At 41.5% G+C, this 144,179-nt stretch overlaps 1 protein-coding gene and 1 long non-coding RNA gene across 2 annotated transcripts; one reads left to right on the top strand and one right to left on the bottom strand.

Moving 5' to 3' along the window:
• Positions 1-33,229: 33,229 nt before the first annotated feature.
• On the top strand, positions 33,230-33,959 carry LOC122772653. Its single transcript, XR_006360791.1, has 2 exons — positions 33,230-33,282; positions 33,388-33,959. It is a non-coding gene; the product is annotated as an uncharacterized LOC122772653 (long non-coding RNA).
• A 39,945-nt stretch (positions 33,960-73,904) lies between these two features.
• Positions 73,905-136,251, bottom strand: igdcc3 (immunoglobulin superfamily, DCC subclass, member 3). Its single transcript, XM_044029591.1, has 14 exons — positions 135,951-136,251; positions 131,718-132,023; positions 102,249-102,393; positions 102,023-102,153; positions 101,549-101,686; positions 97,778-97,936; positions 92,485-92,650; positions 83,074-83,321; positions 80,570-80,734; positions 79,471-79,659; positions 77,990-78,094; positions 76,532-76,667; positions 76,190-76,400; positions 73,905-75,315 (listed from the first exon to the last, which is right to left on the bottom strand). The coding sequence occupies exons 1-14, from the start codon at positions 136,015-136,017 to the stop codon at positions 75,184-75,186; spliced, it is 2,298 nt and encodes a 765-aa protein (XP_043885526.1). The 5' UTR covers positions 136,018-136,251; the 3' UTR covers positions 73,905-75,183.
• Between the last annotated feature and the right edge of the window lie 7,928 nt (positions 136,252-144,179).

The following is a 144,179-nucleotide window of genomic DNA, read 5'->3' as shown; positions in this document are numbered from 1 at the left end:
GCAGATAGCCCAGTGCCACCATGGCTCTGTGGGCTCTCTTTCATTTACAGTCCCAGCGTGGGGAGAATACGACTCCATACAGCTTCATTAAGGCAGCTGCGGGGAGGGGAGGACAGAATGAGAGTGATGTGTATCAAAATCACAGGGAAAGAAGACAAGCGCAAGCACACAAACCAAAACTCGGCCCACAAAATTTACATCCCCACACAATTCAAGTGCATTCCTGAACTGGATTTTGTGAGAAAAGTAGGTTTTTTTTAAGGCCTTTCTGCATGGAGTTTGCATGTTCTCCCTGTGTATACATATATATGTATATGTATATATATGTATATATATGTATATATATATATATATATATATATATATATATATATATATATATATATATATACATATATATGTATATATATATATATATATATATATATATATATATATATATATATATACATATGTATATATGTATATATATATATGTGTGTGTGTGTTCACAAACAGTTGTACTTCCACGTACAAACACTTCATTGGGAGGATTTAGTCTTAGTGCATGAGCCACAAGGCTTTTTTCAGCAGTTTACTTTTGAAGCATGAGCTTTTGTTTCTGGTTTGTTTTCTCGTCAGTTTAACACGTTGTTTATCATGTTCATCAGAAAATGGTTCTCTGCTCTGTTCATTTTAGAGCAGGCTAAAGATTTTATTGAGTGCCCCTGTATTGACAAAATATGTGGTGCACAAGCGATTGCACGGATTGATTAAGTCCACTTTCCCTCTTGTTAATTACCACAGAAACAGAGAGTCTTGCTTTTTTTTTTTGCTTTAACTGCACTAATTAGCAAACACTCTGGTCTGTGGAAGTTCATTGGTCTTTAGCTTAACCCTTTAACATGTTACTCTCCCACACTGATATCTACAAATATGATTAGTCATAATATGAAACACATTTTTTTAAGTTGTGGCTGATATGTTGTGTTTCATTTTATCATCATTGTGATGTGTGTGTGTGTTTCATCATCATTAGCGATGATTCAGAATAAACGGCTCATGGTGTACTGGATGTATTTCAAGATAATATTATGTCACTGGTCCATGTTTTCTGCTCTTGTGAATGCTGCTCAAGTCTTTTTCCTGCATCCAACACATACGATCACATGTTCCCCCACGCTTTAAGACCACTAATTAGACTTCTCCAACACACAAGTTCAACCCTGTTTCACACCTTGCCATCATCAGCACCTGCACTTTTGTGTCCCAATTCGTATTACTAACAATAATAATAATAATAATTGCACATTTTATTTATATAGCTAACGATGCTCAACGTCACTTAAACGCAACAAGAAATGGAAGCACATTTTATTTCAAACTTTGAAATAAAATGCACATTATAGATCAAACAATATTGTTACAATAATTTATGCCTGTTTTAAAGTCTGTTTTTGAGGCCGGAAAACAATCGTGGACGTTTTTGGGGACGGAGTTCCCCACAGAGATGGTAGAAGGCTCTGTCGGCCCACTTTCTGTCTTATTTCCCAGAAACACAACATATGTTACAGTCATAAGAAGAAGAAGAAGAAAGAAGCCAGCATTGGTGAGCGAGTTGTGTCACTACAGTATGTTAACCACAACAAAAGGTTTTCATGGATATTATCACTGATACCATAAACTGGTTCATCAGTGTTTCCAGGCATTGAACATGACATGTTTCCGCTCTGCTGCAGAACTACTTCTGTCAACAGCTTTTGTTTCCTTTTTTTTAATGACAGCACATTGGAGTCTCCTTGTATGTTCCATTTCAACCACCACCCTTTGGAAGTTTTGGAGGTACAAGGAGCAAAAAATGGCTGTGGCATTGGGTCTTAATTTGTTCCTGATCCTCTGATGATATCCCAGTAATCTTCCGGTCCACATGCTGGGGTAATATGGAGCCTAATCTGCCACTTCCATTCCTCCCTCCTGTGCCCATCCATGCCACGATACATCACAGCTATGACTCCCAGTGCACAGTGGGCAGGCACCATTAAGTTGGATAGATGTGGGAGCAGTGCCAGTCAGGAATGGCCCACGTGAGCCGCTCTGTTCAGCGTCCTCCTGCAGCTCGGTGCCCTTTAATGGGCACTTAATATGGCTGACAAATTTACAAGGTATTTAAAAAATGACCCTGTCAGGTCGGTCAGCGGAGAGGAAACGAAGGAGGCAGGATTGTCCAATCTCTCTCTTTTTTTTTATCCCTGCAGACCAGAGGGAGTGTTTATCAAGGCACGGTGACCAGGGTGTGTGTGTGTGTGAGTGAGAGAGTGTGTGTGCTTGTATTTGTTACATCTTTGGGACCTTTTCTAGCATAAACACTGATCTTGTCAGGACCAGAGACCAAACCTGGTCCTAATGAGGCAGAACCTTACTGATGAGGAACTTAGGGTTTAGTTATTAACTGGTTATGGGTAACTCTTTGCTCAGGTTGTTCAAATGAATGGAAGTCAGTGCAGAAGTCCTGAGAAGAATAGCTGCGCAAACATGTATCCTGTGTGTGTGTGTGTGTGTGTGTGTGTGTGTGTGTGTGTGTGTGTGTGTGTGTGTGTGCGTTATTGCACACTCTGCCTCCCCTGCACAAATAATTCACCCTGAACACCTGTCAACATGAGTCACGACACCAGGGATTTCCTGCAATCGAGCACACCCAACTAATTGGTGGCATCCTGCCACCGCCCCCCCAACCCCTGCGCCCCCATCCCTTCTCCACCCGCCTCTTCTCTCTGTCTCATTTTCTCTCTCTCTTTGTCCTTTACTTCCTTGCTCTCTGTCTTCCTTATACACTCCTTTCTCATGCACATATTTATTCACATCGGAGTTGCTCTCCACCTCCACCCCGCCCCTCTCATCCCCCCCACCCCCACCTCTCATCTATTTTAACATAACATTTATGGCTGAATGATTTAATGCTGGTTATCAAACCCATCATTGTAATCAGATCTCTAATTATGCTTAATTAAAACAGTCTAATGGCTGCTGCTGAGTTGCTCTTTAAAAAGCGAATCAGCTGCTCTTCTCTCTCTCTCACTAGAATTTCTCTCCTGACTTAGCATTCAGTATTCTCACTCAACACCTCCGACAACCAATCAACTCCAAATTCTCTACACGGCTCTTGTCAGGTCGTTAATTAAGCTCCCCAAGTGCCTAATGATTAAGATAACGCAGCAATCTAATGGTGAACAGGCTCTTTCCTCCCTCTTCTTTTACAGCTTTTCGATTATAGCACCCTCGAGGTGTTACTCAATCTTGATGAAATGCAGACAATTGACAAATCAGTTGCTTTGAGCCAGAGCCTATTACCTCTGCTGCATATTCATGAGTTGTTTGGGGGGAAAGCGGGATGATTTTTAATCAAAGTCACAGAAAGGGACGATGGGGGTTGACGGGCGGCAAGCTCACCACACCCCCTCCCTCCTTCATCGCCCACACCTTCCACCGTCCCACTGTGACTAACATGCATCATTCATTGGGTTTAGCTCACATTTGCATGAATGCAGCTGGCAGTGGAAGTTGTGTGTGTGCGTGTGTGTGTGTGTTTGTTTGTTTGAGTAAATGTGAGGACTTCCTTCAAGGGGCCTTGGACAAATGTAGGTGCAAGATGTTCAGACCAGATGTTCTGGTTTCTGATGTGCGTGGCTCATCAAAAAACAACAACCCGTGCCACTATTCAGCCTCCACTTTTTGCTAAGACCAGTCAGCCCATCTGCTTCCTGTGTGCCAGGCACTGGTGCATTGTGGGTTTTGGCCATTTTCTTCTGATGCACTTCCCAACCTGTTTTGTGTCTCACAATAAAAGCACCGGCGTCGACAATGACGTTTCTGCAGGATACTTCTGTTTTTGTCATGGCAACCGTTTTAATAGTGGAGCTCAGTTCCTATTTGTGGTTAGTGTGTGATTGTTTTTCCATTTGAAGTCTTTTCTGCAGCTGCTGTCTGTGGACCCAACAATAAACACTTTATATCTGTCAAGGACCCTGTAACATACTTAATAAGGATTCTACTGTGTGTGTGTGTGTGTGTGTCTGTGTGTGAGACTGACAGTGTTGAGCAGTAACGCATGATTTAGTAACATATTACTGTAGTTGGATTGCTTTTTCAGTAATATAGTAATTTAACACATTATATTTTCAAAACAAATTAGATTATAGTTACTAATATGTGACAATATCAGGTTCATGACAGGTGTCCAACTATAAATACAGATATACTATATCTGTACTGTACTGTACTAACATTGTCCATTATAAAAAGAGCTGTAGAGGTATAAAAACTGAGGAAATATGGCTTTAAAATTAACAACAGTAACTTTGCACGTAGGTATAGGTGTTGAGGGATGGAATCTTCTATCTAGTTACTCCTCTTAGTTATTTCTGATTATTTTATATATATATATATATATATATATATATATATAATTATTACTGTTACAGCAGCAGAGATAGTAAAGAAAGTAAAGGTAATAAATAGTAACAAATGGAATATGACAATAGTACAAACATTAATAAATACTGTATCAATACATATTAGCGGTCTTTACTAAATATGCAAAAGTGTCTTTTCTCAGAAAGTTTTGATCTAATGTAACAAGTTACTTTTTGATTGTACACATTTTTATAGTGTACATTATAGTGTACAAGTAGCATTCCCTTAAAATACCAGTTGCTACACTGGTTATCAAACTAAACAATTTTTTCACGCTTTTCATACAAAATATCATAATTTTGTTCAACTGATGGAAACCTGTAATCAGGTATCTCATACAAAAGGGTTCATGTGCAAGTGTTTTATCATTTTTGTGAGATTTCAAAGCCGAACGAGGACGGAAGATGTTTTTAATAAACTGGTGGGAAAAATAACAAAACAGAAGCAGCTTCCATGCACGAGTGTGCAGGAGCTCGTTCTGACCTTCATACATCTCTGAAAGTACAAGGAACAGCAGAATGACTTTTCTCCTCCTTGGGCTATTAGAGTCCTTAGAATTCTATCCAACCTTTCAACCCTTCACCTAAAGCAAAACACAAAGTATGTTGCGCTGACAAGTGCATAAATCATACTAATATCCTCCAATATATTTCTCAGGCCCCAAACTGCAGATGGCGATCCCGGCCATGCGCACATCCGTCGTCCTCTGTCAGCCCCCGAGTAAACTCTCGCTCCTCCTCTTCTTCTTCCTCCTTGTTTCATTCAGCGCATGTGGCTCATTGTAAAAACAGAGCACATATTGTATGAGGTGCACTGTCTGGCTGTCATTAGCATTTGTGGGACGTTAGCTCCCCTTGAGTAAGCACATCTTATATCAGCATTTTTTATTGCTGCCCACTGAGCTGCAGTATTATGATGACTGATTGCAGGGGCCTAATTGTTGTTCGGCCTGAAGGCTGGAGAGAACGTACCAGGCTTTTAAGAAGTGTGGATTGTGCCGGAAGGTGCGCACGTACAGGCCCGTGTGTTTGTGTTTGTACGACAAGGAATTTGTAGAATCTGAGAGAAGTTTCAATCAATCAATCAATCAATCAATCAATCAATCTTGATTCTTTATTTATACAATGTCATTATGATGCCTTGTAATGGATCTGCTTAACTGAAACTTCAAAAATTCATTTTATTGTGCAAAAGAAACAGTGACCACTCAAACACACCAAGGGCTGCAACAATTATTCGATGAATCCATTATTAATCAATTACTAAATTAATCTAAATTGATGATTTTTTTGTGTTTTTTTTTTTATTAAAACAAATTTTGTGATTTTTTCAGCTTCTTAAATGTGAATGTTTTCTGGTTCCTTTCTGGCTCCATGTGACAAATAAATCATTAGAACTGGATCATTTTGGTTTGTAGACAAAATAATCATCATTTCAAGGCTTGGGAAACACTGAAGGTCATTTTCTGACATTTTACAGACTGCACAAGTACTTGATTAATCGAGAAAATAATTGTCAGGTTAATCATAATCATAGATAATAAAATAACCAGGAATTGCAGCCCTAAACCACCACCAAACAAATATACAAAAAAACAAAACACAAACACATAAACACACACAAAGACCTTTAATAAATTGAACAGGAACTACACTAGTAAATATAAACGTCTACACTGTAAAATGTTGCTTTACATTGTTAATATGGACTTGAATTGCAACTTTTTTAACGAGTGCCACATTTGATAATGTGAAGATTTTCAGGAGCCAATGCTCCCTTCATACTTTTTTTTTTTTTTTTAAAGTAACTAAGTAAACTAACTAAGTCATTTATAATAATTTTATTTTCATTCCATTTATCATTTTTTAAATGGCCATGTAACCAAACCTTAGCCACACAGGAGTGAAAAAATGATGCATCTGAACAAATGCAAGTGAATTCAGTTAGTTTTGAGTAGATTATTCAGCAAAGTCCCACCTCAGGTGGACCCAGGGGCGCTGCTAGACTTTACCGGGGCACGGCAATGCTGCGTGCAAACACAACATACTATACAAGCCGCTTACTGAACTCTCAGTGCTGGGAGGTAAACGTGTAAAGCTATTATTTTTTATGATGATGTTGAACTTCCACATACAATATAAGAACACTCGACATGATTTACAGCCCAAACACATACAGTACACTGCTTATGCAAATAATACCTTCTTCACGTTTGCATTCTTCAACATCCCATGATTGGCAATGGAATAACAATGTAATATCATAATTATCTAACTGAATTATTATTATTATTGTTGTGTATTTATTCACTCTAATCTTGTATCGCTGTGGTGCACGTGTCCCTGTTTAACGGCTCGGGCGACGCCCATGGGTGGACCCGCTCAAAAATGACTGCTCTAGGAAAATGAATGGGTAAGACTAGATTAAGTTGATCCAACAGATTAAACAAATTTCCATACACGCATGCGCTCTAATCCACAGCACATTCTCATGCTTGGGTGTCCATGGCCCCATGTGAACCACACCTTTCTAAGGTGTATTGTCAGAAAGGTTAGTTGACGTTGTCTCTTTTTCCTGTATGCTTTGTGTCAACCACACCACCACCAGCACACCAGTGAAGCACAACTTAACAAAATAAACAACTTGGTTATATATAGTTACAAGGACCCGTCTGTTTCTCAAGCTCATGTGCACACACTCCTGTGTGAACCACAACCTCTACGTCTTGTTTTAGTTTAGGGGCCAAATAAAGACTAATATCATCTCAAGTAAAATAAAATAATAACATTATAAGCTACAAATAACATTTAGTAATGTAATTTTATTACATTTTATTTATTTTTCTTATTAAGAGCCTGACATTTCTTGAGAAAAATAAGTGCAATTTCAAAAATATTATGCCTAAGTTTATTATAAACACATGTGCATTACAACTTACAGATGACAGTGGATCTACAAAGGCACAACACATTTAGCCACAGGAATCTCCAACTGAAAAAATATAGTATTTCTCATTGCTATTAGATTGTAATCATAATATGAAGTTTTCACAAATTCATCCTGCGAGCCGGATTGGACTCTACACTCTTTACGTGAAGAAATGTCATACCATATTTGTTATAAACCCCATATAGTGCAACCAGAATGGCAATAATGTGCAATATTCATGCTGCTGTTTATTATGATTCTGCACTTATTAGGCCTGTGCACTCACACAGTGTTGCGAGGACCTATTGGAATGACTGGATTTTCTTTTTTCTCCCCAAAGAATCACATTTTGACATACGAGACATAAGTATAAATGGCTCAGTAACACCCTCAAAGGTGAAACCCGGTAGGACAGAGCCAAAACTAAGTTGCACCAAATTTGCCAAAACTTGGTGGAAACATGTCTCAGCTCAAGACGAACAAAAAAAGTCTATTGAGACCATGGCATCAACTGAACAGGAAGTCAGCCATTTTAACACATTAAATCGTACCAAAATTGTCAATTTGTACTAGATGCATCAAAGATGAGAAGTTATGTAACGGTTCTGCAGATTCAAAGGGGCGTGGCTACAGCAACCATCTGGAATTTTGACCACTCACCATAAAACAGGAAATACCTTGTAAATTTTGACATACATTAAGCGATCGGCTGTAAACGTCATACGTGACACAAGAGACACGTCTAAGATGATGCAATTGAACCCAACAGGATGTCCGCCATTTTGAATTTTGCCACAAAACAGGAAGTGCTGTACTTTGACCGATCTGCACAAAACCTCATATGTGACTGAGCTCATATGACCATTGCCATTCTGATTCTGATCCTGATATTTAAGGCTGCCTTCAGATTTCATGATAAAGTGACTCATATCTGATTTTTCCCATTAATGGGACTCAAATGTGAATGATTGAATGGAATTTGAACCATGTAATCCGAAAGTATAAACTATTACATAGTTTCCCTTTTAATATAAGAGCAGTTAAAATACTGTTTAAGGACCACTGGGGAAATTATCGATAATTACCACGCCATCAGCCAGCTCGTAAATCCATTTCACCGCAGACATGCAGCAGCGTGACAGAAAGTAGAATGCATGAGTTATTCAGTTTTCTCGTAATAATGAGGTTTCAATACATCTGCTATTTGCTGTTTTTTGCATGAAGTGAATTCGTTAATCAATTCTTCCCTTGATTACTTATTCTCTTTATTCTTTTTGATATGGCAGCGCCACTGTCGCTCCCTTCCCTCTCCCGCCTCTATCTGCCGGCATCTCTTTTTTTTTCTCCTCCTCTGTTTTTCTGTCTGTCTGTCTCCAAAGATCACAGAAAAAAAAAAGATGAAACATGCATCCCCAGCACAGGATCCTGTTATGATTTGCCTTTTCAGTTTACATCAAACGGATAAGTGTGCTACATTATATCACAGATGGTCTCTTTTTAAATGATGAAAAAAAGAAGCTTTCCAGCAGGGCAAACGAAACATCAGTGAGAATGCTGAGAGCAAACTCAGCGCTTAAAAGTTGACCTAAGGTTTTCTCATACTTGATGTTCATACACTCGGGTAAGCACAAGCTTTAGTTCTGAGAGAAATGCCGTTTATTTGAATATTGATGAGCAAAGTGTATTTTTTTTGTGCACAAAAACAAAATGCAGTGTAATGCCAGAGCTTTTTCTTTGCGCTCTGCTCCCAAGGTCAAATGATAATGTTTAGTTTGACAGTTTGATAGAATAAACACTTATGATCCCTGATCCCCCGTGCGCTGCTGCTGTATACACAGGTCTGACTTTAATGCTCGACAGATGATGAAGGCCACAGCATCGTTTCTGTTCATAAAGGCCAAACCGATGAAATCTTAAGCACAAATCCAGCAAAAGCCTGCTGTAAATTAAACTTGGTACACCTCCTAAAATGTGGATCTAAATGATTCCACATTGTGTACTAACATTCTGTAAGTTATATAAAAAAAGTGGTGTAAAACTTTATCTTTTTCTTTCCTTTTTATTCAATTAGTGACACGATAACTCAAAATGAAACAGCTCGCGGCTCTGCTCATATCCTCTGCCAACGCCGCAGTTAAAGTGAGATGCACGAGAACGCAAAAACAGATGAGAGCACCGACCGAGAAAGGCCTAATATGATGTTAATTAATCACCTGCAGAGAGTCCTTTGAAATGAAAAATGCAATGTTTCTAACGAATCCTTAAGACGTAACAAATCAAACTGTTGACCGAAATGAAAAAAGCAGCGCAAACTGAGCATAATGCCATCGTAATGATATCATTATTTTTCTTATTTGCCCTCGGACGCATTTATTTAACTGAGAAAGAAGCAATTGGAGAAGGAAAAAAAAAATCCATTAACCCATTCCAGCTGAAAAACTACAGTAAGTGCATAACCTATGCCTCACAGCCTCGGAGAAAACATGAAATCACTGACCTGAAATGAGTCTGGAAATGTCTTCCACTCAGTCTTCATTATGAGATTAGAAGAGGCTCTTCATATAAAGAAAACAATATCAGTTCAATGTCATTAAGCAGCAAATTACTTTTTTTTTTGTTTTACTCCATTTGTAAGGAATTCTAGAAGCTATGAAAACAAACGATATGAATTATGATCGTATGGGGGTTATATATTTAATTTAGTTAAAGTCATGATCAGGGCCGCCTCTGCTTCAAATTGAAATCACTTAAGCAGAAACCCAGCAAAATGGGTATTTTATGCCCATACACCTACTCTTGACTCTTACCTGTGTTGTAGAACTGTGGTGGTGAAACAAGGCCTCAGTGGGGAGATGAGCTCTGAGCCACGCTATTAATCCTGCCCCTGTTTTTCCAATTGTCAGAGCTCCAGTGTTTGAACAATGCTGTTGTCTTCTCTATGTTTGCTCATTTAGGAACAAACATTTGCCCGAGTGCACTGCTGCTGCCGCCGCAAACAAGCTCTCCCAGGAAGTGTTATTAATAGGATAATTAAGCAGATGGTAATGAGCTGGATTATGCCTAATTATGACAAGATTTGTTTTGGCATTTTGTCTTGTGAGGAGGCAGTGAAGTGGTAAAGTCTACCTTGGAGTTCATTATGCTGATGTGCGTGCACCTGAGTGCACAGGACAGGCATCAGGGAGGTGAGTGGGGGCACGGGAAGGCAGTGTGTGTGTGTGTGTGTGTGTGTGTGTCAGCACAGATAGCAGGGTAGCGGACATCAGTGCTCTCTGGCTGCCTGATTAACTGGCACTTTGACAGAGCAACAGTCTTTAAAGCCTGTGATGCTGCCAGGCCAAGAAAACTACACGTGCCAAAAGTCCTAACATGGCGTTGTCAGTTTATTAAAAATGGATGTGGTCGTCCAGTTTGCCAGCTGAGGCTAAACTGGAAGTAAGAATATTTTAAATAGCCATTGGGGGGGAGGGGACTCCACTACTCGTATGCAGAACTGCGTTTGAATGGGAGTGTATGGGAAAATGAGATTACTCGAGTTATTGGTCTTCTTCAATAGAACATGATGCCAGTTTTAGTGAGTTAGTTTATTCATTTTCACAGTTTCTGTACATTTGCGTGTCTCACTTTTGCAAACAGATACGACCTAAAAAGATCAAACACAAAAGAAAAATGTATAACATACTTTACATATATGGCTTTGCTTTGTTTTGTGACAGAAGTAGGTGGGGGTCAACATGGGGTCAACATTAAGTTTGCATATTTATAAATTGTGCTCCCATTTATTGGGAAATAGATTATAAAGCACAGCACAAATGATTGGACACCAGTGAGACTGACAACTGGTGCAGGAGCCAAATATTCATTTGTATTTTCTGGGTTCAGGGGGTGTAATGGTAAAGGCCGAGGTAATTGCTAATTTTGGGGGAAGCAAAATGGGACTTGGCCACTACAACTGGTAACATCCAATAGGTGCCTCGTTGCAGGTGACACAAAACCTCAACATGCCGGCCTTACTTTGGAAATAACAACTCACTGTGATATTGTCTCCGTATTACCACACTATTACCATTATTAACTTGGCATTTTAATTAAAACATAAGATAATCATACTGTTTCCATGTTGTCACAACACTATAATGTAACGTGTTATATTGTGGAACAAATATCAATCATGTTGAATTCTCTTAAGGGAGAAACAATGGCCTCCCACCATGCACAGCTGCACCATAACAATACTTTCCTCCTAACACTTTAACACCTGGAGCGTTACATTAAATCCATGTAAGCAGCTTCTTTTGGCAGAGATTAAAACGAGGCACCACATGTTTTGAAATGCAGTCTGACGGTACCGGTGTCTGCTCAGGGAATTAAAGCACGAGGCACAAGCTACTGAAACTTTGTGATTGGTTATCCCGCATGTTTACTTTTTTCCTGTGCAGTCATATTTTAATTAACTTCAAACAGAGCCTCAGCAGCAGACCTGGTTGTTTTTCAATTATTAATTTATGGTGAGCATACCTTGCACCTAAGATACCCAATCTCTCCAACTTAACCAATTATTCTGCAGTGTGCCACTGAAAAGTCCTTTTATCTCCCAAATTGACCTACATGACTGCTGCAAAACAAACATTTTCTGACCTGCCAACCACGTGGCATGGGTTTAGATAAAGCCCTAAAAACCGTATGGTTATAAGTATGTGTTTCTTTATAGCATTGAATATTTTTCAGTGAATGCATAAAGTAAAATGTGCTGGAGGGAGGTTAGCTATTGTTATAGATTTTGTCAACTGCGGCCTTCGTTCACACAAGGTTTGTTTATCCAGGGTTCCCACGGGTCCTTCAACACAGTCATGCTGCTAACTAGAACCTCTTAACCAGATCAATTTGTCTTATCTGAGATTTGGTTCTTAGTAGTTACTCTAAGATGAACTACTATATTGAAGCTTTAGCTGTGATTAAGTAGGAGTGCCATGGTTGTGATTAAAAGAAATGAACACTGAGAGTCGAGCTCATTCCGTCTTAATGCTCACTAGACAACCATCATTTCATTCATTTGAGAATAGACTTTTTTTTATCAGCAAAATCTAATACTTTAACTTGTTAGTTTGAGACCTGGGGTTTTTCATTTGGCTGCATTGGATACATTTAGTTGTGTGTCATCTGCATAGCAAATACTGTACTTATCTTTCTACACTTTATCACATCTGTTTCTAAGTAAAAAATGTTGACATGAATTAATAAAATACAATACGTCATGCACTGGAAACGTTGGCAGTGAATGATGAGGACAGTTGAATGATGAGGACAGGTGAATAACAAGGACAGGCAAATGACGAGGAGAGGTGAATGAATGATGAGGACAAGTGAATGAGGAGGACAGGTGAATAATGAGGACAGCTGAATGATGAGGACAGGTGAATGACAAGGACAGGCAAATGACGAGGACAGGTGAATGAATGATGAGGACAGGTGAATGACGAGACAGGTGAATGAATGATGAGGACAGGTGAATGAATGATGAGGACAAGTGAATGAGGAGGACAGGTGAGTGAATGATGAGGACAGGTGAATGACGAGGACAGGTGAATGAGGAGGACAGGTGGTCCCTGAGTGAGTGACAAAGTTAAAGCATTTGTGACCTTTGACCTTTGTTTACATATTTTATTTTGTCAGAATTTTAATTAGTAAAGTTTTGCCTTTAATTATAGACACTTAATGTGAGATTTGTGTCCCCTTGTCCTTTTTGCACGACACAAGATTGAACCCCAGCTTTGTTAAAAAAGGTAACTAAGTAACTTTTACTCTGACTCTAACTTTTTACTTTAACTTGAGTACATTTTTAGACCAGAATCTTTTAACTTAAGTACAATGTTTTCAAAATAGTGGTACTTTTACTTCAGTAGAATATTTAAGCACTCTTTCCAAGTTTGTTAAGCTCTTCTTCTTAGGTCACCGCATTGACCTTGACCTCCACCTGGACAGCCTAAACCAAGCGTTATCCCTAACCAGTTAATCCCTAACCCTAACTTTTATCCAACTAAAATTCAAATCGTAACCCTAAACTTAAACCAGTGCCTCAGAAATGAGGTTCTGCCTCATTAGAATCAGGTTTTGGTCTCCATTTGTTCCTGGTTCTGACAAGGTAATAAAGTGTTTATGCCAGACAAAAAGGTCCTAAAGAGGTAACAAATACATGTCCGCACACATACACGAGGACACCATAATGCACATATATTATATTAAAGCACTTCATTCACTCCTGCAGCTCTCGATAAGAACGCTAAGTCCAGGATTTAGAGCTTTAGCTTATCAACATCTTCACGAAGCTTCCTCTGCAAAGTGCAGTAAGCCTGGACCGGCAATCTGCATAGAATTTACAGAGAAGAAGGGGAGGATGGAAGGAAGGAAGGAGGAGCTTCTAGTGTTTTTGAGGGGGCTGTCTGTTCACAAACAGGTGGATTTACATTCCTGAGGAATCAAAGCTAAGCTCAGCTCGGTGGCTGAAACCTGAGCGACTGCTGCGGTATTTATGAACCAGTGAACCCAGTGTGTGTGTGAGTGTGTGTGAGTGAGTAAGAGAGACATCATACCGCACACAATACTCCAATTTAATTCCATAACCAGAGAGCGAGAGAGAGAGAGAGAGAGAGAGAGAGACTTTCATTTACTCAAGGGAAAAAAAAAAGAAGCAAAAAAAGATGAGATTATTGTTGAAAGCTCATTTCCTGCTAAACTTGGACTCTGCTTTCCCAAATAAAATTGCTTTTATTCTTCACAACATGTGTTCCCAGAGATTAAGGCCCTGTAATCTTGCCAGGGCTTAATAAGACTCAGTGTGCTGAGTGCGGGCTGAAACAGGAAAATGTGGAACGAGCCTCGCTTAGCTCTGTTCTACCCAATGACTTTAATCCTGTTTATTAAATTATAAAGAACCTTAAAGGATAAAGATAAAGAATATCAAGTCGAGGATTTAAATCATTCAGGGCTTTTTTTTCTTTTTTGTCTTATTGCAGGTTATTTGATAGCACTGGATCATGTTGAAAGATGGCAGCGGGCGAAAGCTGTGACAGACTTTGTTGTTACACATGGAGCGCTCTCTCTCTCTCTCTCTCCCTCTCTCTCTCCCACACTCTCTCCCTCTCTCTCTCTAAGTACAAACCTACATTAAGTGCAAATGTGGCCTTGGCTGGGTTCTGATTCTTGGGTATTAAAGTATAAAGAGTTTCCCATGTGCTACTAATCCCTGAGTGTCACTGATCCCTTTGACAAGTTTTCAGTGGTGACACAAGAGAAAGGATATTTAGATTATGTGCTCAGGTGTTTTTGCTCTCATTTATGCAGCAGGTGATTGCAGATCCCGAAAAAAAAGGCTTTCTACACAGTATCGTGGCATAAGGGCAGACTTGTTTACAATGCCACAACAAAATACACGTATGTGTACATATATATATATATATATATATACATATAAAACTGGAGCCAGATATAAGCAGATTACCTATGAGCTGTGAGAGGAGTCTATGCAAGGCTATGTTGGAGTTGTGAACCTGTCACTGAGAAGTTCCACTGAGCGACCGGGCTAAGAGGATTGCAGGCCACTAATCCAAATCAAAAGACATACCGTGTGAATTATTACATTCTGAGACAGATTATTTTACCCTCAGATTAGGGATTTGAATCTTCTCATGTCATGGCTGACGAGGAAAGCAATATGCATAGTTGGAAAATCAGCTATAGTGTTTTTGTGTTTTTTTCTCCATGTTGTTGGTATTCCTAGTTAAGCCGTGATATAACTGCTATATAACTGTTGAGGAAATGTCTGACACTTCTTCTGGGGAAGAAGTGGAGCTGCAGAGATTATCGTTGAACCCTCAGAGCACAGAGCATTTTGGCTGCTTTTTTTTCCATCACTATGTTTAAATGTAAAGTAAATACACAGGTTATAAGAATGTGCCTTTTTTTTCAGCACAACATAGGCAATCAGGTGAAAAAATAAATACATTTCCACCAACTGTATAAACACACCTGAGTGTAAAGTAAAAGTACTTGAAATGTGAGATTAGCCTGAGATAGTGGGAACATGTTGAGCCAGAGACTGGAGGAGGGTAAATTAAACACTCAGTATATGTTAATATGTTTGTCTGGATTGAGTCTGGATTAAATCGACCTATTCAGTCACGATTGCACCGTCACCGTTTAATCCCCCGCAGTTTGAAGCTTAAACTCGGTTTCTGCTTCTGAAAACGTTGAAGGTGTGAGATTTTCACATGAGTGATGCAGATTACATAAGAGTGACAGAGAGCGAAGGTGTTTTGGCAGAGGGAGAGAAGCTATCCCCCCCCCTCCCCCCCTCACCCCGGATGAATCATTCTGTCGCACTTTGTAGACAAGATGACTCGGCAGGAGATTGAAGAAAACACTAATCAATTATAAAAAAGACGGAGACGGTGTGTCCTCGCCAAAGTATTGGATATTTTTTGAGAATATGCCATAAAGAGCTAAATAGATCATGTCCTCTTTCTTCCCACTCAGTCACATGGATGAGTCATTGTAACCGTGCGCGTTACTGATTTAGAACCTTTTCCGGCCTAAATACTGAGCTTGTCAGGACCAGAAGTCCTCATGGAGACCAAAACCTGGTCCTAATGAGACATGTAAGAGCTGATAATAATAACAATAATAATAACAACTGGTTGATAATGTAACAAAAGGCCGTGTTGTAATAACTGATTACATTTTGCATCTGTTTTGCATTTTTCTACTAATTATGGAATCATTTCATGACATTATAGAGTGAGTCAATAATTCATGGATTAACAAGGTAATGGCTTCACAATAGAATGTGGGTCGTTGTTATATTATCAGCTCTTACAACGTGGTAAAGTTTAGTGCTCAGATACAAACTGTGCTTAGGCTGATGTTAACCCTCTTATGACCATAACTATAACAAACTACTGTAAATATGTTTTATACTGTTCAGATTTCAAATTGAACTTGTAAATGTTGTTTCTGAATCCATTTTTTTGTTCTTCTTTTTTAAATTTTAAATTGTTAATACACTACTAAATTGAAAATAACTGCCATATATTGAACGTTGTCCTGGAAAAAATGGTAAAAATAAGCAGACAGACATTTTGAGGCTTAGGTTTTAAAGGGTTAAATGAAATGGAGATTTTAAGGACAAAAAAGATATAAATCACCTTTATACTGAGTTCTACAACTGTATAATTTATATAACCATTAAAATCATGCGAGACAAAGCGACCTCACAGTCACTGTCCTTCTGAAATATTAACAGAGGACATTTCTTTTTTCTTCTTGTTTAACCAGCGTCTTAATACATTTTCTATTCAAATTTGATTTAACTGCCTTTCATTCTTCTGGTACACGCTGTTAGAAAAATGTGTCATGGAGATACTCATCTGTCGCCACGCCCTTGTTTTCCCTGTCATATTTGAAAATAGTATAATCAAATGAGTTGAAATGAAAAACTTTCTAAATCAACACAGGATGTTCTGTCCTCTGTGTGTGTGTGTGTGTGTGTGTGAGAGTGAGAGAGTGTACACATGTATTTAAATCTTTGTGAGGACATTTTGTCTGAGCCCCACAACTTTAAAGGGCTTTTTCGTGGTTTTAAGTTAAGGTTTAGGGTTAAGCACTTAGTTATGATGGTTAATGTGAGGGTAAGGTGGCTAGGGAATAAGATGCTGCAGCAGGTATTTGTGTGTGTGTGTGTGTGACCCAGTGACTTGTTCATTGATGTTCATTGATGATGTCCGACTAAAGGAAAACAAACTGCTTTGAATAATAAGGTAGGTGTTGCTTGCCTTCTATTTGCATAGATAGCAGATGACAGATGGCGGCTGCTAGATTTTCACTTAAACGGCCACTAAATACACCCGGATATTGCTGACTCTGCAAAGAAACACAGCTACATGTTTAAAAAAACAGACTCACACACACACACATACAGATAGACAAGTAAACAGTGGGAACACTCCGGCCCCCCCGCTACCACCTGGCCCACCACCCAATCCAGGTGTATTTCACTATGTACACAAATACTCCCGCTAACAGTCACTCATGTCTGCCATTTTCTGTTACTGGTTCAGTTTTCCCTCTTCGGTTTCCATGGCGCCCGCAGAAGCATGTCGATCGCACACCGTTTCCTCGGTGAACCGGGAACAAGCAGCTACAACTGTTCCAACAATCCTGCATATGTGTGCGTGTGTGTGGGTGAGTCAGTAGTTAGTTATAGCAGATCACCGGCCACTTCATTAGGTACACAGGACAACCTTTGTGTTACAGTTGCCTTTTTATTTATTTATTTACTTTTTAAACCACTGGTTATTTTCTCTTTTCAGACCGCTGATGATCAGTTTGAACTTCCTGAGCTTCAGTGAGTTGCTGATGATGAGATATTTGCATTAGATACATCATATTTTTGGGTGTTCTTATTGTCTGAACTGTCCTTAATGAGTTTTACGTCTACATAAATGCCTGGAAACAGAGTGTAACTGTAACTTCTCTGATGTAATGATCACATGGAAATGCTCCACACCTTGTGTCATGGCCTCACTTTGGTCTATGGCTCCTCAAGGTTCCCGTCTGTGCTGCTTAATTACCAGGACCAGCATGGTGTCCACAAGGTGCCTGAGGTGACGGCACCAATGGAGCAGTGGCCAACAGCCGGGCACGAGGATTTATCTGTGACGTGTTTCCCTTTGTTGACTCTAAAGTCTTTGTTTATGTAAAAACAGTAGTGAGCCCTTTACCCCCAGATTGCTCCCTGTTGGGAGGATAAAGCTACACACACACACGGCCTGGGAACAGGCACTGGGCCAGGACCAGCTCAGTCCAGGGATAAAGAGATTGAAGGCTTCAGAGACTCGAGTGGAAACCTCTGACCCTTTGCCACAAGGTTTTCCCTTGTTTGCTCTCAGTTTTGAATATTATGGAACGATATCATGGAAGTGTGCTCACAACAAAATACGAAATGGACACAAGAGAAGTGCAAAAATACAAACATTAAATGAGAGAGTTGATGGTAAAACTAAAAAAGGAAGTCATTTAGATGCATGCACTGATGGAGCCCCTGGCAACTGTGCCTCTCGTCCTTACGAGTACTATTTTGAGCAGTTTACCTAGTGTTTCTAATAAAGTGACCCTGATTGTATGCACATACATAGATAGATGGATAGATGGATAGATAGATAGATAGATAACACCAGACTTTGCACATGTGGTACAGCTGGGCAGCTGCTGTTTCTCTGCTGGATTTGTGGACTAGCATCAGCAGACCTGATGGTTCATGCTGAGTTATATGGTGTTCAAAGATCTGTAAGGTACGACAATGCTGTTTTATAAAGAGCTGCATATATGATGAAAGAAGATAAATTCCCAAAAGAAACAGGATGCATGGATTCATATCTGCACGCCTGATTTCGCTTTGTCTGTTGTGTGTCTGCGATGCCTTGTGTCTGCATTGCGCTGCATTGACAGTTGTCTTTTTGAATCTTGCATCTCCAGCTAAAATCTGTGAAAAATAGTGGGAAAAAAAACAAAAAAACACTGCAACGGTGGCAAAAGAAAAAATATCAACTCCATTCAAGTGAGTCATTATTTTAGACCTTTAGAACTATTTTAGTCGCCATGGATTGTTTTTGGCTTTAGAGCCACAGTTTCTTACCAACACGATGAATAAAGCTCTGATATTTACAGATTGTTGAGGGTTTTCCAGCCGAGGAAAATCATTCAGCACCTTGGACAGTGCCCATTTTTCTGGTGCAAGAAAAAGCTTCACAGTTCAGTGTGATCAGACATTTGTTACAGCATTTTCCATCTATCTAGTTTTACTTTTACAACATTTGTCCTGAGATTGGGGCTCTTATCTTGGCAGGAATAAATGCCTACCTGTCTCTTCTCCCCCTCATCGCCCACCGCTCTACACAACACTGACCTAATCTGCTGATGCTTTATTCTCTCTCCAGCACCTTGTTCCATATACCTGAGGGATGTGTGGTACAGACTTGACCTCGCCTACATCTCAGACATGACAAAGCTTGTCCATGTGGCCTTCAGTCTACCCCCGTAATCCCCTGATATAATTACAAATACCTCTCCCCTCAGACGTGGCAGTGATCTCACACAGGAGGCTGGAGGTGCGTGGTGGCAGGAATCAGATTAGGAGGCTTCTCAGCTTCATCAAGTGTATCCCTATCAGAGACTTGAGACACTTAAACAGTGCAGGGACACATCCACTTTCTCAGAGGCATTCCTTAACACACACACAGGTTTGTGCCAGCCATCCTTTTAAGGACACCCTGTAGTATCTCACTTCACCATTGGGTGGTGGTACAAGTCTGGACGCAGGGATTAGGACCCATTTCTACCAAAGAAGAAGAGAACACTGCTCCATGGTCCCCTTGGACACATCTGGTTCACAGACAAAAGGCCATGCAGGGGAGTCGGGTTGACAGCCGGTTCGTATGTTTTTTCTGCTTGGTGGGCGGGCCTTAATATTCCACCTATTGGTGGAGTTCAGTTCGTACATGCGCTGTCAACGCACACCCTACAGTTAATGCATTTGAGTAGATGAATTTCCTTAGCTCACCGTATGTACATGGGTTTTCTCCGGGTTCTCCGGCTTCCTCCCACAGTACAAAAACATGCATTATGAGCATTAGGTAAATTGGACACTCTAAATTGTCCGTAGGTGTGAGAGTGACAGTGAATGGTTGAATGGTTGTTTGTCTCAATATGTGTCCCTGCGATGGACTGGCGAACTGTCCAGGGTGTGCCCCCGCCTATCGTCCTACGTCAGCTGAGATTGGCACAGCACCCCCCCGCGACCCCTCATCTCCAGACTAGGTGGGAGTGAGCTCATGGCAGAACACAGCAAGAGAAACTCCGCCTTCACTCCACAGTGAGTGAGTGGGCAAAATTCCAGCGTCCTGCATTCTTAAGACAGGTGTCACCTCCTCATCTAGCTCCTCGGAGAGTCTGCTATTGTAAACACTCCCAAGTACATGTATACACACACACACACACACACACACACACACACACACACACTTTCATACGTTCTTTTAACAGAAACAACAACAAAGCCAACAGCTGGACAAAGAAGTATAAAGAAATAAATACATGCAACAGCGTGATAGTGATTGTCGGCATCGCTGATTGACCGATAAATTCATGCAAATGAAAACCTTTTTGGTGACGACCACTTAAATTGCTGTTTATCTCTCCCACTGGGATGGAGCAGTGGAGGGAGGGTTCCCAATCACCCGCCCGTCCATGCTTGAAGCCTCTAGAGGGAAGAGGGAAAAAAGACAGGGAGGCTTAAGTAAACAGAAGAGAACAAATGAGCTCTGTGACAGCTCAGCAAGCACTGCTTCCCTCTTTGCCTGTCTGAATGCTGGTCCTTTGTTGATGGCTGAATAGGAGGCTAAATATCCCTTGAAATCAGGGCCAGAGCCACCTCTCTGGGTGTTATTTTCTGAGCTTAAGGCCTTTCATATGCAAATGGTGACTGGGTTGGGATTGGTTCTTCTCCAGTGGTTTGTGTGCCATCGTGGACAACACATTTGGGGTCAGAGGATGAGCAACGGGCAAGTATTTGGTCTTCTCATCTTCTGTTAGCTTTTGGAGTATTTTATTGTCCGCTGGGGTTTTAGCGCTGTGTGCTTACTCATGGTGGTTTTATAAGATCTAATTTTGGAGGGAGGAGACCAGCTGCTCTCCCATGGACTAGTGTTTACTGAGGCAGGAATAATAGTTGGGGTGAGAATAATGCTTTCCTACTTATTACTTATTCACTGGTGGGTTAAGCCTCTTTCACACTAAAATTAGTGGGTATATCCAGGGTTTTTGAACCTAAGAAAGGCAATTATCAACATTTCCACTGTCATTGGTTGGTCCGCCCTATTGTGTTCTCTTTTTTTTCCACCCTTTGTGTCAGCCATGCGTCACTATTTTGTGTCTTTTACCTCAGGCCCACAGTCACCTGGTCTTTTATTTGGTCTGAATGATGAAATAAAAAATACCGAGTGCTGTCGCTAGTTGTAAAATGTTAAAGTTTGATGCTAACATTCATAGCTAATGGCTAATCTAATGGCTGGAAGGTGACAAAGATGAAGAAGAAATTAGCCTGTTCACCTGAAGGTCGAAGAGTGAATGGTGATCAAACAAAAAAACAAAACAGTTTGAACCTGAGATTAAACTTTTATCTGACCAATGGGAATGTGATATTTGTGTGTGTGTGTGTGCACTTGTATTTGTTACCTCAGTAGTGGACATGGACACTGAAACCTGGTTCTACTGAGGCAGAACCTCATTTCTGAGGAACTGGTTAAGTTTTGGGCCAAGAGTTGAGCTGTGGTGAGGATAAGGTTAGCATTAGGCATTAACAGGTTATGGTTAAGATTCGGGATAGCACTTTGTTTTGACGGTCAAAGTCAATGGAAGTCAATGCAGTATCTTAGGAAGAATAGTTGTGTGTGTGTGGAAAGTCATTCATTGGAACCTTAATCAACAACTCTGTATTCCTTGAATAGTATTTAGCCTTCAAATCACAAGCACACAATCTGTGACAACTTCCAGCTGATTCCATGTGTATTTATAGATTCCATGTATGAATTCTGACTTTTTTCTCTGAATTCATGCTGTTTTGTTTTTTTATTTTTTACATGTGGCCCTAATACTACATAATTAATTCTGTACATTTTGATCTCTGCATTTAAACCATCATTTTTACACACCAGTAGCAGAGTAACCAGTTAGTAATTACATCGTAAAAATTAAAAACAAACCCATACATAATCACTTAGTGTCCCAGAAAGGATGACAGTATTTCCATTTTATTGTATTGTGAAAAAAATTAAAATCAATCTGTCAATACAAGGTTTTTCAATAGGGAAACTCATCGTAAACTCAGATTGGTAGCTGTTTTAGGAGAAAAGACAGCCACACAATTTTGCGCAGCCTTGACGCATCCTTAACTGACACTCAACAGTTCACTTAAGAGCCGCCAGAACATTGGCTTTTGTCTGCAGCAGAAATAAGGGCAATTACCTGTGTCCTCTGTAATCTTGACAGTGGACAGGCTGAAAGGAATATATGAAGAGCTGCCTAAGTGCGTCTACACTCTATCACGACGTGACGTGCCGTTTTTGTTTGGTGAAGATTGAATAATAGAGGTCATCGCGTCAAGGTGATCCTCACCTAAGGATTAAAACGTCGAGATGCCGTTGTCTCGACAGCGTATTCTCTCAGACTTTGTATGTGATATTTTTCTATACTGCAGCTTGGTCTGAATGTTGACCCGAGTAAACCTTTTGCTTTTGAAATTTGTAAGGAGTGTGAGAATAGCGTGATTTCATAGCTTTGAGTTTCCAAACTTATCAGATGGTATATACTGTATTTCAAAGTCAGAAGTGAACACAGAGACTGGCAGTGGTGAAAGGGAAGAAGAATCGACAAAACTTTGGCTGTGAATCCCGTTTTATTCATGCACCGCTGCAGAATCGCAGCACATTCACAGTCTCCATTGTTCTGATTTGAAGCCAAATCAGCCGTGTGCAACACAACAGACAGCGCAGATTTGTCCTTGCTTTGCCTGTTTTAGCTCTGCGACTGAATGTCCACTGAGAGACACTGAGACGTGTGCACTGTCCAATCGCTTCAGACCACAGTGAATTAGACTGTGGGTCTAGCATTTCTAAAGTCAGTCATCTCTGAATCCATTCTGGTCGAGCCGTTGTGGCGGGGTTCAAACCTCATAATTGTATATTCTTTTCAAGTGAGGCATTTTTGTTTTGTTACAATTATGGGATGTACCAGTGCGGCACTGTACAGTGATAGTTTGGACAATAGCGTGCTTGCAGCTCTTGCCAGCAGGTTAGGAAACACCCTTCTTCCCCTCAACATGGCAACAGCCCAGTGTCCAAAGCCAGGTCTTAAAAGTCGACTGTGGAGCATTTAGGACAGTTTATTGATGGATGTTGAATATTAAGTATGTTTGTATATGTGTATAATCACATTAAATACCTTTTCTTTTTGTAAGGTTAGAATAAGCCTTTCATATGAACCTTTAAGCAAGGGCCTTGTTTTACAGAGAGTTTGCTGCACTTCAGTATGTATTTCATGGTGTGAAGCGGACACAGATGAGGAGCAAGAGGACTCCACCCTCAAAAATCTGATGCATAAACAAAAGAAGAAGAAGTGAGCAACAGCAGACAGAGACAGAGTGGGTGAGTGAAAAAGTGGAGAGAGTACCGAACGTGTTTACATCCTTCTCTGGTATTCAAAGGTGGTTCACTGACACACTTCAGACGGGGAGAGGAGGACGGAGTCCTCTGTTTGTTGCTCTCTGCAGTCTCGCTGTCAGATGTCACAGTGTCTTACAAACCTTACAGACCTTTTGTTCCTGTTCAAACACGGTCTCTGGGATCAGATGTGCATGGATTCCTCGGTCTTTCATGACCTGCATCTTTAGTGAGCTGTGTTTTCTTCTTCTTCTTCTGTGTTTGTTTCTTTTGGATGTGTGCAAATGAGAAAAGGATGTGATGTAAACTGGACAAGGACATTAGATTTGAGTTGGAGCTCCGTGTGGACAATGGAGACACATATTAATACCAGGTGTATTGTAATCAGGTGGAAATCATATCATAGCTGAAGGCTGTTATTGTAGCACATTAATACACTCTATTGAGGTGACCTTCTGTGTAAAACAAGGATTTGCTGTGGTGATGAGCTCCAAGTGCTTATTCAATTACTCCTGTGATGTCATATGACTCAAATAGTCTTTGACAGCTCTTGGCCTTCACACGGTGGAAGTGCACTGACAGGAAAAGGGGTGAGGGTTAATTTCTGGTGACTTGTTGAAACCTGTTTGCCTCTGGCAGATCTGGCCCGTGAACCGGTGATCGTTGCCAGTCTTGGGGAAAAAGGAAATCTCTGATTTCAAACCTCAACTGCTTTGTGGTTCTACCCATCCTTGGAAAAAAGCGGTGGGAGTAAACCCAGAGGAGAAATCTGGACACAGAACACTGACATCAGTGTCCGGCTGCCACTCCAGTGACGCCTCTGCTGCCAAACTGCATCAGACCTTTAGATCCCTCAGTTGTGTAGAGAGGAGGATATGCTCCACTGGCTAAAACTGATCCTCATAGCCTTTGCCTGGTTAAAGAGGGAACTGCAGCTTCATTTTACAGCAATACAGGAACTAGCAGTTACCTGTGATGAGTTAGCACTCGATTGGCATGCAGAGCGGCACCAGTGGTTGCTCCAAACAGTCGGAGAAATCACTGGAATAATACTGTGATCACTGCCACTCACCCCTGCACTGGATTCATGAAGTGGAAAAGCGTAACAAACTTTGGACTTTCCAAGTTCCTAGTCAGAAGTTTCAACCTCACAACCCCGACACTTGCATCAATAGTTATTGTTTATTGTTACACAGTTAGTCAGTTATTGTCGTTGTGGATGTTTTCTTTCCAAGTTCTCAGCTTGGAGGTGACGTCTTTCCCACTTCTAACTTCTGATGTAAATGGAACGCACCAGTAATCCTGCTCAATCCTGACTAAAGTCTACTGTGTGTGTGACTGTGAGAGTTTGAGTAGTGAACGGCTCAGAACCTCAACCTGTACACACTCTGCTTTTCTCTGACACACACACACACAAAAGCCTTTAGCACTCTTCTGGAGGACGATAGCTGTGCAGTGAGGTGAGACAGTGAGAGTAAAAGCATTTATCCTGGTGGAGTAGCACTGATGACCTTCCCTGCTGGCACTCTCTCGCTCTCTTTCTCTCTTGGGGCTAAAACAGGAAGCTTTTGTGTTGCCTGGACAGAGTCATGGTAGAGCGGAGGTTGGGGGGGGGGTGCAAGTGAGCCAGCGGCAGGCGGACGGCTGTCACACCGTACACAGCTTTTTCAGGACACAGGCTCTACTTTTGACATGTGTCTACTGACATTACGCATGATGCTACCCCTCCTCCCGCTCTCCCCTGGCTAGTGTTGTCTCCTTGCCTCACAGGGGTAATGGTGTGTGAGACAGGTTGAGAGAGGGAGAGAGAATATGCTGTGTTTGTGTGACAGAGAGAGAAACTCAGACCGGGGAACAGGCTCGACATGGAAAAAAAAAAAGCCTCTGCAGTTCGAGAAATCACCTGTTTCCCACAGTCGTTTACATTTGTGCATAGAAGTGAACTAAAGTCCCTCTCCAGTGGCCAGAAAACCCACAAACACATGACTTCTGTCTGCAACAGTCATGGACACAATCCCCAGTTCCTCTTTATCCTGAAGGGTTTGTAAACACGGATAAACTTGTATAATAAAAGGCCATGATGGCGGTGATGATGTCACGTCAGGTCCTCATTAAAGTGTGTGACATCAAACGATGAGACGGCAGATTCCTGTCCTCCCTCTCATAAGTGCATTAAGGAGCTACAATGGCCTTCACAAACCAGACGAGCATGCTGAGTTAGTCGGTAGTTGGTTTCGGCTTGGGTAATGCATCGATTTCATGTGGGAGGAGCCATGTTTTTGTTTGTGTTGTCAGCTGTTGCTTCAAAATGGCTGCTGTAGCGTAGCAAGACCGGTGGCGTCCTCAAAAAGTACAGTCGTACGACTTTTAGGCCTTTTACCTCAAGTACTTTACATGTGTGAAAACTTATTAAATGTAACATATACAATTTCTGCCAATTGACACACTACTAGTGATATTGGCAAAAAAGTAATATCTCGATATCGGTATTAAGCCGATATCCTTTAAAAATGTGATTTTAATTGTCTGAGTTATAACTCATTGATTGTTGCGTACAGATTATATCAATGGACACAATATGAAAGGATTATTTATTGTGTTTAAACCTACGCTGTAAAGAATATAGAACGAGTTTAAAACAAATGCCATGAATATAAACAAAATCCCCAGTTTTCAGTCAAATGGACAATAATACAATTACTATGTACTGTATATACTTTTATGAAGTTGCAGGAAAGGCGCTCTGACTTTACGTGCGCGTGTCATCGGCTTTTTCAGAGTAATTTACATACTCCATATTGTCAATTTGCTCATCATTAAAACACAAATGGTGATACTATTGCAAACTAATATATATATATATATATGTATATGTATACATAGATATACATATATATGTATGCATATGTATAAACCCTAACCCTTGACAACTTTAGCTGTCCTGATAGCAAGTTAATAATAAATATTTTAAAGGTAAGGTTGGTGACGTTTTCATGTTGCAGCTGAGAATCCCTCAGCTCATCCTTCCCTTCAAAGTGTGTTGGAGAAACTATGTCGCCTTCACTTACATGTAGTATTAAAACTCAAAAGATGTTTTGTTTGTCCACTGTGGCCTATAAATATTAAAGGCTTATTCTGGGGGTATTAAAAAAACACATAAATAAAGTATATACAAATCTCTGTACACACTTTACAAAAACACGCTACCATTAGTCACATGTAACAATTATTTGTTTGATTTAACAAACAAAATCCTCTCGTCATAACACCATTAGAGTGGGTCTGTTCAGTGCTGTTCTGAATTCCCCTTGATTAGATTTTCCTTCCTGTTGCTGCTGACAGCGACACTGAATGGGCATTTCTCCTTTTGTCTGTCCGCCGCAGAAAAGCCCAAAGAAATCGCACTCTTTTCGCCTGTCACATTAACTTGGCACCTCACTTTCCTCTGGCCCTTTAACCGTTGTGGACCAAACAAATGACCTGTTCATTCAGCACAATGCTCCCTCCCTGTGTCAGCCTTTCCGGCTTCATTTCACTTCTTACCTCTTTGCAATGACCTCTTCAAACCTTTCCTTCCTTTCCCCCTTTTTTTTGTCTCCTTTCCTCTTTTTGTCTTCTACTTTAGAAGTTAACTTAAAACTGATTAGTTTTTTTTTTATAAATAGGCTTCATTCAAATACTTCCATGTGTTTCCAAGTTATGTTTTATTTGAAAAGCGCTTTTAAAACTAAGTTTATAAAGTGTCACACAAAAAAAAAAAACCCATCAAATGTATGTTCACAGTAATTAAGAGCGAACATTTGTCTTGTGAAAACACCATGAGTTTGAGATGAGACTGGTGTTTGTTGTGCAAGAGTTTGCTGGATGAGGTTTCTGTTGAAGGATAATAGAAGTCAAATGTCATGACATGTTTATCTACTTACAGGTAATATAAACGACACTGGGATTAATGAGTGACTGAAATGTTCTCTGTAACTGCATTAAAGTCACAATTACATGGAATGAAGTGACTTGCACACACACACACACACACAAACCAAGTTCTATTTGGAGAAGTCGTCGGTGCAGAAGCTTTTGTGCTCATGCTGTGTGTGTGTGTGTGTGTGTGTGTGTGTGTGTGTGTGAGAACTGGTTTTGGTAGACTACAGATAAAGCTTAGTGTTTGTCGTCCAGATGAATGTAAGTCAATGCACGGTCCTTGGAAGAGGAGCTAAACAAACCCGCGTGTTCTGACCAGTTCTGGTGCTCTGGACTGAGTTACACTTATCATATATTTGTATTGAACAGCTTCTACCATCTCACTGTATTTTGATTCTGGAAACTACGACGTAAACTCCTTGAAGAATTAGTTAATCTACCGGTGTCACTACTAAGAATTATAGATTTAAAAAGTCAAGTTTTTCTGATTTGTTTGGTTTTTGTATTCTTCAATAATTCCATAATCTTTCAATGTAATTAAAAGTAAGTGACACAGAGGGACAATCTTAACACGTCAGCATACCAAGACATTTTGGACAATGCTGTGCATTTGGACAACTTTGCGGCAACAGTTTCTAATCCATCATGATTGTGCCCCAGTGCACAAAGCAACGACTATAAAGACAAAGTTTGATTTCTTTGTTATATGGAGCAAAGAAACCAACATTCTAAAAAAAAAACCCTCAAACCAATTAATTAATTATCAGAATAGTTGCTAGTTTTTGATTTTGTCCCCCTACTCCTACTGGAAAAACAACATTATACTAAAATTCAACATACAGCTGCTGATTTACAGGATTTCTGATTTTTCACAATAGTGTTGTGACTGGATCGAGTCCATGAACTAAGAACCTTTGTGTCGCATGTGAACGGTGTGTAAATAATCACTAGAAGATGCCAAAGTGTTTGAGTGTTTTCCTGCAAACTCTCGCTGCTGTTTCTCCTCAGAGTCACTTTTGCCCTGTGATCCTAATTATCTGTGAGGACCTCATTACAGCTGCAATTGATGGAGGAGGAAGTTTGTAATCATGTTCAATTAGCGCTCCTTCACATTTTTGCCGAGCCCTTCCACTGTGCTAATGACATATTTGTACCAATTATTTGCTTTGCTGCGCTTGTTAACCCCCACGTTTACCTTGGCGGTGGAAGCGATTGCTGTGAAAACAAAATAAAACAAAGAGGGAAAAATACTTCTCTCCACCTCCTCAGTGAAGGTGGATGATGTAAGAATTGACGGATCCTCTTTACTAAAGTCGGGCTTTATTTTTGACCACTGCGTTTGTCCTGCTCTGTGTTTGTCTGCCTCAATATCAAAGGAAGAGTTTGACACGCTGAATGTGACCTTTATAAAAAGAAAGGATGATGATGTTGCTTTCAGTCTTTATGCTAAGCTAAGCTAACAGCTGGTATCATTCATGTGGAAATGTGTAAGTTTCTAAGTATGAATATGTATGTACTGAATGTGTGTGTGTGTGCATGCAATGTATGTATGAATGTATATACTTACATACTATGTACATACTGTACAAATGCAATGTATGCACAGTATGTGTGTATGTATATACTATACACTACATGTATGTATGTATGTATATGTACTGAATGTGTGTGTGTGTGTGTGTATAGTATATGTACTGAATGTGTGCAAGTATGAATATACTGTATATGTATACACTGTGTGTATGTGTGTTTGTACAGTATGTTAAATCAAATAATCATACCCCCTGTCTCTGACATGTGGACATATATAACACATATACAGCAAAACTAAAATATGAAACCATTTGTGTTTTTTATTTACACTGTGTTTGTGTTATTGTTTTTGCTCTTTTGGAAAATCCAACATTTGAATATCTATTTCAGACATTTTTCTTTTTTTAGAGTTACGTGTCTCAGCCCGGAGACTGTGAACGTGGAATTGTGCCTCACTGATTGTGAAACGCAAGAGAACAAACGGTGATCAGTGATTATATTACTGTGCTTAGTCTTTGACTCTATAAAAGTCCAGTGAACTCGAGTTCAGAAAGGTTCACCATATGTGCTGTTTCTATCACTGCTGATCTGGTCTGAGCTCATCTGATAAACGTCATTTGACCCAGGAGTGAATGCTGATTATATTTATAAGTTAGTGGCTGTTAGTGAAATGATTTGACCAGTGGAGAGGAGTTGTGTGAGTTACCGCTTTCAGGTCGTCTTCAATAGATGTCAATTTTGTACATTTCTGCTCCCATTCAAAGGAAAACGGATGATTAAACTTGGACACCTGTGTGATTGACAGAGGTTGTTTTGCAACAGTAAGACTACGGCCATTTTTCAGGGTTCCCATGGGTCCTTGAAGGTTTGTGAATTTGAAACAGGCCATTGAAAGGGTTTGAAACATCACCTGAATAGACGTGGGTCATTGAAAGTGCTTGAATTTTGTGTAAGAAAGAAGTTAAGTTGATATTCAAGTAAATGTCTCCCTTGTTTGTTATGATGCCACCTATGTTTCATGCCCGCCTTGGACGTGAGCTTCCGTGCAGAACAATGTGCGAGTAAAGTTAAGCAAGAGAGGGCAGATTACGACGTGACGCCTGGGAAATGAAAAATCTCTGTATCAACAAAGAGCATTACAAAGATTGTCTTTGACCAAGATCCCGAGGACAATCACTTGTCCAGATGCAGCGCGTGCTGCAAATCAATAAAAGTGGACGCCATCATGGGCAAGTTGCCCTCCCATCTTAACCTGTGTCAGCACATTCAAGTCCTTGAATTTGAGAGAAATTGTTCCTGGAAAGTCCTTGAAAAGTCATTGACTTTGATGTCAACCAAGATGTAGGGACCCCTATTTTTATATTCAGCCATGGAACTGTTGGAAGAGCCTCCTTTACTGTGCGGTGTGTTTTTTTTTACACCTGAAATTTTAAATCAAGTCCCAGACAAATCATTTCTTAAATCTAGGTGAAGTACTGTTCTCCAAGTCTGTGTGATCAAAGATCAAAGAAAAAGGCTCTAATAGCAGGGGGGGGAAAAAACATTGAATTATACATAAGAACACACACACACACACATACATACACTGCATCATCTAATTTGAGCCCCTGGTTCTGAGTGGGCCCTTGTGTCCGGCAGACACTGATGAAAGCTTCTCATTTTTCAGGACAGGTCTGAAGATGGAGCGTGGACTCGCTGCTATCAAAGGGAACCAAATGACCTCTGTCAGCTGAAGCACCAGCACTCTTTGCCTCTACACAAGCTCCCTTTAATCTCCCTCTGCTCTTCACAAGCACTTGGTTATCCAGTGAGTGACAGAGCGAGCGGAGAGCTTCTCATTTTTTGATTTGTCGCTCTGAAAAAAACAAAAAAAAAACAGCCGCACCCTCAAACAATCGTCTTTGTTGTTCTTCGAGCCGCTTTGGTTTTTTGCCCCGATCGATGTCCTCGCCGGAGCCATTACTGTGCAGGAACTGAGAGAGAGACAAGGAGGGGGGGGGGAAAATATGGGTTTTTTTAGAAAAGGAGACAGTGGAAGTGCAAGGTGAAAACATAAAAGGTGGTTTTGGTCAGTAAAAGAGAATTGAATATGAGAGAAAAGAGCCTTGTAATTTTGCTCTCCATCTTCTTCTTGCTGTTCTTTAAAAGACGGATGAAAGCGAACGCCCCTCAGGTAACAGAGAGTAAAACCTTTTCCCTCGCAGTTTAAAAAAGGCCAAGAAGACGTGGAGACAAGAGAGGTAGAGGAGGGCTCGACATCACTTCTTCTTCTTCCTCACAGCCCATGAGAACAGAAACACCTTTTCATCTGAGTTTGTAGCTGCATTAAAGGTCAACAGATGACTTACTAGTTAGTGTCTTCAGAGCTATTTTCTTTTCTTAACATCCCCCTTTTGGCCCTTTGATAGAGGCAACCTTTCCATTTCTCTTGCCTCAAATATGTCGTCCCCATTCATGTCTGACAGATCACTTTCAGTTCACGGCAATCTGTCAGTTGTGGTCGTAGCCCAAGGTTACGTTTAAGATCACAATAAACCTTGTATGCTGCATCTGGAATATGTTTTTTTTTTTTTACGACATTCCTCCATCATTTAACACTGATGACCGCGGCTCGTTCCAGGAGCTTGTTTAGATCTGGACGTCTGTCAGGGAAGTTGTTTTCTGTTCTGTGTCTCTGTCAGCAGATACAACTGCACCAAACATTCATTTATTTATTTATTTATTTATTTATTTATTGTTTACAAGATTTTTTTTGGTGAAAACAACCCGGGTTAACGTAAAGTGCCAACGTCTTTGAGGAGAATCAGATGTGGATGTGGATATTGATCCGTATTATAGTGTGTCGGTCTTGAATCACTTAGAAATTTGGCTCAGCCGAGCTCAACATGAACACTAGAGACACTGATAATATACTTCATGTTTCTGTGTTTAGTTTAGCTTTTGGTTTAAGTTATGGAAAGATCTTCATCTCAAAGAAATATTAATTCCACTGAGACTAATGTGCATGGGCGTCATCGCTCTAATATTTTAATTCACAAATTAAGGCGCTATAAAGTGAGCATTCCCCACCAGGTGTCGCTACTTCATGTCTCCTCGCGGTGGCGCTGCTCTTGTGAATGAAGGAACATTGGGCGGTAGTTACCTGTATAAAACACCTGTAGAGTGTATTATGGTAGTGATAATTGCACAGAAGTAGCTAAATAGACCATTTCTCTTCTATTTTTGTCCATAAAAACGAGCCAAACGAACGTTGACCTGTGACGTATTTCCAAATTCCACAAATTCAATTAGATTTTTCAAAAAAGTTTGTACTTTTTGCTTGGATGTGGTTTTACAGTTTTATAGAAAATCGGGAAAAAAATTATAATTTCATTAGATTGCCTTTAGGTCATGCTGAAAAAAAACCGATATAAGACACTCTCTATTGCACATTCTTATAGCCTCTGTACGTTTCAACATAGTGATGGAAAAAAAGCAGCCTCAATGAACTAAGGGTTAATATATTATTATTATTATTTTGTTATTTCTTTAATTTTCTACGCACTCAAAGGTCAAAATTCCTCAGCTCCACTCAGATCACACACCCTGATATAAACAGTAGAACAGTATATACATATACATTATATATATTATATATTATACATTATATATAGTAAAAAAGAATCTCTACCAAATCAAATGTGCGGATTACTGAGCAGGTGATGCGCTGCAGCGCCCCCTACAGAGCAAGAAGCCAAAATAACATGTCATATTGTATGTAAATGTATTTTTCATAGACATAAGGAAAACAAGTTGGTTTTACAATCATGTTTGAACAAAAAAAAATGTTAGATACAGTTTGCATGTATGTGCCCACACACTGTGTCGCATAGAAATAAGCCATTATTAATACATGCCTAACCACTCTCTCTCTCTCTCTCTCTCTCTCTCTCTCTCTCACACTCTCACCTTCTCTCTCTCTCTGTGTCACATTCACAGTCAGAAATCACAGCCTGGCAGCCAGAACCCCCACAAAATGTGAAAATGAATGCACTCACCACCTGTGGTGGGAGCAGAGCGAGGGAGTGGGAAAGGACGTGGGAGAGGAAGAGCGAGGAGAGAAGGAAATGACGACTGCTGAGAGAGAGAGAGAGAGAGAGAGAGAGTCAGACACACACACACGTACAATAATATACATTCATCATGAGTAAGTGTGAGGAGCCTGCACTTTAAATATATCACAGGAAAGAGAAATGTGTAATCATTTGCTGACTATCACTGACACGATATTGCTTTATTTTTTTGTCAACAGGTTTCGCTCGAAGCCACAAAATTCCCCAAAGTAGTTTGTCTTTTTCTAAGTCACGCGTGGGAGTGTGCGGCTGAATGTGTCTCTGTATGGCGAGTGTCTATTTTTCTGTGTGTGTGCGAGTGGTTTGGCAAACCGCGTTGATCCTGAGCCTGGTGTCTCATGCCTCCCACCGTTGACTCCTGTCAGAAGGCCCACAGCCACAAAAGCATCCAGTCTGCAAACAAAGCCACTAACTCACAACAGCCCAAAAAAACAAGAGTTAGTGTGAACTAGTGTGAGTTTCTTATCATATCGACGGAGCTGGTGTTTACAGAGACCTGAAACGCTATTCACCACGTTTGCATTTTTGTGTAGACAACTAAATGTGCTACCTTGCTCTTGCGCTTGCATTCTGTCACTATCTTTGTCGTCGTTTATTTGGTAATAGTTTGATCTGTTTCGCTCTATGTTAAAATGTATTTTCTTTCATCGTTGCCCCGGCTTTCCCTGCGATTGTATACATTATAACGTATACTTTCTCTGCTTACAGCGCCACACACAGGCCTGGCATATAAACTACAGCCTTTATAGTCGTTTTGAGGGGTTTCATTTCTTAAAACAATGCTGTGTTTACAGAAAACCTTTAAAGAACATCGGGGAAGGTTTTGCACATACTGTAGCTGATGTTTAGGCTGGGATTGAGTTAAATATTTACACTGGTGGATAAACGGAGAGTCTCTTGGTTCACTGCTATGACCTGTGTGGATCACAGGATGGACAAATCCAAGGATCATCAGCAGGCTTCTTTTTCTAGTCATACAAAAAATGCATAACTACCCCTGAGGGGGGGAAGAAGAAAAAAAGAAAAAACTAAGGTAAACTTGTTCATTACTTGCTTTAGTCTGTTTTCACTTTATTTCGTTTTGCCACAGGATCAGAGACACTTTGTGTGCAAAAGTTTTGGCACCCATGGGAAAATGATACTTTGTGGTTATTGAATTTGGAAAAGAGGAAAATACACAGCCTGCAGCAAACAGACTCGACTTAAAAGTAAGCCGTTTTGCAAACATTAATTTCATGAAAAGTTAAAGGAAAAAGTACTTGAGGCACACATCTGGGGGACGAACCACTTGTAAAACATGTTAATAACTTAAAAGGTCCTTGTTTACTCATTGGAATATGTAAACCATCTTTAAATTTCCACTGTTTAAAATCATTAGGAAATGGCCGTGAGGTGAATTGTGGAAGTTAAGATGAGATCAGACCAAACACAGTTTCACATAAAGACGTTCTTGACAGGACAGTTCCAATAGGATAAAGGTTTAACTGCCAGTATTAACTTTATGTCTCTTTAGCTGAATGTGTTGTAATTTTTTTAAGTCTATTTCACTGACCTTAGTTTGGCATTACTCCTTAACTTACTGGGCTGACTTTGGCAGTTTGAGTCATTAAATCCTGACCCACACTAAAGGATCATTTGCCAGATTTCGGTCCCGATCCGGCCCTTTCGACAATCATGGGTTTCTTCCAGTTTTAGGCTGATTTGAAAAGATAATCTGGCCAAATTATCTTGTAATGTGAGGAATTAAGGAGTCTTCCTGATTTCAAATTGTAAATATCAAACATTTATGACTGAACAGTGATCGGAGGCATGAACAGAACTTCACAATAACCAATGAGAGTGAGTTGACCTGGAAACTGATGTTGCGTACTTTTGTTTACAACCGTAACTTGTACAAAACTAAATTGATTCTCAGCCATGACTACATTCACAGTTTTGTTTGTGTTTCTCAGCACAAAACATTGTGCACACATGACAGCTATTAATTGACGTCGCTGACAGTCCGCCTCCATGTCTTTTTAAATTCTTAAGTCATGTTAAATCACACAAGTTTCTGAGAGCCCAAATCCAAAAGTGTGTGGTCCTGTGTCTTGACTGGATTGTCTAATCTGTGCTTTCTCAGGATTAAAATGTTGAAAATCGTTTACAAAGGTTATTGTGTCTGTGGTCTCCCATGTTTTTTACACTCTTCTAATGTGGGGCAGACTTAAATTACACACTCACCAAACTTGCAGGATTGAGGTTTAGGTTCCGTATTACATGTCACTGACCCATCAATTATGATCATGAAGCTGTTATTTTTAGGGGGAAAAAAAGTCATAAAAATTGTAATTGGCTTACATTCAAATGTACTTAAAGTTTAAAATGCAAACATTGATTGGGAGAAACTTAAACAAAATGCTCAGGAAAAAAATTAGACCCATTCATGCAATAACTCTATGAGAATTCAACAAAAAACTCAATCCACCCAAACACTAACAAGACAATCGTTTGTGTTTTCTAAGTCATAGGTTTGCCGTAAAAGTCATAGTATAGTATGTCGTCTAAAATATCTCAAAAAAGTCATAATTAGTATGTCGTCCAAAATCACTCTAAAAAGTCATAGGTTAGTATGTCGTCCAAAATCACTCAAAAAAGTCATAGGTTAGTATGTCGTCCAAAATCACTCAAAAAAGTCATAGGTTAGTATGTCGTCCAAAATTTGCCAAAAATGTCATAGGTTAATATGGTCAAAAAAGTCTTAGTATAGAATGTCGTCCAAAATCGGTCAAAAAAGTCATAGTATAGTATGTCGTCCAAAATCGATCAAAAAAGTCAAAGTTTTGCATCACGTCCAAAACGATACAAAAATGTCATAGTTTAGTATGTTTCCCAAAAAGTCACCAAATGGCATAGTTAGACGACTAATTTTAATTAAACAGTGCATTTGTAGGTAAAAGGTATAACAAAAGGTGTGATGTGACCATTGGTCCCCGAACATCTTCACATCATCAAATTTGGACCTTTTTAAAAAATCTTTGGACACCCCTGGTCTAAATACTTCAATTTTTAAAGGTTCAAACCACCCAAAATCGGCAGCAAGAGGCAGGCACCATGAAACATTTCGCCGCGGACATTTTTAGTTCTTCATTATTATCATTGTTATTTTACAAGAGAATCCCTGATATGAACAGAAAAAAGGTATTTTAACATCGAGTGACATAATTATTAAATATTATTTGCTGTTGTATCTAAAATACTTTGTGATGAAATGAATTAAAAACATCTCTGATTCTAAAAATTATTCACATTGGTGAGGTCAGGCTCCTTCATTCTGCCAGGAGGTGTCACTATTCAACATTTTTTCAATATTTCAACATTTCATGGTCTTTTTACTGACACTTCTTACACTGTCACAGCAGCACATTCTACATGTCAGTCAAGGAAAAAAAATCAATCACTCCCTGCAATAATAATATCATATAAGAAGCTTTCCTATAAACAAAAGGTTTCACTGAATGCACTGAGCCTTTCAGCTGTTCTGCTGCATTTAATTAAACCACAATGGACTCTAAAGGTTACAGCAGAAATGACTGTAAAGGTCAAAACTGCACCTATGGATGGAAACAGTATCATAGGCAGAAATGTCTCTTTGTCGCTGTAAACATTAAACAAACATCCTTTTACTCTTTCAGTTTTCTTACACGCCAGTCAGCTCTGAGATGACGGTGTGTGTACAGTATGTGTGTGTGTGTGTGTGAACGTGCCACCCAGTCTTGAGTAATGGATGTAATTAACTGGTCACTATAGAACAATGCATTTACATTTCATAAGTAATAATCATGCTTGAGAAAATCACAGGGTAATGGGCAATTCCCCCCCCATGTTGTGACACTCAATGTCTCATTTTGCTTTTCCAAATTACCTAATTAAACCTTACATGGCTGCCTTGTTTTTCCTTATTTGCTTCAGCTATAGCATGTGCAACATATGTATGTGGCATTGTTGGTGTGTATATAAAGCATGAACGGTACAGTAAAACCTTATACTGGACATTGGTGGTGCATAGATTGCACACATACCTGGGCTAAATAAGATCATTTTTTTTACATCAGTGTTGACAGGACTTATATATTTTCATTTGATCATATTATGATATGGCTCGCTATAGGATGGATGAATGTAATATACTGACACATTTGCACTTTGCAATCCTCATGTGTATTAAAGGTCCTGGACGGGGCCTCTAAAATACATAAACTGAGATTAATAAAAAGTTGCAGACAAAGCTGATCTAATCTGGCTCCTCTGTGGAATGGATAACATCTTTTTTTGTTGATTGAAAAATGATAGTTTTACACAAACACTCACACACACACACACACCATAAAACTATTGTATACTACAAGAGTGGCTCGGAAGTAGATTAAGTCATCTTTTATCCTGAAGCTTGAGGGTTCGAATTCTAGCTATGCTAGTCGACATGCCGATGTGCCTCCGGGCAAGACACTTCAAATGGCTTCTGCAGCTAAAGCATCTTAAAAGTGGTCATCAAGACGAGATCAATGCTATATAAATATGGACCATTTACTTTTATTTGCGAAAATAAAGAAAGGAAGTGGGCCAATCATAAAACCCTGTGGAACACCTATCTAAAAAGATGATGTCCTTAAAGGGGATCGATGTAAGGTTATTCATGCATTTTTTTTTGTCTCATCAATCACAGCCTGTCCTGCCAAAAGGAAAAGGACGGATATTGAACAAAAATGCTTTATTGACCTCAACAGTGTGAGTAAAATACTCACACTCAGTGATGAGGCTGCAGTTCAATTAGAAGTTTTTGGAACTTGTATTTAGCTCCTTTAATAATTACACACTATACAATGTACAGTAGGGGCCATTAAATGGCGGGCACTGGTCCACATCCAGACCTAGATGCTCTCCTATCCAGAGGGAGGGAAAATAAAAGTAACTTCACATGTGAGATAGAGAAATGCAGACAGAACAATTTTTAGTAAAAAAACAACAACATTTAATAAGCGTAATTAATTTACACTTAAATATGTAAGTACCTGTAATCATTTTTATGTCTGTGAAGTTTCTCAGTCATCCAGATCATAGTCATCTTGAGTAGTTAGCTGTACAACTGGACTTGCTTGAGTTAAGTTAACACAGCACAAGTAAGTCCAGTTGCCTACACCTAAGTACTAGAGATATTTTTATATATACATGTAAAGTCCTGTAAAACCTACCTACCTTTTTAGGAAAGCATACAGCTAATTTATTTCTTTTATTTATTTTATTATCTTGTTTTTAAAAATGTAGCACTTTGAGGTTTGTTTTTCAAATGTAAAGTGCAATACAAATAAAATCTATTATTATTATTATTATTAAGTGCTTTATGTATCTACCCCAATACACAGTTTCATAACACAGTGTATATCATTAGAAATTATACTCTAACGTTCTAGAGATATTGCAGCAGAGCGAAAACTCAGTCAAGTAAAGAAACACCTTCTGAATGGAAAGCCATCTCTTAAGTTTGGTTGGGAATACATGAAGAATAAATGAAATAGTAAATAAATAGTGTAAGTGTGTTGCAGCACGGCTGATAGAAGTGACAGCACAGAGAGCGCAGAGGTGTCTGAGGGGCCGAGGAGGTCCAATATTTTCCTGGGAGCTTGTTACCAGCTGTGTCACGGACTGCGGGTGCCTGGCCGTCACTGATAATAGACGAGCGGGGACTGGAAGGGCAGGGGCTGGCCTGCAGGAGGGCGGAAATGTCCAAGGTTTAGATAGACGGGAGAAGTACACGGTGCAGCTGTGTGGAGTATGAGGAGTGGAGCAGCTGGCACACAGCCAGTCGGTCAGAGGCTGTAATGATGAAGCCCTCTGTGTGTCACTTTCATCATTTTAGCCTTGACAAGATGTGGGTGGCGTTGAGGGCTGATCAAGATGAAGTAGATGAACCAACCAAGGTCGTAGGTCAAGGATATAGGATTTCTCCAAACTGTAATGATGTTGGGAGTGAGTTTCAATTTACATTCCAGTTCATTTAATCCTTTACCATAGCTTTAACAATGTCAAAGCTTCGAACTAACACTAAAATCAGCTAAATTATAAACATCGTGGGCGTGTTTTGAGAAGATACAGGTAACAATGATTTAGTGTTTGTATTGCTATATATACATACATCATATAATGCATAAATCAATTTATACGAGCAAAATGCTTCCATGCAGTTATACACATTTCAAGGAGACATTCCATATAAGTTGGTTTATGCTAGTTAACACAAACATACCTACCAGATAATGTACAGTGTTCTCTCTGTACGTTAACACCATTGCTCTAGTTTATTGCTTATTAACCTAAACCTACTAAAGGATGTAAAGAATGAATGAATATGTCTTTTGTGCCGATGAAAGAAATTCACTCATTGAACATTTGTTGATATTAAAAAAAAAACTAAAACAGCTTTGCAGAATCCCTGACCTTGTCAGTCTGCATCAAAAATATGTCCATCAATTGAAGGTGTTTAAGTGGGAAATTGTAATGAATTCAACTTAATTAATGAGGTTCACTGGACCGGTCACACGCGACACCTTTTGTGTACAAAGGACATCGAAAGGAGCTGTTTGAAGAGACAATGGACTTGATAAAAAATGTCAGAACAATGTGTATGAACATCTTTTATCATTCTCTCGCCTTGTCAAGGGATTTTGTGAAGTTATTGCTCCGTGGCATTAATCTTAAATAAGTCTGTGGAAATCAACTGTGGTGGATGAATGTGGGTCAGTGTTGCCAGATCTCACCAGAGAAATAAGCAACCGAGCGTATGAAATGAAAACAAGCCCAAAACAAGTAACTTCTCTCTCTCAGCAGAAGAAACTTAAGCAGAATGACCACAAGAGGGACTTAAACCAGCTCTTAACATGTATTAATTATAGAACAGATGGGATATGGAACATTTTTAAATCAATTTTAGACAAGATTATAACCACAGTAACCCTGTGATAATTAAACTTGCACACAAATTCTGTGCTTCCAGGACCGAAGTCATAAAATAGAACCCAATCCAGATTTTCCCTCTTTCAGTTTGAATAAATCTCACACCAGAGGTAGAAAGAGTACTGAAATATTCTAAAAAAGAAAAAAAGTACCATTATTTTTAAGGTAAAAGTACTGGTCTAAAAATGTACTCAGAGTAAATGTTACTTAGTTACTTCTTAGGTTCTTTTTCATGTGTCGTGCCAAAAGGACAAGGGTCACAAATCTCACGTGAATTGTTTTTAATTCAACTTTTACCTTTAAAGTTGAAGTGCTGCCAAAATAAAACATGTAAGCATATAATGTATCAGTCAAAATGGGTCAAAGGTCACCAAAGCTTTACCTTTCTCACTCACTCACTCACTCACTCACTCAGGGAACTTAATTAGTGGTAGTTCACCTGTCCTCATCATTCATTCACCTGTCCTCATCATTCATTCACCTGACCTCATGTCATTATGAATGAAGGATGAATTTCAGTTACATAATTTGGTTCAATATCAATTCCAAATTTACAAAAATGTTCATGTAAAGTTATTACAATTCCACTACTTTGGAAATAACAAGTCATTACAGTAGTATTCTCTTATTACCACATTATTTAGATATTACTATAATACTACCATCCCATTATTAAATGACTACCATACTATTACCATAATAATACAGTGCTACCAATTCATATAATTTAACTGACCATTCTATTGCATTTAGTTTTGTTTCCTCTCACATTTATTACTAATCTGTCTCTAACCGTCGATAAATATCCGTTGTCTTCTTGTCTGTCTGTCATGCCGTCTTTCCTGTCTCTCTCTGTGCGTCTGTCAGGCCCCGCAGTGTGCAGCACTCACAGAGGAAATAGAGAAGAGACCATCTGGACTGGGTCACTCTATAGCAGCGACCACACGGGACGCAGCCAGAACTCGTTTCCACACCATAATAACGGTCCAGGTGGTTATAAATAATGACAGTGGCCATGGGAACATTTCCTTACAGTGGCTGTCATTCTCCTACCCTACACCCCCACACACCTCTCTCTGGATCTCATTCTTTCCTCACACCTCTTGAGATAGTTCTGCTTACATGAGTTGATAAATCCTCTTTTTGTGCGCCCCGTTTACTCGCAGTTTTGTCTTTGCGCCACTGGCTTTGCCTCATTCAAGAGGAACGCAGTGTATCTGCACAGGGTGAACATTTGGGAAAGAGCCCCCTTTGTTGCCGGCCTGAAAGAGCAGCTTCCAGGCCTGACAATTGGCAGCATACAGCTCGGGGACAAACAGTGGGCCACGCACATTCACGAGACACCGCTTCCTCGTGGATACGCATTCTGGAACACTCAACTCGCACACGCACACACAAGGAGAGATCGACTTTGCTTCTGCTTGGTTTAAGTGTGTGTCAGTGAGGGCAACAAAGCTCCACCACTGGCAACACAAAGCCCACAATTCACCTTTTTAAATGTGTATTTCCATGACATTGGAACAGTTGCTGGTACAATAAAGTACACTTCTCGTTCCTCTGTGGCATTGTGGAGGTGTCGGCCTGCTATGAATGCTGTGTTTGTCGTTTGTGTCTGACACTCTTGACCTGCATTTCTTTGGTCCAGCATGTCTACTGTCCCTCTTTTTTAGCTTTGGGACCAGTGGCAGTTTGTCAGTGGAGGGCGCCAGGGCAGCACCGCAACTCTACATTCAATAAAGTTACAGTTTGTATGATATACATTTTAAAAAGTGCAAGGTTTGCAATGTTTTACAACGTTTGTAAGTGAAATGTATAGTACAATCTGCACTAAAAATGTAGATTTAAAATGTATATTGTCTAACTATTAAAAAAATGTAAAAAATCTGTAATTAATTGATCTAATTAATTGATCTAATTCATCTCTTTTTTCAAAAAGTGGCTTTATAAAGTCATTTATTGTTTAAACAAACTTGAACAGATGCAGCCATTTACATCCCACTGTGTTCTTTTGTCAAACTCCAAATTATTAGAAAATACAAATTAAAAATAAAACATCAGGTCCATATCAAGCAGCCTGTCGGTCGCAGACTTGCTCATACTCCAGTTTGGTTTGGCTAAATTGCTAACGTTAGCTGTGGTTGCACTCGCGACTCAAGCTCAAGAAGCAACTCGCATACAGAAACAGTAAAGTTAGTGATTAAAAACACATAACGCGCTAAATATGACTGTAATTAATTACAGTCATTTGCAATTAACACAATAATTTGACACCCCGATGTGTAACGTTGCTGACATCTTTGGCCACAGGCTCTCGTTAGAATACAATAGAATAAAATAGAACAGATCTTTATTGTCCACCAAGGTGATCCTGACGACAAAGCAACAATAAATGACACTAAAAACTAGACCTAAAACCACAATAAAAGCACATAAGCGTGTTGCAGAATGTTGAAATGAGAGTTCTAAACTTGACATGTGCAGTTCATTCTTCGTCAGTTCAATAGGTGCAAGGTTTTATAGTTTTAGTCGTAGTTACTGGTGCAATGTAGGGCGCTTTGTCACATCCCACTGGTGGTACATGGTTACAGCGTGTCTGAAAACTGACTTCTACGCATACAGAAATGTCACCAGCCACCTCTGTTTGGGACATTCCCCTTTATGGACACGATCCCCATGCAGCGAAACATCTTTAAATCTCTTCCTGCTTCACTGTGTCAGATAATGAACTCTCATAAGGGAGTGGATGACCCTCATTTATAGTCTTTCCATCTGGCTGTGCGACAGAGAGGCGCAGCATGGGGCAGCGAGTGAGGACGAAGCACAGACTGGCAGGAAAATCATAGAGACAGAAATTGACGCCTGTGGACTGCACTTCCCCTGTGCTTGTCTTAATAATAGACGGGGTTAAGGAGCAAGTGGCTGCATCTCCAGAAGATGAAGAAGGAAAATGATGTCTCTCTTCTCTCCTGCCTGGTCCAGCTCGGCATTGATCCACCTTTAGATAGAACAGAGCTTATTATCTCGGAAATGACTTTCGAAGCTTTCAAGCTTTTTTTTTTTTGCCTCTTCTCGTGCCTGTCCATCAGCCGAGCACTAGAAGAACTGATTGCGTTCCGTTGCAGCCACAGGTGCAACCTGTGTGGACGTTAAAACCAACCAACCACAGCATCTTTAATTGTCACTAACTGTCACCCCGCTGACCTTCACACTGTCCGGCTTTCATATTCTTCTCGGAAAGTCTTTCGACACAGATTTATCTTTTTTCCCCATCACAGTCAGAAGCTGTTTGTGTGAAGAAAAATAAAGCAAATGCTTCATTAATATTTGAGTGGGTTAATTAATTATGCATTGTTTACAGTAATAGTTTTACTCTTGGGATGCCACACACATATCCAGTTCATATTCTACCATCATAGCCATGTGTTTCTAGTTGATTGAATGTCTGTGGCTCGTAAATTAAAAAAATGAGAGACATTATGTTTTAATATATCTGATCTGTGAACAGGTCGGCTCATACATTTATTACACACAGTGATTTGCTTTGTTCTCTCCTAACTAAGCAAACAGGAGGGATCCTCCTGTTATTGCAGTAATTAATCAACTCCAGTGACTCATAGCGGAATTGCAACATGCTTTTTCTCCTCAGCACCTCATTGCTTCGTCTCACTGGTTCATTTTCAACCCGCGCACAATCAAATCTGACCACGTCCCAGGTGTGAAGTCATTAAGTGGGTGTAGATTTAGCACAACATGGGTTTTTACATCAGATCCGATTCCAACAAATAGTATTTGCACACCTTACATAAATGAACTCTCTAAATGTCCGGCTTGTGGACCAACCATGGCCCTTGGTCAGTTGTTGTACAGCCCACAGCTTCGGTTTTATAATTTATTATTTATTGCCATGTTATAGTCACGTGTCGTCCCCATTAGGAACCATTGGCCCCCGGGAAACTTCACATTATCAAATCTGGCCCTCATTAAAAGCAGTTTGGACAATGTGAAGGTCAACACTGGAGGAAACTTAAGCAGAAGCACTTTGTTAAACACTATCAGTGTTTATCATAGTGCTACGTTCTGTCTGAAGAGGTATGCATGTGCACATTATTATAGTTTACATGGATTGTGACATAATAATTCACGCATCAGATTAGAAAATCACAATAGTCGATTGTATGAAAAAAAAACAAATCTGATCTGATCTGAGTGACATCAAGGAGAGAATTGGATACGAGTCACTTCAGGTTGTTATCATGAGCGTAGCATCACAATCCTGCTGTCACTGTGGGTCTCTCATCACACAGTACAACACAGATGTTAAGTGGTACATATGTGAGTATTATGGTATTTTTCCATATTTTATTCCCCTTGTCACTTTGTCTCATGCATTACTTTGAATGACCATCAGGAGGCGACTCCAGGAGGTCTCTTAGGACACGTACAATGTGACAGACAGCTAAAACTGTCTCATTGGTGTATGCTTACAGGTTTATTTTGGACAAGCTTTCCCGCTAATCTCCAAATACGGTTTCTCCCGGCTTAAAAATGACACGAATACTGGTAAACTACTAAACTGGAAGCATGAAAATGGCAGGTGACATCACTGTAGGCTGGCACTTGATAACTCTTGTGTGCTGATACTGACCTTGAATTAAACAAAAACCAGTTTAAAGACGTTGGTTTTTTACTACTTTGAACAGATGTGCAAATGCGCACTAAATGAGCAAATCTTCATCTCCAAAATAAAACCTCATGACATAAGCTCAACACTATTTAAATATCTAAATGGAGGATTATGTTACAATGATTTTTCAGTTCACTTGGACTCTGCTATGAAGCCACTTTGGCCCATGACCACAGGTGCTTGTGTCAGGCAGTTAAGAACCCTGATTCCCTCCTGAGCGTCCTGTCCTGACCGAGACAGTTATGGGAAGTGAGAAAAGAATTAATCCCTGTGGCCTTTTGTTTTGTTGGCTCTTAATTTTTCAAGTTGATTTTAAGTGGCTTTCTGCAGCTCAGCAGTGGAGAGGCCAAAATTAGTATTGTCAATTTCTGTCCTTCTCTAGTCTGGGCCAATTGATTCTACAACAAGGTTAGAGTCCCTGGACGGTTCTGATCAATGGATCATGATGGTTCTCCTATCGTCGGAGGCCACAGTTTGCAAGATCTCCCTTTATTACCGTAGAGACTGACCTTGCCTTGAAGAAAAAGACTCATTACTGGGGGGAGGGGTTAAAAAAGTTTTATCAATTTTATTGCTCTGAAGAATCTTGCTTTAAAAAGAACGCGACCATAAAGTGACACTGATAGCAATATTTTCACATCGAGATCCTCCGAGAGTACGAATAAATTTGACGTGACTGAGAAATGATGAGTGAATGATGGGCTGTGACAGTGACAGCGTAATTGGTCCCAGGCGCACCATTAAAGCAGCGTACGCCGAAGAATATCACAGACACCTCATTAAAAAAAAGACGGCGGCATTTGTGTTTCATATTCCCGCGAAGTCAAATGAAATTCTCTAATGCTTTGATTTGATAAATGGCACTCTGGCGGGGGGGCTGAGCACCTCGCGCGGTGCTTCAGGTTCTCTGGATGACGAGTCTCCTCCTCTTCTTTGATCCCAGGCTTAGTGGTTCTGATGAAGGGCAGGAGGTGAATCGATCCGAGCAGAGTCGTGTGTTCACAGGCGGCAGCCCGGCCGTTCGATGGGAGTCAGGTGGGGACAGTCTCGTCTGTCAGCGGGGACGCATTGGACTGACTGAAAGATATTACAGTCACGTGGGGGGGCGAGGAGAGCGGGAGCTCAGATCTGTTGCTCGGCCATGCTCTGACCTTCAGCAGACCTTCGGCAGACAATAATAACACGACGCTCATGCCTCCCCCGGCTCCCTCTTCCATCTTCTGGTTCACAAAAACGTTTAGTTTCTAATTAGCCGCAACAAAGAGAGAGCAGAGTACACAACAAAATGTCAGGAAATCAGTAATAACACAATACAGAAACTATACATGATCTCAAATAATTAGATAACTTATCATGTTGTGTGGGAGAATTTATTAAATTTCTACATGTAAAATGTTGCATTATGATAAGATAATTTATAGAATCTTGTTATAAAGTGATACGTTTCTATGTCATCATGTCATCAAGACACTTTCATGTCATGAAATTAGATTAATTCATTTGAGGTAGGACTGAGATTGAGTTGAAGATAAATATCCAGCTACGGCTTAGTGGATAATCATAAATCATGAGTAAAAATAAATAATAGAGTGCATGTTTTCCCTCGTCACCGACAGAGACCCTGTGCGCCTGTCAATAACAGAGCGGCAGTACAGTGCCAGTTCTCTTGGAAAGAGAAGAACTGGCTGGAATCTGGCCTAAGGATCGTGGAGGATCTGGAGCGGATGGTGACAGACACTGGGGAGAGACAGGGTTCACCCAGACGGGTCGCCAGTCTTTTCACACAAACAACCATTCACACTTATAATCACTCACAGGGGCAATTCAGGCTCTAATTAACCAAAGTCCAATCTGCATGTCTTTGGGAGCCAAAATCCCTGGAGGAAAACCCAGGAACACAAGAACACAAGAACGTGCTAACGCCACACAGGAAAAGGAGCCCGAGATTCCGAGCTAAACCACTTCTGTGTGTGCGTTAAACTGTGATCAAAATGGCGTAAATGTCATTTTTGTACATGTTTGTGGAGCAAATTGCGTCGATACAAGAGCGTTGACGTGAGAGTGTCGTGCATCAGACACGGAGGTGAGGACAGAACAGCAGAATCTCGCTCACGTCCAAACGTTAGTGGGGACCAAAGCACATAAATGTGTGTGTGTGTTTTCAGAGAAGAGAATGCTGCAGAATTTTACATGATTAAAAACCACATTGTGAGTTTCTAGTCATTCAAATTTGACAAAGTTGTTATAACTAATTTTTCCAAATAGGTTTAGTATCACCCTACATGCACTGTAATTGTAAAGTCAAGATATTTCGTGATTAAAGCTCCAGTATGTAATACCGAGGAGGGGTTATTAGCAGAAATTGTTTGTACACGTATATAATCACTTAAAATGTGTTTAATTTAGTTGTTTTAAAAGCTTTTAAGTATACTTTAATCAATCCTATACTGTTCAACAATATGATAGCAAGAAAAACAAAAGAATATTTATTATTATGAGGTCAAATTCGATTTTTTTCAACTGCCTGCTTCAGTGAGTGTGTGCGGCACAGAGCGGAGGCACAGCTCATCGCTGCCTCACCTCACCGCTCACCCGTGTGTGTTTGAACAGGAAATGCGTAAATAGAAAACTGATTTATAGAACAAGTGGACAAATCGATTGTCTTTTATCATTTTAGTATTTTACTTGTCATATTATTTTACTTGTGCTTGGAAAAGAGAGAGATGACTCTTCTGTTTGATATTAGGCGTCACCGTTTGTTAGCTACGCGCTATCTGTTGCAACTAAAACTCAATGTAGACATGAATGTAGTTGAAGAGTCTCAAATGAATAATCCAATATTATTGTGACAAAACAGGGTACACTTCATTTATCACGGCATTAACATAAATACTGTCACAGCTAAATCACGGGATGCAAATTTTATCCACCTCCATGCAAGAATTTTTTTTTCTTTTTTTTAACTGTTCATCAAACTGCAGGCATTTATATTCCCTTTAAAATGTATGAGGTAAATCATATCAGGGATGTATACACAGAATTTCTAATAAGGCAGTTGTTGCACGGTGGAGCTGACGACACAGAGCTCATGAAGAACAAGACCCTTGTTTCATTCCTCAGGCGATTTAAATCACGGCTCAGCCCATCCTGGAAGAATTAGTGACTAATTGAAGACCTTGTAATTATGAGCGCTCATACATACTGAGCAGCAGCAGCAGCAGCAGCAGCAGCAGCAGCAGCGGCGGCGCCTGCGTCTCCTCTGACAGTCGAGTGTCTCTGCTCAGAAAACCAGAAGCGTGCGGCTCTGGTCAGCATTATTGCCACAAACTTGACAGGAGTTATCTACATGAGGCGCCTCCGCTATTGAAATGCAAATTTGAAAAACACCGTGGGGTGGCAAACCTCAGCATGCTCCTCATATTAAATCGGGAAGGCTGGAGGATCCTGTGATATCATCAGCATCCAACTGTGCTCAGCCCAGGGGAACAGTGATTCTATATCAAACGCAGTGGACAGCAAACCCCGCTTTAGTGCATGGGTTTGCTCCTTATGTCATTTCCCCCACTAAAGCAGTCATCAGTGCGGTCAACGTAATGTTCAGAGAGGGATGGATGATGAAGATGATGAAGTCTGCTTCCTCTGGAGATAAATTTCTACTCGACGTATAGCAAAAAATAATGAATAAATGACCAATCAAGACAATAATGACCTATTTTAGCCCAGTTTTTTTACACAAATGTCTATAAACATTTAGCATTTCTGTTGACAGTACAATTGGCAAAGGCATTTTAATACAACGGCAGGGACCTGCTGCTCTTTGTGGCAGAAGTGCACACAATTATGCAGGCGGAGAATTACCAAGCGGAATCGTCCGAGGAAGCTTTGAATTCCCATTTTCCTGCTTTTCCATCTCCACGTGAACGCCGCTGCCAGTCTTCTGCATAATGAATTATTCACGATGTGTGTGTGTGTGTGTGTGTGTGCGCGTAAATGATAGGAGATAGAGATGATAATTGAATAAAGGTGGAGGACCTTCATTGTGATTGTAACTGATGTGAAGACGAGGACAATCGCTTGCACAACTCAACATATTCATATGCCCGTATTAAAATTCAGCCCCCTTTTCTTGCATAGACACCAAACCCTTAAAAAATCACATGCATGCACAGACAAAAACACCTACCTACATACGCTTGATTGCATTTGTGCATAAATGATGGTATGTACAGTATACTCATTACATCGCCTGAGAGGTGATGTGATTATGCTGCCACGGGTGTGACAGAGACAGAGAGAGGAGGTGAAAATGTGAAACCAAAAAAAAAAAACCTTGTTATTGTGGCACTGATATTGACCTTTGTGTCACTCAGAGTGAGAGATGCAGGGATTGTGCAGGAGGGAATGGTTCACCTGGAGTGCAGATTCTGGACTGGACACACATGCACATGACAACCACCACCAAATATTATGTGAGTCACAGCCACAAAAACAGTAAAACTATACTGGAGAATTATTTCCTTTGACTTTTACTCTTTTACACTCAATCAGTGCCCCATACTTGCAAGGTTATGCCACATTTCCATATAGATATTAAAAACAACAATAATAATAAAAAAATGCAGACCTTTAATTATATCACATTTCGCTAAAAGACATATTCTTGTTTCACCTCCTACATTTAAGATGCTTTTGAGTGAAACATCATCCACGCTGATTAATTGTCATCCAATAAATGAAACTAAGAGGATTTTTTGCAACCATTATTATCCCGTTTTGTGGGTTTGATTAAGGACATTGAAATGAATTATAATTAAGATATTGTATTTGGGCCTATTTGATTTGAAACTCATGTTGAACTCTGGATATTATGTTGCTGCTGTTTGATTTTTATTTTGCTGCATTTTTAAAAGAGCATGTTTTATATTCAGTTCACACATGATTTGTGTAGCACTGCATCACAACAACTCACACAATGTGCAAGCACTGGGTCTCGGTGGAGAGAAACAGGACGAAATCTCTGACAGAACCAGACTCAACGATGTGCAGCCTTCTGCCTAGACAGGTTGGGGTGAAAGGAGAGAAGGAGGAGAGAAAGGGGGGGAGAGACCAGACGCAGATATACAGCAACTGTATCAAGCTATATATTATGCTATCACTGGGTGTTATGACATGAATAAATCGAATAAAAGACAAAGACAAAAAAAACTACTACTCTGGCTGAACATTTGTCAATGAAGATTCATACAGTATATCCATCTAACCTTCTATCTTTATCCTCCAGCTCAAGCTTCTTAGAAAAAAAATGAAGGTAAAACCTGATGACATGAAATGGTGAAGACGAGAGAGGTTAAGGCTCCAGTGCAGAACCTCGATCAATCTCTGTGGACCTCTGAGTAACTACCACAACACTGCAGTCCTGATTTGACCCAGTTTTCCTCCCCCTCCCCTACCCAGTCTCTCTCTCTCACACACGTGCATACATGAAAAGAAAAGGGTTAGGTTAGGCTTCATCAGCATTGTGCAAGCTCACTGGCAGAGGTTTGAATGTAACAGACATTTGTTAATATCGCAAACTACAGCTTTAAATTCAAGCTCGTGGGATGTTTATTTTTGCAAAGAACTTACAAGTGATACGCTCAAATTTCTGTCAGGTGAGACACTAAATCTGTTCAGTTTCATATTCTAGGAGAAAATAAACTACACCGATTACGCTTTTTTATTTCCTCTCCTTTTTGCTCAGCTCCTTCTCACACACTATGACTCATGGGTAATGTATTTACGCCTGTCAAATGAATGTGTAGAATGGCATTGAAGAAAATAACATTGGACTATTCCCAGTGTAAACATCATAACGCCTCAATGAAATGCTGTTGCAACCTGTAAAATGACAACAATAAGATAGTCACATAATGACAGGGTTTCAGCAAACTATGGTAAATGGGAGGTGGTGGATGGAGTTTGATCTGGTGAAAGAACAGAAAGCAATCATTTCAGGTCAAAAATAATAAACTAAAACAGCTACAGTGAGGGTTTTAATTGGAGCGATATTTGGTTTACAGCAGGGGTGTTAAACTCAAATGACCTGGGGGCCAATGGACAAAAAATGACAACATATGGGCACAAAATTGATATTGCATTCAAGATTTTCGTGCATTTCATGAATGAATTTCAAAATAAAAGTGCTGGTTTTGATACGGAATGTCGCATACTTTACAATAACCATATATTTATGAGGGAAAATGAAGTAAATAACAATTCAATCTTGCTTTTGATCTAGACGCAGCTTTTGTTGTATGTTTGCCTCTTTGCTTTTGAAAAGCTCTTTGGCTCAGCTCCTGCAGTTATGAATATGCTTATAAATCTGACATTTACACACGTCCATGTTACTGCTCTATATTAGCCATGCGCGCCGCTATATGAGAAAACCGCAACTGTGGCAGATGAAACCAATGTTACACTTTTCCTGTACGACACATTAGCACCGGATCGATAACAACACAGGTTCAGTACAGGTTCACTTTATGTGTTGTCCACAGGCTACAGGTACGGGGTTAGGTCAACGGATGCAGAACGGGGGTCTGGGAGGCATCAAGCTGCTTCTCGGGGGAGTGTTGACAAATCCCTGGATATCGATTGACTGCAGGAGCTTCTGGACACATGCATCCAAACTGATCTCCTCAAAGCTCGGGCAAAGGGCTGCAAACGGCAAGCAGGAGAGACTGGAGGGCTAATACATGTGGTGACAGAGATATATGTACTGTGAAGAGAAGGTGTGTGTGTGTCTCTCTAACAGCCTTATTGCTACTGTACTCAGCCAACACGCAGTGCCGAAATGACTGATTGCACCGTGAGGGATTCTGGTTGTTGCAATTGGATTTTTCTTGTGTGTGTGCGTGTGTGTGTGTGGATGTGGGTACTTGTGGGCATTGTGGGAACCATGGTTTAAAGGCTCCTTTGAAATGTAAGATTCGGTTGTCGGGTCGAGTTTAGAGACGACACATTTATCCGCGGCGGTTAGGGTGGTGGTAAAGGGGCAAGATAATAAATGACATCCGTAATGGGATACAGAAAGACAGGGATGCATGTGTGTGTGTGCGTGTGCTGCCCATCTGGGGCAGTGAGAGATAAGTTCTGTTTGTATTGACGTAGAAAAAAAAAATCCGATCTATGTAAAAAAACCATATAATATAAATATTTAATAAGTAGAGTGTTCTAAAAAGCTTGAGTTAAAAAAAGACAAAACTCTTTTAACTGAAATTGTGTTATTAAAATGAAGGAATCGACTATCACTTGTGTAATTATAGAAAATAAAAGCCACAAAATGAGTAGAAACAAGCACATTGCATTTTTATTATGCGTCATTTCTTTGTTATTGTTTGCTTTTCGCTGGTTTATTGTTTGCACATACGATGCCTCATACAGTTGTATCTCATGGGGGTGGATTTAAGGTGAACTTTGGCTGCAATGACTGAGTCTGACCATTAGGTGGCAATGCATTTCTTTCCTGTGCAGTGATAGAATTTTGGTGTTTCCACGTTTTGTGTGTGTGTGTGTGTGTGTGTCGTCATCTATACATTATCAAGCATGCAGGGCAACCGTGCTGTGCCTTATAGGCTGAGACAACAAAGGAAAAGCGGTTGTTAGAGTCTCTGTAATGGCTGCAGCGATGGACAAAGGCCAGTCAGGGGCAATCATTTGTAACGAGATGGCGCTAGAATGAATATGTTTGGACAAAAATAGATGTTTTTGCAATTTTCAGCACAAAAAAAAAAAAGGATCATAATGCACAGAGCATATAACTCAATAATAATAATATATTTTATTCTTGTTCTTGCTGCCCTCTTAATATCATTATGTGCTGTGATTCAGTTAGTGTTACAGACTTCATACTAATAGATCCCTCTGGTGAGCTCGCTGCCATTTTATGGTCACCTATTGATCGTACAATTAGCGGCCCAGCGGGGTCCACCCACTTCATGTCCAGTTGAGAGTAATGGTTATTGAGTGAGCTGTCAATGGTAAAGAAGGACATTGACCAGAGAGGAACATGGTGGTGGTGGTATTGGTGTTGGTGGTGTTAGTGGAGAGGGGGTTGGGCAGCAGAAGCCTCTCTGACCTTCACCTCACCTCTGCACCGATCCAGTGATTAGATAAGACGCGCCAGCGACCACGGTGACCTCCGCTCGTGACCGCCAGTCCACCCCCTCCACCTTAAGCTGACCCTCTCTCACGTGAAGCTTGGAAATAGGGTGGCGCGCTTCAGCGCAGAAGTAGGTCCATGCTTTACGCCGGCTATCCTTCATCCTGTGGGTGATGATGCAATTGGAGAGCAATGCAATGATCCAATTTTGGAGCTCTACCATGGGATTTAAGAGGAGCCCCAGGCCACTTCTCATTTTTAATATATATGGTGTTTCTGTTGTCAATAGAACGCACGCTGGAGATTCATATTTTAATGTTTCTCTTCCTAAAGCTGCAATCAAAGACCTTGAAATCCTTTATTTTGAGGCTGAACGTTGATCCAAGGGGATTGGAAGAGTGAGTTCCGACGCTGTACCTGTATAGTGGATTTTTAAAGGCTGGTAGAACAACAGTAGTTTGAAGCATGGGAAAGCTGATAGCCAATTTATCGCCTGATAACCCTTACCCTCTCCCTCCCCAAGGGAGGTAAACAAACATCAGAAATGAAAAAAAATGCAGTCAATGTCATGATATTCCAAGGAAAGTTTCAATACCAATATTTATTACACTATGTTAAACGATAGCATTGATAGCATCTATTTCCTTACTTCACCAATCATTATCACTAATTATTTTACAGTTAATGCCCATTCACCCATTCACACCCATCTGTGCCATTCTTTCACACATCCTCTTGGTGCAACCTCGGCGGTCAAACGAGTTGTCTTTCAACTGGAAGGTTGTGGGTTTGATTCCCGGCTCCGCTAGTCTACATGCCAATGTGCAACTGCGTGCACGACACTTGACCCCTCATTGCGCCTGGCAGCTCTGCCGGCAGCGTGTGAATGTGAAAGAAGTGCGAAAGAAAAATGTGTTGCACATAGATGTGCTGCATGAATGTGTGAGTGAGTGGGTGTGAATGGGTGTGAATGGCAAAACTGTGGTGGAAAGCACTGTATAAATACAGACCATTTACATCTTTCATACCCACTCACATGCAGGGAATCAAACCGTTGACCTTTAATAAGAGGACGACATTTGTGAGTTTGCGGAAGTAAGGAAATGCACATTGTTCGTTGAATGCACCTCTTAGCCCAGCATGCAGAAATCCAGCACCAGAAGACTTTAAGCCCTTTTTTTGTAATCTTCAAGACTCCCTTAAATGACCAAATGTAGCCACAACCCATAATTTGTGTCAGGTGTGCTACCAGTCAGTAGCTGTGGAGCTTCTATGTATAGCAGTGATCTGTGTCTTCATATGGCGGGTGGAGACAGCGCCTCCATCGGCCACTATTGGAGCCCTTGCAGGATCTGCTGCTGTTGTAAAATATCAGAGCTAATTAATTGGCTAAAACTATTAATCTCTTAAAAATAGGAACGTTGCTGTTTGTTTTTGCCTCAAACGTACACAGTAACATTTTCAATTCATAAATTCTATAGATATATATATAAAAGAAATCTCATAAATGTGCCACTGTTGAATATACAGTATAAAGGATCTGTAACATTGCATGCTGGTTTCACAGGGTTTGCTAAAGCAGATGAAGCAGTGGGGACAAACTCTCCTGGGACTCCTGAGAGGCAGAGAGGGCTGGAGAATAATGGAGGTCAGGTTTGACAGGATTACAGTGACCGCAGATGTTTGGAGGAAAAGGAAAATCAGAGCGCCGAACACAAAAAGCATATATTAAACCAGGCGACAAGCATAAAGCAGCGACTGATTTTTCTTTACGTTATTTCTGCTACACGTTGCGCTGCATTTAAAGAATAAAACATCCATGCGATACAGAACAGCGAGGGTTCATCTAACCACAGTGAACAAACTGTGGATTCACCACAGTAAGCACAATATTGAGTTGGGGATTATTTAAATTTTGTGCGATAAATACTAACAACCAAATGTCTGCTTGTTACCAAACCTACCCATCAGCTGTCCCACTGTGGTCACAATTTATATATATCTTTATGTATATCTAAAAAGCTCAGTGGCTCACAGTCTGGTGATAACCAGTGTTTTCAACCACAGATCTTCCAAATACGTTTGATTCAGTATCTATAATTTCACGAGCACAATGGACCAGATCACATTCATGTGTAATGTGAAAAGAAAATAATAGTACCTTGATTTTTAGTACGTTTCAGCCTCAAGTGCTGAATATCATCAACTACGTCCGCAATCAGCACAGTGAATACAGCAGCTATGAATAAAAGCTTTTTTTCCCCTCAATTATTGGCATTTGACCAGAACAGACAATAATCAGCAAGTGGCCAGAAACGCAACTGCAAATGATTGATTTGCTGTGTGTGGATGAGCAAGTCAGAAAAAAAAAATGTCTGTTATAGGCCAATCACCAAAGGGATTAGCTTATAAGGTCATAATACAGTACATCAATGTTGTGGTTACAGCTTGTTTCTGCTGCAATAAACCTATTATTATAGCTTTAGGGAAAGGATGTGCCTGCGCTACACTGCAGTGAATTTATATCACTCCCGGATTTGCTCAACCACCTTTGGCCATAAAAAAAAACACAATTAAATAACAGGTCACGCTCATCTCCACCCATCCAACCATCTCTATCCAGTCATTTGTGTCTCAACTGCCCAAAGGACAGCTGGGTAAATACAAACCACTATCTGCCTTATTCTCCATGACCACTTAATCTGACCTCAACCCTCAACAGCTACCCATGTAGGCCCCCAAATCTGCTCCCTCCGTTGGCCCCCTTGGTTCACGTGGCCCACCAAGCCAGCTATAAGCAACTGGACCTGATGCCCACCCAAGGCTGTGGTCCCAAAGCAGGGGCGACGTGTGAGGCTCAGGAATGCAAAACAGTTAAGAGCTCGGGTAAATACACAAGGTCACTCCACACAAGGAGCGGGGTCACACTCTTTAGACACGACCAGCTCTCCAGACGCTGCTGCCAGATTTCGTTTTTCTTCCCTTCTTTCTTTCTTTCTTTGGCACCGAATTTCTTCCAACCAACGTCTGAAGGTTGTATCGTAAGGGGACTGGCTGTATGTGTGCAGCGAGGACGCTGGACTTGTACCTGGAATCTTCGGAAACGGATGCGCGTAAACAAATGTCCTTTACATTCAAACCAGTGTCAGATGAGTGCACACCATGCAGCGCGTCAGCTGCACATCCTCACACGGCACATAGGAGGTGACAGATGGAGTAAAGCGAGACGCCTGCAAACAGGCTGGAGTATGACTGAAAACAGAGAGAAGCGTCCATGGAAAGTTCTAGAAGTGAATTCTGTGAAAACACCCCCGCACTACTGTATCTCCCTCACTTGGGTCAGTGAACAACTTGTCCTTTACAGTCAAACCAGTGTCAGACGAGTGCACACAACTACTGTTATCGCCCCATAGCTCTGAAAGTATTTCTAGCCTACGCCCACATTCAGATGAAGGACGCAGCATACAAATAAATAATAATGTCAACAACAGCAAAAATCAGCCAAAAATGACGCAATGCAGCTTTAAATTTAGAATGTATGACATGCTTTATCACATCAAATCCTATTAAATGATCACTGACAGTTATTTTGATGATAGATTATTTGGTTTTAGGGTTTTTTTAAAGCCTCAAAATGTCCACCTGGAGAGCTTTTGACCAATTTTCCTAGAATTCCTTTCAATTTACTGCTTGTTAAAATAATAATATATTAACAATTAAAGAAAAAAACATTGAAGTGTGTCTATTTAAAATAGCATTTTATCTCAATCCAAAAAATGCAAACTATATATACAGGCGTTTTCCCAACTCTCTCCTCTCTGGTGACAAAGACGCTGATTTGCCGGCTTCCTGCGACAGCTCGAGCGAAATTACCGTAATAACCACACGTTGGCTTTGACGTGCAACTTCCCAGCTTTCAGAAACAGTTGGAAATGTTCCCGTAATTACGGTAATCGGCGTTAAAGGGTTAAATGTGAATACTCTCTGGTCTGGTTTCGTTAATCGAGGAAATAATCGACAGCTTAATCGATTATGACAGTAGTTGTTTGTTGCAGCACATTTAGACTTAGACAAGGCGTGTTGAGAAACAACACATTTACTTTAAAGACGCAGCAAATCCAGATTTAAAAAAAAGTAGGATTTTAGGATTTGATTTAAAAAACATCAATGGGAAGAAAAGATCTGAGGAGAGATGAGGGAGGCAGCATATAAATACTGTTTGTGTTCACATCAGCAGAATTTACACACTGCAGCTTTATGTTCTCACTCACACGTTTATTGGCCGTTGGTCAGCTCCTGCATTAACGCTATATCACTGGTTGTGTCGACGCTAAAATGATCCAGTGACACAAAACCTGCAATGCAACAGTGAAACATTGCTTTGTGCTCCTGCGTGAAGGCACTATTCCTCTCTGCTGTTTGTCTTTCCTCATCTCTCCTTTCTCCGTTACACACACACACACCAACAACTACCCACACCTGATTAATCCCCCTGCTCGCGCTCTCCTCACAAGGCTCAGGCAGCGAGGCTTATATAATCTGCAGAGTAGAATTTTATGTGCGCGATAAATTAACCTCTTATCCTTTAAAAACTGTGTATTTGTTCGAGCATTGTAAAAACGCCACTTGTACACAGTAAAAGGAAGCGGTAATTGCGTCTGAGCTAAAATGCGTCGGCGTAACCTGGTGGCGAATGGGAGCGCGCCGCGCTCTGGCTTTTGTTGACACAAAATTTGCTCAGTGTCATCTTTGTTTAATGTGAATCAGAGAGGAGTGTTGTTCGACTCCTTTAAAAAGATCACGTAGTGTGTAAATGCAGACAAATGCAAACAGAACAAAATAAAAACACTTTTTATATCCTGAAACCACACATGTGACTCACAGACAATCACTTTTTTTTTTACAAGAGGTTAGAATTACTCAGAAGTCCCTCCCTTAGGAACTTGTTATGAAAGGATAAACCCATAAAATAAAGTGTTACAGATGATTTTAATCCATTTACACTGATTAAACATATTAGTTTTGATCCAACAAAAAGAAAATCATTGCCCGGACGAGTAGCAATTACACAGTAATAATTATAAATTTGATTAGCCGAATGGGACATAATTATTTTAGAGGACAGAAACAAGTTGACGTGGGTCAAATTGGATTAACTTCGGCGAACGGATCGTCCGACGCGGCCACTTTGATGACTTTATTTCATCTCAAACGCGGCTCTTTCTTCCCAACAGGGGCTATTTTTGTTTCATGTAAGTCCCTCCTCTGATCGCCTACTGTATCTCCACCCTCCCACTTAATAGTGGGAGGTTGCTTCCAGCATAGCAACTGATGGAGTCACTCTGGTCCCCTATGTGGCCACGCCCTGGGGTCTAATTAATACAACACACCAAGCATCCATATGGCTCAGTGTGATTAAACAGGGAGGGAGGGGGTGGTAAAAGGGAAATAGAGAGGGGGATGAAATGGGCCGAGGGCACGGGCAGGATATTCCCTGTGTTTACTTCATTGATGAATAAAAGTACATTGGTGTACCGCTGTTTCCCTCATGCCCGCAACAGCACAGTTAAGTAGGCAAAGGAAACAGGAGGCTAAACACGGAGCACGGAGCAGCTTGATTAGTCTCTGGAAAAATCAATACACAAAATTGTGTGCGCGTGAACCCAAGGAGACAATAACTCCCGCCTTTTATTTCATGTAATTCACTATGAAGCAACGCTTCCTCAAGGCCAGATACACGATGTTGGAGAAGCGAAGCCTTGATCGCCATGGTGGAACAAAGCTCTGTTTGCGGGAGAGACACAATCCCCGAGTGGCTTTCTTATCGAGTATGGATTAGAGACAGGTGAGTGTTGGGGGTAATAGAGAGGGACAGGCCCGCGGCAAGCAGTTAACAGTAGATCAGGACGAGTGTTGACCAAAAACCTTGAGTGGTATCTCATGATGATTCTCCCACCATGAGATTTTTATCCAGTGTGTAATATAAAAGAGTTTATTAGCATGAATTGAAACAAAACACATTTATTTATGTCTTTTGTAGCCTTAGAATAAAGCATTTAATGTCCTTTAGGCATTAGCAACAAGTCCTCCAACGGAAGCGCAACTATGGGTTGTTTTGGTCTTGGTCTTGCTATATGGCAAGTTCTATGAAACGGCTTATTTTCCATACAGTTTCCATGTTTCATAAATTATTTTTGATGATTCCTATCTTCTTCTTCTCGTGAGACTGGCGGGTGGCGCCCTAGCGCCCTCTATGGGCGGGCTGCCACTGCAAAAAGTCCCTCAACATTAAGTAGGGTCTCAAAAAAAAGTCTATTGGTCTCAGGTGAGGGAGACCAAAGCCACGTCCTGTAGCCGGACCTGAGATGGAAGCACCAAGACGCATGATTGGTGGCTGGCACCCGCTCCGTGAGGCTCAGCTGCATGGACGCAGCCTGAAAGAGTGACACGTAGCCATCTCCACCATCTGCCACTGCTGCACCTGCACACCAACAGTCACAGGTGCAGCCACATGGATCGTGCACTTAAAGAGTCAGACGGCAGGCGATGCAATGAAAACAGGGGGAAAAGTATAGATGGTGAATTGCCATGGGAATAATACACAACTCCTTATATGGACATCCTGGAGGTGTGCGTTTGTAGGTCACATATTAATGCTTTCTTATGTGTTGTTGAGTCAAAGTTATGATTTATTTTATATCGCAGTCCTTTGGTAGCGATATAAAGTAGCAATAAGTCACAAAATAGACCTTTTTTTTTTTCTGTTTGTCCGTGAAAACGAGCCAAGTGAACTTTGAACTGTGGCACATTTTCAATTTTCATAAATTCAGTCCCGTTTTAAACATTTTGAGTACTTTTTCCTCACGGGTGTTTATATATATAAATTTGGTGTAAAGGTTGCGCTGGGAAAAAAAACGATGTAAGACACTGTTGCACATTCTTATCGCCTCTGTACATGCTGTACGTCATAGTTATGGAAAAAAGCAGCCAAAATGTGTTCTGTGTTCTAAAGGTTAACAGGATACAATAGGGCTAATACTCTCTATATATAAACAAAAAAAAATATTAACAAGAAAAATTGTTAAAATAGGAAAAATACTACTGATAAGATAAGATTAGAGGTGATTGACATGCGTCCCCCAATAATATCATTGAGAAAGTAGACTACAGGTACTGACGTAGCCTTCACAAACGCCGGCTGCCATTTATCACCTAAATAAGTCAAGAAAGGCTCAAAATGCACGTCTAAATTTGGCAAAGCTATGTTAAAGGTCTGAGGCTGAGGATGACAGAAATGGAGCAGGACGCGGACTCAAAAGCAGGCCGTAGGAAAAGCATTATCAGTTTATTGATATAAAAGGGTTCATTACAGAGACCGGCGGTAAGAACCCCACAAGACCGAGAGCAGAGTCAAAGAAAACAACGCGGGTCATACACCAGAGACTAAACAGGCAAATTGCTGGATCGCTATCTGTGATTGACAGATGAGGGAAGAGTAAACACCGCAGGTCAATATAACACAAATTAAAATAATGGACATTTTAGTCAAGCTGACGGGCGTGGAATAATGACAGCTGGTCTGCAAGAGGAGAAGACTTAGGGGAATGAGTTATTATTTAGAAATAGAATAAAAGAAGAAATGGCAAAGAATTAACAGGGATTTTAACAAACATGTATCCTTCACTCCCAGTTCGCGAGTTTGCATGTTCTCCTGTGTGTGTGGGTTTTCTCTGGCTTCCTCCCACAGTCCAAAAACCGGGGCTTAGGTAAAATTGGACATTCTAAATAGTGTGAACGTGAGAGTGAATGGTTGTTGGTGCTCCCCCGGCCTATCGCCCCATGTCAGCTGAGAGTGGCACAGCGCTCCCCTCGACCCTCATGTGGAGGATGAAGCGGGAGAAGATGGATGGATGGATGGATGTATCCTCCACTTACTGCACACATGCTGACCACGGCATAAAAATGCAAAACTCGCAATCTCCTTATAACAAGGCGCTTCCCAAAAGCCACACACAAATCAAACAAATTTCTAACTTTAAACGATTGCTTATCTTAGTAGACTCTAGTAAAAGTGGAACACGTGACGTTTAATTAGAGTTGTATAAAACACATACTCTGTGGATAAAACAGACACCCGTGTGAACACATTTCAGCGGGACTATTTCCTCCAAATAAATTGCTTTTTTTGCAGAAACTGCTGACACAGCATTAGTATACAGTAGCCGTGCCCTTGTAAAATCACCGTAAACGCTTCAGGGCTCTCCTGTGGCCTCTTGAGCCATTATTTCTTTTTTGCACACATGCCCTAACTCTGCACTTCAGAGGAGTTTCTACGGGGACTCGAGGTGTTTTCAATGTTAAAAAAAAACGATGACGGGGGAAATCCAAAAAAATTGCTATAGAGAAGATGTTGGCGGATGTCTCGGCAGAATATCTCGTAAAAAGCACACATGAATAGATATGAATAAATGTGTGAATGTGTTTCTTAAAGTTAAAGCATCGCTCTGCGTTTCACGCCCATGCACCTCCAGCCTTTCATTTCCTCTCCATCCCCAGAGCCATCGCACATACTCTCTCCATCCTTTGCTCCCTTTCTTTTCTTTGTCCTGCGCCACACATCACTGCCACCATGCACACGGGGAATCTCGCTCTCTCTGCTGCTCCTCCCCTCCCCTCCCCTCGGCCCCCGCCCACACTCGATCCTCAACCCCCCCACCCCGCTTGCTCCTTGAGGGCGCATGGGTGCGCGTTAACGTGTAAGTCGCTGCTCGGAACACGCAGTGCATGTATGCACGTGTGTTTGATTGATAAACAAAGAGGAACTTGAAGAAGAAGAAGTGGGTGGGGGCGGAGTTGTGTCACGGCTGATGACTGCACGTTTCTACATGTGAGCCCCGCGCCGGCTGCCACTGAAAAGGCCACCCAATCTATCTCGCAGATACATATAAATGTGTTATAAGGGCAGCGCTACCCACGGCCTCCATGGTCGGCTCCCGTCGAATGATTCCCCCGGCACACATTGCAATCACATCAGCCCCTCTTTTTCTCAGAAACAGTCACTCCATTAATGCTTTCAGTGCCACGTCTCCCGTGGCCTCGGCATGTTAATGCTCACATTCTCCATCAGTCACCCTCCACTACGTGACACTCCATCTTGCCGCGGAGCCACGGGGCGAGAGCGCGGCGGCGGGAGAGGTGGCAGAAATCATATTGTCTTCTTGGTCTGCTGCGGTGCACGAGTAACAAGTCAGCTGAAGATCTTGGAAAAAAAATTACATTGACTTCATTAATTCTGTGCTTTTATGAGCTCGCTTCTCATTAACACAGACGGTGGCAGGTTTCCAGGAAGATGCTCGTCCACAAGGCCCCCCATTTTCTAGCTACAGGACGTTTGAGTGGGTGGAGCCTCGGACTTAATCAGCAAACACAATTAAGACAATGTCGTGCGGTTTAAAAAACATTCTTTTAAAGCCTCGGGGGATTTAATATTTACCTCCGACGATGTTTGTTTGTGAGCAGCTGAACTTCAAAAGTAAACAACGGAATCTGACGACATTTTCTGAGGATGCAAATTAAACGGAGCAGAATTAGTATTAGACTAATTTATAGTATATGGCTTCTTAATATCTTTTTTAAATATTGAGATCATGATCATTTATGTCTAATTTTAGGGTCACATGTTCACAGATTTTGCGGATTATCTGCTGTTCCCCTGAGCTCTGAGAAGCATTTCAGCTCATGGGTTTGTTTTTTTTGCACTCTGACTCTTGACCCGCGTGTCATTTTCCATCCTCGCGCACAGCTCAGCGAGTAATCACAGGTGAAAAATGACTTACTGACCCTTTACGATGCGATATAACATGACAAAAAAAAGCATCTTGCAATAAGACGGTCGTCATATAAGGAACAATAAGGCGTGTTGGTGGTGAAACAGCAAACAAAGTGTAAAGCCCGGCTGTTTTCCTGCACCTGCTTTCCTCTCTGCTTTACATTCAGTTCACACGTGCATTGTGTCCTTTGAATTCTGTGTGTGTGTGGTGAAAAGGCAGCCTGTGGAAAGCACTACAGAGGGCTGAGGATAGAGTGACAAATACATGACGAGCAGGTGCCATTTCCAAATAATCTGCTGGGGGAAAAACAGAGATTGGAAAGCATTTCGAGGCGCAGTGAAGTATGTTGGGATGATGCTGTTGACACAGATTTGAATGAAATGAGCAGCTTTTCCCTGGAACATGACGAAGAATAATTTGATATAGAGATGAAAGATTTGGGAAATTGAAATTGAGATTTAAACCGCAATATAACTTTTTGATTCGAGATTCCGTCATAGGTTTAAATGAAGGTGACGCATTACCACGTGAGATGACATTGAATTATTAACCCTTATAGTCTATTGCAAGGATGAGACATGAATATAAATTCAAACGTGTCTGTCAAACACAGAATGCAGCCTTTGTCTCAATTTGCCAACTGCCTTATTTCAAATTGTGATTACAATTTCAAAAGGAGTAACTTTTTAGCCCGACCTTGAACCCATCCTTTGCGTTTGCGATTGAGACGCTCATAAAAATAACTCATTCCCTAGACCCTTATCTCAACTTTAACTAATCCTAACCCTAAAACCAGGTCTTAACCATCAGGAAGCCCTTTTAAGATGTGAGGACCAGCCAAAATGTCCAAAATAAAAACTCACATGTCGTCACAGAGGACACACCATAGACATAATGCATTCCCTAGACCCTTACCCTAACCTCACCCATCAGAACTAAGTGCCTAACCTTAACCTTTAACCTTACCCTGACCCTAATCCTAAAACCAGGTCTACATTTTTTTTTCTTAGCCCCTAAACTTAAAGTTCTGCCTCATTAGGACCAGGTTTTAGTCTCCATGATGATTACCAGTCCTGACAAGGTCAGTGTTTATGCCAAAAAGAGTCCTAAAGAGACAATAAAGACCATTTGTAGTGAGGACACTCAGACATGGATGGATGGATTCCCCTTACCCTTACCCTTAACCATCACAACTAAAGCCCTAACCCTAAAACAAAAGTCTTAGTCCTCATATTCCCATGGTTTATTCCTAAATTAGATATTTCACAAAGATACAGACACAGGTTTGCACATCTATCCTCTGCATGAACTTCCATTCACCCTGGACAGACTGACCAAAGCCTTATTCCAAAACTGAACCATAACCACAACCACGTACTGGTCCTGACGAGGTCTGTGCTCGTGTCGTTCCACATGTTTGCACAACATCCACAGCGAGGACACATAATGCATTCCCTCGCCCCTTTACCCCGACCTCAGCCATCACAACTAAATGTCAAACCCTAACCCTTAACCTGAGCCTCGCTCCCTATGGTATACGTTTTTTTTTTTTTGTGGGTCCTCACAAAGAGACCCATACAAGAACACGCACACACTCACACAAAAAAGAAACAGGAGCTGACAAGACGGTTCAGATTATTTGCAACGTGTGAATGAGGGATGTCACCTGCGAAGCGTGTTAACGGCTGAGGAATCTTGAAACATTTAAAAAAAGGGGAGAGAGAGGGAGAAAAACAGGGAACATCAGAGGTAGGCGGGCATGAAAGCTGGCCGCCGTGACCTCTGACCTCCCTCTCTCTTGGCTGCTCCCTTTGAGCCACTAAAATGTGTGCGGTGTGAGAAGCCAGGAGACAGCTGCGCCCCTCCTTCCTCCTCATTTGGGCTCTCTCTGGGAAAAACGGAGGTCCCCTTTCTCAATTCACTCTAAACGCTGTGAGGTCAGGAGGAGCCGGGGCCCTGTTGAGGTGATCCAGCCAGGGGTAGAGTTTCACTGCTTTACACAGCCAGTCTGGACTCTGTGTGTGTGTGTGTGTGTGTGTGTGTGTGTAAGGGAGGGAAAGGGAGCTGCTTGTGGAAAACTACTACTGTTGTTGTCTTTAGGTTAGAACCACGAATAAGGACAAAGCTGCACTGCTGTAAATCTACTACGACTCAACTCACATCTCTCATTCATAAATAGACAATTGTATTCATATTGGATCAATAGCACATAATATAAATGCTATTTTATAGCTGTGGTGCACAATAATTGTTGCCTCAGCATTCTGACCTCTCCACAAAACCTTTCCACAACTTTGAAAAATGTGCCAATTTTCGGCAGTTCCCCAACCTCACTTTTGAATCCGTAAAACCTTCCGGCAACTTTTCACCTTTGACGTGTCTTAACTCATTGACATAGGGTGCAAATGTCCATTGACGCAAAAATGTACGCCAAAATTCAAAAAGGCCGACTTCCTGTTGAGTTGAGGCCATGGGTGTGGTCAACGTTTTTGTTCGTCTTGGTCTATAGCATCTTCCCACCAAATTTTACGAAATTCGATGGAACTCAATGTATGCCAAAGTCATAGGTCACTTCCTGTTTCGTGGCGAATGGTGGAAATTCGCCAAGCGCCGAGGGTTGCCGTGACCACATGGTTTTTAATCAGCCAAACCTTTGAACAACCTACCATCTTTGATGTGTCTAGTACAAATTGGCATGTTTTTTATGCCAGTACGACAAGCGGGCTCGGACGAGTTTGCTCGTTTACGTAGGGTGCAAATGGCCAAAATGGACGCCAAAATGGATGCCAAACTTCTTGTTGAGTTGAGATCATGGATACAGTCATAGCATCTTTTTTGAAATTCGATTGTATGCCAAAGTCATAGGGCACTTCCTGTTTCCATAGCATCTTCCCACCAAATTTTACGTACAAAATTCGATGGAACGCATGGATGCCAAACTTCAAAAAGGTGCTTCAGATCATGGATACAGTACTTTTTTGTTTGTCTTGGGCATCTTCCCACCACTTCGCAATGTATGCCAAAGTCATAGGGCACTTCCTGTTTTGTGGCGAATGGTGGAAATTCTCCAAGCGTCGATGGTTGCCGTGACGACTTCGCTCGTTTACGTAGGGTGCAAATGGCCAAAAAGGACGCCAAAATTCCAAATGGCCCACTTCCTTTTGAGATGAGTTTCAGCAGTGACAATGTCAGCATCGGGCGTGGTTTCGATGACGGAAACGACAAAAAAAAAAGAAGAAAATATATTAAAAAAAAAACCATAGATGTCTTCCCTAAAAGAGAGAAAGTAAACCAGACACAGAGAGAGGAAGGCGGCTGATCCATATCGGTCTCTTTGTCTTGAAGTTCAATCATGCACCGGGGCCTCACAGTGATTAGAAGTCCAGCAGCAAACCTCCATCGACCAGGAGCTCGGGGCTTTGAGCTCAATACTCTTTGTCTGGACAGCAGGCCATGAGTTAATGTGCTGAACAGGGAAACGGGATGGTAAAGTGGGCCGAGAGACGAGAAGCTGCATCAGATTGATCCACTGCATCTCGGCGGACCGCGGGGAGCAAACAAACAAACATCTGTGCAGTAAATTATGCTCCTTTACAGAGCAAGCACACACACACACACACACAATAAAGACAGTTACTGCTTTCATTACTAGAGCTATTTTTTTTTATTATCACCGTTATTGTTTTTTTCTCCTATCAATGTTGCACAATGAACCCCTAAAACAATACAAACCACTAAAAATGGTCTATTTAGCAATATTTTTTTTTTCTTTACACATATACATAAACACATACAGTACATTCAGTATATGTGGATATGTATAAAAAAAACCTTGAACTTGCAACACCTTGGTTCTTAAAAGAGAGAGAGAGAAAGTGGAAAACAAACATACAGTGGTGATTCCTGTTTTTCACTCATCTATACCTGAATTTAACTGAGGGAGAAACGGTCAACACAGAGACAGGCAGTGACATCAGCAGACAGACAGACAAACAACAAGACAGACAGACGTGTGTTCATGGGCGAATTAACTCATTTGTGCTCCCTGTATTCCGTCAGTTGACCTGTCGTTTAATTCAGTGCAGGTACAGAACTACACACGAGGCGGACGTTTACGTCACTGAAAATGTGTTTTTTGTTGTTTTTTTTGGTTTACCACACTGCAGTTATGTAAATAATGTGAATAAAACTGCATAGTTAAAACAGAATGAACCGTAACTGGCCGGAACTCTCCCTCGTCTTTTCACTTTAGAACGTGAACTCAAGGAGAAAGGAAATTTTTCAAAATAAAAGCAGTAATTGTTTTTTCTTTCTATGACAACAAAGTACTGAATTGATATAAAATAATTTAGGAAAAGGGCGTTTTAAATTTGATTTGATGGTCATTTTCTGGACTCGTAAGTGTTGTGCTTGAGCTTATGTCCTGTATGCGTTACATATACTTAACAAATATAGCATGTGTTTATTTTATTTTTTTTATTTCTTAAACTCACTGATAAAAACACTTTTTTCCGATCCAAAACTTGGATTGAAAGCTTAAATTTTGCAATAGGGTTTTAAAAATATGTGAGATCAATCATCTATCACTCTTATGCCTAACATTTAAAGCTGCAGTGCGTAACTTTGGGCGATTTCTGGTGTCGTTTGTGTTATTCGTTTGTGAGGGAGCGGATCCTACATGAAGCTCTTCTCTTATTTTGGCGGCCAAATAAAGGATGACAGAGCGGCTTTGGACGCCGTTGACAACATCAATACACAACGAGCGTTCTCCTCGAGCGACGATGGGCTTTGTGAAGGAAAATGAAGACAACTCGTCACTTCAAAAGGTAACAGGACTGACAGGACCTCACCCGCGAGTCGCTGGTGAGTATGACTGGAGGGAACAGGACGAGGATGATCAGGCGTCAACCAGGGCAAGACAGATTTAGATTCATCAATGGGAAAGGTCACTCGGCCAAGTTTCATCAATACACACCATCAACGACTGACCGACAATGTAAGACAGGACCATCAATAGCACCATAATGAGATCACAACGTTATTTTTTTTTTCTGCCAGCATTCAGCTAAATATCACAGTGTCCAATAATGATCAACTAACACTTTCCGTTTGAGCTAAAATAGCACGTTAGCTTATCGTTTCTCCTGCAGATCTGTAGTTTTTTTTTTACTACCATCGCATTCAACCTGCTTCCTCGATAGCGGTGCGTGAACTAATAATACTGATCTCAAACATGGAACTACAATTACATTAAATCACCATTTGACGAAGAGAATAAATGACCTTCAAACACAGCGTTCGGTGCGGTCAATAAGGGACTCAGAGCAGAATACAATGGAGATACATGCGATAGTAATTAATTTGCAATCATATCAGATGTCATTGGGTGCCAAAATGATCAATGCCACATAATGGAATGGACATTTCGAGAGGGAATGAGTGTCAGAAAGACCAGAAATGTCCCCACCGCGGTATCCAGGGCACACACTAAGGAGATATACAATGTCAGTCTAAGTCGATCGCGTCCTTCAGACTCGATCTGGTTACCTGGCTTCGGTTAATGCATATAAAGAGAGACAGAGCTGCACAGTCGGGTGTGCAGTTTTTAACAGTAAGAGCCGTTCACTGGCACCATGATCAATGTAAAACAATTCGTACTCGTGCCCAGTCCAGGATGCCGTCTTTGTGAGAACCTGAGGATACTGGAATACTGACGTATTTGTGCGCAATTGTCCAGAAAGTATACAGTATATTTAATAAAAAAAGCTGTAAAAAAATGTTTAAATGGTCCAATTTGTGGTCTAAAAACTCCAAAATATAGATTTTCAACAAAACACACACCAAATAGTGTTCTAATTAATTTTGAATTAATTATACGTTAGATTTGGCCTGATGCAACCATCTCATTTATCCGGGCTTGGGACCGACTGGCACAAGGGGCACACAAGATATGGCCCTCCTGTGGCTGTGGTCAATATAGAGTGTCCAATTAACCGTGAGCAATGGGGATTGGCTCCCTTAAAAGCCAAGTTCTCTTTCCGCTTGGCTCTGGGCTGCTCACAGTTCAAGAATCATTAAAAGAGATAAATGTAGTCTGAAATAGTGTTAAAGTAAAACTGGGGTAAACGTGGTCAGTGTCACTTTAACGCTGTGTAGAAGCGATAGATACCCCGCCACCATTTCTCGTCTCAGATAAAAGAGCAACAAAGACGGCGTCCTTCACATCACATCCTATCTGTTTGAACTGGGCAAAAAAAGCAGAATTTAAGATCATTATGTAACGTCAAGAAGGCCAAGCAAGGGCTTTTGATATACACACAACATGACAATGTGAGAGTCCCTGAGCGCGCACACTCTCCTTGTCCAAAGGCCAGGCTTCAAGATGTAGGAAAATAGGAGGTTAGCGATAACTGACAGGAGTTGGGTGATGTAGCGCCTCCCAAGGCTGCGAAACACAAATAACCCGGCGCCTTTTCTTCCCCGCTGCGTCAGCAGAGGAATCGTCACATCACTTGAGTTGATGGAGATTCAGTCAGTCAGTCAGTGAGAACAGCTTCCAGAGCTCCATTAATCCACACAAGCACTATATTACACATGCAGCGGTTGGGGGGTCTAAAAAAAACCCCCGACCCGTCGTCTAATCACGTAAACATGGCCGTCACTGCGCCGCGTTCCCAGCGATGCAGGTTAAACAGTATGGCATTAAAACCTGTCACATTCACCGCTGAGATGTGAGCAATTTCCTGAAGCAGATTAACCCTAAATTACACCGAGGGACAGGAAGCAATGAAGGAAGGAAGGAAGGAAGGAAGGAAGTAAAGTAGAAAAGCACACCACGTTGTTCCCCGAGTGAAATTACCCACAATACAAATAAAAACACGGATTTAAGGCCGTAGAGCCTGAAGAGAGAATATCAAACTGGGAGTTGATAAATATACAAGCGGGACACATTTGAATGCTATTTTAAAAAAAAGCACCAGCACTTGTAACATGATATTAACACCAATGTGTACAATTAAATAGAGTTAATGGACACAAGGAGAGAGAAACAATCAGCCAAAACCAATCACATGGAAACGGCGTAACCTCGGTTTGCGTAACGCGTAAAAACAGCATCTGAAGTGGGGGACACGTACAACTTCCACGTGGAATGACGTGGATGATCAGAATATAGGATTCTGATTGTGGAACCAAAATGAATGAAATAAAAAACCCTTTTTTTAAAATGTTTTTATATAATAAAACTTGTGCTGCATTCAGGCTGAGGAAAACGCTACTATTTACCATTTCAGAGTAATCCAACATTCATATTTTGTAAAAGTTCTTTTAGCGAAGAGGAAAAATAGCTGTCTCCAATTACCCAAAACACAAATATTACAATTTTTTCTATGTCTTCGCTCATAAAAATAGTCCAACACATATGAATGTAGGGTAGTGATGATAAAGAGTTTATATTCCAGTTGTAGGTGTCGCCCACTTTACATTTCTCTTTGTAAAAGGTAAAGGTAAACTTTACAAAAAGAAAAAAATAAAGTTATGGAAATCAACATATGAACAAACAATCAAACAAATCTAATGACAGCCATTCACACTCACTAGAAACTAAACATGGAGATGAATAGTTTTAATAGTTAGTGCACGTGGTGAAGGTTCTCCCTCCGTTTGTAAGTCTGCGTCCCTTTTCCGTGTAATTACTCTCATGTCCAGCATATTCTGACAATAAAACATACAATAATATACTGTGTGTGTGTGTGTGTGTGTGTTCCATTGTTCATACTCTGTATATGTCCTTCGTTAAGACCTGAGAGAAAAGGCCAAAAGCAGGGTTGAGGTAGGTTAATTACAAGGATTAAAAAAGAGAAGCGACTGAAGGGGGAGGGGCGCTCGGGCCAGAGGGGGCTGGTTCCTCGTTAATTCATCAACATGTACGTACAACGGAGTCATTAATGAATGAGTTAATTCCTCTGTACGACTTCTGCTTTAGTGTCTTTTATATGCATTTGTGTTCCGGGTGATCACGACACCTCTGTCTGTCATTTTCTTTTTTAAATAAAATGTTTTTTGTTAATTTGACCTAATAAGTCCTTATCTTTGTGACGACCTGATTCATTTAAGTGAAAGAGAACTACTTGCGTCCAGAACTATTTAAAACCTCTTCCTGGTCAGTCAATTAAGAATCAGTACACTTTATGTATTTTATGATAACACATGTAATTCAAAAAGGAGGTTATGTGAATAAAGAAAAGAAAAAGTTGCTTGTGCGCAGAATAACTAAAGGTCAAATATGGTTAGGAACCAGGTATGGATCTAGATTTAGGATTTAGAAAAAAAGAGTGTATTGACTGTGGGTGGAGTTTGGTAGTTTGGTTGGAAATGTGACACGAATGTCATTTTTTTTAAATAACCATCAGATCATTTTCAAATAGCTACACTGTAGAGTCACAGCCCCCGTCACCTTGCTTTTCCCCCTTCAGATACACACTGATCTTATATAATTATATATATATATATATGGCTTTCTTTGGAATCCAATTGATGGAAATCCATTGCAGCGACTGAGAGCGTTAATCCCTGTAAGCATCAGAGCAAGTCTTGTATGTGACGACACCGAGCAGAGAGCCTGAGAGAGAAGCCCTGCGATCGCTTAGCCACCTTCTCTCTCTCTCTCTCTCTCTCTCGCTCTCGCTCAGCCACGTCTTTGTGGTCATTGGCATCAAGCGTTATTGTAAACACTGTGTTTGTGAAGCGCAACTAATCGGCTTCGAGAGGAGGGAGGAAGGCTGAGCAGTGGTGTCGGGGGAGAAAACTATGACAGACAAGAATAATCTGCAACTATCGTGTGTGTGTGTGTGTGTGTGGAAGGATACTAATAATGGAGACAGAATCACTAAGAGCACCGCAGCAAGAAGTATTTCGAAAAAGCTTAGAGATACACTGCTGTCAATATACATGGAAAGAAACTGTTCAATCATTTGGGAAATAGCTATTTTCTTTCTTTTTGTGGAGATCAGAGCCACAACCATCGCTGTGTTGTTGAGGGAGCATACAGTAGTTGACCTTTTTGGAAAAATAATGCCACTCTTATTTCTGTTTGTTAAATATATTTGTGTAGCAGCAGGAAATCACTGTCCCAATCAAGAAGAAGATGTTTTTTTTGTATGGAGGGAAAAACAAGACATGGTTGAACAGAGAAGACGAGCGGTGGAGCAGGCAGATGTTGACCCTGCAGACTTTTGATTCTAGCTTCATATTTAGCTCACAGTCATGAGAGTGGTATCTGTTTCCTCGATACATTTTCCATTGGAAAGAAACAAGAAACACAATTTCCAAAAAAAACATCGAGTTGGGCGGCGACGAGCTCAGCAGGTGACACAAACAGCAAACACAAGACAAATTTGTGGTTTTAGGGTGTTATGTGCCTTTAAGGGATGGCGTAGGTTTTTGGTTGTTTGAGGTATTGACTCATTATCAAGTCTGACCTGATTCAAGCCCCGAAATCTATACCTGCTTAACTGTGGCTTTATCTTACCTAAAAACAAACCTTTTCAACTTTAACCCTTGGATGCATCAATGTGTTTTTGCGATAAACTCAAGAAAAGTCTTTAATTCAACAAAAGAGTGATTTATACTTAGGGTAACCCTTTATACTGACAGTTAGATATTCCACAGGAAATGCTTGGGGTCCTTTTTGAACCCGCTTATGGAAAAGTGGGGTGGTGACACAAAATTTCTTAAAATGAATGAAAAAGGAATTAAATGGCCTCATGTCACAAACACGTTATATGAGGAATGTCTGGAAAATGAAAATATAAAAACATTTTGACCCCACTTAAGCATCTAAGGGTTAAAATTAAGAAAAAAACTCAAGAAAATCAGCATTTTAAGCCTGCTGTGAAACAGGAGCTGCTGGTCTAGTGCTGCCTCATTCTTTTTCTCCATGGACTTTGGTGCAGGAAGTGAATGGAAAAGAAAAAATATAATCTTTTAAATATTTTAGACTTAAGCAGGCGTAGATTTTATTAGGCGAGCCTATTAAGAGGATAAAACTCAGGTTCTCTTCTGTTATATCAATGAGAGCAGGAGCATAGACCCTTGAAGTCATTGTTTATAATGTGTCAATACCGCACACAAACACACCTGAAATATCCCTTTAAGGCTGCTAATGCATTCTATGAAACTAAGGTATTTGTCTACAGGCTATAGATTCAAAATTAACAAAGAGACACAAGAGTGGTTTTCATATAAATGCCGACAATGAGCACATTTAAAATAATATTAAGTCAAACTAACAGTAGTAGAACAATATTTTTGGGACATTTTGGTAAGATTTGTGCTTCTGTATTTGTACACCAGTATAGGAAAAAAAACATTCATTCAGTCAATAAAATATCTTCACACAAACACGCCGTGACACAAGCGCACACCTAATTTCAATCATATATACAGTGTGATGTCTGTATATTATATTATTTGACTTCTTTTCCCGTTTGAACATCATGTGTCGCGTCTCATTCAGCAGGTAATAGCCGTGAAGTTATTATAACCAATGCAGTGTATCTCTAATGGTCTTTTCATTCGCCTGGAACAACTACGTTTGGAAAACAAAAAAAAAAGATAATAAAATAACTGACAAAAAAAAAAGGAAAAGAAAGGAGGAAAACAAAAAATTCAAATCCTGACACACTGTAATTCACACAGCACTGTGATCAGTCTGTCAAGTTGCATGAGGTACCGACACTGTATCCACAAACACCACGCTGTCACGATCGACAGATGGAGAACAGGATTTCACAGAACGAGGGAAAGAGGTTTTTGTTTTTTTTGTTTTTTTTTCATAATGCAATAAACAGACAAACAGCGACAACATTAACATTGTTATCTTGAGGTAGAACATTAACTTCAGCATTTGGAAGTGCTTTACGTTGGATACAAACTTTTTTTTCCCCGCCCCGCCCCCCCCGTTTGTTTTGCTTCGACGAGCAGGAGAAGAGAGAGGATTCTTGACATCTGAGGTAGTGCGGCAACTGATCTTGTCACCCCCACCCCAAAAACAAACCCCAAAACAACCAGTTCGTCCGCGTGTTAAGTAATTGTGAGAACAGGGGAAGTTAAAAGTCCTTAAAGCTTCCCGCAACACATTCATTCTGACTGAGGTAGGTTTTTGTTGAAACGTAACGTTCGCGCAGCCAAGTCTTTTGTCTGTATGAAGGCCGACAACTCATATATATTTAAAAAAAAAAAACAAAAGAAAGAAAACGTTGATATCACTGAAACAAAGTCCTGAGACAGAATATATCAAATCCCTGGGAGAAGGCTGAGGTCTTCTCTGAATGAGCGGATGGAATCATTGGTAGGTGACAACAGGCAGCAGGAGTCTTTGACATCCACAGAAAAGTCGAAATAAGACCAATAACTTATAACCACTTTTGACATATAGATGATATATATGCATTTCTATATATATTTACTGTATATATATGTCAATAAACTTAAAAATAAAATCATCGTATAACAATGACATTCTGGGCTCTCTATTCTGTGCTGCCCAACACCAGATAATGAACAATTTAGTAGAACTGTCACTTTTTTGTTTTTTTTGTTTGTTTATGAAAGGTTTTTTTTTTTGTGTTCTAACATTAAACTAAATTAAGAATACACACAAAAGGCTCATTTATGCTTTTAAAGTATACATGCGACTTTATGTTGGAAACCGTGAGGGCAGTGCAGAGTATTGAGTACTTGACAAACTTGGCGACGGCAGTGAAGGTCTAAGAGGTAACTCGACTGCCGCATTATTGACTACACTGCCCCCCCCCATGTTTTGCAATGGTACTGCCTCCGTTTGGGTCTCATCCATTAAAGGACACGAATACGGACGGAAAGAACACAGAGTATGGCAAGAATGCGGCTTCCATTTCCGTATATGTATCTCGCATTGAGCCTCAAATAAACCTCAATGTTCAATCAACGGGTATTTGAAGTCACCAACAAAGCTAACAGTTGGTTAGCTTTGTTATTTTAAGGTAATGTTTGAAAAGAACGTGTGTTCGATGTGGACTAAAAAAGTGACAGCCCTACAAACTGTAAAAAATAAAATAATAAAACCAAAACATTTAATTGGCCTGTCCAGCTTAAAAACCAGGCCAAGGAAAAAAAAAAAAAATCTGATATACGTACATTTCTAAATTCTTCTTAACTTACCAATGATAATAATAAAAAAAAAATCTTTGCACCAAAGGGAAAACTACTTTGAAAGGAAACACTTTTCAACCTGAGTGAGTGAAGAGTCTACACTGTGGACAGTGTCGCGTGAGTTAGCCTTCATACAAGATTAGCCTTGGTCCTGTTGACTTGCTCCTGCTGCTGGAGGCTCCTGGAATTGCGTCTCCATGTCCCGCTCCACCGCGAACTCGTCCAGCGGTATCGTCGACAGCTGGGTCTCGTTGAGCACGAAGGAGTTGGGCTGAAAACACACGGAGTGACTTAATTCTCTTGGCTCAGTGTCGCTTTGTATTGCATCGATTACACACATTTTGAACAAGCTAATATTTAGCGATTCAGCAGACGGGAAACCTGGACTGTATCAGTCAACTATATCCAGCAAAAACAACAAGAGCTCTGTTTAGCTGTTAGCTGCTAAATGCATTTAAACCATAGACCATATAAAAGAAATGAACGTGATGGTAAATGGTCTGTATTATAGAGCGCTTTACGAGTCTCACTACGGCACACATCTCTCGTACTCATTCGTCAGGAACAACACACGTTTAAGCGCCTTGCCCAAGGACACGCCGGTACTTAGACTTAAGGAGCCGGGAAACATTCAAGTTGAAAGGCGCCTCGCTCTACCGCTGAGCCACCGTCGCACCCAGTGTAGACTTCCTGTTTGAAAAGTGAAGCCTAGGAAGTAGGACAGGTTGGAAAAAGGGGTTTTCTGCATGGAGTTTGCATGTTCTCTCCGTGTGTGTCAGTTTTCTCCGGGTTCTCTGGCTTCCTCCCACAGTCCAAAGACTTGGATAGGTAGATTTGGGAATTAAGTAAATTGGACACTCTAAAATTGACTGTATAAGTGTAGGATCCTGCGATGGACTGGCGAACCGTCCAGGGTTTACCCCGCCTATCGCTCTATGTCAGCTGAGCCCCCAAAACACTCAGGCGGAGGACAAAGCGGTAGAAAATGGATGGATGGACGATCCACAGGGCAATTCTCCACCACATACATTGTGCTGAATTTATGTCCAGAACAACCTTGTGAAGAACTGTGTTTGTCCTTTTTAAAAAAAAATGTGTGACTGGAATAAAAAGCCTGAAACAGAGTTCTCACCACTGGGACTCACCATGCATGAATCTTGTAGAGGTTGAGTGAAAAGTCTCTCGAGCTCGTTGCTGTCGACCACTTTTTTCCCTGCGGCACTGCCGTTGACCTCCATCTCTCTCCTGACAGCACCGTTGAGCCCGGCGGCCCCCTGGGAGGAGGAGGATGAGGACTCCAGCACTGCACTGTGTCCCGCCTGAGGGCTCGCCTGAACTGTCTTACACATCATTAACCTAGGGATTACACCAACACGCATACATGAAGCACTTGTCAGGTGCATACTTGTGCTAAACTGACACCGACAACAATTATTGACTTATTTCCATTGGTCCCACTTGTTGTCGATAGGGATTTACACACTGACCTGCCGCGGTAGCTGAAGACGAGGAAGAGCACGCAGAAGATGATGCAGGTGAGTCCGATGTGGATCCCGATGATGATGCCTGTGGTGGACGCCTTACTCTGCTCGTCTTTGACACAGTCACACGGGACGTCCAACACTGAGGAGACAACAACAAACGGCCCACTCAAACCAAACTGTGTGTTAAAGGAATACTAGGAAACATCTTCTTTGTTTTCTTTGTTACGTGCCCACCAGTGATACTTGGTCCTGTTAGCGTAACTCTTAGCAAAGATGGCATTTACATTGTGGGAATGAGATCCCGTCCCCCCCCCTACGAGTGGGTCTAAAAAGTGCGGAATTAGCATTGCAGTTTCAAGCCTCGGATCAAGTGTCACTGGTGGGCACGTAACAAAAAAATGGAATAAGGATATTTCTTAACTCAGGGGAAACTGAGGTTGGGAACCTATTCTAGTAATACAAAGCTAAATGCTAATCGGTGAAGTATTCCTTTAACCACGAGGTGTGTCACCACTGCACTGAAAAGTACAGAGGTCACCAAAATGGTGAACTGGACCTGGATCTGCTTACACCTGATAAATCATTAATACATTTAACATGCTTTGCCTTTGCAAAAGAAGACCCAGGTTTGCAACCCTGGTTCTCCGGGTTCTCCGGTTTCCTCCCACAGTCCAAAAAACATGCAATAATGGGGATTAGGTAAATTGGACACTCTAGATTGACCGTAGGTGTGAAAGAGAGAGTGGATGGTTGTTTGTCTCTATGTGTGTCCCTGTGATGGACCGGCGATCTGTCCGGGTTGTGCTGACCCCGCCTTCCGCTATGTCAGCCCCCCCGTGACCCTCGTGTGGAGGATAAAGCGGTAGAAGCTGGATGGATGTGCCGCTTTCCTCGCCTTTAAAGCAGGAAAAGTCAGACCAAGAACATGTGCTGCAAATGTGGCAACACAGGAACAAAGCATGGACTGATACATCAGAGAAAACTAATTTCGTACGACATGTTGTGACAGCTCAACACAGCTTTACACGATATGGAAGAAGAGAAGAGAAGAAGGAACTTAATTTGCACCATTTATTTCTTGAAATGTGTTTATTTTGGTTCTAAAGTGCTTTATTTTACATCCCTCTGTTAAGTGTAGGCCTATTTTTTATGACTTTGTTGACAGCACAAGAAAAAGAGATAATTTTTATTACAGGAATGATTCATAATCTCTCCATTTCAATGCCAAAAGTAACAAAACCCATTATTGCATTTCACACAAACATATTTAAATACACATTGCACTGATTTACGACACCACTAATATGATTATATGATTTTCCAGACGAGCGCATGAGGAGATTTCCGCTACAATTAACTTCATGTTGCATAAATAGAAGATGACACATGATCAACTTTGATGTTCCCGAGTGACGTGTTTGTTTACGTGGTGGACGTGTTTGCTTGTGTTAGAATAATCACCTGATTTCTCCACCGCCTCCCGAAGAGAAACAAACCGCACCGTGGCATTGCCGTCGCCGTGTTGGTTGAAGGCGAGCAGCTTAATCTCGTAGACCAGCGTAGGATCTGGAAAAAGGACAAAGGAAGAGACGGAAGGAGATTTTCAGATAATGAAGGGAGAAGGGGACTCTGATACATAATGTAAAGTTCTTATATTTGTTCCAATATTAATTTAGGAAGGAATTATTTGTCTTTGAAACAGAATTCAAACACTCCATAAATAAAATGATATTTCCCATGGGATTCTGGGATGTTCATTAATGGGCCCAGATGACAGAAACAAATAGAGTAAGGAACACATAATAATTATATTATTATAATAATAATAATAATAATAATAATGATATTATACCAAGAATTGAAGCAAATAAAATCAATAAAAATCAAATAAAAATGAATTAATAAATAAAGATAATATCCACTGACACTGCCTGATGAGGACGGACTTATATGTGTTCTTGAATATTATAATTAGAGGTTTGTGTAAACACACACACACACACAGACACCAATTAGTGATGGTGACTTTGACCTTTGCATTAAACCCATCTTTTTTTTTTAAATGCCAGTAGTGAACAAAAACAAAGCGGGTGCAGGAGCAGTGGGCAGCTCTTATGTACGCCTGGGGAGCATTAGTAGTTCTATATCTTGCTCAGGGGCATGCATTTGAATTGGCCACCCTCGGCGTACAATCCACTTCCATACCATAACAACAAAGAAGAAATGATTTTTGGTTTATGTGCATTGTGTACAAGCTAGCGGAAAAATTGTGTTGTAAGTCTTGTGACTTACAACAAATAACATCAATGATCTGAAAATGGTGCCAAAGATATTGTTTAGAATAGAATAGAATAAAACTGTGTTCCCCGATCCAGACCCTGGCCCTGCATGTTTTAGATATGTTCCTGCTCCACCACACCTCATTCAAACAGTCAGCTCATCATCAAGCTCTGCAGAAGCCTGATAACAACCCACTCGCTTCAATACGGTACAATATCATCAAAGGAAACATACAAGAAATCAGAGAAACAACACACAGCTCTAATAAGATAAGAGATTTTTAGAGAGAATTGTAAAAGACACGAGAAAGAGAAAAGAATGATTAAAAAAAAGCAAAACTGACAGACAGGGCTAAGTTACATTAAAAACAAGGCAATCAGAGATTTCCAGAGACTTCCATTCACGTAACAAGCCTCTGTCGGCCTCTGTTGGTCATATTGGCAAGGTGCAAGGGAGGAAGCCCAAACAAACAGACAGAGCTACTAAAAACAATACTTCACTCCCACTCTGTTTACTACTATTTACTGCAGCTGTGGATTAAAAGCTTAGTGGTTTTCCACTAACTTGACTCGACTCGGCATGGTTATTTCGCTTTTCCACTGGCAAAGTAACTTTGTGAAAATCCGTGCAATGACACTGGCCACTTGCACATGCGGTCTCACCGAGCTGAGTGATGTTGTACTGGCTGATGTTGCGAGGGAAGACGATGGGACCGGTGAACAGCGTCGCGTGGGCTCTCCTGTAGAACAGCCTGAAGCCTTGGTGTTGGCCCATCTTTGACGACGGCTCCCACGTCGCTTGGACAAAGCTGCTGTTCACCACCTTGGTGTGGAGCGAAGGAGGCGCGGGCACTGCAACACAAGACGCGCGTCGTCAGCCGGTTCGTTATAGACAATGCAACGGCAGCAGTGAAAATGACTTGACAAGGACTTTTGCCTGTTGTTGAGTGCTTCACACATGAATATCATCTTTACTAAAACAAAGCGTTAACAGCTTGAAAACAAGCTTGTACTGAGGTTTACAACAAAGAGAGACCAGATGAAATTATAACCTTCTCCATAACAATTTTATTTTTATTGAAGCAATAAAGGTGGCGTAACTGATCTACGGTTATTCACCTTTTATGGCTGTTCTTTAATTTGATTTCATTTAATAGCTCAGAATGGTGTCTCTAAACAAGCGCGATGCAAACATCTTTCCAAATCTCCATGAACCTTTGAGCGGCATAACTCAAAAATGAAAGGATAGAAATTCTCTAACAATGTAGGTTATGGCCCAAGGAAAAAAAGAATTAAAAACATATCATGAAATATTACACTTTGGTGGTGATGTGGACCACGGGTGCACAATTAAATCACGGGAAATCATGGAAATTGCAATGCAACCAAGGGCAATACCCCAATAAAAAGACACTGCAATCACTTGCGAAAGATTAAATGTGTGATGAAATGACTTTATGATGAAACTATGATGAAAAGTGCTGCAGGAATTCTCCTGCACCCAAATCCCTGCTCATCAGATACGAAAATAGTTTATTTGTTGACAAATTGATGCAGTTACATCTGTTATGACTCATATTGCAAAGGGAACGTCTGTTAAAAAATGTTTTTTTTTTAACCACATTGTGCAGCTCTAATCTGGACAAAATTTCAGATTTTCAGACTGTTGACCTTGTGAGATAGTGGAAACTCTGGGGAATCAGCCTTGAGGGAGGCTACAGGTGCTTCTGCCCTGTGGGTGAGTGTAATCCTTCCAACTCACCCTCTCCGTGCGTGCTCTGGGTGACACTGTCGGATGGCTTGCTGGCCCCGTGGGACGTGTAAGCCTTGACGTAGAAGACGTAACTGGTGGAGGGCTCCAGGTCCCTGATGGTCTGCTGCAGCGTCATCTTATTGACCGCCTCCTCGTACTCCATCTCCACTGGGTCTGAAACAGGGCGACGGGGGGGGGAAGAGGAGGAGATGGAGAAAGGGTTAAAAAGAGTGAGTGTTGGGAAGTAGGAAAGGAGGAGAAACAGGCACCATGAGGAGTGCAAACCATGAATACAATATGTTTGTGTCATCATTTTATGGTTATTGCCCATTTCACTGGTGTTATCAGAATAACGCCATATAAAAAAGCTAATCTACTTTTGCCCTGGGAGCCTGGATAATGACGCTTCGGTGGATTGCAGGGGAGGAGTAAGGAGACACAAGATGGAAGAGTGGGAGTTAGAGAGGGTGTGCTAAAGCATTTTATTGCTCTTAACCCAGAGACATCCAACCATAACCGCTATCTACCTCTAGCCCTCAACCAACTGGGCCACGCAGCCTTGGAAGGTAATTACAGCAGATCCTATTGGTCGGCCCCTGGGGCCCTTAATTATCCATTCAATAGAGGTACTGATGAAAACAGCAGCTGGTGCTATCAGGCGCTCACCACACAGTGAAGCTGGCACTACACACGCGTACACTTCCACGCTGCATGCGCGTAAACAAGGAGCCACATGTTCACGTGTGAACACGCACAGGGAGCAATATGCCGAAAATAAACCCATCCCAAAGCAAAAATCAGCTCTTTATATTCATCTGGGGGAGATGAGTGTGGGGATGACTCCGCAGATGCGTCTGATGTGAATGTGTGTGTGTTTGAGTGAAAGAGAGAGGAAAAGAAGAAACACAGTAAATAAAAGCACAACTCGAGTTGCTATACCAAAAAATACCACGGTGTATTGGCGCCAAGTATGAAAAACAAAACAAAAATACGAACCCGGGGGAGGGGGTAATATTTCGAGAAAAAGTCGCAGATTAATGAGATAAAAAAATCGGAAAAATAGGCTAGTATTTTGTTTTTTAAGGAAGTACATCATCACAGAAGCTGCCGAATGCCGTGTACTAGTCTGCAGTGGATGACTTAATCCATCATCACTTGATGTAGTTCCTTGAAAAACAAAATACTAGAAGCCTATTAGCCTATTTTCTCGTAGATTTGCTACTTTTAATCTCATAAATCTGTGACTTTATTTTCTCGTAGACGTGATACTTTTAATCTCATTAATCTGTGACTTTTTTCTCGTAGATTTGCCACTTTTAATCTCATCATAATTTGACTTTTCGTAGATTTGCCACTTTTAATCTCATAAATCTGCAATTTTTTTTCTCGTAGATTTGCTACTTTTAATCTCATAAATCTGCGACTTTATTTTCTTGTAGACTTGATACTTTTAATCTCATTAATCTGTGATGCCACTTTTAATCTCTGATTTATTTTGTGTAGATTTGCCACTTTAATCTCTGTGACTTTATTTTCTCGTAGATTTGCCACTTTAATTTCATAAATCTGCAATTTTTTTTCTCGTAGATTTGCTACTTTTAATCTCATAAATCTGCGACTTTATTTTCTTGTAGACTTGATACTTTTAATCTCATTAATCTGTGACTTTTTTCTTGTAGATTTGCCACTTTTAATCTAATAAATCTATGACTTAATTTTCTTGTAGATTTGCCACTTTTAATCTCATAATTCTGCGATTTTATTTTCTAGTAGATTTGCCACATTTAATCTCATAATTCTGCAATTTTATTTTCTCATAGATTTGCCACTTTTAATCTCATAAATCTGCAACTTTTTTCTCGTAGATTTGCCACTTTAATCTTATAAATCTGCTACTTTATTTTCTCATATATTTGCCACTTTTAATCTCATAAATCTGCAACTTTATTATTATATTACCCCCCCTCCTGCAGCTTGGTATTTTATTTTTTTTGTCATACTTGGCCCTAATACGCCGTTGCAAAAAAATAATATTTTGACCATTTGAGAAAATGATTTATTTTATGATTGGTGTTAATATTGAGTTAGAGGCTGCATATAAATCTGTATGAAGTGACATCAGAGACTCTAACATGTCCTGAGGACAGATTGTGTTCCTGCAGCTCAGGAATGTGCATCTGAAAAAAGTAGTCGTTTTTTGGGATCAGACCTCAGACATCTGCCCATGATTGGATCGCGGATTTCTTTTGGCTTCTCCCTCTCCAGGGGTCGCCACAGCGGATAATCCCCATATTGGATTTGGCAGACATTTTTACACAGGATGCCCTTCCTGTTGCTACCCTCCCATTTATCCAGCCACAGGGTTGGTACCTTGCTCAGGGGACCTGGCGGGGATTCAAACCCCTTGGTCACAAGCCAAGTTCCCCTTCCTGCTTGTCTAAGGGCTGCCCACTGATTCAAATACCAGATCTAAATTGGCTCATACTCTTGTGGGATCTTAATTGCCACCTCACCTGGGGTCCTGCGTATGTGGACCACGTATCCAATGATATCCTGAGTGTTCTGATCGGGCTCCCTCCAGGACACCTGGATGGTGGTGGGTGAGAGGGCCTCGGCCTGCACGTCATGCGGCACACCGGGGAGCCCATCGGCCCACAGCACCGTGAGGCGGGCGCTGGCCTGTGTGGAGCCGGCGCTGTTCTCAGCGATGCACTGGTAGATGGCCTCGTCGTCCTGGCTAATGCCGTAGATCGTCAGCGTGCTGTGACAGCGGGGGGAGGAGGAGGTGGAGCGGAGAGAGGGAGGACATGGGGGGGGGGGAAATGAGAAAGTTTAGTATTTTCACAAGATTAAATGTGATAGATCTTAAGTCCAAATCCTACAATCTACATGACAGAGTATTAGGGACATACGGAAGAATAAAAAGATATTTAAGCTTTCAAGAATAAAGTCAGATTATTATTTTCAGGCAAAATATCCCATGATCAGCGACAAGGTGAGGGACGCGGAGCATCTTCCACGCTGGAGGAAGCACTTCAGACAGGAAAACTTCTCTTTTGTGGAGGAGGAAAGGCTGCTAGTGGTCGACATAGCATATATTCATTCTTATGACGGAACCTGTATTATAATTGTGGCACGGACAGAATTAGCTGTCACCAGGGTTCTCGCCAGCGTACTTGAGCGTATAGCGGGCACCCGCGCTGTGATTTCAGCACCTACACTGTGTTTCAATCGGCTTAATTGGGCTTTCTGTTGTTTTTTTTTTCCCGTCGTAATAATAGCTTTACTTCACAAATTTTGGCCCTCAAAATGCAGGAAATAGTATTTCAGAGGGTTATAAATTATAAAGTTAAATATTCAAAAATCATTTTTACAACAACATATACCAAAGTAGTAACAGAAAGCGAATCAGTGCTGTTAAATAACGATAATGCCTTCTCGCCGCTATTCGACACCTGCACCTCGACTTTGAACAGCGTTGTATTTTAATGTGCACATTTAACACGACATGCACGTACTGTAGGTTCACATGCACCTCTGCATACACACAAACCATAATAACACTGGAAATGTAAACCATCGTTTTAAAAAGCGTGAGACCAATGAGACGCATTGTGTTGCCGTAGCTTCCACCGGTGTTTACTCACGTACAATTACATACGACAAGGACGTGCACACGAGTCCATTTGCAGGTTTTCGACGAATGATTTTCACGGTTGATTAATCTGGTTGTTTGTTGGATCAGTGGTTTGGTCAATACAACGTCAGAAAATGATGTGCATCTAAAAACGCTGGTCTTCCTAAACCCCCCCAAAATCTAATATTTGTGTTGTGTAAACTGCCAATCACATGGAAACACTATCAAAACGGAGGAGAATCCATTTTACAGCCTGCAGAAGAGAAAGCACTTGTTTTACTTAAAATATGAACGTACTGCACTTATGAAGTACACTTATTGCTCCCTCATACCTCAGATATACACGACTGCATACAAAGGAGGACGAGTTTTCTGTGTTCTGTGTGTCGAGATATTTCCGTGGGTGAATGAAAACACTCCACATTCTATAGACGGCGCGCATAGGAGTTCCTCATTCACGCCACGTGCACACTTTTGAACTAAATTGTCTGCTGGAAATCCCGCCGGAGTCGAATAAATGTATTTCAGTTTCAAAAAAGTCATTTGCCTGCATCAGTAAAAAGCTTTTCATCCGTTCGTGTGTGTGGCACAGTCACATATCTACACGCACTCGCAGTAAATGATTTCCCTCAGTGCATTCACGACAGCGCGGTGCCTTTGTTCCGACCGCGGCTCCTCACCATCACACTGTACGCCCCCCCTCCGTCTTTCTATATTTGCTCTTCTTCTTCTTCTTCTTCCCTCCTACCTGCCCTGTCTTCATTTACGGGAGGGAAAAATAGGACTTGAGTGAGTTCGTGTGTGCATGCGGAGTAGGTGTTATTAGATGAAAACACATAATCCAATCCCCTCATTGCGTTTTGTCCTGAGGCAAAAGGAAAAATAAAACATTTAACATAATATGGTAATGAGGCCCTGTGGCGCCAAACATTTCTCCATGCCGTTTTCATGCCAAGGCCATTTCTGTTGTATTTAAGGTGTAATGTTCACTGGGGAGAACGGACAACAATGGCAAACAATGGGCACTGTGGGAATATGGAGGGGCTTAACTTGTAACTTCATCTATTTTCTCTCTGTAAATAAAGTGTGGGCCAGGCGCCACAGCAAAAAGAGCCACAACACCAGCGAGAGATCGCTCTAATGGAATAACACAGTTTTCAGGTCTCTGTTTTTTATCACATTAGGCATCTGCCAGTCTTACTTACAGGTCTTGTTCTCAGATGTCACCACTAAAAGGAAATCTATTATGTCCCCATAACAACAGAGCAGTTTTTGCTTGCACTTGTTTCACATGTATTTCAGACTGCAGGCACTCACAGATGTACTTTTGCATCATTTTTTTAAATAATCAATTACGATGTTGCCACGCATCTATTTTACAGCCGGAAACTTGTTTTTTTTTCCCATCCAAATGTTTATTTGATCAAGCTTATGACCCGTGACATGTATTTAATATTAAGTTCATATATAAAGAATTACAATAAATTGTTTACTTAATTATTAAACTGGCTTTTTTTTTTTATCAGATTTTCTTATTGGGGAAAAATGGCCAAATGTAAAAAAACAACTAAAAAAAATAAAATAAAATAAAATAAAATAAAATAAAATAAAATAAATTGTTGACCTCAACTCATCTCCATTATTTGCTGGTTTATCTTGAACCCTTTAGAGGAATGCATTCCTGTATTAGAGGAAAAAATAAAAAATAAAGCATCACTGAAACTCTGGCATTTCCCAAGAATCCAATTAGATCCAATATTTTCTGGCTGAAAAAATCTGCTACATTACCTTATTTCTCATTTGGGCAAAGGGACTTTTGTTTATTTGTAAAATTAAATGCATCGTGGCAAAAGACTTGGAATTCTTGGAAATCATTTACCGAGAACACAGAACATTCCCGAGCCCAAAGAAGACAAAGAGCGGCACGCAGCTGGACACCTGCAGGTCTGGAACCCTCACTGTAGCCCTCGGTCGTGGCAGTTTGGGAGATTAAAAGCTTTTTCTTGAACATTCTCACTTCTAAGTTAAAACTTTTGAGCTGAAAGCCACAAGAGCTCAACCGAAACCTGCTAATCTGTCATTTACACTCCGAAAGAACTTGTCGGGGCAGATTGTCATCTTCCTTTGATGGACAGTTTGGCTCCTCGGCGTATTAAATCAGAATTTATTATGAAATGTCAGGAAGGACAATCCCATGAGGGAAAAGCAGGCAATTTATTGAAAGAACAACATGTCAGCCGCGCGCGGTGTGCGCGGTTTGTCACCGGACACCTCCTGCACCCACGGAACGGAACATGAGGAAGGTGGCATTTCAGACCGCGCTGACCTCATAGTCCCGACTCAGCAAGCTCCGTGAGGATGGATTTGTGGGGACAGGAGAGTGTTCTCTCGGGTCAGCGGGCGGAATGGAGGAGTGAATCATTCCATTTCCTTTTCAAAATTGATGTGCTGGGATACAATTACAGTACGTCTCTAAACTGGGTCAGAAAAGGCTGCGATGTGGAAGAGTTATTATTCTGTCCGGGCGACCAGGTGGATTCAATCTGGATAATTATCAGGTCAAAGAGGCCCTCTGTATTTCACCCTCTCTAAGTCAATCTCACCTCTGACCCCCGAGGTGGCAGCAGTCGCCCACTCTCCGCTCGCTACTCAGCCATCACATTTGTGACAGGCTTTCATATCAGCGATAGACGGAGTGTTTGCAGACAGGCGGCCTGTCCAGATGCCAAACCCTCAGCAAAGAGGCCCCTGCGGGAAGCACTACTGGATGCCACCGTGGCCCGGGTGGAGGGACGGGAGGGGAGATTTCACAAGATGCTGCTCGTCTCGAAAGGAAGCGGCGGCATCTGGACGACGAGTCGGACACATTCCACAGACCGGCTCATGAAATTCCACACCTGCTGTCAAATCGTCTTTAGCAACGTCCAGGATGAAAGCTGTTTCCGCATTTTTAAATGTGCTTCATATATGCTGTATACATACATACATACATACATACTCATGCATATATGCTTTACATCTTATCACAGGGTGTCAGGAGAGGAGAGGCGGGCTTAAGCAGACGGAAAAAGTCTTCAAAAGGCTTCAGAAGATAACGAGGGATGACCGAGCTCTGACAGCATGCAGTAGCTCCTTCCGACATCTGAGGAGTAAGTTCATTTAAAGTTGCGGCCCATAAAAATTCTCTGTCATGGTCTCACTTTGGCAACCTTTTCTGAAGACGCTGTGTTAAATCATGTGGGGCAAAGGAACCACATTTCATCCACTCTTTTTTTTAAACTTAACTTTGTCTATAGAGCTTTAAAATAATCCAGCAGGACATCAATGAGCAACAGCAGAGCAGAGCAACCAGAGACCCATACATGGTATTTAATAAGTGACTCTATGCCTAGAGTTTTAACTCTTTCCTTGTTTCCAAAGCCAAGTTGTCATGTGCTGACAGGTTGACACCATCATTTACTCATCAGTTCAAGGTCATTTCACAGATTGATGGGCAAGGCCATGGGCCAGGGGACTGGCTGACAGTGGGGCCTTGGGCCTGTTGTTCAGCTGCTGAGATTGTGTTTACTCTCCGTTGTCTTTGGCCCCATCAAAAGCCAGCATGGCACATTCAGTATCCAGCCAGAGAGAGAGGGGGCGAAAAAATACGGGGACAAAGGGAGAACAGGAGGAAGAGGAGGGTAAGGGGAGGGGGAGGAGCAACGAGCTGTCTGTGGCCTGGGAAGAGCGAAGGGCCCAGGGATATGACTGATTACAGGCGGGGTCAGAGTTCAAGGCCAATGCCCAGGCCCCAGCGCTCTGTAATGGGTGCAAGAAGGGGGGTGTGGGGCACAGAGAGGGGGCCGCAAAAGAAAAAAAAAGGGAAGGATTCCGTGAAAGACAGTGGAAAAAAGAAAAGAAAAAAGAGCCATTTGAAAGGACTCTGCAACAAAAATGCCCAGGTTTATGTGGTAGGCCATTCCCTTTAGATGTTGCCCATTAATTATAGAAAACACCATGGTGCTCACACATACACACACACTCACTTTACTATAGACAATAAACTCTTAACACACTAATGTAAACACTAAATTATTCAGAGGAAGAGAGAGTGTAAACTCACTCATATGTTTATTTACCACAGATAAGGTTATTTTTTTTTGGCCTCATTAGCTGCAACAAAACACAGCCATGTTTGTTATTAAACTGCCTGACGTGTGATCACAGCTCAGTGTGTTTTGGATGATTATGCGTCTCCACTTTAAAGAGAGTGAGAGTGAGGCGAGTCCTTACACAGTAATTAATAACAGCTCGCGCGGAGGCTTCAAATAGTCACAATAGCGTGTTTTTACAGGAGCCTGGTCAGCAAAGGCCAATAATGAAAGAGATCTAAATAATGCTTGCAATTTGCGTGTGTGTGTGTGTGTGTGTGTGTGTGTGTGTGTGTGTGTGTGTGTGTGTGTGTGTGTGTGTGTGTGTGTGTGTGTGTACTCGTGAACCAGTAGAACAGGGGACTTTGGCGTCGTTACACACTCACAAAGAGGGGACTCCTCATTGAACAGGGGACATTTTTCAGGACCCCTCTTTCTCATGCTTTAAATCAACCTAAAATCACGTCTAAGACGCTGTGGTGATCAAGGCTCAAGTCCCCTCTTTGCAAGTTCTTAAAAACAATTGAAAAAGCACATTTGAAGTAATAATTTGTTAAAAGACCTTCAATGTAAATTTACAATTTCTGTTGTTTTTGTTTAAAAATGACCAGAAACCCAAGTCCCCGGTTAGTGAGTAAAGAATGACAGTCCTCTGTTAACCTGGTAAACGTGTATGTGTGTGTGTGTGGAGTGGCAACATCTGTTTACAGAAGCAGCCAATCATTGTGTGCGTGTGTGCTCAGGAGTTAATGCTAATGCGTCTCCCTATTTTTGGTTAATTTTACTGTTTGATTATGTGCATGAGAATATGAATGACAGGCAACATCACTGGGCATTTTGCACGCACACACACACACACACACACAGGCTCACTTGCGCTTTGATTAATGTGCGTGTGTGTGTGAATGAAATGTACAATCGATCCCCTTCCCTTGTCCGATTTGCTCTTGAAGGTCAGCGCCACGAGGGATCAAGGAGCCGAGGGAGGAAACGGTTGCTTGTGCACACGCACATTACACTGTACTCTGTGTAATGGGCAAGTTTATGTGCACGTGTGTGTGTGTGTGTACACAAGCGACCGTTTCCTCCCTCGGCTCCTGCACCACTTTCCTGTGTAACTGCAGGGATGTTTAACATGCAAATACTTAACTTTACAGGAGGTGAACACTGGGTCACGCTGCTTTTCATATTCGGTAGTTTGTAACGTTGCACGCTGGCTGCGATAACGAATGGGACTGCCGTGTCTTCTGTGTACACACACACATTCATGGGATGGACATAAAGCTATGCTCTGTGTTTTTTTTTTTTCCTGCATTTCCTGGTCAACTAAGTGAGTTTATGAGCTCATTAGCTAATGGTAGATCAGGCTGAGGCCTGCCTCCTGGACCAATCACAGTGCAGGGTTTGTGATGCATGAGATCCATATTGGAGCAGGTCATACTCTAATGTGATGCCTACTACTATCTCTCTGTCTGTCTCTCCTCATTCATTCTTCCTGCAGACTCATCATTTCTCTATGACCATCCGGTCATTTTTCTGCTCTTTTTTTTGGCCTCTCATTTGTTTCCTCCCTCTCCTCCTTCCTCGGCTGTGAGTCCCTCGCTCCATCTCTCTGAATAACATAGACCGGTGGATGGAGCAATGCATGTGAGTGATGGCGGAGCCGTGCTCTCTTCACTTACTGAGTGCAGCAGAGTGCAGGTATTGATTCCTGGGTGCATATTTAATAAATCCTTAATATCTCTCTTTTATGAATGATAAAAACATACACTGATGGCCAACTGCGAGGATCGGCAGGAAAAAAAAAACACAGTGTGCAATAATGCATAACAGAATATAGTCAAAAACACATTTACTGGATAGAGTACAGAGGAGTTAGCAACGTCACACCCAGTGGCATAAGCAACAGGCAGGACGCATGTTGATCTTTTTCAGCCATTATTCTTTAAATAATAGAAATAGAAAAAACAAACAAAAACAAGAAATTTCTTGTGTTTGTATGGACGATGCAATGCTTCCTCTAAAGAAGGGGTGTCAAACATATGGCACGTGGGCCAGAATCGGCCCTCCAGTTAGCCCAATCTGGCCCCCAGGATGAATTTATTGAAATTTCACAGATCTTGAATCTAAATATCATGTGAAATCCTACATTTTTCAGTTCTAGATACCGGTTTAGTGCATTATTAGTTCCACTGTGATCTGTAAGTCGTAATGCACATGTAAGTGGAGAGAACACTCCTCAACATCATAAAAAGAAGGAGGTGGGGTGATGACATCAGAGCCAGAAACAGGACAGAGTGGAAGAGACTGATACTAGAAGCTACCATGGTCCTCGACCCTCAAGCGTGAGGATGGGACTAGGTAAAGGTAAAGGATTTTGACTATAGGACAGATATCGCACATCGTATCAGAAAATCCCTCAAGTCTAATACACTTACATATTTTATTATATATATTTATATAACTGAAATAAAAAAAAGTGAGACGTGAGAAATCCTCATTTTTAGACACTAGGTTGAGACCCACTTTTCATTCCCTGAATAAATTTGCTGATTTTTTTTTTCCTCCAGGCTTCTATATTCTGAATATAAAAAAAAGACAATGAATATTATCTTTTAACAGTTTTTTTTTTTTTACCTTTTTATTCAAATTAGGTGTCACAGATAAATATGTTATGCACAATTCTGCTCTGATCTATATTGTGAATTGGGACACAATAGTATGGCTTATTTAAAAAGTGGGTCCCTATATGAAATCTTTGGGAAACACTGTTACTACACTATATTCGACTGCTGACACTACATGACGGTATGCACATGAAAAATATATAATACATTTTGCAGCATGCAGGCTTTTTTTTTTGGTGAGCTGCCGAGAATAGCACGATCGCTGCTGCTCAGTCTTCCTCCTCCTGCCACGGGAGAGAATCCCGCATCGAGTCAACACCACTGCTCACACACAAAAAGGAACAAACTCAAGCTCATGTCCCGTCTTGGCAGCCTCTGCTCCAGCAGCTGCAGACTTGACGGCGACAATGATGAGATCAAGAAAGTGCTGATCATCAGTGACATCGATACATCACAACTCCGAGTGCGATGCAGCTGTGTGCAGTGATGGACAGGGAAGAACGCTGGGTTGTGTTAGTTTGATTCATGCCACTGTAATTATGTTATTAGTCAGTCATTATCTACCGCTTTATCCTCCACCAGAGGGTCGCGGGGGGTGCTGTGCCAATCTCAGCTACATCGGGCGATAGGCGGGGTACACCCTGGACAGTTCGCCAGTCCATCGCAGGGCCACACACAACTAGAGACAAACAACCATTCACTCTCACACTCACTCCTATGGTCAATTTAGAGTGTCCAATTCACCTAATCCCCACATTGCATGTTTTTGGACTGTGGGAGGAAGCCGGAGAACCCGGAGAGAACCCACGCACACACGGGGAGAACATGCAAACTCCATGCAGAAAGGAGTTTGTTCCAACCGGGGCTCGAACCCGGGTATTCTCGCTGCACGGCGAGAGTGCTAACCACTACCCCACCATGTGGCCCGTAATTATGTTATATTAAGAGTAAATTAAACCGATCTAATCAGTGAACCACTTTCTGATAAGTCCCCCTTTAACACAGTCTTCATTAAGGGTTCAAATGGGTTAGACTGATACAGATTCGCTCTGATCCATTATTAAAAATTTAGAAAAAAACTGTTATAACGTCTAGTTTAATATGTATGATTCACAGTTTGATGTTACATGTTTGAACACTTGAAATCCCAGATGTCTGCAGGTTTTTCCCTCTCTCTATAGGAATGTGGTTTATTATCATAATCATTATTATCCCTAATGAATTTAAGAGTTAAAAGTCAAGTAATGTAGCAGCTACAATCATTTCTTACAGCCTGGCAGCCCAAATGTTACCCAGCGACCCATAAATTACCAGTAAATTATTTATAAATCATTGATAAAGGCCTTAATTAGAAGCTTTTATTAAGGCTGACTTTGCTCGGTATCCAAGTGGAACCAGAATTCCCCCCAGTGAGAGTTTTCTATATACAGTCCATGCTGAATATGCATAGATGATGAAATGTTTGGAAAATTTAAATTGGGACATGATGCGTATATACTGATACATGCATGCAAGAGTGCATTGATTTACCTGTTGTTGTTCCTGAGTCTGACATGAGCCCCGGGTTCCAGGATCTGTCCGTTCTTCAGCCAGGTGAGCTGGGGCTCGGGCTCACCCTGGGCCTGGCAGGTGAAGATGGCGGTGGTGCCGACAGGACGAGCGACGGACTGGGGAAGCTGGACAAACTCGGCTGGGGCTGAAAGAAACGGAGGGACGACAGATGTAGTTGGTCTTACTTCCCCCGCCTTAAATCAAAGTTAGCGAAAAAGGAGTGCGAGAGGAGTTCAAAGACTCGTCAGTGGCGACGACGAGGGGAAACAAAGGAAGAACAAAGGAACAGAATGATGTAAGAGAAGCCCACAGGCTACTTAGGTCATTTATTACCAGATTATTATAATACTAGTGTATGGTATGGTTTAAATACCATTGCTAAGCTATAAATCAGGGTCTATGGGCAGGACTAAAAAACAACAACAACACTAGATCAATACAGATTCAGGGAAATTAAAGTGTGTGAGGGAGGGGAGCAGAAACAGTGGGAAACTTGAGAATCACAAGGTCTGTTTTTATGTTTAAATGGAGAACTAAGAAATGACGTGACTGAAATGTCACTGCCACTCAAACACAAAGTGATGCACTTTATAGTTAATCATATCCTGTCTCATCACATCCCCACAGCTTTCAAGTCATAGTCAATCAGTGGTAATATCCTATTCATTTGCACTGGCTCTCATCAGGTAATTACAGTTATGTCCCCTGGAGTTTCCCGATGTCGGATTTCATGCTTTTTATTTCAGTCTTCACTGCTCTCATTATTGTCCTGGCAGCTTTCAGTGATTGGATAACCAAATGTGTTTATGACCAAACTCACTCTCTAAGTAATGTTATAGTGATTATAATAATATCTCCGGGTTATCGGAATAAAATGACGGGAAACGGAAACTCTCAGCGTATCAAATAACCCAGCATAAAATAAAGACCTGCTGTACTTTCTGATCATTCTGCTAATCATTTCCTCGTGAGATGGAGCAACAGGAGTCTAATTGTAAAAATGGGGTCTTCATTTAATAAGAAAAACACTCTTGATCATAAAGAAGTGCTTGTACTCAATTCAAGTATTCAGAGGGATGTGTGGCTGTGTGAGGTATTAACACATTATCAACACGGATTTTGCTCAAAAACACTGAAAACAACAGAACTTAACAAACAAGCTTGCCTAATAAAATCTGCACGCTCTTTAGTCAATAATATCTTAAGGAATACATACATCACTTGCAGGAACACTTGAGCTGCTGGTGTGAACTTACTTACGCTTCCAGACAGAAAAGGCAGTCTTAGGTATCACTTAAGGTATTAGGTAAGCCTTTTGATAAGAGGCTAAAATCTGCTTTTCAATGGCGAGGAAAAGTCAGTGTTGCTAAAGTGTCAACACCTGCAAATCCTGCACTATCCATCCACTTACATGGGGTACACCCTGGACAGTCAATTTAGAATGTCCAATCTACCTAATCCCCATCCCCCAATCCCTGTTTTTGGTCCGTGGGAGGAAGTCGCAGAACCCGGAGAAAACCCACGCGCACACACAGGGAGAACATGCAAACTCCACGCAACCCGGGGGCTAACTCGGGGTCTTCTTCAATCACGTTAATGTATATGGATACTTTTGTGGGCATTTATTAAAAACAACAGTATTTTCAGATGTGAATTATTACAGGAGGACTACAGTAGGAACATGACATTTGAATGCTACGGGACAACAATGGACCATTCTTGCACACCGGAATAAATTATATCACTGGCAATACCGGATTGTCTTCCCCATGGTTACATCCTGTCCCTTGTTCCTGTCCCAAAAGATAAAATGATGACCATTTTCCATTCTCTCATTGGAAAAGCTAAGGGACCATTGAAAGGAGGCTGCTGGCAGCTTGTGATTGTCCTTTCATTTACCGCTCCCTCTCTCTCAGCTTTATTTCTTCTCTGAGCCCCGTCTCAAAAGGTGAAGGTCAGAGGGAGCTCGGGAAGATATTGATTTGGACCTGTGAGGGTGTGGGTTAGATCATTAGCACCATCCATCCATCTTGGTCTTGTTTTTTTTTCCCTTGTTTGTCTCAAACACTTTGACTCCTCCTCCTTCTATCTCCGTTCCTCTTGTGTCTCTCGTTTTTTGTACCCAAAGAACCCAAAATTAACCTAAATGATTTACCGTATCGGGTCATCTGTGTGACAGGATAAACAGTCATGTATTGAGTCCTCACTGCCGGTCTGATTTGTGGACTCGCTCTGATATTCACAGAGGTGTCACGTGGACGAATACATCAGCTCAATGAAATCCACTGTGTCCCTATGATGAAAGAAGCCAACCTTGCATTTATTTGGAATCAACAACACAGCTTTGGTTCCCACGAATCAATAGAATCAAAAAGCACTGACGTACAGTATAAAACCAAAGACATTAACATTGAATTAACACCTTTGGCTTCTGTACCCTGATCCTGGTTGGTTGGGATCTTATCTCAGAGTTGACAGGCAGGTAAAATGAAATATTGATTAGGATCAATACTGCCATGAGCTGAGGCAAAGCGTGGTCTGTCTGATCAATGAGTGAGTGAAGCAGACGCTGGATGTTTCCTGCTTGGTGACAATTAATGCGCTGAGCCACAGACACCTGGCATCATCCCATTGGTCGAAAGCTCTTATCTCTGTAACCGAGAAATACCAAAGCATGTTTTACTATTATACAGCACATTAAAGGTCTAGCGTGTAATATTTAGGAGGGTTTATTGTCACAAAATGAATTCAATACCCATAGGTAATTTTCATAGGGATGTCCCCGATGACCCACTTTTTCACTTCCAATACGATACCGATATTGCAGCCTTGAGTATTGGCCGATACCAATATCGATCCGACATCAGTACAAATCATACATACTTTAATTACTTATTTTGTAGTGTGGACTTAAGCAAGTGACATTACTTAAACAGAGAACAATAGTCAACAACAGTAGGTATGAGAAAAAAACTGACCCATTTCTTATTAACCAAAGGGCTACGTAAATTTTAACCTTTAACATAAGAATATTCGATTTTTTGCCATTTTAATTTCATACAGTCTATGGTTCGTTTCATCAGGAGGAAAGTACCAAGTGCTAACAGGGGTGTTTTCAGAGCACCGGCCCCGCAGACGTACTTAGCTCCGTGTGTGGAACTCCAGGTCACATTTAAAACACATAAAGCTCTCGGCATGGCGGGTTTTTGGGGTATAATTAACAAACAGAGGCTGTTGAAAGTCGACAGGTGGTGCTGGTTTATGAAATAATGTTGTTTATTTAAAGGAAAATATTTAACCTCAGAAATGGCAGTAGCACACACACGCTGTTGTTGTGATCATGTGGGCTCTACAAGCATCCAACACATCCCTAATCTATTTCTATGAGTGTATAATTGCTTTTAAATAAAAATGATTTGGTTTTCTAAACCTTAATGTTGAGGTTATGTGTAGTTCAGGAAAGGGCCTTGCTTCTCGAAGGCCACCACCTTTCATCAGCATTTTCTATTTTGAAACCTCATACGATGCAAACAATAAAGAACAAGATCATTTCTAGGTTTCGAAGGTCACTCTAGTTTGTTGCAGTCTGCAGTCTCCCTGTTAGATTTTCCTCTACGCTAATGTTCCAATAATCAAATGCCATACAGACATCCATATTACCAATGACTGACTGACTAAATAACACACCCGAAAAGAAAAGAGAAATACTATCGCTGTAGAATTTGTCAGTGGTATTTTCCTTGTGAAAACACTGAAAACATGAGTTCCAGAGATCTGAGGAAAGTCGACACCACTGATAATCATTATCCTGTGAGTCAACCCCATCTCGCCTATTTCAGTCGAAATAAGAAGGAACATCCACAACAACCATAGCTTTGTAGTTGTTTACCGCATGGTCTTTTAAACCCTCTTCCAGCTGCATGTCTAATTTAACATGGACCCCCACTGTCACTGCACATGTACATCATCATTGGGTGGCTGTCGTATCCAGTGAAAAAGATTGAGAATTAAAAAAAATATAGGTATAAATAGATTCAATAAAATAAATAAATACCTAAAAAATAGCTATTGAGAACAACTCTTTCCACATTGAGTGCACTAAAAGTGGTCAGTGGCCTGTGGTCAGAGCTTTCATGGCTCTAAAATACCTAGAAGGTACAAATGGGTGGGATGAGCCTTTGAGAATATTATATATGTATAAAATACTGTGCTCTCCCGAGAATTAGTGACATCTCGTGGTACGTCTTCAGATTCTAAAAGAGGACTCCATCACTCACACCTGTATTTCTCGAGTGCGTCAGGGAAACGTGGCGGCCTTTGTAAACCAGAAAGGATGTAAGCGCTCACTCAAGAAGCTCTCGCCGCCGTTAGTTTTGGTGTATGCATCGTGTGGACGAGCTGTTCTTTATATGCATGGAAAGCTTCCACTTCAAAATGCTCACTCTGGCTATTTTGTCCATTCAGGTCACCGGAGGTGCAAGGTGACAGCCTTTAGCTGAAGAGAAAGGCTCATTCTACGGCTACAAAAACTATACATATATATAGTATATATATGAAGTGAGTATACATTTATACAACATACTATAGGTTGCACATTCAATGTCTGCCAAATACCCTTCCTAATGTGATGTTGCATTGTTTTTTTTCAATGCTGTTGCGAGCTGACATTGAAAACTAGAGGTATGGCATTAATAAATCACTTCAATCATAAATGTCATTCATCTCCACCTGGCTTTCACTGGTAATGCATAGGGCTATTCATGCTTCAAGCTCTCTTTCGAACTCCACACGAGTGTTTGCTGGACACGCCATGCCGAGATATCTATTGCATAAATGTGCTCATGCTTGAGTGTAATGGAACAGAAATCACAGTCTTTCTTGTCGATTTCAAATATCCCAGGATACTGTGTTGTCTTATAACCACCAAACACTGACACATGAATAAGTAATAGGCTGGACTAGGCAAGATGTATGTGCCTCAAACAAACAATAACCATAAAATATTCAGGAACACCATAGACTGCTTAGTATGTTATATAGCTCAGGGTTGAGTTATTATTTGCTATAGTCCCTATAGAGAGGTATGGACCTGTTTTGTGTGAAGCTATATTGCATTGGGATTGCTTTTCCGAAGGTCCACCCACACAAACTGACAATCACAACCTTATCACTTGACCACTGCTGTGTGCACAGTGTGTGCTTCGAGGTCCCCCTCCACAGGTCCTCTCTTATCTTTTGGAAAAAAGGCACATTACTTATAGCCAGAACTCACCTTGGACCACGAGACGCCCCTGAGCAGTCCTACGAACACGGGTCCCCGGTTTGTTAGCGGCGCACACGTAAACCCCCGAGTGCTGCACACCGACATCCGAGATCATAAGATTCCCCGTGCCGAGGACCTGGATTCCCTCCACGCCGATGGGACGGCCGTCTAATCGGGGGGGGAAAGAGAAGACGAGAGAGTCAGAGCAGTGTACGGGCAAAATTTGAAAGATTTTACGAGTTGACAAAAGGGATGGGATGTGCACACACATTAGATGGGTGTGTGTATAACGCAGTTCAGATCAGATTGAGCTTAAAACGACTTCAAAGAAGATTACACATAATGTACATGATGGCTTTTCTCCCAGAGGTCAAGGATTCACCTTTCACTTAGACACAGAAGTAAGAAATAGAGGTTTGTGTTTGCCGTAAACGGCCACTCAAAATGTTGGCTGTCTGAAAGAACCATCAGATTTTATATTGATAGCTGAAAGTGAGAGGAAGCTGGCGACGTACTGCAACAGACATGTGGATAATTTTCTCCCGAACAGGGAAGCAACACTGGGAAACGCCCTAAAACGACTAAAGATAGGCAAAACAAAACAGTATCAGATATTTCTGATGCCCATCTCTCAGTGTGTGTGCTAGTATGTCCTATTGCTACTGAATAGACAATAAAAAAGGTTGGCTAATGTCAGACCGTATCTCAATAACACTGGAGATTGAGTTTAAGTCTGGAAAGGGTGTAGTCACCTCCTACTTCCAAGTGGCATGACCGACGGATATAGATCCACTCTACACAATGCGATAGGCCTACTACTGACCATTGATCAATGGTCAGATAGGTCTACCACCAGTCAGACTACTGATACCAATGATCAAGGCACACAGAAAACATGTCAACAAACATGCTTGTTCTAGTTTTCTAGCGTTTGTTGTAATTGTCCGTGGAGCAAGTTGCTTAAAACGGAAGCCAAATCGAAAGACAGCTGCTCTTCAGTGGCTGCATGCACAAGTTGCTAGATGTCATCATTCTGAAGTTGGCTGCAGATTCCACAGACTACGCTGGACAGAAAAGGAATGCCAGAATGTGGGACGCCAATAAAGATGTTGTGGCAGTAGAGGTCTTTCTTGTACGGGGTGTTCTCTACAGCTGTTACCATTGCAGCTCCATGCTAACACCCAGCAGTGCAAGCCTGCACATGACCAGGTCTCCTCCTCCGTCTGTAGATTTCTCTCCCACACATAAAAATAACGACTTCCAGAGCACCGTTCATCTTGTTCTGCTTACCAGTAGTGCAGGCTAATGACGTTCCATCTTCAAACTTGCATCATCGCCTACGATTCAATGAGTATCCTCGTCATAAGCCTACATACATCATACTTGATGTCGTATCACAGTTTATTAGATCCGTGTTGCACAATGTGATTTGTAATGATCTTACAGGATTGCTGAAATCGCATAGTCTGTAGGAAACATCCGTCTCACAAAGCCTTGCACACAGTTCATTACATTCAACCTTTAAACGGTTGCTTGGGAGATGTTCCAGTTACCACTGGGACACTATAAAGTCAAACAGCAATTTCTAATCTCATATCTACTTACACAATCCATAGCTACCTCCTCTCTGCTCTGGCTGTATGTACATGATAAGCTCCCACCTTCCTCTACTACCTATCTGCAGTTTCTCGCCGAACAATAACTTCAGTCTGCCCTCTGATATTAGCTATGGGGCTATGGGGGCATTTAACTTCCATCTGGAGCCTGCGAGGTCTTGGTTTGATGTGTTAAAAAGCAAAGCGGGGAGGCAGAGAGACGGGCACGACGGTGGACGCATGCAGAGGAAAGAGCTTCAGCCAGAGATTCAAACCATGTGGGCACATTTCAACAGAGCATGTTCAAAGCACACAAAGTTGGATCAAAGATTGATTGATCGTCAATTATTTCCACTTCAGCTGGTGGAATAAAACATGGGACGATGTGGTTTCTACACTGGACAGTTGGGACTTCTGACCCAACGGCTATGTACAGGGAATAAACACATGGCTCAGGAGGGAGAGTCCCACAGGCAACACAGTGCCTTGCAAACGCTGCTCCTGCAGCTGCTGAGGCCAAGGTGACAGGAATAAAAATATAAGCCTCACATTCATTTGAACCTCAATAACAAGGGGGATTTGGGTGACTGAGCACACCCAGGATCTCTATATCACCTGCTCAGGCTTTTACCCAAGAGAGGTCATTCCAGCTTCACAGGAAATGACATAGAACCACTGGTTCCAAAACTAAATCGGCCTCCTGTGAAATGCCAGTAGTTTCATTTGGTAGACCTATCTACACCACTGCATTTTAACGTCAGTGATACACTCAACACTGGCACAGAAGCTGACACTCTTTGGATTTAAAGCACCATCTTCATCCTTTGAATCTTTCCAGCCTGTTTGTTTGACCGTGAGAAGCATAACTCCAAGTAAACAACTCATTTTACCTTTCTGGGTAATCAAGTGGTCTTGGTAGAGGTTTGCTTGGTTTGGTTTGGAGACCTACGCTTTCTTGTTGTGTCCATTTTGTGAATTTGTTGTTGCTGCCCCCTCCCCAGCCATTTCATTTGAAATCAGATTAACGGAATTGCCCTGCAACATATTGCGAATTGCTGCACCACACGGCCATTAGATCGACTGCAATAATCAGAATCCTCTCAGTCAGTTCAAGATTGAAGTGGAAACCTGTGCACTCGCATCTCCATTTAGATAAGATGTAATCTTGTGGTGATGGAGAGGACGATATTCATAATTTAACATGACAAATTATGGGGATGATAGATCACTCCAAATTGCTTACCAAGTAGTTTTTGTCAGCGTCTGTCATGATGATGTTTTATTGCTCTTTGTGCATTTTTCCATTATCATGAACAGACTCATTGGACTGAAAAGTAACAGTCCAGCGAGCTGTTGCCTCAACAAAGGCGGTCTTGTTCTTTTCTCGCCTTTTTCTACTACGTTTTCTCCCTCGCCTCCTCCATCAGTTTCTCTTTGTCAGCCACTAATTAACTTAGTGTCAGAAAAGAAAGAGAACAAGCTAGCAAGCTGTGGAGCTGCGGAATGAATAGCGACAAACAAACTCTAACATTAAGGAGTGACTGATGTGAAACTATAAAATTCATTATGCCGCTTAGCCCAGCCTCCTTGCTGTAATCTAATACATACAAATCCCATCGTGTTAGCATTTCATTCTGGCGATATTGTGCAACGCAATACCCTCAATCTGATTAAGCCTGGACTGCTTGGGAGGGGCGGCAATTTACATGCGAAGCAGCAAATCAGATTGGATAATGGGTAAAGAAAACAGATACCAGATTGAAGAATTGGTCATGACAGACTTTGACTGATAGTCAGGCAAAAAAAAAGAAGCGGGAAACTAATCGTATCTGCCTCAGCAGCTCATAGCCATTACTCAGAGGCTCTCTAGTGTTTTGAAAGGACGTTCAACTTCATGGAGGAGAAGAAGCGCGCATTCATCATCACACATTTGAGCGCGATGTTTAGCCCCGAGGCCTGTTGTTGAATACCACTGCCTCGCGCATGACACAATACTCAACTGTCAGGCCACTTCAAAGCACACAAAACACACAGGTACGTGTGCGTAGGCACGCTGTGTTCACACTTTTTTCTTCAAACACACACACACACACACACACTAAATGAAAGCGTTGAATTATATACTATATATGTACTCTCTGGGGCCCTTGTCTTTGATTTGATCAGAAAAAAACAACATTCTCACCTAATCTGCTCCAAGACACAATGGGCCGAGGGTATCCAGTTGCAATACACTCCAAGATGGCAGTTTGGTGAACGGTGAGGGTGAGATTTTCTGGACCGACCAGGATCATTGGCTCTTTGTAGACAGATGCCTGGGAGCCTGGAAGAAAGAGGGGAGAGAGAGCGGGGGGAGCTTAAGATGGGAGCGAGCGTGATGGATGGCTTCCTTTAATTGGATTCCTCTGGAGTGCATTAGCTCGATATGCTGTATCTCTTGGATCAGGCCGAGGAACAATAGGTTTGGAAATATGCTGGGCAGATAAACAGCGGAGGACGCTGTGGTTTTGTTTCAAGCGTGATGGAGAGAAGAAAAGACAAGCTCGCGACACAGGTTTAAAAGTTAATCGGCAGCGAGGGCGGATGCGCTCGCTGCCATGTGAGGAAAACAACGTCCGCACGTGGTACGGAGTTGGGGAAAATGATGAACTACACCAACCTGAAACAGTAAGGAGCGCCTCCTTGCTGTGTTTCACTCCTGCACTGTTATGAGCCACGCAGCAGAACTTTCCGCTGTCCTCGTCGCGCACTCCAGTAATCTGGAGAACACCTGTAGGCAGCAGCGTATACCTGCAAGAAGAAAAGAAGGGGATGGCGCACATAATGAGGGCTGGAAATGATGCTGCCGTTTCTAATAAGCATCGGGTCGTGCCGTTTGCGCCAACCTTTCATCCTTAGTGTCCACTGGATGGTTGTCTTTTTCCCAGCTGATCACAGGCTCTGGCAGCCCATGGATCTGGCACTGGAATCTCGCTACGCCAGTCTCCTCCGCATGAACGGACTCTGGCTGAACATGGAAGTCTGCCATGGCTGTGGAGCAAAGGGGAGGAGGAGAGAGGATATTAGGCTATCACATCACAACAACAACACGGCTGCACACGGTCTGTTTCCTGTAAAAGAATTAGACACACGTCCACTACACATTTACACACAATTAGATCGTCAACATATTTTTAGACTGTCCTATGCTCAAGTTAGTGGTGTCTGGTAGCATCCATGTGTGATGTCTGTAAGGGTAAAAGTAAAAAACGGCGTGATGGGCTTTTCACGTTCATTAACGCATATTGTATTAAAACCTCAGGAGACAAGGGAAGGGTGATTTACAGGGTGTGAACACTGACTTATGGAAAATATAGACTGAGGACAGTATAGAATAACGGGTAGACAAGTGAAAGTGTGGTGAGCATGTGTGACTGAATGAAAAGCACCAGCCTTGAGAACATGCATGACACACTGTGCCGTGTTTTATGCTCCCCATCTTGCCTTTCGACACCTGCCTTTCTCAGATCAGAACTATATCAGGCAGATTGCTGCAAGTGATCAAATCAGATCTGTGTCCTGGCAGAATCAACCTATCTGCATGGGCTGCTTTGGCTTTCAAACACGGAGGCAGGAAAAATGGACGTCATGAATGATCGGACTGCAAAAATCTCCTAAATGAGATTGAAGATGCAAAAATCCGATTGCATGTAGGGTTTTTTTTTTTGGCCGTTTATCTGGATAAAACCATTTTTTGGTGACAGTCTGAACAAGACACAGATCATTCTGCCGTTTCTGTTGTGCCACAAAAAAAGACTGTGGAAAGAGTGGATTCAACGAGAGCTGCACCTAACGATTATTTGCATAATCGATTAATCTGTTGATTATTTTCTCGATTAATCGTTTGGTCCATAAAATATCATAAGACCTTAAAAAAATGTTGACTGGTGTTCGTCAAACCGTGAAATGATGATGTTCTCAAATGTCTTGTTTTGTCCACAAATGAATCGGAAATCTTGTTTTAATCGTGAAAAAAGCTTCAAAGCGATTAATCGATTATTAAAATAGTTATCTACTAATTTAGTAATGGATTAATCACCGATTCATCGATTCAACACATGTACAGTAGCCGCACATTCATGACTTGTTGATGGTGATCATTACAACGCATGGATTTCCTGCCATATGTTAACATTAAGTATGTAGGTCAGGCATGGTTTTTTTTTATAATTCATGCCAACAATGCCAAAGACTAAGATTGTATATCGCCATATGACCAAACCGGCATCAACAGCTCATTCAGCTGCACCTCACATATCTACTCCGTACAGAACAAAGGCAGCGTCGAAGGTGGAGCCAGCGACAAACTCAATTAGAGAGAGGCCCTCTTCCTGGGCTCCACCATCTTCTTCAACACAAGTGTACTCATTTAAATGTCAGCCATAATTAACTCGGATGAAGGGGGGGACTCATCAGAACACTGTTAGCATAACAAGAGGGACGGTACCCTTATTATTTCATAACCCTCTGCTCTTGCCAACCTGTGGACGCGTGAATTCATTACTCGCAGGATGAGCAAGTTGTAAGCAGCGCAAACTCAGACGGCTTAAGCCCCGGAACATGCCAGCTTCCACTGATGTCTTTTTCTTCTCCCACTTCACATGTACACTTTGTGTGTGTGTGTGTGTGTGTGTGTGTGTGTGTGTGAGAGAGAGAGAGGGGGGGGGGAGCTGTGGCTGCATCACTGGTGTAAAACTGTGATTATTCCATTTCAGAGCTTAATAAGAACCGCGGCACTCTCAAACACGGCTTGACCTCAGATCTTTGAAAGAGATGTATGGCGCTCTGATGAAAAATTAAACATGTTAATTTAGTATTCTTCCAGTAGCGACTTCAATCTCTCGGCACATTCACGTCGGCATTGTTTTGTCACACAGGATTACAAAAGCGCTTAGAAAACACCCGACTGACAGATTTCTGACGCTCATTTATTTAATTTAACCTCCCTCCCTGCAAGGCCACACTTACTGTAAACAAGTGTCAATCTCACCGGTGTCTTTCAATTTAAGTGACTGTCACAAAGGCCCTGCAGCATTTCCCACCTGAGAAACAAAAGCTTCTTGCCATTGAATGTTTCAAGCTAATTTCATGGCAAAATATACAGAATTCTGAGAAATCTGAGTGATGTTTTATCACAATACCATTATTAAAGGGATAATGCTGAAGTATATGTATGACATGAATAATTTATGTCACCATTTCGGGATGGAAACTGAAGTTGGTGTCTATGGCTTCCCTGCACCAATGTCCATAGAGAAAATTGGAGTTTTTAGCTTATGGGGACACTGGAGCTGCTCGTCCCCTTCTGCCTTGTTTGATAAATTTGTCGCGTATGGAATAACATATTTTAAACTCACTGATGGAGGTGTTACCGTGACGTAAAATTGCAGATTTTCTCTATGGACTTTGGCGCAGGTAGAATGCAGTTTACAAACTTTAGTTTCCTGTCAATTCCTCATATACAGTACAAGCACACTTCAAAATCACCAAACTAGTGCATATGCAGCTCTTTACATGTTCTCTTAGTAGTTTCCTCTTTTACTGCGGTGGAGTGGAAGCTATAAAACATTTCAAAGTTGTAAAACACCGACGAACTTGTCAGAAGTATCAGATGATTGTACATATATCCGATGACAGAGCGCTGCCGTATAAGAGCACTTTTATGGGTTTTCACTTCTCTCCTGCTGACAGCCGTTATCAGCATTGCTTTCCGTCTTGGCCTGCTGTAACGCCGAGCCTGGGTCAAAGACCGGCAGAGTTCAGCACTGAATTAAAAGCCCTGAAGCCACAGACACAGCTAATTCAGAAAGATAAGACATCGGGAAAGAGACGGAAAATCATCCAATGCGGAGAAAACAACGACCTCAGAGTAAGGAATGTGACCAAAGAAATAACCGTCTTGGAAAAATACACACAAACACGTACGTTGTTGTGTTGTGCTGAAGAACAAAGGACGGACCAGTGCCTATAGGAGATTTCTTATGCATCTTTGCCAAGTAGTCATGGTGTCCGCTGATCTGGCTGCTGAGTGTGTGTCCGCCAACACAGCCCCCCTAACGGTCCCCACCCTCTGCCCTCATGCATAAAACATGGCCCCTCCGAGAGGCCCACACCCCTGCCGCCATCGACACACTCGCAGACGCAATTGGGGGGAGGAAAAAAAAATAGAATTAAAATACACATACACAGACAAATGCACACAGGAGCAAACAAACATGTTTGTGCCGAATGGAAAGGAAATTTGTAAAGTGCATTGTGCTCGGCACCCTGAAAGTGCGCTCACTCGTCGCCACCGACAACAGACCTGTTACTCTTTTGTTTTTCCGTCCTTCCTGCAAAGAGTTGATAGACACGCACACATGATTAAACACTGTCCGCGAGCAGCATGTTGCCGCCGGCTTAAATGGAGGAGGTCTAATTGCTGCAATAAGGGAGCGAATGGCTGGACTGTGTGCTAAAATAGAAATCCATACATACGAGTGCACATGCAGCGAGGAGGGAGGCTGCTCCGACGAGCACAGAGGAAGAATGAGCGAGGGACTTATGTGAATGAGGGCCACAGATCTAGGGAAAGTGAATGCGGCGATTCACAGAGGAAGCTAAGCAGAAACGCAATCCAACAATAGTCAACAAGTGAGTGGCACTGTCCTGCTGTGGCCTTCACAACTTAAGGCTCGACAATTAATCATGTTCATATCATCATGTGAGGCTATTTTAAGCTGCAATTTGATCCTTCTATTTCTGACAGTTCTCGACTCCATGAAACTACTGCAAAGAAATGAAGATTAGTTTAGATTTGGATGGTGACAGTTGATCCGCTGTGGCGAACCCCAAAGGGAGAAGCCAAAAGAGGGAGATTTTAATTCTATTAAGTTAATATTGTACAGAATTTTGACTGAAACCAATAAATTAAATAGCATCGGCAATATCTGTCCAAAAGAATCAACCAAAATTGGATGGACTCTTCCATTTACCTGGATGAAGGCAATCAGAAAGTGAGAATGCACTGAGTAACCACCAGGGGGCAACTCCACTGGTCACAAAAAGAACTCGTAAACTGAGCAGATAATAATCCCAATCAGCTCATCTTAAATAAAACATGTTATTTATTTTCCATTTGAAGGAAAAACATGACAAATATGAGTGGACAACAGTGTGACCGACTGTTGGTATTGTCCAATTTCTGGATGCCACCATTTTTCACATGTGCACATTCTGCGACCAAATGACCAAATCTGCCGCCGCTGAGACCTCTCTTTTTTTCTTTTTCCCTCGTTTCACACAGGCTCATGGTCACGTTAATGTTATTTTTCCTGTCCCGGTGATGTTTTATAGCCGTGACAGAGGTAATGACGCCAGCAGAGGGACAGAAATCCTACGGCCAGGAAGCTGCGGTAAGCCCTCATGATACAATGTCACCACCTTCCTCACATCTACACTTACCACCACCCATGTACACTTCAACCACTCCCTCAGCTCTCCGTCGCACCCCATGCTCCACCCCCATGAGTCCTCTCAAGCCCATGGCATCATTAAGCACATGTTCATTGTTCAGCCAAGGGTGATGACTGCCATCACCGCTCCACCCCCGGGCTCCGCCGCGGTAAACCAGTAAAATAGAGATGAGGCCCATAAATAATGGAGATGGTGTACAATGCTATTCCAGCATGGAGAGCATACACTTCAACAGCCTTTAAATAGGCATCCTTGAAATAGCAGGCCCCGGCACTGAGACCCCAGAGATGGCATTTTAATGCAGATGTGATATTTTATTGGCTCTCGGCCCCCCTGGCTTTCCCCTCCTCCTCCTCCTCCTCCTCCTCCTCCTCCACCCTGCACCCAAGCCCCTGGGCACTCCTGTGATCAATCTGCTGGTTTGTGGTGCGTGATGCTCATCACCTATGAAAGGACGGTGTAGGAAAGGCCGCACATGTGCAGGATCTCCTCTGTCTTCCTCTTGCCAAACGTCCATTATCCTGCTTTCATGCTTAAGCACATCAACACCTTCTTGTGAGGACAGCAGTGGTCAGGAACCAGGCCCACCGGTCATTTGTATTACATGGGTTTTCCCATCTGTGATATGATTATGAGCCTCGGAAGCAGGTGTTATTGTCACTCATTAATTACACTTTGTATAATTACACGGAGGAATTCATGTATAGTTACAGGTGGCAGCCCAGTGCAAACTCCTTATATGCAAGGAAGACATTTTTTTGGCAAATGATTACAGTTCGGACATAAGGGTAATAATATAATAAATACGATGTAATGTTATGGTAATACCACCATTTCTAATATATTCAGGTAATTGCATTCAAGTGGTAAAAGCACTTTGATAAGGAGATTATATTCAAGAACTACCAATTTATGATTGATGTAAAACCCATAAATTCATCTTCCCTCATATCTCACATAATCTATATTTTCAAGGTAACACTACTCATGTGTGTTATGCAGGTTTATCTGGAAACACCTGTGGTCTTTTCAGAGTAATACCCATAAATCATTGCTGCAAAAAACACTCAACTCACACATCCCCGCATAAAACATACCATTAACAGTGTTACTGTGAAAATAAAGATTGCTTGTTGGACATGAGGCAGAACCTCCGGGATTTCACAGCCCAAAAATGTCTGATTTCATGGCAGTTTTTTCAAGGTATATTTTTTAGAAGGTGATAAATTACCAAAACATTTAAAATGTTTGTTTTCTTTTTGGTCGTGACCATTTAAGAAAAACAGGTTACTGATGTTACACAATGTGGTAATTGGTTAAATTTGTGTTAACTAATGATTATTGTCAGTATTATGTAATGTTTTGTGATTTTTTTTTTGTTGCTGATCTTATTCCTGTTTGATTTTTGGGAACAGAAACAATGTAACCATATTTGTATGGAACAATCTCTGTCAAGCAATACTATCAGACCTGGGTAAAACTGGGCTTGGTGAGGTTGAATCGTAGCTGATATGCTATTAAATCACTTTGATACTTTGGAAAGTACCAATAATCAAGAAAATAACCAATAATCAAAGTAGATTATTTAGCCCTACAGACCTGGATTTAATTAATTATTTGTTTTGTTGAAAAATTGGTCTTTCCCAAACCTTGAAATGATATATGTGTATACAAATGAAGATCATTCGGTTTTGATGATTTATTTGTTATAAGGAGCAAAAAAAACCAAACACATAACTTTATTAATTTAGTAATTAATTAATAATTAATTGTTACAGCCCTAGATTGCACCATAGTGGCATACTGGAGGGACTTATGATGTAATACTCATCTAAACTCATGGAAATAACATGATATTACTGAAATATCTGCTTATTACTGCACTATCACCACTTATTATCAAGCTATTACATTGATATTAAACTAAATATTACCATACATTTACTCATGCTATGAAATTATAACCATATCAACTGAAAAGTAAAGTGCTGATGACGAGGACGCGTGTCCTTGTGTCCCGGCTCTGTGAGACACAAACACCACCGGAGACGGATGGGAATCTAAATTTGTTTCGCAATTATACAGCAAGAACCAATAATGTGTTTGTTTATTTTTTAATTCACATTTTTGATTAACTGATTAGGCTGGCTAAAATGTCAGGTGATAATTCTAATTATTACAACGTCCCCAGGAGGCGTGGATGTGTGTAAGCAAATGTCATGGAGTAACTTTGGAGGTATTCCATTACAACCCGCCGATGTTAAGAGACAGAAAATAAGTCGCTATAGGATTTGTCCTTTGAGAATCGCTCATGTTTGTACGACGAACATATTCCTCTTACACATAAGCCCCCAGACTCAGTAAAGCACCAAATCCTATACACTCCAGACATTTCTTTTTTTTTTAAATATCAGGGTTTGTGATATAAATCTCAAAAAAATGGAAATAAAAACTGCTTGTGCAGTGTGACAGGGAGCTAAATTCCACAGTTAAAAGGCATATTTCACTGTTGAATGATGAATGTGTATTAAAACTGGGTCATCTATGTGGTAGAAATGTGAAATAATATTTGAAGCAAGTGCCTTCTTGGCCGAGAAAGGCAGAAAAATGTAATTTTGGCTCATGTAGATGAATGAAAACTCCCAGCATGCACTGCGCTCGCTGCCCCACAAGAGTCTCAAGCTTGGAAGCAGACAGTGCTAGTTGTGTAAACACACAAATCCCAAATACAAAAATAAAATACATGCAACACACAGGCGGCCGGTGCTCGTCCCCCTATGGGTGAGTCTAAAAAGTGCGGAACTGGCATTGTAGTTTCAAACCTACTCAGCGTGGGGCAAAATTGGAAAGGGAAAAACTGAATTGTTTACAACTAAAATCGACAAATCTCTATTAAAGTATTCCTTTAATATGCCTATTTTCTCCTCAAATGCAAAAGGAAGACTTCTTCATCATGAAGTAAATAGGAACAGCTAAAAAAAAAAAAGCAACAGGGCTTTGGAAATGAAATTGGGAAAATACTAAATGTCCCGTTTAAATGCCTGATTAAAATCCACGTAGTTCCATAATTGATTAATAAACACGTTAATGTGTTACTTTCCATTCCTCTGCTTTCCGTTCACCGTCCATTAAAATGTAAAACAATGATTTAGTTTGCGATTTTGTATAGGGTGGAAAAAAAATTATGATTACTTTTTTTTAAATGAATGAATGAATAAAAATTATCCATTATAATTACTGTGACACTGGTGGACCTGCATATTTCAGCACATACATGGATCAGCTAAATGTCAAAGAAAAAAAAAGAAAGACAGACACTCCGTCCACTTCAATTACCAAACCCGTTACTCTTTCCACGATCACGCCGCCTTTCCTTCCCTTGTCTTCGCTGATTCCCCTGTTTTGATTTCCTATATTCACAGTTGAACATGACAGATTTTATCTCGGTTCCAATCTCGCATTATAGAATTGACTGGAATGTAATGGCCTTTTCTGCCTGTGCTGCAGGCTTGTTTGCACTGGACTTTCCGGTGGTGGGATTGTCCTTAGCCTGTTGTGTTGATCAATACTGTGGGGCTTGTGTGCACTAAGTTAAATATAGTAAGATTGATGGCTGCTATTAAGGCTCGCTGTAGGAGGCGGGGGGAGCGGCGATGCTGTAGTAGTTATCGCTCACGAATATGCTCAACATTTCTCCTTAACCCGCGGAAATGAAGGGGCTGAATATGCTGAGCGAACAAAGACGCAGAAGCCTCCTGAATATCGCGATGTGATTACTTGACTTACAGTTGTACAATTACAGTTAGTCCCTTTGTGAGGGAATTGAATCTAATACTGTTCATCAATAAATTAACTCTGCACTGTTTTTAACCAGACTGCTTTGAATTCAAACTGATTTTTACAATATTTTTGAAGAAATAATACAATGATAATTTGATAATTTGCTCCTTCTCTTCCTTTATTGCTCTATAGCAGTGATTCTCAAACGAACCACATGAGAAGTACAGTAACACCATCATCGGCAACATTAAGATGAGATTTATCCCCAATAAGATCATCTGCTCTCTCATCCTACTCCTCCTCTTCCTCACATATACTCCACAGACTGTTATAGTGACATTAGATTAAGATTAAGATGGAGTGACTCTAATATTTAATATTTTTTGCAGTCAATTCATTCCTGATGAATCATCAAAAGTATTTCTGACTTTCCTCCATGTACCACCAGAGGAAACTCGCGTACCACAGTTTGAGAACCATAGCTCTCAACACCTTACAAGGCATTGTTTAATTCTGCCTTGTAAGGTGACATAATGTATCATTACTGTATTATTATGTGTTGCTATTATTAAAAACAATATAGTGATAACTTGCTCTGCATTGGCTTTGAACAGCAAAGTAATACAAGCTCTCTGCTGCAGAAAGGCATGATGGGAAAGGCATATTGCTCTCGGTTTATGTTGAAGTTGCTCTGGCTCCGCCTCCTCTAACCTCTCCACCCTGGGGAAACAGCGGAGGCCTCCCATAGTGCCTTGCTCTGCCTCTGTACCATTGTCACACCCCTATATCCTGCGCCACCTATGGCCCCCTCAAGCACTTTACCCCATATCCAGGCCCCTGTTCCTCCTCCCACTTCTCCACCATGTCCCTGCGCTCCTGTTCTGCCCCCCAATCTCCACACCGAGCCCTCTACCCTCACTTCAACATGCACACCCTAATTAAAGAGAGACCCATTACGGCACAACAGATGCTCAAAATTAAGGGATTATTTAAATGACTCCCAGTCGTGGCTTGGGGAAGATTAGAGACAAGGCAGAGACAAAAGAGAGAGGTGGGCGGGGGAGGACAACAGAGAGGGGAGGGTTAAAATAACCATCCTTAAAAGCAGCATCAGATTTCATATTAACTGCCTGCGTGTCAAACTACTTGATACCGTTTATTTGTATGTTTTTGTAAGTGTATGTGTAGAGTCTCACAAGCAACGACACGGGGATTTAACATGCACCAAAAAGAGACGGGTCTTTTGTATCATTTACGGATTAACAGGGTGTAAAAACTGCAGTTCAAACAATCTCTCGTGATAATCAGACAGATGGCTGAGCAAACCTAACCACGGCTGACACTGATCGAGCTGCCGGTGCCAATCACACTGTTTAATCCGCATAGAACAGAGATGTCTTTTTTATTTATACGCTTCTTATTTTATTTTTACACTCGCAAGCATCCCGTCTTATCAACACCGAGCATCTCACGCAGGTTCACTGTGCCACAGCTGACACACACACACACACACACAATCTTATGTTAAACAAGAACGAGCTGATACAATACTAATGGTCAAAATCATTGGATATGGTGTAAATATTAAGAAAAATGCTACATTTTTTAATGATCCAAAAAAACCATAAAATTGTCAATAACGCCTCACGAAACACAAATGTGGTTCATTGTTTTTCTTCCAATTGGTGCGCAATTGGTGCTAGGGATGGCGAGAAACGGGTGATATAATACAATGTTGGGATAATACGATAAATATAATAGTCTATTTTAAGAAATCTTGCATCATAAATAATCTTTTTGTCCAAGGAGAGGAGTGGAAGGAGTCCAATGGCTGAAATTCTGGTGCCAACTAGTGGCTGGAGGCTTACTTACAACACTAAACCACATTTCCCATGTATCAATACAGCGCTTTGAAGAATCAATACCATATCATGCATGTAATGAAAACTTTCCTACACCCCTACATTACATTTTTAGAATGTTCTGGTTATGGCTTGGTGGTAAAAACATCAGCACCAATGTGAGTGTTAATTGAAACATGAAGAAACACATGGTGGTGATCTCACAATAGATAAGTAGCATCGAGCCCTGCTTTGTATTTAAGATTATGAAAAAAACAAACACCTATATTACATCAGACCGCAGCCTACACTTTTCTATTTCTGTGTCCCCGGTTACACACTGGGGATGCAACTCTGCTCGAGACACGAAGAACAGAGAGAGACAGAGGACTCGGTCATAACTGGAGTCTGGAATCCTCTACTTGGAAGAATTCGATCTCCTCTTAAACGTACCCCCCACCACCTCCTCCTTTGTTTGTCCCGCTGCCAAATGACCACACATGTGGGACGGACCCCGGAGAAACGCCCTCGTGGACGGAGCCACTTCTGCACGCTGAGCCTCTGCCAGAAAACTACAGTGTGAATGATGATACTGAAGTTCTGCTGCTGTCGTCTGAGTTCATGTCCATACTGCAGGCGAAGATGATGTTTGAAGGTGAACATCTACTAAATGCTCAGGTTGTGCTGATACAGATCCGGATTGGGATTTTTTTCAAAAAAACAATCGTTAACTTCACTAGACAGGACAATTTTTGTCATTTTCATTAAAAACTTTCCTAAAAATGTCAGTATTGCTTTGGAAAAGTGTCAAATAGTACCTCAGGTCTATGCTACTGTGTAGTTTGTTAAAAATCTGCTTGATCCCCTTTTTCATAATGTAATTCCCCTCACTCTTTTGCGATGTGTTTATACGTCAGTGACGGTGTGATTTACGGGTCAGCACGAGTCGACCCTGTTCTTTTGCGCTCCAAATTAGGCTGTGGCTCGGCGGCGGCATTCTCCTCCCGCCCAGAGGCCACATATCTAATTAATATCACCAATACCTCAGCGTGCAACGGACTGCTTCAGAATTAAAAACGAGATCCTACCTCTACGTGAGGTCACTCTCCCACTCCCCCTGCACGTGACGCAAAAAAAAATACACCTGCTCTCTCCCCGTCGCCTTGTCATTCCTTGGTGTGCGAGAGAGAGTGAAATATTTTTAAACGTTCGAGACATCTGGGGGTTAAATAACTTTTCAATTCAAATGGAAATGCCATTAAATTCCTCGTTGGCGCGTCTCCGCCTCTTGTTTTGTGAAGCCAGAAATAAGCGAGGCCCGCAGACAGCGCTGGGAAGAACATTTGGCATCACAATTCTCCTCAGTCTAAAACTCATTACTTCCCCCTCATTAAAGGGCAACTGTTGAGTAGCATACGTGTGTGTGTGTGTTCCTTTTCTCAGCAAGTAGAGTTAAGTATGCGTCTGAGAGTGACTTTGAGGAAGACTGGTCTGAACCAGGGTGAGATGGATGACCCCACATCTGGCACTCCCACGGGACTTCTGAAAGACGCGGGGCGGGACCGGCCCGTGCGCTCCACTGCATCTGACAGCACCCTGAAAACTGGGCTACCCCCAAATGACAGAAACGGCTGTGTAAATCTCCCCGCTTCCCCACGGCATCACACACACACACACAGACAAGGAGCCCCTGATAGTCCTGAGATTGAGGCCCACTGTGCCTCAGCTGCGTGGTTCCCATTGGGCACTGATCCGCGTCTCGGTGTCCCTGCTGATCCTGAAATTACAACCTTCCACAAAACGCAGTCCTGTCAAAGACTCACGGAACACATCCATCAAGAAAACTGAGTGACAACTGCAAGGCTGTCACTTTAACAGTTATTTCTGGGTTGTTATTGTGTTTACATATATATGTGTATATATATATATATATATATATATATATACACACACACATATATATATATACACACACACACATATATATATATATATATATATATATACATACAGTATATATATGTATATATACACACATATATATATATACATATATATATATATATATATATACATATATATATATATATATATATATATATACATATATATATATATATATATATATATATATATATATATATATACATAGAGTCGGATAAACAGAATAAACTGTAACTCCCTGTATAAGAAATCACTGACAACAGGAAGAAGCTCCAACAGCTCACGGGCATGTTTTAGAAGGATGGGTTCTAAAATCTAAAATAACAGTTTGAACGTGAACTTTACGACCTTGTAAGGACACACGATCATCAAAATGGTAGAAGATTAACGGATGTGTGGGTTGGACGGTGACGGGTAAATACATCACAAAAAAGTGGCTAAACTAGATGACTGACATTATAAATTAAACGTGAGCGGTGAGGCATTTTGAAAGCCACCCCCTCGTGGCTATTCAGTATATTTTTACTTCCTGTTTGGCTTCAGAAAGATTGCGTCTTAACCTCCTCGGCAGATGCAAAAACGTAGATTAACCAGAATAATTAGATTTCTTCCAGAATCATCAATCCGGGGCAGCAAAGCAAACGCCTGAGCCACAAATGGAGCTCATTTCCATATGTATACAACCCTATGTGCATATGCGTGTCCTTAAATCTTCATTTTGGCAGCGTCTGCGGTGTCACCGAGTGCAGATAACAATCTCTCAGTGAATGGTAACACCTCTGCTTATCCGTATCATGCAGACCTCCTCGCGTCACTTTCTCACCGCCACCGTATTTAATAAGAACACACGGGCAATGATGGCGTTTTATATTAATTGAATAAGTCGAGTAAAATCCCCCGCGAAACCTGCTCTATTTTCCTTCCCCCTGATACGGGTTTATCTGTCAATGGAGGACGGGAATATGCAGTGATAAACAAACAGGACTCACACACTGTGGAGGAGAGTGGCTCATAAAGCAGCGTGGAGCGCACGGGTTACACATTAATATGCTTAAGTTGGTGTGGTTTTGTGTGGTAGTGCGTGTGCGTGTGTGTGTGTGTGCGCGCGCGCGGGGGTTGTTGATGGCATCAGGCTCATTCATTTCTGAGAAATTATCCACGTTACTAGGATACGAGCCCTGGGACACGCTGTCACATTTACACTCGGCTTAAAACATGTGGACACGGCGGTTCACGTGCACTCAGACGAGGTGCTCACTCTCCCTTTGCACGCACACGCACACACACACACACACACGTACCCTCCCGTGCTCTGTCAGCTAAAGTGACAGCAGTAATGAGTTTCTTCTCTGTGTAAGCCAACTGGCACTCACTCAAGGGAATTTTTCAGACTGAATTGTGGCCATTAATCACAATCCCAGGCAACACAGTGCCATCACTTGTGTGGCAAACAGAGAGAGTAAGAGAGAGAGAGATTTAAGTGATGGTCTACAGCAGAGCAAAGGAGGAGCTAGAATTTATGGGGAAATGTGACAGATGTGGACAAAGCATTTGATTTAGAAAAGCATCACCTTACATTTGACAAAAACGTCTCCGATTATAAGCCACATTGTTCAAATGGGTTCAAATCATACATCAGATTTGAGCAGGAGGTCTAATAGAAGTACACGGCATTGTTGAGATTTAGCTCAAGAGGATTGTCCTCCACCCGTTTTGGCACATTCGAGCCCGTGTGGACAAAACTGTGCACTCTTGTTTTGGGTTAAAAGAGACCATGAGGAAAGTCGTAACCATGGAAACGTGCCAGTATACCCACAGAGAATACAAGGGGACACAAGCGACGCGATTTCCCGGTGAGAAAATGTCGCAACTAATACGGAACTTTAGATCGCGTACACACGCGCGGTCGGTTAGCGCTCACAGGCAGATTTGCACAACTAGTTTTTTTGCAGGTAAATAACGTGGTAAGTACGACCTGGTCTAACCTTAGCCAACATATTGAATATATATCTGATCTAAAGACACGAAATTGGAAATTGAAAACTGTATTTCTGTGTCCACCACCGCACGTCTTGAGGAACATGCGCGTGTAAACAGACTTGCCGGGAGATGAGCGTGGCAGCCATTTTAAGATATGGATCGTTTAAAAACGACGACAAAGAGAGGAGCGGGAGCCATCGCCGAGACATTTTTAGACCCCCACCGCATCTCTCTGTCGAGACGACGGGGAAACTCAAAAAGTCTCGACTCCTATTCTTTCTTCTCTCCTCATTTATCTCCCTGCTTTCAGGCCGCCAGCTGACTGCGGGGATATAATGCAGATCAGACGGAGCCCTCCCCTGTCCCCACAAGCCAATCCTGACAAATTCATGCTAATATGCAGTCAGTAACCCCTCGTCCCCTTTTGTGCGCACATGTGCGACCGCTCCACCACGCCCACCGCTGAAAGATAACCACGGATGGAGATGGAGCAGAACAAGAGAGGGAGAGAGAACGAGAGAGGAGGATAGGAGGAGAGGCAAGTGCAGGGCCTGTCATAACCACTTAGTGTTACAAGTCAGGAGGGTGAGAAATGAAAGCCCCTTTGTCTCTGCCTCCACCTACAGTGTGTGTGCAAACAAAGACGGCACATACTGCGTTTGCCGCGTCGAAATGCAGTTTTCTGGAAACTAAAAACATTTCCTCTCGTTAAAAGCAGAAACACAGGCGATGGATGTTGGAATAAAATACAGGGGTGCCTCATCATGACTCCAAATTGAATCAACAAGGTTCATTAATCAATGCTTCACTGTGGCTCCCAAACAACTCTTTGTCTTGGTTACCTCTCTGGTTGTCAATGACTCTGCTCCTTGAATCCCTTTTGTCTACAAAAAGTTCATTTTATCAAAATCCGTGGTGTTTTCTCGATAAATATCGAGTCAATTGAAGAGGTCGACGCGCTCTCCTGACTGACGGACGCGCTCTCATCTCCCCTGCAGCGGTTGGGAGGAGCACCATCATCCGCTGTCAGACGTGAGCACGTATCAGAGGCGCCCCTCCAGGCCGCCCGTCAGCCGGCTAACCCTCTAAAGCTGTCTTCCCACGCGGGCAAATGGAGAGGGCTACTAGCGTCATGTTTCATCTTTTCACGCCGAGGCAATGAATTGGTCGGGCCTCAAAACGACTCACTAACACATGACATTCATAAATATGATTGTAGGCTGCCACGGATTCCTTGTGTGATTATAAAATAAAAGAAACCCTTTTTCACCTCTTAAAACGAGACTTAAGCGTTGGTAACGCGCGCGTTACGGCGATGATTTACGAGCGCCGGGTCAGCGGGAGCAGTTTTCCGGCATGTTCTAACGGCAGAGGCATGCTTCTTCAAGCCGAAGATCGCCGCCGTTGCTTTTGCATCCCCGCTGCCTATCCGCGAACGCTGCCCTTGAAACAAAGCTGCCGGGGTCAGCAGGGTCACGGCACAGCACTGGAATGGAATGTTCCTTTCCTGGTTCAAGGTCCGGCCTCCAGAGCCAGAGGGGCCCAGAGAGCATTTGAGACCACCGACACATGCTCCATCTATTTCACCTCGCTACACCTCGCACCCCACTTTCATCTCCTCCTGTTTCGCCGTGGCCTACTTTATCTGCCGCTGCACTAGCTCACATTTAAAGCTGCTGAGTCACCCGTACGTCAACATCATTATGTGGACACTGTGCTGCAGATGAAGTGCCCAAAGGTATCAGAACACATTATGTACTGTACATATTATTATTATAATAATAAGGCTTTCAAAGTATAGTGCGGAGCTTTTGGTGACTAAAGGTATTATAACTTAATGCTCATAGAATTTGAGGTTGAAATGATTCTTATTATATGTGAAGAAAGTGTTTCCTCTATTAAATATTGTTAAGTATTATTAAGTATTGTTTTGTCAAATCTACAGCGCTAAACTAAATTTCAATCTCGTTTTTCCATGATATACAAGTAGGGCTGGGAAATAATTCAATCTAAACCATTAGAATTGCCTCCAATATTCATATAAAAAGGTTCAATACACAGTTATCGATATGTCTGTGCAGTACCAACACATAATAGCGTCAATCTTTTGCCTCACATTTGGGAATATGTGACGTTTCCCGTCCATAAAGACGTGATAATTATCAATATTGACTGATTTTAGACTGTTTTGACCACAGCAAACAAGAAATTTAAATAATAAGACAGTAGTTAAATACATTACTGTCTGTTGATGATATTGAATGTTTTTATATGCTGAAAAGAACCCACTCTTAATGGCAGCAGTCAAGGATGCCAAGGATAAGTGGTGATGACAAATTGCGATGTGCGCCCCATGAGCCGCACAGCGTGCAAATGAATGTGATATATGCTAACGAACCTGCAAAACATCGTCACAGGGAAGTTGGCCAACGCGGCAGTCTTTTATCCTCTGCCAGCTACAACCTCTTCGATTTGTTCCTGTGGAATTAATTCTAACTCCTGGTGACTGATTCGCACACTCTGAAGCTTGACAGTGTTTTTAACACCAAACACCTCAGGAGGGTTTGGCGCCCCCCCGCCCCCCCCCGGACGTGACAGGCATTGAGAAAAGAAAAGTTAAGTTTTTTAACTTTTACTCTTTCATTTGCAATGTTTTTCAGGGCAGAATCTGTGAGTAAATGAGTAACACAGAGAAAGAGAGACACATTCAATCATTCCCTTGATGCATCGTCCTCGTTCATTATTCCCTGCACACAAACACCGGTTACTCTCTGTTCGGATTAAAAAATAGGTCTCGAGTGCAAAGCTGGAGGATATGTTGTGTGCAGTCACTCGCTGCACTGGCTCAGTCGCTGCTATCATCCAGTAATAGCTTTAATCCCAAACCTAATAAAAAAAAAAATCAAGTCCAAAAACACGCCAGAGAAAATCAGAACAAATATTTGTGAGGAGCGACGTTATTGCACAGAATTGACCTTTATTCCTTTGCGGGGGGGAAAACCAAAACACATGACGGAGACAAATAAATGTCCTTTCTGAGTGAAAATGTTTTCACTCTGGTTTTCCCAGGCTGCGTTGCTCGTTTGGGGAAAGGTCAAGGTTAGAGCTGTGATACTGTGACAGGTTTAGGCCCGGACCTTATTTCACTGCCAAAGCCAAGGTCACTGCCACTGCCCCAAGGCCTTCAGACAGGGGGATGGGTTCCCACTGGGGAATGAGCAAGAGGGCTGAGTGTTGGAGGAGGGGGAACACAATGGGAGGGGAATAATAAAAAAAAAAGACGGGGAGGGGTATTCTGCCCTGACGCACACAAAAAGGTCACACTTTCCCAAATAAAGCCCCCCCCGCCCCTCTCCATCGTCCAGCCCCTCACAACCTCTGACCCCTCTATTTCTAAGTCAATGCTAAAACATAGGGAGAAGGGGAGGGGGCGGGGTCCGAGGGGAAACACACCCACCCCAGAGTCAGCGGTGACAAAAGAGTGGGGCGCAGGCGCAGCGAGTGCGAGTCGGTCGGGGGAACAAACGCCCGGGCCACCGTCACAAAGCGGAGCCACCGCAGGGCTGCACATCTCCACGGCCCTCGGCCTGTTCCCAGACACTCCACACCACTCTGTATTTCACTGCTAACAATAGAGGCTGCTATGCTCCGAGAGGTACCCCAAAACACACACACACACACGGGCTAAAGAGGGGAGAGGTGGCTGAGGCCCAAAGGAGAGCTGCTGCCTGCTCATCACCGGCTGCCCTTTGTCTTCAGCTCTTCTGCTTATCGGCCACCAAAAGACACATTTCCAGATTTCTGCTTTGAAAACAACATGGACATGCATTGGAGTTTGATCATTCTCATTATCAACTCCAATGCACGCAGGGTTTTATTATCCGCTTTGGCTCAGGACCTCGAGACCTGGGTGAACATGTAAATTTCCTCTGGGTCTGCTCCATTTTTGGCAGCGATGCAAATTCCAGTGCAGTTTCCCGCGCAACACTAACACAGTTAACGTAGCCATTGGCCATGAATGGTTTTAAGTTAACCTGACATTTTACACCTTGGTACAGCACTCACTATTGTCACTTTATTCAATTCTGTTAGAGACTATAAACTTTTGCTGTTTATATTGAACAAGGGACTAAGGGTTGCCAACCAGGATAAAATAATAAAAGATGTGTTCCCTGTTGAACAGATACGGAATGCACTTTGTTCCTTGAACTCAGAATTTCTTACTTTAAACTCAGAATTCTGTCTAAGAATTCTGTCTTTAGTCTCATTATTTCTGACTTTAGTCTCATAATTTCTTACTTTAAACTCAGAATTCTGTCTTTAAACTCAGAATTCTGACTATATTCTCATAATTTCTGACTTTAGTCTCAGAATTTCTTACTTTAAACTCAGAATTCTGTCTTTAAACTCAGAATTCTGTCTTTAGTCTCATTATTTCTGACTTTAGTCTCAGAATTTCTGACTTTAAACTAAGAATTCTGACTTTAGTCTCAGAATTTCTGACTTTAAACTCAGAACTCAAATATCACGTGTGGCCCTAATCCTCTTCTTCAAAATCATGACGGAAAAATTACAGATTGGTCCAATAATGAAGATTGTGTGATTTATAGGAGGGAAAAACAAAATACTCCTGCTGTCGGGCCCTGTCATTCATTACAATTCAACAGAAAACGGGCACTTTAACGCACAGAGCAAGAGACCAACCATTATCAATGGGAATCCCCTTAATTATAGCGTGGAAGAGGGTTAAGTCATTTACACTACTGGCTCCACCTCCTGTCACTGTTACATTTTGCATGCATTCAAAAGCAAAATGTCTGCTGAAGTAGAAGACAGGAAGAGGGAGTTTTTGTGTTTTTATGAGTGGTCGGTGCAGGCCTTGTAAAGGCTTTTAACAGCACAATCTGGCCATAAAGCCTCTGTTAAGTGTAGTGAAGCGCGGTGACGGGGCAGCAGTGAGAGCTAGCTAAGCCCCAAGTGAAGCTTGGAATCACAGAACACCAACGTGCGCGCGGACACAACAAACCCACGCGTCGTCCTTCCTCCATGCGTAAGCCCTCGATTGCTTTGTCTCTGTGACAAAAAAAGAAAGAAGTAAAAGACTGAAACGGACACGACGACGTCACTCGACAACTTCCACGAGGTCAGATACACACACACTGGTGCAAAAACACAGGATCCATTGCGAACACGTGGTGCAGGCAAGACCCTCAGGGGGAGATTATTCTGGATTTGTTGCGATCAAAACAGGTCAATGAAAGATGGCTGTGTATAGATTGCAAAGCCAGACTCCAGCATTTGAAAAACGGGGCCTGCCTCGTCTAACCTTTGGCCCAGCCTCTGCTCCCTCCGTTCACCTCTCACCTCCATTACTTAGGAATTCCTACCGTGAGCCTTAAAAGCAGGCAGCAGGAATTTTAGGCCCCCTTTTCAGTTGTTCTGTCAGAGAATAGCACGGGGTTGCCCAGAGACATCCGGAGACCAACACAGACTCCTTTAACAGAGTCCCACTTTGTCAGACACACACAGGCCGAGTCAGAGACAAAGCCACAGACGGGGGAAACAGGCCACGCACACTTTAAAGAAGCATCAATATTGACATTCCCTTCAAAGTTTTACTTGCAGACGTTGTATTATTGTTGGCAAATTGTATGTTTTATATCTAATGCATGAGTACATATTCACTTTGACATAAAAATCCTTTGGTTTTCCGTTGCCTTAGCATTATCGCGAATATTTAGGTTACTTGGCTCTGTGCATTCGTTTTATAACTTAATCAACGGTTATTACACTAAAATATGCCAATTCGGATGTGTTCGTATACTCAAAGTGGACGGAGCAACTTAACGCAGACAAGTTAGCTTACCTACTTTATATGATATGCCATGTTTGTAGTGGAGCTGTGATATGCAAACTGTTGCTGGCAAAGTTTGCATTTGACTTTTTTCCCCCCGCCATCAATTTGACGCTCAAATTTAAATAAATCAAATAGAATAATTAAATTAAATGAAACCACCGGACGTTGGTACGTGGACATTCTTTAATCTATCCGTCTCTAGTGGGTTGGGCTAATCCAAAATAGAAAACACCCACATTAGCACTTGGCACTTTCCTCCTGATGAAATTAACACGGCAAAGAAACGCACCACAACGTAACAATCAATAAATGGACCAGTCGATTGGGAGTTTACAGCCCTAAAACATATATGGCCTCACTCCAGAAATGTCCTCCTCCGCAGGAACATCACTCCGAGCTTCCTCAATGCAAAGATACAGGACACTGGCGGAGAGGAGGCTGTCTCCCTTGTTTACCTGTTGTCATAGCTGCAGAAGCTCTATCGCCTATACTCTAAACATCAATCGATATGACACGGGAACCCTCGCCCACACACACAGCTCATTTTAATGGAAATGTATAAATATGCGGACGCTCAAGAGTCATGTCAAGGCAACTGTAAGTAGAACGTTTTCGAAAGCGAACACTGGTTCGTGTGACGGTGAAATAAAGGCGTCATCTGAGCGGGCATGATCTGAATGATCGGCTTCAGAGCGCACACAGATGTTGAGAACAGCTGGCGCGGTGACGGGAGGCAGCATCTGCGGCGACAAGGTCAAAGTTTACTCGTGCATTTTAAGATGTAATGGACAGGAACTAAACACGCCGCTTAATCTTATTAAAAACACCAACACAAAAAAGAGTAAGACATTACCTTTACTTAAACCATAATAAAAATGACAGTGAGCCAACAGTTTGCTGTTGAAATGGACAGTTAATTACTCTATTATTGTATTTTCCTTGGCTTTTTCTTTACATTGACCTCATCTTAATTAATCTGACATTTCCCTTGTTTGTCTTGGCACGAAAGGTCAAATATTATTGACAGTGTTGCAACAGATGTCTTAATATTTCATTTTCTGGTCACATATTATAAATTATTCATATCACTTTCACTTCATTGCACTTTTAAAGCGGCAGTAGGTAAATTAGCTGGGAAAAGTACAGTCAATTGCCAAGTTTCAGTTGTAGTTTTATTCATGGTTGACATTTAATGCATGTGGAGTTCCTCAGGGATAACTTCTAGGCCCTATAACGCTCTATAATATGCATACATTTCACCTATTGCTGCCCAAACAACAGCAGGAAATAAATGTTTTCAGGGCATTAAATATTGGAGAGCACAACGACACTTCACAACACTAAAGTCAGCTTTCAAGCGTTTTCTCCACTTGCATCTAAATGTAGGTTCCGACGAGTAGAAGGGCATTCTTGAGCCGATCATTTCCAATTCAGTTTTGACATTTGCGTAACATAATGCATTCTGCAAGATGCAAAAAAAAACCACCATAAATGTTGCTAATTTTTATTCTCCACCTCCTGTTTATTACCTAATCACATTCAAATTGAAACATTAGCATTTCAAGTCCTGCATCGCTTTGCAAATATTTACATCCTTACGGTATATAGCATCCGACCAACTCACCTTACGGTCACGGAAAGAGTCAGGAGATGATTATTTTCCCTTCCTGATTTTAGCAACTGATTTTAGCAACTGGACATGTCGCCAGTCCAGGGCCAACATACCAAGACAAATTAACACACACACACACAGGTGGAACATGCAAACGCCACACAGAATTGCCCTCGGTCAAACCACAATACAAACTGGTGACTTTTGTGATGTGAGGCAACAACGTTAGACACTAACTAAATCATTGTTTTTTTTAGTATCACGTAAACAAGCACAACAACTTCATCCCGTATGTTCCTGGAGTCATTCAAAGAATTACAATCATGCATGGAGAAGGAACCAGAGAAAGAATTCCATCACTTTATCTATCCATAAATTCCAGGAACATCTGATTTCAAACTTGACAGGTGTCCTGCTACGGGCACAAGTAAGTGCAGTGCAGTGTTTGACGTTGTTTGGATAAGTAATGCAAAAGATACCGCTAAGAGAAGCACACATTGGCTTTCACCGCTAGCCACTCCCACTCTCACTCACACAGCACTGTGAGTGAGACAAGGCACTGTCAAGCTGAGGCAGACGACAAACACAGCGCTCCCAACCACTAACTGTTCACCCCACTGCCCTCCAGGAGGCGATACAGGTCTCTCCACACCCAAACCAGCAGGTTCAGAGGAAGCTTCGGTTTGACGCTGCCACACAAACAAACAAACAAACAAACACAGCAGAAACAATTACCTCCTTGGCAAAGGAGGCCAAGTTCACTCGTGCTGTCCCTCAGCTGTTTTACGCTCCATGTTTGGGGGCTTGATTTCCCCTGTGATGTTGTTTAAATGGGCAAGTATTTTTAGAGCATAAAGGTTGCTCATTTCTGCTCCGTGCGGTGGATGAAAATGTACAGAAATGACAGAAAATTGCTACAGCCAATCCACGTATACTGTATGTCACAAGTGACCATTGTGTTGTTGATTTTATTGTATTGTATTGATGTTGTTCCATAGGGTGCAGTATCTTTTTTTCATCATGTAGAATTAGTGAAGTACTGAATAAAAAAAAATGAATAGTAATTACTGTATATGATTAGTTAGTAATTAAGAAGTACCACATTTACATAATTGGTTTGGAAATCTAATTGAGGCCAAATTTTACGCTGCATCTCACGGACACCCCATTGTTTCCCGTCCTGCCATATATGGTCATGACGTAAACCGAGGCGATATCAAACACTGTAGATCCCTTGGCAATTTTTCATGGCTTCAAGGTCAACGACGTGTCATATTCTGAAATAACAGAGATTCACCCCGTCTCGTCTCCACGGGGGAGTCGGACAAATATGCATTTGTCTATGCAAATACCCAGAGTTGTCATCAGGGACATGAGGTGTTGCTGTTTTTCAGCTTCCTGACAAAAAAACAAGCCACAGAGGACAAACAAGGAGAGAGAGAGAGAGAGAATAAGATTAGCAGTTGTTTACCCTTGCCTTTGCCGTAAATAACAGCGAGAGTATCGGAAAGGCTGAACCAATTTTGAAAAGCAGACCATTCATCTAAGAAAAAAAACCCACTTCATTGTTTCCACACGAGCTGAAATCGAGCAAGCATGATGAGGCAGTGAGATCTGAGCGGTGCATCCGCGGATGTGCAGTAATGAACCAGTTTCCAGTGTAATGATACAGCAGAGGTCAGAGCTGCCGTTGCTTTTTCCAGCCCGCCTCATCGTTATAGGAGAAAGAAGAAAGCGTTTTCCTCCTCAGACGGATGGAGAGGCGCTGACCACATAGCGAGGAGGGAAAACATACTGGTGCTTTAACATCAGCCCAAATACCTGGCCGGGGCACTCATAGACCACACACCCATTTACACAACTACAGCACATGCGACTCAATATGAAACCACATCAGTGAGAAATGTGACCATTAGGAGTGTAAGAAAATATCAATACACTAAAATACTGTGATATTTCATAGCGCGCGACGTCGTATCGATCCCTTGAAATGCTGGATTGTTCCATCAGAAATAATCTCGAGCATCTACCGATAATGACATCAGTCATTTTGCATCTTTTAAACAACAACGCTATTTGTGCTGATGCATTTAACCTTTAAACATTACAAAAAAAACAAATACACTGTTGTTGATGCTTTAAAGTTAGTAGTCTATATATTTTTGCTTACAGTATCTGTACCACATCTCCTATTAGAGCCGCAACTAACGATTATTTTCACAATCATCAAATATTTTCACGATTAATCGGGTGATCATTTGGTCCATAAAATGTCAGAAAACTTTCAAATATGTTGATCAGTGTTGAAATGATTCACTTTTATCGATCTCTTTGTTAGATGGAGCAAAGAAATGAAGAGTTCAGTCACATTTAAGAAGCCGAAACCATCAGAAATCTGAAAAAAAGCTTAAAAGCGATTCATCGATTATCAGAATAGTTGACGATTGGTTCAGTGATCGATTAATCGAGTAATTGTTTCAGCTCACTCTCATATCTTCAATCCTTTATTGTCATCTTATCACCAGCTACATACATATACTGTATATCCATACATATATACATGTATGGATATACACGTATATGTACACACATACATATATACACGTATACATATATACACATATATATACACACACATACATACATACATACATACATACATATATATACATACATATATATATACATACATATATACATATAGATACATACATACACACACATATATATATATAGACACACACATATGGAGTTATTATTTAGCATGAGCTAATTTGGGTTTAAGTAAGGATTAAGAGAAAACAATGAGCTTAGCTAAGGCTTCATGTTTAATTGTCGGAGTAAGCTCTTACAGGACATGCAGTCAGCTAATCTTTATGACTGAGGCATGACTTGCTTCGTGGCAAGAGCAGCGAAGAGCAAGTGTGCGGGAGGGGTGGACAGAGGGGTGGGGTTCGGTTGGCAAACAAAGACGGCTACGGGCGGAGATGCAGGGATGGAGCTTCAGCTTTCACCCAGGAGGGAGGCCATGAAAGGGGTGGGGACTGGAAGGTCGGAGAGTGATGGAGAGCCACCACCGACCCTCCCAGCACACACACACACACACACTCACACACAAACACTCTCGGGTAAACTAACAGCTGCCCATAAATCACTCTCACTAACTGCTGTCTTAGGCTGAGAAGCTGCTAGTGGCGAAACCATCCTGGGTTGCGACTTCTCATCTTCTGCCATAGCTACACGTTTGACGCAGTCTCGCTGACGTGACATCCATTTGCATTTAATCCTCAGGGAAGAGTTAAAATTCACACAAATGAGAGGCAAACCCTTTTACAGCATCCTATACATCTACTGCTTTTTCACCCTTAAGAGCCCCCTGGGTGCGTCTATTGCATTAAAGCCTCATGCAGAAACCCATAAGAACACAATTTCAGAATGAAGGTGAAAGTTTTTATCAGGCAGCCAGGGGCTCTCTATTGACAAATAAATTGGACCGATCAATACCAATTCACCTAAAAATATCACTAGACCTTCTGCGTACGATGCCTGCCAGTGTGAACAGAAATCAGACTCTCTCCTTTTGCAGTTGTTTCAGAAAGTTCTACAAACCGGAAACAACAATGGTGGAACATAAGAGGAAAGCGTTAGCAGCCTTTTGTGCACGTTGCGGCCGAGAGAAGACGCAAAACTTGGATCAGAGATGTGAATAGAGATGTCCACCGCCACTGTCACATGACCAGAATGTCTTCCACATAATTAGGACTTTGAAATGGATCGTTAAAGTGTGGGGTTAAATACTTCACCGATTAGCATTTAGCTTTGTAGTACTAGAATAAGGGTAGTGTTTTTGAAAAATTGTGCTTCCCAACCTCAGTTTCCTCAGAGTCGAGAAATATGTTCATTCTTTTCTTTGTTACGTGCCCACCAGTGACACTTGGTCCTGTTAGCGTAACTGTTAGCAAAGATGGCCGACACTGTTTACATGGCTCGGACCAAGTGTCACTGGTGGGCACGTAACAAAGAAAAAGAATGAAGATATTTCTCGAGTCAGGGGAAACTGAGGTTGGGAAACAACATTTTTCAAAAACACTAGCCCTATTCTAAGCTAAATGCTAATCGGTGAAGATTAGTCTCAGCAGAGTCGACTCTCCAATTAACCTAACCCCAAGCTGCATGTGTTTGGACCCACACACACACAAGCAGATACAACTTCACAGAGAAAGGCCCTCGGTCAAACTGGAATTCAAACCGATGACGCTGCTGTGAAGCGACAAGGCTCACCACACGTATTGGGTTTGCAAATCTATTCCAATAGACCCTGAGGTCAATTGCAATCTCTCATATAAATGGGTTTGGGGGGGGAAATTAATTATTTCCTAAATAAGATTCAACTCTTTCCTATTAATCCCAGACAAACAGACAAAAGCAAGTCACTCCGATTGATCCTAAAAGCTATTTCTGTAACAGGGGCCTTTTGTGGTGTGTTGCCTGGTGACGTGCTGTGGGGGGAGGGGCGGGACCAGCGGCTGCGTCCACTGTATCAGGCCTGTCATTCATCCAAAAATGATGAAAAGCTTCCTGAGCCTAAGCTAATGAGGAGGTCCTAGAGGAACTGAGGAAAGATAGAGAGAGAGAAACCGACCATCAAAGAAATAACACTTGGGAGGAAAAAGGGCTTTCCTGGACCAACTGCCGCTTTAGAGGGGCAATGGGGAGTCCGTCCTACACCAGCCCCCAACAGTGACTTCACACAAACGGTTGTCAAGCAAATAAAAAGTGAAATTTATGGAGCGAGGGTAAGATGGAGGCTTTATCCATGGAGAGGGCTATAAAGAGGCTTCAGTAACCGCGCCGTCTATTGCATCACAGTGGTACAAGTCGGAGCTCTGTTGTGAGGAGGACTGAACACAGCAAATGACCTCCAGAAAGACAAAGACGGCGTCAGCATTAGCCAGAAAAAAGAAAACAAACACAGGATGTTGAGCTTTGTGCAGGCGAGAGTTTGCTTGTTTGATCAATTAATGCAAATCTCATTAGCTGGTTCACCTCAAGACGTTAGTCAAGTGTAATGGTGAGAGTTAACACATCTTCCTCCCCCAAGGTACTACAATGGTCTTTGTATACCAGAGAGGACGCTGGTCTTTGGTTGCATACAGTAAGATTCTGTATGAAAGGTGAAACGCAGCCTCTGGCTGGTTAATCTGCTCAAACTATACAAAAACCAAACCATTTCACCACCTCTGGGGTAGTACAATCCAACTTCTGCCGACAAACCCTGCTGGATGTTACACACTGGACCTTTAAAGCGTGGAATCGGGGGACGGTTGTTGTGATCCCTTCAAATGAGTCATTCAGGAGCGGAATTATCCACGCAGGTCAAGGAAGGCATTGAAGAATTGTGCTAAAATACTGAATTAAAAAAAATATTGTTTGGCCACCAAAACCCATGAGTAGATATTTCCTTTTTTAAAATTAAGGGTAAATTAGTTGATTTAAATTACTCATTTACTGATTTTGTTATTGTAATAAATGACCCATTCACTTGATAATTGAAATTATTTAGACATTAATCAATGTCATAATTAGCCTAATTGAGCAGCTAATTTGAACACTAAATAATAAGAACAGATTTGCACAGTAAATTACACGTATATATATCACACGTTACACTGTACGACGCTCGATCGACAAGTGCAAGAGGGAAGGTTGGGATTTTTATGAATGGACAACATTCACTTTCATCAGTCAAGTCCCTTTGAAGGGTCTCTGGAGGATTGTTTTCACAGTGATGTCCTTGCTGCGTGGATAGGAGTGCACGCTACAGAGGTATAAGAGCCATTGCATATTAAATACTTTGCCAAAAAAAAAGAAGCTTAACCCAACTCAAAAATGGTCAGAAATTAAGGGTCACTTGTAGAATCCCTCACCCTGCACGGAATAACACAGCTGAAAAAGAAAAGATGGAAAAGTCGGAAGGACGGCAAAGCCCAGAAGAGAAATGAACATGAATGAATTTTAAAACTGAACAAACCAAGGTCAGATTCATTCACTGAAATTAAAGCACTTTTAATATTTGTATTAACACATTCATGCTCTACAGGTACATTTATCGGTGTGATTAAACTTATTTTCAGTCCAAATCGTGAGTTACTGCATCCATGAAACACCCAGAACCAGATTATCGAGTGCTGATATATCATCATGGTTAACTCTGCACACAGTGTTTTGTCCAACCTTAAAACAACTGCGTGAAATAGAAAACAAATTAAATCACATTTCTCTACAGCGCGGAATAAAAGAAATTGGTGCGATTGCGGTGAAAAGCTGACCTTTGCAAAGAATGGCTCTTTGGTGAGGCTTTAAAAAAGGTTGCGTGTTTTCGTCAGCAGCTCCAGGCACAGGGATGAAGTGACTTTAGCCCTCAGCCAGCGAGACGTTTATCCGAACCGCCCTACCCCACTGAGTGGAAAAGCTGTATTGGCCACAACAGCACAGCAGTGCACTGTCTGCACAGAGCCCGGGAACCAACAGGCTTCTGTCAGCCTTTGTCCATCTCTGTGTTTAAGAATATGCTTCGAAAAGTCAGTCATAACTCAGCACAGTGTGGAGCAGCGGAATAGAAGTAAAGTCACTGTTGCCACGTTTCGGCGCGGCGCCGGAGGAATGTGCACTTTCTTTTTTTGCCGAAAAAGAAAAAGAATCTTGTGTTTTAAGCTCCGGTTGAATACAGGTGCAGAATTCACCCTCACGGATCGGCATGTGCGCAAATATAAGACATTCTTAAATTCAGCTTGTAGTCAATTTTTGTGTCTCAGAGCGGCCGTTTGATGATCACATGACACATTCATCTCTAAAAATGAGTAAAAAACCTGTATATTTTTTGGTGAAGTGTCCCTTTAAGTACAAATTGAAGTGTTTTAATGAACATGACTGTGTGAAAGTGGCAGATTCCTTTTCTTACGACAAGAAAATTCAAATCCATTCTTCAGAAGTGAATTCCACTGCTCAGAAAAAAACCCACTTTGATGGTATAAATCCCCACCCGCCCCTGCACTGATGCTGTATACACACAAACGCTCCCTTTATCAGGTCTGGTAGTATTGCTTGACAAAGCCTGTATTCAGATGGAGGAGGTAGCATAGAAATTATGACCGAACAGAGGCAGAAAAATAACAAATAAACTTCACCAAAATTCAGCGTTAACATTTCAATTATATGATAAAAAAAAATGTGCCGATTAACCATAACAAACAGATTGGGAACCTTTCAACTGATGATCTGACTTTAAAGAGATTTGTCGCGTTAACTACAGAGGATTTATCGCGATGCTTTCACCACAAAGGCTACTGGTTGTTGTTTTTTTTTTCTCTACAAAGCAGCGCGGAGACTCCCAGCGTGAACACTTGTTAACGCCGAACTCAAAGGCTTGAATTTCTAAGCAGCTACTGTCCACGAGCATCAGAGAGTTCATTTAAACACAAAGACAAGATATTAAAATATTCATCCGGCTGCACACTCAGGGATATTAAGCACATTTACTTGCGCTGATGCAAAGCAATTACTGACGGCAACAGTTGACTTGTATGTATTTTGTAAGTGCGTTTCAATAATATTCACATTTGTGGAGGATACAGTGAACAGATAATTGAATTTTTAAAGGTCCGGTGAGTAAAAATGGAGTTTAAATTGAGCAGAAATTGATGTTTTGATGCCAAGTGAAGGCTACACAGGTTCAACGACACACTTGGAAGAGAAGAGTGAGGTGGAAATTCACCAATCGTCTTAAACCGTGACTGTTTGGCAAGCAAAACCTGGAAAAACAAAGGAACAAAGAGGAGTGACTTACTTGCAGCCTGAATCCGGGCTTTCCGGCTCACCACCAGTCCAAAGGAATTCTGGGCGATGCACTCATAGTCGCCCTCGTCGGACGAGCCGTCGGCTCTGGTCTTCTGGAAGTGACGGACCAGCAGCGAGCCGTTGACGAAGGTGGCGTGACGCCGGTCCTGAGCCAAGAGGAGGCCGTTGTGCCGCCACTGCGTCGTGATCGGGGGGAGGCCGTTCACCTGGCAGTGGAGCATGAGGGGCTGCTCCTGCACCGCGATGACGTCGCTGGGCTCCAGGGTGAAGGAGAGCTCCGCCTCGCACGTCACGCCTGAAGAAAGTCGCACAAAAAAAAAGATAGCGGATTCAGAAGATGACTCTTACATTAATGCACTTTAAAAGCAATACGCATGAATGTTAAGTGACAGAAATCCAGGTTAAATCTCAAGAAACACTTTTGGTCATTAAAGCTCCAAAACTCAATACACTCATTTGACTTATTGTAAAACGAGGAGTTTGCAATAAAGAGTTCATTTGAGACAACGTTCCAGAACTAATCAACTTAAAGTGCTTGTTTATTTCATACACCCTGACATATTGGTCACCGCGGCGACGTTCGCTCATCAACTAATTCCTTTTTTAGCATCCGGGGGCAGAAGCGAGCGCGTCAGTAAGACTTTTTTATTTTATTTTATTTTATTTTATTTTATTTTATTTTATAGGAACCCCGGTGCCTAAGCAAACAGAAGTGACTGCTCCTGATGTCACGTCGCAGTAAGCAGCTCGCCGAGCCTCGCAGCTCATGAATCAAAAGCCTGGACTGAGCTCCCTCCGGGCTACAGTCAGAGGGAAATTCATTGGCGATAGATTGAATGTATCCTGACACACACACACACACAGCCTTGTATTGTACATGCTGTATTTGAACCGTGGACACTTTTCCCACTGTGGCCCTTTGTGTTCACCCATCAACGCAAAAAAGGATGTTCTAAACTTAAAGTTCAGGAGATCAGCTGCAGATTTTCTGTGTTTGTGGTTCCTGGGGGGTGAAGAGGAGGAAGAGGAAGGACAATAAATAAAGGACGTAAACAGCCTAACCTGACTTGGTACTATAAAAGAGGAGCTTAGTTGGGCTCTCTTGGTATCATGTTTCAGCTGCTGATGGACTAAGCACTACCAGCCTCTGCCCCAGGCCTTGGAATCTGGTGGGAGGGGGGCTGTAGGGGAGGGAGGGGAGGTCAAAGCAGAGAACCTTTGGCTACATCCCTCAAATTCCAACCAAAAAAAAACCTTCTAAGGTGCGGAGCAGGAATTTGCTTGGCTCCTGTGCACAAAAAAAACCAAAAAAAAAAAAAAGGATGCTGGCCACGGCAACCCCCCCGGCCTGTTCACTTTAGGTGGCAACACAGATGCATGTGTTCACACGTGGAGAGAAAACACCCACACCATCCACATCCACACCGTCGCTCACACCTCCATGTCCTCACATCGACACAGTGGGAAGGAGAGCGTCAATGGCGGGTACAAGGAGCTCATAGATGAGGATGTAAAGCACATTTGCTTGTCTAGATTCACTAAAAAAAATACATAAGAGGCCTTTTATTTTTAGCTGTAAAGGAAATGAGTCACTGCTATCAAGCCCAGGAGAAAGTATGGGGAGATTTGGGTTTGAGATGAGTATCTCAGCTCTTATTTAGAGAGCCTCTCTCAGTTGTTTCTTTGGTCAGTCTCAAACCTTCCACCTCCTCCCCCTGATGAACCTGTTTCTTTACCTGAAGTTATTACTGTTTGATTTGAAACTTTCTTTTAGCGTGATAATGCCCATTGTGCCCTGCCCTATATATATATAAGAGATTTCAGTTGATTCTGTTTACCTGGAACACGCTTTCCCGAGGAATAAAGCACATTAAGTGTCTGGGTAAATCAATTTCCTCGCTCTCGGTGGAGCGTAGGGTTAAAAACAAGAAAGGTCAAAGCTAAAAAAAAAATGATTTTGAACCCAGCCCTGAATCATAACGCAGATAACAGGACAAGAGAAGCTGATTGATTTTTGCACTTGGTGTGGTTTAGTTTAAGGTCATCTGTGAATACTGAGCATCCAGAGGGAGCGAGACGACGCAGCTGCAGGAAAGTCGACATCCATGCCTGTCTTAAGAAACACATGTTCTTTGAATCTGCATGGATTTCCATGGTTAGATAAGGAGACAGACAGGCACATGCATCCTAATGCCCCTTTTTTTTTTTTTTTCCACGCCGAGGAAAGAGAGACACTCGCGCGTGTGTGGGATTAGCGAGCGAGACCAGAGACAAGTGTTGCCAAGTGTGTGGCTCACGCTCGGGCTTACTATTGTCAGATAAGGTTAGCTGGCACAAAGGTTTACTGCTGCAACAAGAGAGAGAGAGAGAGAGAGAGAAAACACCTCACACACACGGAGTGATGTAGCTGAGCACTGACAGAGCTAAGTGAGCTTAGGACACATGCACCACAGGCTCGCATGCAGGAAGCCAAGTGAGGATACTGGGTTAGTGACACAAGTGCGCTGCATCACATTATCACAGCTCCGTGAGAAGAATCCAACGCCCCTGAGCTTAAAGGCTGCAATAACAAAACAAAGAAGTCACTATTTTTATTGCTATTTTGGGGTGGGGTGGTGTGCAATGGTGAGCATTTTATATGACTCCTTGTTCAGGAAAGGTGACTTGCAATCTGCATGTTCTCCATCTTATAGCCGTTTCTCCCACTGAATCTGAATCGGGAGAAACCAAATCTATCCATCCATCTATACCATGATGAAATTAAGTCTTTTTTTCCCCCATGCCCGTCGACTTTAATCTCATATTTTCCCCTGAGCTCCAAAGACGTAAGTGAACTCCTTTAATCCCCTCAAAGACTGACAAGTGAGTGATCTTGTGATGACATCTTCAGTTGCATTTAACCTCGGACATTTAAGAGTCCATGAGAGATGCAGTGCAGGTATTTGTCTTGGAAGTTTCCATCACTCGTATTAAGGCCGCTTAATGTAAAAAATAATAGAAGAAAAAAAAGCCCCTTTATCTGAACCAAATCTAATCTCTGAGGCAGACACGCACTTGAAAGAGCTCCATTGCTTTGATGCAACGAGTAGATTGGAACACAGCCCTGTGTCTCTGAAGTTTTTGTTCCCAGTCGTGTGACTGAAAATGTTATGAACCACCGTGTACTGGCCTTGATGGTCCCAGTATAGGGGCCTTTGAGGGTCCCTGTGTGGTATGCTTTGCAAATACTCAGTACTTTCCCCCTGCCTTTGAATTAAGGGGCCTCACATGGAGAGAGAAACTGTCCATCAGCGCGAACAATGGCTCCAGAAAGGAGGAGAGGGACAGTCTTGACATTCAATCTGTACAAATATTCTCCCCAGCAGGCAATCACCATACAGTCCCACACCCACTGTCACTTCAACCTGCCACAGGACGCTGTGCCATGAGGACGGAACTGTCAAGTCCCCCGATATGAAATCACACTTCATCTTCTGGCATGTTGCTATTTTTTAAAAGTTAAATGGGCTCATGCAGATTTCTTTAGAGCACTGACTCAACAACCAGAGATAATTTAATAAACTTTTCCTTTTTTAGTGAGAAAAACAAACAAACATGTGGTCACAAACATCTAACATTCGACATCCATGCTGTGACTGGGACACCTGATTAAAAACAGGCAGCCACGCATGAGGAGAAACCACTTCTGATAAGAGACTCAACTGCCAAGTGTTTAGTCATGCACAACTCCAAACTACCGCCACTGCTGCACCGAAATTGGACTTTCTCAGTGCACCGGCTGCACATTTATCCCCGGAGCACCTCCACTGACTCTCCTCCTGGTCGTTTTCCCAATTAAAAGCTTATTTTTAAAAAGCAATGTGACACGAGGCTGCGGTGGCTGCAGCCCGGACATGCAGCATGGGCGCAGGGGCGGAGGAAACATGCACATCAAACAAACACGCAAACAATAACATGGTTGTTTACAGTCCTGCTGAGTGCACGCGCAAAACTTTCAAGTGATAAATGTCATGCATGTGGCCTCAGGTATTAAATTCCGCAGTGAATGCATCAGCAGGTCCGAGAGGACTGGACAAGTTCACGGTTACCGGTGTGTCGTAGAGCAACATGCAGCACGCTCACTGACACACAAAGCTCGCGCACCCTGCAGCAACAACCTGCACAATTCTCTTGTACATTTTATTATTAAAAAAAGCAACAACAACAACAACAAGCCACTTACCCATGAAAGAACTGAGCAATATTCCCAAAAAGCACAGAACAAGGCGGCGGCGCCTTGTGGATGCCATTTAAAACACTCCAAATATTCCAGCACGTGCAGAAAAACAAAGTGAGGTGAACGGACCACGGGGTTAAAGAAAAAAAAAAGAAGGACCCACAGAGAGATAATCCAGCTTCTGCTACTACATGTTCCGACCTACAGTGTTACACTTTGGTGGCTCACTGGGGTCGAACACGCTCTCGCCATTTTAACCATCTATCAGGAATCTGTCAGCATCCAGCTCGTTCTCTGTCGCCCTCCTCCTCACTCACACATGCACACACTAACTGCTGCTGGATCCTCAGGACTCCCTCTCTCTCTCCCACCCTCCCTCTCTCTCTCTCTCTCCCCCTCTGACACAAACACACACTCGAACAAAAGAGGTCCAACGTTTGAGAAACATCACTATAAATATAGTATACTAGTATACACTGTAAACACTAATAAGGGATGATCAACAATTAGTCTTGATAATAGAATAATAAAATGTGGGGAAATTACCATCATTTATGAACTATTATGTTGTTGTAATAATAATAATAATAACATAAAGCAATAAAACCATCCTCTCTTTATCATATGTCTCACATCCAGGATAACTTCATTATCAATCTGTGCAGCTTTTCCTGAAATTTGCCCTTTAAAAAAAACAAATGTTCCACCTGTCACGTGACAAATGTGTAATCAAAACACATATTTAAAAAATGACAACACAACAGTCACTCCCCCCTCAGATACAGTGACAGGTGTTTATGATTTAAATACAAACAACCACAACAGACGCATGTAATGACATTTTTTAACATTGTTGCTGTGATTATTGTTATTTTCTGTGTGTGTGTTTGTATTTTGTTCCATTTGAAGCTCAGCACATGGTTCAGCGCAAGTGAACCTGGTTTTGACGATGAATAAACGAGGAGGACCAATATTAACACGCACTCGCAACAAAGGAGCCGCGGTTTGGGCTGCACTCGAGCTCCCCCTAGTGTCTGGACCTGTAAATGCATAAAGAGACTCGAAACACAAGATCCAGGTGCCTCGATCCTTCAGTCACTCAAACCCTAGTCATCATGGTTTATAACAATTCCCTCTTTCCACCTTTAAACTAAACAAGTTACGTTAAACCAAAAATATTTTCCTTGTCAAACACAATATCCTTTTATTAAACTGAAATCAATTTAAATGAATACAAGTTTAAACAAAATGTAGCCTTATATGAACTATTATTTTATATGTTGTCCGTTTGTTGCTATAGAAACCGTTCATCTTAATTCAACGACCACAGATAATCAGAAAAAATCAATGCAAATTGCATTTATTTGACTGTGAATAACCCTTATTTGTCCCAGCTTTCTTTAAAATAAACACATGTGTATACAGCATAAACCAGCAGGCATGGATTCATTTTGTATTATTCTTGTCCTTCAGCGGATGACATAATATTGCATCCTTGTATAATTACCATTCGCATAATGTAATATGTAACAAAATGGCCTCTTGTGAGACCCGTCTTCCACTCTTTGTGGCCCCTATGTGGCGACAGGGGCCTTCAGCAGCTGCTCAATTACCTAATGGATTGGACCGGCCTTGTACAACTCACCTTGACAGGTAGTTCCCTCTCTGTCACCTGCATTAATACAAATATTAAATCATTCAATCACTAAATATCAAACTGACAACAGTCCACAATGACGTCCTCCATCTTATGCTCTACAGTTAATATCAATAACAAATAATGCATGTTTACTCAAATGCCTCAGCTTAGACTGAATATGCGACGGAACATAAATAAATACGGGGGAAAAGAGCAGCCATGTTTTGCCATATGTTTTGGGCTGATGAGGCGCCGAGGCGAATCCCCCATGGAATCCCCATAAAAGCCCCATTGGTATGTAAATCGCTCTTTATATATAATATATGAGGTTTTTAATAAGAAAGTGAAAAATTAGTACAGAGACCCTGTTTGAATATGGGTCTTGCTCCGATGTGTGCTTGGGGAATCACTGTCTGATCATATATTCATGATGTTTAAATGTGACGTGACTCTGGGTCCCCCTGGTGGGGCAAACGTGATTTTCCATCTCTTCAACAACAACAACTTCACTGTAATTGAAGTGGATTTAACGAGTCAATGTCGGTGGTGTTCGAGCCGCACTTCCAGCTCTATCCACAAATCAAAAGTGGTGTAACTGTCACGCTGCTTTGACCTCACATGTAATCTGACCTTTAATAAATACATTAAACCGAGCTTTACAAACACTCACAAGGATTTTCACCTTTGAATATCTATATCCAATAAACAATGCCACTTTAAACTTCATTAAACCATGCACAAATCATGGAAGAATCCAGATTAAATCTACAAGAACATTATGAGAAACAAGTGTATATTGTGGAGTCACAAACATATTCCATGAAAATGGTGCAGAATGGACAAAAGCCCTTTTACCCAGTTCAGTACGGGCAGAAAGCAACAAATGATCTTGTGAATGGAAAAAGGTATGGATCAGCACCTCTCTGTGCAATTAAGGTACAAATGTAGTGGGTGGGCAGTAGTCGGAGTACATAGTCTTATATATGAAAGTATTCCACTGACTCATCCTTTGAGTGGCCAGAGCAGGAACATCCAAAAAATCTCCATAATCCAACCCTAACAAAAAAGTTGCAGGAAGAAGCTGCTTTTTTTGCAACAAAATAAAAACCCAATTTCTTCACAGATAAGAGAGCGCGTCATCAATTAAGACACCGAGCCCTTAATACGTGTGAACCACCGCTATATATCATTTCCCTTAAGAGTGGACACTGAGGGGAGCATTTGTGGCCACTTCCTAGGAATTGGAAAACAACATAAGCTCCGTCTTGTCAGCATTGAGAACAAGTTCCAGGTTCAGCAACAAAAAAAAAGGCTTTCTGCAGAGATTCAATGGCCTGAACAAGACTTGATCCCCAACAGGAAATAACTGTGTCATCAGCATAAAAGTGCATCTGTCACATTTAGACCCAGATCATTGATATAAACAATGAATAAGAGGGGATCTGACACAGAACGCTGTGGCACCCCCTTGTGGAGAGTAACAGATTAAGAACACAGAATATATTTAATGCATCAAGTTCTACTACTTTCAACAAATCTATAAAAAGCGATGCACAATAAAACCTGATTGATATTTCAATAAGATAGCTTTGGAATATAAAAAAAACCCTTCCAGACATTTTGGCCAGACTGACAAAGTAGATATTGGTGTATAGTCATTTAAAAGTTCTGGATCAGCCCCTTTTATTAAAAGGAGAATAAAAGCTGATTTCCACACAGAAGGAATAACATTTTTTGGTTAACAAGGATTGTAAGAGGCTCTGCTATAAAATCAGCTGCCAAAAATAAGGAGCTATTAAATCAGGTCCTGAAGATGTTCTATCATCTAAAGCTGAAAATACAAAATTGAAAAACTCACCACTGCCAGCGCACAAGAGCTTTTACTCACAGGAAGAAACTTTATAATTTTCCAAAATTTCTGTGGATTATTGAGGTCTTCTCGCCCCTTTACCATATATGTCCTTAATGAGGCATGTTTATTTACAGTTTGCATAAAACCTTCCCTAAAGAGTCTCCAAGCTATCGCAACATCAGGGATCAGTCCTATTTTATTTCAATCAATATTATAATTGTGATTACAGGCTTGTGTTTAAGGCTCCTCTTGTGAATAATACAAGGTTTAGATTTGGGAACCTTCCTAATAGCAGCTACAACACAGTGGTCACTTAAGTCATTGCAGAAGACACCCAGAGATGTGAATCTATGAGGAACATTAGTCAAAATCAAATCAATCAAGGTGGACTTCTCAGGGCTTTAAATATGGGTAAATTGACCCAACGACATTAAGACAAAGGCCCTTTACACAGAACTAACAGGGCATCACATTTCGATTTAACATAAGTAGCAACACCACCACCTTTCTATGAAAAACATTATATCCAGCTATGTCAATGTCCTCATCACCAACAGATTCGGTCAGCCAAATGTCAGACATCGCAACAATATCAGCATCTGTTGATTTAACTCAAATCCTGACCATGGCTATCTTAAATAACAAGCTGTGTTATCCAACATGAAGATGAACAAGACCAGGCCAAACACAGTCAAAGTCCCACACAGTCAGTAAACAAAGTAAAGCCATTGTCCTCAACCCTCAACACATATCTATGTAGAGTGAGTAGATATCAACAAGATGCACATGCCTGAGGATGGTGGAGAAGGCTTTCAGCAGACAGCACAGGCCTCAGGATGGTGGAGAAGGCCAGGCCTCAGGATGGTGGAGAAGGCCAGGCCTCAGGATGGCGGAGAAGGCTTTCAGCAGACAACACAGGCCTCAGGACGGTGGAGAAGGCTTTCAGCAGACAGACGGTGGATCAGACAGCACAGGCCTCAGGATGGTGGAGAAGGCCAGGCCTCAGGACGGTGGAGAAGACTTTCAGCAGACAGCACAGGCCTCAGGATGGTGGAGAAGGCCAGGCCTCAGGATGGTGGAGAAGGCTTTCAGCAGACAGCACAGGCCTCAGGATGGTGGAGAAGGCCAGGCCTCAGGATGGTGGAGAAGAAGGCACAGGCCTCAGGATGGTGGGGAGAAGGCCAGGCCTCAGGATGGTGGAGAAGGCTTTCAGCAGACAGCACAGGCCTCAGGATGGTGGAGAAGGCCAGGCCTCAGGATGGTGGAGAAGGCTTTCAGCAGACAGCACATGCCTCAGGACGGTGGAGAAGGCTTTTAGCAGACATCACAGGCCTCAGGGTGGTGGAGAAGGCTTTCAGCAAACAGCACAGGCCTCAGGATGGTGGAGAAGGCTTCCAACAAACAGCAAAGGCCTCAATGTGGTGTGTGGAGCACAGGCCTCAGCTTGGATTCAGCAACCGGCTCAAGGCAAAATAGCCAGTGTAGCTGAGTTTCTGCCGCAATTCCAGGCCAGAAGCAAACAATACCGCAGCAGGAGATGTGTCTCTGTATGGCCAAATTGCCACTGCCACATTTCTACGTTGAAGGCAAGCCACACCTGGATCCCTAGTTAGCTCCAACAAATGCACAGGCCTCAGAGCAGGTGGAGAAGGCCATGGTCCTCAGAGCAGCTCACAAAAATAACAGGATGAATAGGCCACAGTCCCAAAATATACAAAAAACAGCAACTTAAAACCGTTTAAGAGTGAGAAAGGCATTTAAAAATAGTTAAAGCAGACAAAAGGACATGCTGCCATCTTGGATTGCATGTGCAAAGTGTGACTACTTCCTTTGAAAACAAATTTAAGGTGGGTTCAGGGATTTCTTTTCTTTCATTTTAGTAGTTATTCAAATACATGTTTCTATGGTGTCTTTCATTATAGTAGTGGGTACTGTGCAGGTAAAAACAGAAGACGTGGAGGGTCCTTGCATGAACCAGTCATTTAACGCCGCTTCCTTTCAGCCTGGCTTTCAAAATAAGAGCCACTGACTTTTTTTTACTACTTCCTGTGCAAACGTTTTGCCATTTAACGCTTGCCAATAAAAATAATCTACAGTTGCTGTTATGGGAATTATGCACCTCATGTAATACATGAAGACAAATGCTCAATGCAACCGTTGATGTGACCTGAGACCACTCACTCTTTGTATTGTTAATGTATCTGTTGGATGCGACTTTTGGCCAGTGACCATATGTATTGTTTTAGGAACTGTTTGAAGTAACTTGTGAATAGAGACAATGGGTCTGCGACTGAGGGCAAGGTGATAACAAACCCACAGAGGCGGGGGTCTGCACCTTATGGCAGGGTGATAGCTGACCCATTGAGACAGATAAATACCTTGCGATTCCTACAAGACAGGGAGTCTTCACTTTGTAACTAGCCTGTGTGTGTTGCTTTGTGAATGCTCCTCTTGTACAAGATTAAACCCTTGTTTGGACACTGAGCTGACTCCGATCTCCTTCCTATGGATCTCAATTCTTTTGACAGTTGCTTTTTCTTATAAAACAAAAAAAAAAAATGTATGATATATTTTCATTTTATTAGGTCACACTTTGAAAGAAATTATTTCAAATTATTTGTTATTTTTAGGAAGGAAGTAGTAAAACTTTGCACATGCACATATTGAGTTTCTGGTAGAAATCAGGTAGTTAAAATATTAATTTAATATAGAACCATTCACCATTTCTGACACAAAGTAGCAAACTACTCTGCTGCTTATTTACAACTATAGTGCTGCACATGTTTTATCAAAGAAGACGGTGACATTACACACACCTTTAAATAAAAGTACCTTACAGACTAATGCTTTACTGTCATCGTGTTGTACGTAGGTGACAATTTAATACAGTTTATCAGTCACAGGATCAATATGTGGACTCTTTTTACTTGAACCCAAGTGCACCCCTGACCATAAAGCTGTTAAAGTAGGGGGAGATTAAGGTTGTTGTTGTTTCTTTATTATTATTTCTTTTACAGCACTGGCTTATTATTCGGGGAGTTTGGGATTTGTGTCCAGGGGCCTGCAAAAAGTCATTAAGAGAGCTTTTGTACCCGCTGGAAACAGGACACTGAGCACCACTAAGGGCCATCATTGTTTTTTTGTTTAATCTGCTGAGTGGAATATTTCAAGCCAGAAAAGCCATTTTCCCCCCATTAACCTCTAAAACTGGTACCGTTGTTGAGCTGCTCTGAGACTGGATTAAGATGATGATCCTGGTGTTTTGGTTTTTTTATAACCAAAAGGATTTTCTGTGATGTTGTGAGAAGAGTGCTACTTTAAATATTTTAAAAAGTTGCAGTGTAATGTAAAGACTCGCGTTGAGATACTAAGCGGAACAACAATACAGAGTTTGAAGCCTGCCATGATTTAGAAGCTCCTAATGTTCATCGATCCTCTTCTCAGACTGCAGTTTGTGGTGAGGTCGTTCTCTGAGGTCGTGCACTCACCGCTATTCACACAGGCCTGCGGTGACGTCTTCTTTAATGGGCTTTATGGATTCTTTGGAAGACAATATTGAGAGCAACGTTCGAGTTATTGGGTTGCAATGATTTATGGTTTTAGCTGTGATGATTAGTTACTTATTTGAATCTGTATTCTTCCAATAACAGATTAATCTGCTTCAGTGAGGTTTTTTTTTCCCCCAAGCTACTTGTTTCCATTACATGTCAATAAAGTGTTTTTAAAAGTCAAAAAGACTGACGTGTACAGCAGGAGCAGGACAAACCCCAGTGAGATTTTTCACAACGTAGAATTGGAATGGCTGATAACCTGAGGATCAATAAATCAAACACAGAGCATTTAATTATTCATTAGACTCATCAATAATGAGGCATTAGCAACACTAAAAGGCAGGTTATGGGGAAATAGTTCCAGTTTCTCTTATGTTAAAATGATTTAACTCTGACATAATGAGTATCCAAAGAACACTGCATGTTGTGTGCAGTAAATTCATCTTAAATCGTATGAATGTGACTGGTTCTTTTTTGATTGTTAGCCACTGTAATAAATGCAAAAGCAAAAAAGGATAAAACAACACAAATTTGCTCCAAAGATCAACATAAAATACTGTAGGTTCCAAAAGCCATACGCACATTTGGAATCAGTGGTAAAATGAGCACTTGTGTGCAGTATTGGACATGACCACATGGTGTCCTAACTTTCAGTTTCTGCCCCTCTTAATGTTTATTTATTATTAATCTTAATCTGCTGTGTGATTATTATCATCATCTTTGCAGATGATTTCAACAATGCATACACATCAAAACATTTGGCTTGCTCCATACATTTTATAATATCTTCCAAAATGTCTCCTGATTTTTTCATCCTTTAAAAAAAAAAAAAAATATTATTGGATATGAATGGAGTGGACACAACAAAAGCAGTGTCCAAACTTTTTATATTTGAAAATGTGAGGATTTCTGGTGGCCAATGGTGCTTTTTTTCATTTTTAACAGTTTCTAAAAAAGAAATAATAATAATTTACATTGTCACAATTATCACTTTTAAATAGAAATGCAACCAAATCTAAAAAAAGAAAATAAATTTAGCCTTTTTTTTCCATATCTGGCATCAAATAACATAATATGACATGAGCGCATATGGGTTTCAAACCAAAGCCGGGGCCATGATTGGCCCGTGGGCCGTAGTTTGGACCCCTGCCATACAGCACAAGTTCATACACAGACATTTAGTTATTATCATA

The sequence above is a fragment of the Solea senegalensis genome, linkage group LG7 (genome assembly GCF_019176455.1).
Source record: "Solea senegalensis isolate Sse05_10M linkage group LG7, IFAPA_SoseM_1, whole genome shotgun sequence".
In the NCBI taxonomy this organism is placed as follows: domain Eukaryota; kingdom Metazoa; phylum Chordata; class Actinopteri; order Pleuronectiformes; family Soleidae; genus Solea; species Solea senegalensis.
Note: the sequence above shows the minus strand (reverse complement) of the source record. Positions and strands in the feature narration are given on the sequence as shown.

Coding starts and splice junctions, on each gene's coding strand:
- igdcc3 (XM_044029591.1), bottom strand. CDS start 136,017: ATGGCATCCACAAGGCGCCGCCGCCTTGTTCTGTGCTTTTTGGGAATA. Junction 132,024..135,950: donor ATTGCTCAGTTCTTTCATGG/GTAAGTGGCTTG, acceptor GACTTTCTTCAG/GCGTGACGTGCGAGGCGGAG. Junction 76,668..77,989: donor GGAGGCGGTGGAGAAATCAG/GTGATTATTCTA, acceptor TTGTCTCCTCAG/TGTTGGACGTCCCGTGTGAC.